The following is a 144179-nucleotide window of genomic DNA, read 5'->3' as shown; positions in this document are numbered from 1 at the left end:
GGAAAAGAAAGAAGAACAGAGAGAGAGAAAAAAGAAAGAACAGAGAGAGAGAGAAAGAAAGAAAGGAGAGAGAGAAAGAAAGAAAAGAGAGAAAGAAAGAAAAGAGAAAGAAAAGAGAAAGAAAGAACAGAGGGCGAGAAAGGAAGAACAGAGAGAGAAAGAAAGAGGGGGAAAAAAGAAAGAGGGGAAAAAAAGAAAGAACAGAGAGCAAAGGAAAGAACAGAGAGAGAGAGAGAGAGAAAGAGAGGTGAAATTAAGAAAGAACAGAGAGAGAAAGAAAGAGGGGAAAGAAAGAACAGAGAGAAAGAAAGAAAGACAGAGGAAAGAAAGAATAGAGAGAGAAAGAAAGAGGGGAAAGAAAGAACAGAGAGAGAAAGAAAGAACAGGGAGAGAAAGAAAGAACAGGGAGAGAAAGAAAGAACATAGAAAGAAAGAAAGAAAGAACAGAGAGAGAGAAAGAAAGAGGGGACAGAAAAAAGAACAGAGAGAGAGAGAAAGAAATAGGGGAAAGAGAGAACAGAGAGAGAAATAAAGAAAGAAAGAAAGAGGGGAAAGAAAGAAAGAACAGGGAGAGAGAGAGAGAGAAAGAAAGAACAGGGAAAGAAAGAAAAAACAGCAAGAGAAAGAAAGAACAGAGAGAAAGAAGAAAGAACAAAGAGAGAGAAAGAAAGAAGGGAAAGAATGAATGAATTAAAGAAAGACGGGAAAGAAAGAACAGAGAGAGAAAAAAAGAAAGAACAAACGCGGCCCTGCTCCATTTATATCCTAAATGTCTAGTTTAATATATCTGTGCTTTTGTGTGTTCAGTACAAACATTGTTCTTAAATGTAGATTGTAAGCTCTTACAAGCAGGGTCGTCATTAGTTTTGCTTTATTTATTGTAACCTCTGAATTGTAAAGTGATGCGGAATATGTTGGTGCTATATAAATACAGATTATTATTATTAATAAACGTACCAGAAACAGGAAATTGATATTTCCTGATAAGCTGTTGAAGACAGTTAAATTTAAAGGCTATGGTCAACTTTTGACCACTTTTTTTATTGCATGTACTTTTAGGAATATAATAGACTTTCCCTTGGTTTCTGTGTAAGAAGATGAGCCGAGACAGAGTCAGCGGTTTCTGGTGCCCTTTGGGGCCAGAACTATCGCGACTGTCACCACTGTTGCCGGGGGAAGGTTCTTCTGGGAGGGGAGGACTTTTACGCTGGACAGCAGGGGGCGTGGGGGAGATAAATAGGACTTGGGGAGAGACTTGGTGTGAAAGCGACAGGAGAGCAAGGAGAAGGTTGACTCCCTCCCCACTGCTCCAACTAATAACTCCACGTCATTCATCTCCCAGCGTTGTGACTCCACCATTGACTGTGTCACGACCGAGCTGTCTTCTGACCCTTCCTTTCTGGATGGCTCCTTCCCGCCCGCAGTTGCAGATAAGCTGACTTGCTCCGTTTTTAGAGAGTACTCCAGAGGACCACCTGCTGCTGCACAGAAAGGTCTGTTTCTACGTTCCAGCGCACTCAAGCCAAGCGAAACTGGATACATCTGCAACTTCTGGAGATGGTGCTTTTCCTTCCTCCGTAACAGAGCCAGAGACATTGTCCATGAGTTGCGACGTCATTGGGAGATATTCCAGCCTTTCCCCTACAAGAACTGCAAGCAATAAGTTACCTTTTTTTGTTTACCTTTTTCTCAAGCATTGTGTTTTGTGTGCAAGTCCCGTCATTGATCTTGTCTCCCTGCGTTGAGTATTCATTGTATAATAACCTGTTCAGTAAGTCCTGTTAACCCCTTCTCTGCTTCTGGCTCTTTACTGCATCCAACGAATCTCTCCCTTTTACATTTGTTAAAACTTTTTCCAGTTTGGTTTGTAGAACTTGTATATAGTTCACTAGAATGCAGGCTGGCAGATCTCATCCTGTCCTCATTAAGTCAGATGAGCTGTCTAACATCCCTTACTGTAACCACTCTCTAAAGTTGGTCTTAGTTTAAATTCCTTCAAATTTTGGTTTATTTTATTCATGCTTTAGTATATTTGTTTAGAGTATCATCAGGAGAGGTCAGAGTGAAAAGAACCAGAAATAAAAGAACAATCGGACAGAATGAGAAAAGAACGAGATTGAGCAGCCTGCACTGTAGTGTATTACATGTAAGCTCTACAATTCAAACAGGAGCAAATTTTCTAAATTGATTGGAGTCACTTTAATTTGTACCTATCATGGAATAATACATTTGTTTTCACAAAGGTGTACATGACCTTTAAGGAACTTATTTTATATAACTTAAGGAAGGGAGGAAAAGAGACTATATGATAAATACTTAAATAAGATTCAAGAATACACCGTTAAAGGGAAACTGTCAGTAACACTACCCCTGCACAAGAATAGGTAGTAGTGTGGGATACGATAGTGGAGACAGAGGCTCTGCTGTACAACATCATATCTGCTCTCCAATGTCAATGAAGAATCATAGAGGATAAGCAAAGAGGAGCCATAATAGGCTGCAAGTACACCGTTACTCCCATCAGTGCACTTGCAAACCAATGTTGCCCCTCGGAGAAGACGAATTTTGATGAATGGCATAGCATATTGAGCTCTAATAGGCAACTTTTGCAAAGTTTTTACTGCCCTGTCTTGGCAAGAAATGTGGTCAGAAACAACACAGTAAGAGAAATGTTCTTAAAATACATATTTACTTGGATAAAAATTAAAATGAAATAATATAAAGATTATATGGACTGTTTTATGCTTTTGCGTTTAATTAAATGCTAAATTCATGTAGTTGAAAAATATATATACGCTTGAAACCCGAAAACAAGAGGGGTTGGCCACTTTATAATTATTTTAATAATGTGTTAGGGGACATGACTCTTCAGCCCTTACTAATATGTAATTAATTACTAATATATAAGTATTACAGGTTCTTGTCCTGTACTTGTTAGCTCCTCTTCTCAAAATGTCTCTAGATAGATAATCATGTGACCAAACCTGTCCTCCAATTGGAAAGGACTCTACATGGGAAAGTTGATTTTTAATTGAAGGCGGCTGATGGACAGGAATGCAGATGTAACATCTGACTTCACCATGCGCTCTAGTTGCAGCAGAAATTTCTGGCTAGTCTTGGCTTCCCTTCGCAAAATCAGGTGTTGACCAGGGACGTCGCAACCAGATAAAAGGAGATCGGTTTGTCTAAATGTACGTGATATCTGAAAGCTTATCTAATGCAAAAAAAGTGACTTTACAAAGAAATCCATTTCCTATTTAAACTATAATTTATTAAACTTTGAAAACTTTCTATATTTGAGCTACAATAATAAACTATTCTAATAATCTCCTCTGGCGCACAGATTAGGTCTCTTGCCAAACCTGACTGCTTCCTAATTACCTCCTTATTAGTCATTTTTAAATATCATTTTGTGTACATGCTCTTAATTCCATAAGCACAGAGTGATTCATCACCTCTTCATTATCGTAGTGAATTAACGAATTAGATAGCCAGGTTTAATCTCTCTCTTGCATTAAAATTCTCTTGGTGTAACTTGAGAAAATGTAATGGTACACAAACTGAATGCTCTTTATATTAGTGCTAAATCACATTTTAACCTCTAGCACTGGTATCAGCAACATACAGTGGGGAAAAAAAGTATTTAGTCAGTCAGCAATAGTGCAAGTTCCACCACTTAAAAAGATGAGAGGCGTCTGTAATTTACATCATAGGTAGACCTCAACTATGGGAGACAAACTGAGAAAAAAAAATCCAGAAAATCACATTGTCTGTTTTTTTTTTTCATTTTATTTGCATATTATGGTGGAAAATAAGTATTTGGTCAGAAACAAAATTTCATCTCAATACTTTGTGATATATCCTTTGTTGGCAATGACAGAGGTCAAACGTTTTCTGTAAGTCTTCACAAGGTTGCCACACACTGTTGTTGGTATGTTGGCCCATTCCTCCATGCAGATCTCCTCTAGAGCAGTGATGTTTTTGGCTTTTCGCTTGGCAACACGGACTTTCAACTCCCTCCAAAGGTTTTCTATAGGGTTGAGATCTGGAGACTGGCTAGGCCACTCCAGGACCTTGAAATGCTTCTTACGAAGCCACTCCTTCGTTGCCCTGGTGGTGTGCTTTGGATCATTGTCATGTTGAAAGACCCAGCCACGTTTCATCTTCAATGCCCTTGCTGATGGAAGGAGGTTTGCACTCAAAATCTCACGATACATGGCCCCATTCATTCTTTCATGTACCCGGATCAGTCGTCCTGGCCCCTTTGCAGAGAAACAGCCCCAAAGCATGATATTTCCACCACCATGCTTTACAGTAGGTATGGTGTTTGATGGATGCAACTTAGTATTCTTTTTCCTCCAAACACGACAAGTTGTGTTTCTACCAAACAGTTCCAGTTTGGTTTCATCAGACCATAGGACATTCTCCCAAAACTCCTCTGGATCATCCAAATGCTCTCTAGCAAACTTCAGACGGGCCCGGACATGTACAGGCTTAAGCAGTGGGACACGTCTGGCACTGCAGGATCTGAGTCCATGGTGGCGTAGTGTGTTACTTATGGTAGGCCTTGTTACATTGGTCCCAGCTCTCTGCAGTTCATTCACTAGGTCCCCCCGCGTGGTTCTGGGATTTTTGCTCACCGTTCTTGTGATCATTCTGACCCCACGGGGTGGGATTTTGCGTGGAGCACCAGATCGAGGGAGATTATCAGTGGTCTTGTATGTCTTCCATTTTCTAATTATTGCTCCCACAGTTGATTTCTTCACTCCAAGCTGGTTGGCTATTGCAGATTCAGTCTTCCCAGCCTGGTGCAGGGCTACAATTTTGTTTCTGGTGTCCTTTGACAGCTCTTTGGTCTTCACCATAGTGGAGTTTGGAGTCAGACTGTTTGAGGGTGTGCACAGGTGTCTTTTTATACTGATAACAAGTTTAAACAGGTGCCATTACTACAGGTAATGAGTGGAGGAAAGAGGAGACTCTTAAAGAAGAAGTTACAGGTCTGTGAGAGCCAGAAATCTTGATTGCTTGTTTCTGACCAAATACTTATTTTCCACCATAATATGCAAATAAAATGAAAAAAAAAACAGACAATGTGATTTTCTGGATTTTTTTTTCTCAGTTTGTCTCCCATAGTTGAGGTCTACCTATGATGTAAATTACAGACGTCTCTCATCTTTTTAAGTGGTGGAACTTGCACTATTGCTGACTGACTAAATACTTTTTTTCCCATTGTAATATATGAGTTTCACTTTTTGTATTGAAGAACTGAAATAAATTAACTTTTTGATGATAATCTAATTTTGTGAGAAGCACCTGTAATTGCAAACTGTAGACAAGCTTGTAAGGATGCGCAACTTTGATTGCAAAGCCCAAATATGAACAGGATTGAGAACAGTTGCAAGGAGTTGGTAACTTGTGTGTTGAGAGGTTGGTGTGGATAACACAAAGTAAGTTAAACTGAGCATGGAAACAATGCTGGTTTTAGCATAGAAGGTAGGAGAAGAGGAGGAGACACTTGTCAACTGTCTGGAGCTGATCCGTATGAAGTAGAGGAAATCTTCTGATCAACTTGAGACAATTGTGAATAATGTTACCTAAAATCCAAGCTTCTGACCTCTGCCATAGTCAGCCTTAAAAGGCTTACAGTGATGATTAGAGATGGGCGAACCCGAACAATAAAGTTCGGTGTCCGTACCGAAAACCTACTCTTCGGACACAGACACCGAACACGGATTTTACCAGCAAGTCCGTGTTACTGTTTAGGTTCAGCTGCCCGAACACTGGATGTTTGGTGCACTGTCATGTACATGACAGCGCGACAAACACCGCTCCTGTGATCGGAGAATTAAAGTTTACCTCCGGTCACTGGTGTCAGCTGATGGGACTACTGCTCCCATCATCCGACGCCTGCTGCCACTAATAATAGCGAGAGCAGGAGCGGCTGATGGGGTATTCATTAGCCAGCTCCTGTGCCATAGATAAATAATATAAAAAAACGGCGTGGGTTCCTCTGTACTTTTGATGACCAGCCAGGTAAAACTCACAACAGGGGGCTGCAACCCTCAGCTGTCAGCTTCAGCAAGGCCGGATATCAAGAATAGAGGGGTCCCCATGCTGTTTTTTTAATGATTTAAATAACTAATAAAAAGAATGGTGTGGCGCCCCCCATTTTTGACAATCAGCCTTGCTAAAGCAGACAGCTGGGGGCTGGTATTTTCAGACTGATAAGGGGCCATGGATATTAGATGCGCCAATTCTGGTGCTTTGCCCAGCTCTTCCCAATTGCCCTGTAGCGGTGGCAAGTGGGGTTAATATTTGTGAGATTGATGTCACCCTTGTATTGTCAGGTGACATCAAGCCCACAACTTAGTAATGGTGAGGCATCTATAAGACACCTATCCTTTACTAAACCTATAGTTGTATGGTAATTAAAGACACAGCAAGTATAAAGTCCTTTATTAGAAATGAAGCAATATGCACTTTTACTTTTTTATTCAAAAATACCAAACACAGTTATACTCATCTAGCGCCTATTCCTCCTAAGCCCTCGTCGTCTGTAAAAAAAAACAAAAATAAAAAACAACAATATCCCTCACCTCTCCGTCGTTCTGTCCCATGCCGTAATTCATGTCTGGGGGATAACAGTTTTCAACCTAGACGGTGCCAAAGTGCAACCGTCCAGGCTGAGAACCTCTGGTCCTCACTGAGGTCACGGCAGTTCAGCCCAGCTGGGAATGCAGCTTCAGTGACCGGAGGTATCCTCGATGATGTCACCACCAATCAGAAGCGGTGTTTGCCACTGTTCTAGTACCCAAACCCAAACTCTTTGTAACTATTCATCCGAACCCGCTGGACCCAAACATCCGCCCATCCCTAGTGATGATATCAAAAGAGTTCACCAGATTACCAGAGGATACCAGCATAGAATACTACAAAGGGAGGTGTCCATAGGAGAAGGAAGCTATGCCGGGACATGTGAGTAACAATTACAAATTTGTCAAAGTATTCAACATGGTTTGTTCTACATGACCTGTAGGCTAGGGCCTAAATGTAATAACATGCTGTATCTGCCAATAGCACACACACATTAGATTGCATGTAATATTGCATGCTATTTAATGTTATCACATTGTATTTAATCATAAATAAAATTGCTAAGAATTCATTGCATGCAACTGTCAATAATGCATGAAAATGCAATGCAAAATTAAATGCAGTTTTAGAATCTCATTTTTTTCCAGTATGAATCTGCATTTGATAAATTCCCATAGTGTTAATGACGCTTCACAATGTTGTGTGAGACTACAGTTTACTTACTGTATGTCCCAAACATATACCTCATTCACACAGCATAGCAGGAGAAGACCCCGTACTATGGAGCCATAGGTACTGGTGTGTTACTGTAAGTCATCTCATTATAGCACAATGCTACAGGAAAGATTCCAACAAAAGAGAACACCTACATGTGAAATCACACATTGGAAAACAAACTTTCATGTAGACTTCTATGTGTGCCGTAAAAAAGATATGATTGATGCCCTACCACCAGGAGAACTTATAGAGTCTTAGAAACTCCAAACCTATAATATATGTATATAATTCACAGTATTTCCATTAAATATAAGTATTACTGCACTATATGATGGCTATGCTGGGGGCACATATATCACTAATGGACACTTTTATAATGATGCATGTATCCACCAGAAAACCAGCATCATCAGGGATGTACATACTCCTTAATTCTGAAGCAAACTATTATCAGAGCTCATATATGTGCCAGGACAGAAGGGTGATGCCAGGCTCCAAATTAATGAGAGACAACACCTTATACAGTATTACAGAGAAAATGGATTTATTTCAGTTAGACCAAGAGGTTTTCTTCACCCAAGTACATTTTATGTGTTTCCGTACAGACAGGCTGCTTTTCGGCTTCCTCTGGGTGCATGCTCCACTGACTATTTAATTAAGATGAAGTTATGGCTGACAGTCTAATTATTTTGAAATGCGAGATCTGGCTGAATATGTCTTACCCCCTGTGAGTATTGTATTATGTGCAGAATATAAGATTTAACTCATTGCTATTATTAAAAAATGCTAATTACCAGGATATGACAATGGCTCTCTGGTTTCACTTCCACTGCTGTGCCACCTGATGGTACAGTACAGCTTGTTTTCTCTTTATGTTTATTTTCATATGGAGAAAAGAAAAAATCAATGTAGAAATGGATGTGTACAAAGCACAACTATACTGAACGGTAACAAAACATTTTTTTATTTTCTTTAATATAGAATCTTCTATTTTTCCTATAATGCTAGTGCTGTGCTAATGGATGACACTTTTCCTTCCTGTTAGCAATAACTCTCACCGCTCAATGGGACTTTGCTAACACCACGTCGTACACCGGAGTGTGGTTCCAGTGTGGCAGGCACCTGTCGGTGAATACAATAGATGCTGCTAAACAATGCTGTTTTGTATTTAAGATTGAGAAGAAAAGTGCCATATGGATGTCGGTTTTCAATGTAGAACTTGACATGCCATAGGAATTTTATTTTCTATGTATTCTTTATTTTTGAAAGTTCAAAAAACAATGATACCATTATAAGCAACCATGTCAATATGGCAGTAGCCTGTGGCATCATTAAAGAAGAAGAAAAGGGCTCTAGCGTATGCTGGCTCAGCTCGTAAGGCTGACCGACATCTTTAGGTACTAGTGCTTAATTTAAAGAGGTGGCACCAGTTGTGACATCACCGTGAACCATGTCCTAGCTTGTGACATCATCAGCTCTTATTTCACCACCATGACATTGCAACCTCTTTAAGATTCCCTCCAACATAATGCTAATACAACAAGTCAATACTTTCTCTTGGGTGGTCTGGGCCTACAAGTAATGCATAATGATAAAAAAGACAGTGGCACTGCAGGTCCCTGCTCCAAATTTATAAGGATTTCACCAATTGTATTGCCACTACCCATTCTGAAGTTATAGAATAGAATAGACTGTTCAATCAATATCACTGGCAATATCCATTGTAACAGTGTCACAGTGATACGGAACATTTTGGCGATAAGCCACAGGAAATAAAATTTAAAAAATGAGGAAAACTTCAATGCAAAAAAATGGAAGGGGTATGCAGTGCTAATGTTACAACACATGATTGCTGCCAATCTTTAGGTTTAGTGGCCTTGTGCTGTATTTCTCAGCATCACTATTGAGACCAGTAACTGGCTGAAGTTTGACCCCATCAAACAACATAACATAACCCTAAACTATGGAAGGTCAATGTAGTAGCTAGTGACTTTCCATTGTTATAGCATATTATGGCAAGTTATGTCATGTGATGACATATTGTAACACTGGTGGGTGGGGATCCACTGTGCCACGGGTTGGGCTTAACCCTGGAGGGCCGTGACTAAGTGTCTACTAGTCACAGAAGGCAGAATAAAGGAGTTGTAAAATCCACCAACCTGTGAAGCGCTGTCTCTACTCTGTTTATGATGTTTGAATGTATTCCAAGAGGGACTCCTTAGACCTGATGTGCACTCCTATTGTGGGTAAAGTTAACCCTATGATGCTATGAGGTGATGTGGACTTACCGTATATACTCATGTATAAGCCGACCCCCCTAATTTTGCCACAAAAAACTGGGAAAACTTACTGACTTGCGTATAAGCCTAGGGTGGAAAATGCAGCAGCTACTGGTAAATTCCAATAAAAGTAAAATTAATTGAGACATCAGTAGCTTAAATGTTTTTGAATATCCATATTGAATCAGGAGCCCCATATAATGCTCCATACAGTTCATGATGGACCCCATAAGATGCTACATACAAAATACAACCCATATAATGCTGCACAAAGGTTAATAATGGCCCCATAAGATGCTCCATAGAATAATATGCCCCATATGCTGTTCCATAAAGGTTATGGACTTATAAGATGTTCCATAGATTATGCCCCATATGCTGCCCCATAAAATGCTCCATAGAATATGCCCCATAAAATGCTCCATAGATTATGCCCCCATAAGATGCTCCATAAAATGCTCCATAGATTATACCCCCATAAGATGCTCCATAGATTATGCCCCCATAAGATGCTCCATAGATTATGTCCCATAAGATGCTCCATAGAATATGCCCCATAAGATGCTCCATAGATTATGCCCCCATAAGATGCTCCATAGATTATGCCCCCATATGCTGCCCCATAAGATGCTCCATAGAATATGCCCCATAAGATACTCCATAAATTATGCCCCCATAAGATGATCCATAGACTATGCCCCCATATGCTGCCCCATAAAATGCTCCATAGAATATGCCCCATAAGATGCTCCATAGAATATGCCCCATAAGATGCTCCATAGATTATGCCCCCATAAAATACTACATAGAATATGCCCCATAAGATGCTCCATAGAATAGGCCCCATATGCTGCCACTGCAAATAAAAAAAGACATACTCACCTTTTATCCCTGGGGGCCAGGTGTCGGGTCCTGAGCAGACGGGGATACCGGTGCACTATGGGGGCCAGGTGCCGGTGTCGCCGCTGGCTCAGGACCCGGCACCTGAGGTATTCACCTGTCCCCATTCCATAGCTGCTCGCCGCTGTCTGTCGGGTCCTGCCAGTGACTGTTCAGGCAGCAGAGGGCGCGGAGTGCACTAACTATGTCACCACGCCCTCTGCTGTCTGAACGTCACTGACAGAGGACCCGGCAGACAGCGGTGAGCAGCGGTGGACCGGGGACAGGTGAATGCTGCATATACTTACCCCCTCCTGGCACGGTCTCTGCAGCCCCGCTTCTCCCACGGTCTCCCTTTCTTCCTTCAGCGGTCACATGGTACCGCTCATTAAAGTCATGAATATGCGCATATTCATGACTTTAATGAGCGGTACCACATGACGCTAAAGGAATGAAGGGAGATCAAGGGAGTAGCGGGGGGGCTGCAGAGACGTGCCAGGGGGGCTAAGTATGATCTGACACCCCCTCTCCCCCTTCCCCGCCGACCCCCTGGCGTATATGACTTGCGTATAAGCCGAGAGGGGGACTTTCAGCCCAAAAAAAATGGGTGGAAAATCTTGGCTTATACGTGAGTAATTTTCTTTTTGCTTAAGTGTCTAATAGGTCTTGACTAAGGCTTCTGATGGTGAGGATAAGCTGGGTTGGCTGTAGACACCAGGTACCACTCCAGGGAAGTCCCTGGAACTGCAGCAACTCACCGGAGTGTCAGAGGCACTGGTACGAGGTACAGAAGGCAAAGTCAAACAGAGCTGGTAAACAGGCCAGGTTGATAATGGGAAACAGAATACTGAGAAATGCATAAATGAGTGCTATCAGGCTAGGAACCAACTTCGGGCACAAAGTGGTAGAAGAAGCTGCCTAATATAGACCTTGCTAGCACGGGATAGGCCAGGGAACATAGCAGGGTTAAATCTCTACAGAGACCAGCCACGCCCCACTAAAGCCAAATGGAAGCTATTTTCCAAAAGTAAAGAAAAACTTACTGATAGATTTAATAGCTGGGGTTTGGAAGAAAGTTAGAAAGCTCATATGAGGATGAGGTTCTTTCAATGTATCTATGGCCACAAATGTGCAAACCTCTCAAGTTTTACAGGAGAAAGTCACTTTGGGTCAAGCTGGCGTCTTTTGTCCTGAAGGGTCTTTTTTTATAGGAAGTTATTTACATGTATTTACACAAGATATCAGAATGTCAGATTGCACAAAGTGGATGGTGTCAGGAACTGGTAGATTGTGGAGTTCTCGATATCTCACTGCTTACTCGCCTCTAAATGTGATTTTTTGCAGAGAAAATGGTCTTGGAGTATGTATGGTGACTGCATAAGGAAATATCAATAGTGTAAAAAGATGTAGGGTAGAAGTTAGAAATACAATTTGATGTGGAAAATTTGGCAATCTGAGTGGAACAGCTGTGGACCCTGACATGCTTTAAATCATTTCTAAAACATTTTTTGAGTCCACTTAGTCATTGCTAGAAGATGGTTGTTGGCCATAAATAATCCATAACTGCTGCAAATGAGGAACTTGGTAAATCAAATTTGGAGATACTTAGATATTAATTAATAAATCCAATAAAAATGGGGAATAAATTAATATCATATTGGTATGCATGCACGCAATTCTGACAAAGGAGGAATACTTTATATCAAATTATGCTAATTATCTATGGTGACTTGCTTAGATTTTAAATAATGCTCTATATGGCCCTAATGTACTTTGGATTCCTAATGTAAGTGTCATTGTCAGGGTATATATATATACAGTTGTGGCTAAAAGTATTGACACCCCTGCAATTCTGTCAGATAATACTCAGTTTCTTCCTGAAAATGATTGCAAACACAAATTCTTTGTTATTATTATCTTCATTTAATTTGTCTTAAATGAAAAAACACAAAAAGAATTGTCCTAAAGCCAAATTGGATATAATTCCTCACCAAACATAAAAAAGAGGGTGGACAAAAGTATTGGCACTGTTCGAAAAATCATGTGATGCTTCTCTAATTTGTGTAATTAACAGCACCTGTAACTTACCTGTGGCACCTAACAGGTGTTGGCAATAACTAAATCACACTTGCAGCCAGTTGACATGGATTAAAGTTGACTCAACCTCTGTCCTGTGTCCTTGTGTGTACCACATTGAGCATGGAGAAAAGAAAGAAGACCAAAGAACTGTCTGAGGACTTGAGAAACCAAATTGTGAGGAAGCATGAGCAATCTCAAGGCTACAAGTCCATCTCCAAAGACCTGAATGTTCCTGTGTCTACCGTGCACAGTGTCATCAAGAAGTTTAAAGCCCATGGCACTGTGGGTAACCTCCCTAGATGTGGACGGAAAAGAAAAATTGACAAAAGATTTCAACGCAAGATTGTGCGGATGTTGGATAAAGAACCTCGACTAACATCCAAACAAGTTCAAGCTGCGCTGCAGTCCGAGGGTACAACAGTGTCAACCCGTACTATCCGTCGGCGTCTGAATGAAAAGGGACTGTATGGTAGGAGAACCAGGAAGACCCCAATTCTTACCCCGATACACAAAAAAGCCAGGCTGGAGTTTGCCAAAACTTACCTGAGAAAGCCTAAAATGTTTTGGAATAATGTTCTCTGGTCAGATGAGACAAAAGTAGAGCTTTTTGGGCAAAGGCATCAACATAGAGTTTACAGGAGAAAAACAGAGGCATTCAAAGAAAAGAACACGGTCCCTACAGTCAAACATGGCGGAGGTTCCCTAATGTTTTGGGGTTGCTTTGCTGCCTCTGGCACTGGACTGCTTGACCGTGTGCATGGCTTTATGAAGTCTGAAGACTACCAACAAATTTTGAAGCATAATGTCGGGCCCAGTGTGAGAAAGCTGGGTCTCCCTCAGAGGTCAGGGGTCTTCCAGCAAGACAATGACCCAAAACACACTTCAAAAAGCACTAGAAAATGGTATGAGAGAAAGCACTGGAGACTTCTAAGGTGGCCAGCAATGAGTCCAGACCTGAATCCCATAGAACACCTGTGGAGAGATCTAAAAATGGCAGTTTGGAGAAGGCACCCTTCTAATATCAGGGACTTGGAGCAGTTTGCCAAAGAAGAATCGTCTAAAATTCCAGCAGAGCATTGTAAGAAACTCATTGATGGTTACCGGAAGCGGTTGGTCACAGTTATTTTGGCTAAAGGTTGTGCAACCAAGTATTAGGCTGAGGGTGCCAACACTTTTGTCTGGCTCATTTTTGGAGTTTTGTGTGAAATGATCAATGTTTTGCTTCATTCTCTTTTGTGTTTTTTCATTTAAGACAAATTAAATGAAGAAAATAATACCAAAGAATTTGTGTTTGCAATCATTTTCAGGAAGAAACTGAGTATTATCTGACAGAATTGCAGGGGTGTCAATACTTTTGGTCACAACTGTATGTGTATATATATATACATACAATGGTATGTATTCTTAATTAGATGTCGTCTTTGGAGTTGTTTTACAAAACACTGATTATATATATCCTGCAGTTCTGCATTGAACTTGGTCGCTGTCTTCATTAAACATCTGATTCTCTGTTCTCTTACAGTATCTTGAGGGTGGATATAGATGTTGGGGGAGGCTGGTAGTCTATTTATACCAGAGGTAATTAGCAGATGATGTGTACAGCTGCATCAGACATAATTAATCCTGCAAACGATTTGTTGTAAGTAGGAAAGATAGACTTTGAAATTGGAAGTGGTTAATCTGTGCAGTGCTCTTGTAGCGGTAGAAGAGTACGACGGCTTGGAACAAAAGCATGTATTACTTGGGTGTGCAAAATGAATGCCACTTTCATCCATGGTAATTAGTAAGCTATTACATCATTTACAATTGGAACATAGTTAAACAATTATTAGTAACTACAATATTCTAGTCTAGGATTTATGTATTTTTTGTTATATACACATGTGCCATACACATTTTATAGCTATGACCACCCTTACCCTTCTTTTGTTGATATTAGTGCTTGTAGAACCATTAGGAACTACATTTTTTCAGTCTTTCCTTCTGCATCTTTGATTAGTACTCCATTTCTTTCTTAAAAGGGTTATTCAGGACTTTTTTCCCCTTATGGAGATAAGAATTTAACGGCGGTTAGTTGCTGACTCCCTGCCTCTTCTGCCCTGGGACAATTTTTTCTGGCTCAGAGCGGTCATGGACCATTCCTGACGATGATTATCTTGCTTACTATGAACCTCACGTTGATTTAGCAGATCCTTCTCTTCCACTCTACGCTGCTGATGGGGTGTCACCGCCAATAATCAGTCATAATGTCATAACTTAAAACCTGTCTGTCACACAACTCTCCTACACATGGTGGGAGGTGCACAGAAAAAGCACAGTTTAGTGGATTAAATTCTAAACAAATTATAGTTTATTACATATTCACAATACAAAATAAATGGTAAAATCTAAGTGACCTCAAATGTGAGAGACACTGATGGCTACGAACCCCTTAACTCACACTATGAAGTATAAATAATCCTCACAAATGTATACATAATGTAAAATAAATGAGGTGCCTGTGCTGAGGTAGAGTCATTAGAAAAAACAAGAGTCTGTAACACAATACAAGCAGGCAAGTACATTTCTCAAGATATACTTATATAGTATGTGGAGTGAGTTCCATGTCCCTCCACCCCGATGCACGTTTCATCCACACTTCTGCAGGGGGCGTGACATATGTGGCTATTTGTGGTATATTGTCTTAAACCGGAGAGATATCAATTTAGAGCCTATAATTGTAGGATATTGGCTAGTTAATATCTACATACTTTTTCCAGACTTGGTTTTTCTAATGACTCTACCTCAGCACAGGCACTTTTTATAATGACAATGTCCTGCCCCAGATAGTAGCTATTAATTTCAGGCAGATATTCTCATGCCTCATTTATTTTATATTATGTATAAATTTATGAGGATTATTTATACTTCATAGTGTGAGTAAAGGAGTTTGTAGCCATTAGTGTCTCTCACATTTGAGGTCACTTTGATTTTACCATTGATATTGTATTGTAAATATATAATCTACTATATAATTGTCTAATTCTGTCTGTCTGTCTGTAATGGAAATCCCACCTCGCTGATTGGTCGCAGCCTAACTGCCGCGACCAATCAGCGACAGTTGCTTAGTCGCCGTGGCAACACGGCCGCATTCCTTATTGTACAGGCACATTACAGCCGTTAAAGGCATCACTGCTGCATTGCTCACTACACAGGCACAGTCCTGTACATATTCTGGAGTACAATATATTAGGTAATTAGGTAACAGTAGAACAGTGACTGCAGCTCTGCGTGTAACTTGCGTACAATACATTAGGTGACAGCAGAAAAGTGAATGCAGCTCTGGGTGTAACCGGAGTACAATACATTAGGTAAGATCTGAACAGTGACTGCAGCTCTGGGAGTAACTGGAGCACACTACATTAGATAACAGCAGGACAGTGACTGCAGATCTGGGTGTAACTGGAGCACACTACATTAGGTAACAGCAGAACAGTGACTGCAACTCTGGGTGTAACAGGAGCACATTAGGTAACAGCAGAACAGTGACTGCAGATCTGGGTGTAACTGGAGTACACTACATTAGGCAACAGCAGAACAGTGACTGCAGATCTGGGTGTAACTGGAGTACAATACATTAGGTAACAACAGAACAGTGACTGCAGCTCTGGGTGTAACGACTACAATACAATAGGTAAAAGCAGAACAGTGACTGCAGCTCTGGGATTAACTGGAGTACAATACATTAGGTAACAGCAGAACAGTGACTACAGCTCTGGGTGTAACTGGAGTACAATACATTTGGTAAGATCTGAACAGTGACTGCAGCTCTGGCTGTAACAGGAGTATAATACATTAGGAAAGAGCAGAACGGTGACTGCAGCTCTGGGTGTAACTGGACTACAATACATTAGGTAAAAGCAGAACAGTGACTGCAGCTCTGGGAGTAACTGGAGCACACTACATTAGATAACAACAGAACAGTGACTGCAGATCTGGGTGTAACAGGAGTACACTACATTAGGTAAGAGCAGAACAGTGACTGCAGCTTTGGGTGTAACAGAAGTAAATTAGGTAACAGCAGAACAGTGACTGCAGATCTGGGTGTAACTGGAGTACAATGCATTAGGTAACAGCAGAACAGTGACTGCAGCTCTGGGTGTAACTGGACTACAATAATACATTAGGTAAAAGCAGAACAATGACTGCAGCTCTGGGATTAACTGGAGTACAATACATTAGATAAAAGCAGAACAGTGACTGCAGCTCTGGGTGTAACTGGAGTACAATACATTAGGTAACAGTGGAACAGTGGCTGCAGATCTGGGTGTAACTGGAGTACACTACATTAGGTAACAGCAGAACAGTGACTGCAGCTCTTGGTGTAACTTGCGTACAGTACATTAGGTAAGAGCAGAACAGTGACAGCAGCTCTGGGTGTAACAGGAGTATAATACATTAGGTAACAGCAGAACAGTGACTGCAGCTCTGGGTGTAACTTGAGTACAATACATTTGGTAAGAGCAGAACGGTGACTGCACCTCTGGGTGTAGCTGGACTGCAATACATTAGGTAAAAGCAGAACAGTGACTGCAGCTCTGGGTGTAACTGGAGCACACTACATTAGATAACAACAGAACAGTGACTGCAGATCTGGGTGTAACTGGAGTACACTACATTAGGTAACAGCAGAACAGTAACTGCAACTTTGGGTGTAACAGGAGTACATTAGGTAACAGCAGAACAGTGACTGCAGATCTGGGTGTAACTAGAGTACAATACATTAGATAACAGCAGAACAGTGACTGCAGCTCTGGGTGTAACTGGAGTACAATACATTAGGTAACAGCAGAACAGTAACTGCAGATCTGGGTGTAACTGGACTACAATACATTAGGTAACAGCAGAACAGTGACTGCAGCTCTGGGTGTATCTTGAGTACAATACATTTGGTAAGATCTGAACAGTGACTGCAGCTCTGGCTGTAACAGGAGTATAATACATTAGGTAACAGCAGAACAGGGACTGCAGCTCTGGGTGTAACTGGACTACAATACATTAAGTAAAAGCAGAACAGTGACTGCAGCTCTGGGAGTAACTGGAGCACAATACATTAAATAACAGCAGAACAGTGACTGCAGCTCTGGGTGTAACTGGAGTACAATACATTAGGTAACAGCAGAACAGTGACTGCAGCTCTGGGTGTAACTGGAGTACACTACATTAGGTAACAGCAGAACAGTGACTGCAGCTCTGGGTGTAACAGGAGTACATTAGGTAACAGCAGAACAGTTACTGCAGCTCTGGGTGTAACTTGCATACAATACATTACATAAGAGCAGAACAGTAACTGCAGCTCTGGGTGTAACAGGAGAATAATACATTAGGTAACAGCAGAACAGTGTCTGCAGCTCTGGGTGTAACTTGCATACAATACATTAGGTAAGATCTGAACAGTGACTGCAGCTCTGGCTGTAACAGGAGTATAATGCATTAGGTAAGAGCAGAACGGTGACTGCAGCTCTTGATGTAACTGGACTACAATACATTAGGTAAAAGCAGAACAGTGACTGCAGATCTGGGTGTAACTGGAGTACACTACATTAGGTAACAGCAGAACAGTGACTGCAGCTCTGGGTGTAACTGGACTACAATACATTAGGTAAAAGCAGAACTGTGACACAAAAACAAAACACAGTATGACAAACGTGCATAAATACTCTGCTGTAAAACATATGTAACTGTAAGTAGCAAGTGCTAGTAAAAGATGTTAACAAAACCAGGGTATTTTGTTGATACGTTTTTTTGCAAAAAAATGTACGCTAAGCCACTCCGCCGCGTCAAGGCATACCCTTCTCGGAGCAGTCCTATCTAATATATTTAAAAACCTGAAAAAAAACATGTAGCACTTGCTACTTACAGTTACATATGTTTTACAGCAGAGTATTTATGCACGTTTGTCATACTGTGTTTTGTTTTTGTGTCTTAGTTCTTGGGTGGTGTGAACAGGGTCTTATGACCCGTTCAGTTTTTGTGCATGTGTCATGTGTTCTGAATCCATTGATTTCTTGCTCATGCAAGCTTTGGGAGATCCCCGCCTCTCTCCTTTGGGACATGCATAAAAAGCCATTTGGCCCAGCGAGCCCATACCGGGCAGCACCTTTCTGAACCCTGCTCATGAAGGTATTATTCACATGTTCAGGTTTTTAAATATATTAGATAGGACTGCTCCGAGAAGGGTATGCCTTGACACGGCGGAGTGGCTTAGCGTACATTTTTTTGCAAAAAAAGTATCAACAAAATACCCTGGTTTTGTTAACATCTTTTACTAGCACTTGCTACTTACAGTTACATATGTTTTACAGCAGAGTATTTATGCATGTTTGTCATACTGTGTTTTGTTTTTGTGTCTTAGTTCTTGGGTGGTGTGAACAGGGTCTTATGACCCGTTCAGTTTTTGTGCATGTGTCATGTGTTCTAAAAGCAGAACTGTGACTAAAGCTCTGGGATTAACTGGAGTACAATACATTAGATAACAGCAGAACAGTGACTGCAGTTCTGGGTGTAACTGGAGTACAATACATTAGGTAACAGCAGAACAGTGACTGCAGCTCTGGGTGTAACTAGACTACAATACATTAGTTAAAAGCAGAACTGTAACTGCAGCTCTGGGAGTAACTGGAGTACAATACATTAGATAACAGAAGAACAGTGACAGCAGCTCTGGGTGTAACTGGAGTACAATACATTAGGTAACAGCAGAACAGTGACTGCAGCTCTGGCTGTAACTGGAGTACAATACATTAGGTAACAGCAGAACAGTGACTGCAGCTCCGGGTGTAACAGGAGTATAATACACTAGATGGTGGCCCGATTCTATCGCATCGGGTATTCTAGAGTCTCTGTTAAAATAAAAAATAGTTATATACTCACCGTCCGATGGCCCCTGGACTCTGTCCCGCCTCTCACCACGCTCCCGGCATCTTCTGGCCCCAGTAATGCTTAGCGAGAAGGGCCGGAGATGACGTCACTCTCACGTGAGCGCGTCGTCATCAGCAGTGTTTCACGCTAAGCATTACTGGGACCGGAAGATGCCGGGAGCATGGAGAGGAGAGAAAGAGTCCAGGGGCCGTAGGAAGGTCAGTATATAACTTTTTTATTTTAACAGAGACTCTAGAATACCCGATGCGATAGAATCGGGCCACCATCTAGTCTACTATATAATTGTCTATTTCTGTCTGTAATGGAAATCCCGCCTCGCTGATTGGTCGCGGCCTAACTGCCGCGACCAATCAGCGACAGTTGCTTAGTCGTCGCGGCAACACGGCCGCATTGCTTATTGTACAGGCACATTACAGCCATTAAAGGCATCACTGCTGCATCACTCAATATGCGAGGTCGGGCGCGTGGAAAGAAGATCGGAGGTGAGTATAACCTTTTTTTATTTTTTAATATTATGGGTGTAACAGGAGTACATTAGGTAAGAGCAGAACAGTGACTGCAGCTCTGGGTGTAACTGGAGCACAATACATTAGGTAACAGCAGATCAGTGACAGCAGATCTGGGTGTAACTGGAGTAAACGACCTTAGGTAACAGCAGAACAGTGACTGCAGCTCTGGGTGTAACTGGAGTACAATATATTAAGTTACAGTAGAACAGTGACTGCAGCTCTGGGTGTAACAGGAGTATAATGCATTAGGTAAGAGCAGAACGGTGACTGCAGCTCTTGATGTAACTGGACTACAATACATTAGGTAAAAGCAGAACGGTGACTGCAGCTCTGGGTGTAACTGGACTACAATTAGGTAAAAGCAGAACAGTGACTGCAGCTGTGGGAGTAACTGGAGTACAATGCATTAGATAACAGCAGAACAGTGACAGCAGCTCTGGGTGTAACAGGAGTACATTAGGTAACAGCAGAACAGTGACTGCAGATCTGGATGAAACTGGAGTACAATACATTAGGTAACAGCAGAACAGTGACAGCAGCTCTGGGTGTAAATGGAGTACAATACATTAGGTAACAGCAGAAAAGTGACTGCAGCTCTGGGTGTAACTGGAGTACAATATATTAAGTTACAGTAGAACAGTGACTGCAGCTCTGGGTGTAACTTGTGTACAATACATTAGGTAACAGCAGATTAGTGACTGCAGCTCTGGGTGTAACTGGAGTAAACGACATTAGGTAACAGCAGAACAGTGACTGCAGCTCTGGGTGTAACTGGAGTACAATATATTAAGTTACAGTAGAACAGTGACTGCAGCTCTGGGTGTAACTCGTGTACAATACATTAGGTAACAGCAGAAAAGTGACTGCAGCTCTGGGTGTAACTGGAGTACAATACATTAGGTAAGATCTGAACAGTGACTGCAGCTCTGGCTGTAACAGGAGTATAATGCATTAGGTAAGAGCAGAACGGTGACTGCAGCTCTTGATGTAACTGGACTACAATACATTAGGTAAAAGCAGAACGGTGACTGCAGCTCTGGGTGTAACTGGACTACATTAGGTAAAAGCAGAACAGTGACTGCAGCTGTGGGAGTAACTGGAGTACAATACATTAGATAACAGCAGAACAGTGACAGCAGCTCTGGGTGTAACAGGAGTACATTAGGTAACAGCAGAACAGTGACTGCAGATCTGGATGAAACTGGAGTACAATACATTAGGTAACAGCAGAACAGTGACAGCAGCTCTGGGTGTAAATGGAGTACAATACATTAGGTAACAGCAGAAAAGTGACAGCAGCTCCGAGTGTAACAGGAGTATAATACACTAGATGGTGGCCCAATTCTATCGCATTGGGTATTTTAGAGTCTCTGTTAAAATAAAAACTAGTGATATACTCACCTTCCGAAGGCTCTCGGACTCTGTCCCTCCTCTCACTACGTGCCCGGCATCTTCTGGTCCCGGTAATGCTTAGCGAGAAGGGCCGGAGATGACGTCACTCTCGCGAGAGTGCGGCGTCATCAGTGGTGTTTCGCGCAAAGCATTACTGGGACAGAAGATGCCGGGCACGTGGTGAGAGGAGGGACAGAGTCCAGGGGCCGTTGGAAGCTGAGTATATCACTATTTTTTATTTTAGCAGAGACTCTAGAATACCCAATGCGATAGAATCGGGCCACCATCTAGTAAACTATAATTTGCTTGGAATTTAATCCACTCAATTGTACTTTTTCTGTGCACCCCCCTCCATGTATAGAAGAGTTGTGCGACAGACAGTGTTCTGCCTTCTTCCACGTATGGTGCTGTGTGGATTTCAGCATACAGCTAAAACCTCGTCACTTCCCCAGTAAACAGACTGTATGGATTCTTAAGTCTATATTTATTGAGGTGATGATGTGAACTTAGTAACAGTAAACAATGACAGTGGACAATAACGGTGGACAATATGGTGGACGGTAACGGGTAAAAACTACAAGGGATTAAACAGTGTATCAGTACTTGGCACATTACAGAGACAACAGCATGATACAGGATGCAATTAACATGAATAGCTGGGACATTGCAGAGATAGCACAGAACACAACATAACACAGAGATACAGTTATCATGGCTATCTAGAGCGAATTCAGGCTGCCAGCATTGTACTACTTATACAGAAATGATGTAGTGCAAAGAGCATTATAATTAAGCTGCAGGATACAGAACACAATATACATCACTACACAGTATATTACACGGTGGCTGCATGTACAGATTCTAACTTAGACACACAGGTACATTTGACCTTCACCGGAATCCGCTGGTCAGGAGCAGTGATTTGTAGGGTGATAGAGCCTGGAGTACATGCGAATTACTCATTAAAGCCCGGGAAATGTCTGCAAGCCTTCTTTGCCCAAGAAGCTAAGGGGGCGGTACTAATCAGAACACATTACTTGTTAAAGGGAAAATGCTCCTGTATCCAGGAACAGGACAAATGGGTACCTAATGACCTCTAATGGTTATAACTGGTACTACACTATGAATTAACTTGCTGCACATCAATGGGCAGAACAGATGGGTTTTCATGTATGTATTGGCACATGATATTTTTTGGATCTTGCTTAGATGTAATAATAATGTCATAACTGCCTAACTGCAGGAAGAGGCTGTCAATCTGCATGATGTCCGCAGTGACGCCTCGCTGACAGACCATGCTGTAAGAGAAAGAATTGCTCTGTCAAAGTGAGGTCAAAGGAAACAAGAGAATCACGACCTGAGCCAAAAGTATCTACAAAAAAGATGCCGGGTTTGTAGGAAGCATGGTAGATGGAGTGATTCCCAGTACTTTTGCCCCACGTGCCCATCCCAACCAGGCCTTTGTATCTCCTTCTGTTTTGAGACCTACCAAGCCTCTTACAATTATTAGGGTTTTTTTTCAATAATTTACACTACCGTTCTAAAGTTTGAGGTCACCCAGACAATTTTGCGTTTCCCATGAAAACTCATACTTTTATTAATCAAATGCGTTGCCAAATGAATTTAAAATCTAATCCAGACATTTGCAAGGTTTGAAAAAAAGATTTTTTATTTGAAACTAGATGTGGGCCCGATCGCATTGGGAGGGCAGTGACATCACGATAGGGGCAGCTGTGTGGCGATGGGGGTGGCGGCCCACCCACCTCCGTGCAGTCACAGCCGGCAGGAAAGACGGTGCTTTGGAGCCTGTGCTGGAGATGGGGTGCGGCGCCACCAAAGGGTGGCTGTACCCCATCTCCAGCACAGGCCTCAAGCTGCGGTCTTTCCTGCCGGCTGTGACTGCACATTACACCCCTCTCGTTATACCCCTCTCATTACACCCCTCTCATTATACCCCCTCATTACACCCCTCTCATTATACCCGCCTCTTATTATACCCCTCTCATTACACCCCTCTCATTATACCCCTCTCACAGTCAGCAGGAAAGACTGTGTTTTGCGGCCTGTGCTGGAGATGGGGTGCGGTGCAACCAGAGGGCGCCCGCACCCCATCTCTAGCACAGTCCATAAGCCGCGGTCTTTCCTGCCGGCTGTGACAGCATGGAGGTGGGTGGGCAGGCAGCAGCGGATCCGGACGTGGCGGGGCCTTGCGGCGGGGGGGTCCGGCGGCGGGGCCAGCAGCGGTGGGTCCAGCGGCGGGGGGGTCCTGGCGGAGGGTTCAATGGTGGTGGGGGGTCTGGTAGTGTCCCGCTGGTGGTACTGTGGAAGGGCCTGGTACTACCAGCGGGTGCCTTATTGGAATACCCATCACTTGGGTATTCCAATATGGCGGCCGGACTGCGCCTGTCGCTGATTGGTCACGGCCGGCTGGGCGCGACAAATCAGCAACGCGGGATTTCCGTTACAGACAGACAGAATTAGATGATTATATAGTAGATAATAATTTTCTCCTTCAAACTTTGCTTTTGTCAAATAATGCTCCCTTTGCAGCAATTACAGCATTGCAGACCTTTGGCATTCTAGCAGTTAATTTGCTGAGGTAATCTGGAGAAATTTCACCCCATGCTTCCAGAAGCCCCTCCCACAAGTTGGTTTGGCTTGATGGGCACTTTTTGCATACCATACGGTCAAGCTGCTCCCACAACAGCACAATGGGGTTGAGATCTGGTGACAGCGCTGGCCACTCCATTACAGATAGAATACCAGCTGCCTGCTTCTTCCCTAAATAGTTCTTGCATAATTTGGAGTTGTGCTTTGGGTCATTGTCCTGTTGTAGGATGAAATTGGCTCCAATCAAGCGCTGTCCACAGGGTATGCTATGGGGTTGCAAAATAGAGTGGTAGCCTTCCTTATTCAAAATCTCTTTTACCTTGTACAAATCTCCCACTTTACCAGCACCAAAGCAACCCCAGACCATCACATTACCTCCACCATGCTTGACATAGCATATCAATTTTTTTCCTTCAAAATTGATAGTTTTACTCTAAAATAAATGTAGTTACACTAAGAGTATTTGCACTCATTCTACATAAAGTTTTATATGGAGAAAAGTTGTGCAAACCGTGGTGATTTCAGTAAGATCCAGTCTGAAACAAAACACAAGGAAAGGAACCAATTAGTTCATTGAAAAGAAAAATTTTTGCAAAAAGATCTCTCCATGCCAACGGGCAGGTTTTATATATATATATATATATATATATATATATATATATATATATACCTTGTACAGGTTTTTACACCTCACTGGTATCAGCCACCACCCAACAATGAAAATAATCACTCTAATGAGGCCCATTTGATGTTTAGAAATGTGACATTGTCATATCCCCAGATTGCATTGGCCTTCCTGAAAAATCCTACTGTAGTTTTCAGTCTGTGGGCTGGCTGTGTGGGATGTAGAATATATCTGATATTCTGTACTATCAATGTGGGCGTTTGCAAATCACACCACCATGAGGACTGGAACCAGACGCCAACTACTACCTTAACTTCTTCTCTGCCAAGTAAAATTGCAATAATAATTTTATTATACCACTCTGGAACTTCTAAAATACCCCTCAAGAAGCCAAACAACTGAAGTCGCTTGGAACTGTTTATTTTTTTTCTAGGAAAAAAATGTATACATACTTTATTGTTTAAAATGTATTTTTGTTTCATATTTTTAGCAGTTTTCCAGATTTGTAACAAATGTAACACAAATTTGAGTGAGAATGATGATCAAACTTGTATCCAGGGTCACGGCTCCACACACTCTGAGATGCAGTTACTGACAGCTCGGCCGTTCAGTCTTGTCCTCTGAAGCTGTCAGTACTATGATTGACAGCTCGGTCTTCCAGTCTGGTGCAGGGGCGTGCTGAGCTGTTAGTGTCAGTGTGTTGATTGACAGCTTGGCCGTCCAATCTGAGACTGGGAGGCGCTGGCTGTCTCCAGGTGTTGTCCCACGTGATTGCCAGGCTACTTAACTGGGCTGTTTCTCCCAGAAGTACTTTCTGCTACTGTGTGGTTTGTCTCTCTGTGCCTTGTGTTATGTTTGTAGATCTTTCGTTGCCTGACCTTGTTCTGATCATCTGTCTAATTAACCCCTTCACCTCTGATCCGCTATCCTCCTTGTATTCTGACCTTGGAACGATAACTGACAACACCTCTGTCTTATCCTTATGTTTATGACGTACCTTCTTGGATTTTGACCTCTGACTCCTTGACTCCTGACTATTCCCTTTCACGGCTTGGCCATGAGAAGTGACTTGGTGTCACATCCAGGCTTTCATTTTCTTCATTCAGGGTAAATATAGTTATATATTTAAATCCCCTAAACAAGTCATATTGATTAAGCACCCCCACATGTCAGCCAGCTTTCTTACCCTTGTTACAAAGTAAGTATAAAAGCCATTAGCAGGAAGTGAAAGAACAAGAAACCCCTTTAAATAGATTTCCTTGAAATTCAAATTTTGTAATTTTTTTTAATCTAAAAGTATTTTTTGGCAGTCCTATGGCCAATGAATGAAATGGTGATGTGCATACACAACCATCGCTCCAGTCAATTAAGGCACTTTAAAGCTCTGTTTTCAGAATGAGTGGGGGTCACAGCAGAGGAGAGGGGATAATTTACAAATATGGCAGTTACCCCTTTATTTTTAGCCAATACCTACCATAGATTGGGCCCTAAATTATAAGAGTATGGACAAAATAATCAATAAAACAAAAGGATCACTCTAGTGCTGTAATTTTGGTTCAGTAGGACCCTGGATGGTACGAGGATTACATTAAGAATACGGACTCAACACTACAGCCATTTGAATGCAGGCTTATTCATATTGCAATTTCAACACTTTTTGTTGATATAAATACTTTTATGCCGAAAAAAGGCAAAAGTATTCTAGGAGTAATACCTTTATTGGCTAACCAGAAAAACATATAGGCTCCTCCATCAGGCTGGTTTACAAATACATGTGAAATCTGTACAAATCACTCGTAGAATTCTTTTGTTTTTTGGGGGGCATATAAATATATACACAGATTTTTCCTAGTTAATACAGTACCACAATATATTTTCAATGACCTAAACTGCCTGCTATAATCTGATATATTAGACAAAAGTGAAAACAGACCAGAAGACCATTTTTTTTTCCATTTGTAAAGAATACATTTCATTAGAAAGAAATTATCAAGTCCAAATGGCCATATTATTACATTACTACATTAAGAATTATGTGTACCTAGAGCTCTTTGCACCTTTATGGCTTTTATATGCAATTTCATAATGACTATGATACTATAGTGCAGTCTACACTGGATGTAATCCCAGGCCCCACTTTAGAATCTGAAAAGTATCCTAGAAATGCCAGCTCTGATATACAAAACAGAAAAGTTGTGCTCAAAAGTTTACATACCCCAGCAGAATTTTTGCTTTGGCCTTCTTTCAGAGAATATGAATGAGAACACCGAAACATTCTCTCCACTCATGGTTATCGGTTGGATGAAGCCATTTGTTGGCATTGGATTATTCAGGATACTCTCCAAGCGTTTGACAACAGAGCTTCTTTATTCATGAACAATCAAGAACAATACTGTTGTGGCCAAAAGTACTGACACCCCTGCAATTTTGTCACATAATACTCAGTTTCTTCCTGAAAATTATTGCAAACACAAATTCTGTGTTATTATTATCTTCATTTAATTTGTCTTAAATGAAAAAACACAAAAAGAATTGTCCTAAAGCCAAATTGGATATAATTCCACACCAAACATAAAAAAGAGGGTGAACAAAAGTATTGGCACTGTTCGAAAAATCATGTGATGCTTCTCTAATTTGTGTAATTAACAGCACCTGTAACTTACCTGTGGCACCTAACAGGTGTTGGCAATAACTAAATCACACTTGCAGCCAGTTGACATGGATTAAAGTTGACTCAACCTCTGTCCTGTGTCCTTGCGTGTACCACATTGAGCATGGAGAAAAGAAAGAAGACCAAAGAACAATCTGAGGACTTGAGAAACCAAATTGTGAAGAAGCATGAGCGATATCCGGAGGAGATGTGGTTGCTATGTACAGAAGCGCCCCCACTGCTTGTCTGTAACTCTCATTGCTGGGAAGCAGATTTTCTTCTCCTTCCAACTTTAAGTAGGATGGATCCATTGGTGTTGATGCACCTTTAGCTTCTGACATTCCAAACTGGTTTAATATTGCGGAAATTTTAGAACTGGTTGAGAAGAAACTCCCATCTTCCTCTCTCTGGATTTGGATTCCCAAATAATATGTCACATTTCCAAGGTCCTTAGTCTCAAAGAACTGGTTGAGAATTTCACCTAGCTTTGCAATTTCCTTTTCATTGTGGTAGCTCAGTAAGCTCCCATGTCTGGAGTTGGTGAAGGGACTCCATCTCTTCATTAGCAGCATGTATCTGTCACGCTGGCACCTTGGCAGGTTGGCGCGAGCTAGGGGGTTGTGGCCCCACTGTGCCACAAACCAGACTTCCCTGGAAGGGGCATGACTAGGACAGCTACCTTGGTCTTCACTGGAGCCTCTGATGGTGAGGTCAGGTTTGTGCGGCAGGTAGCTGCCAGGTGCCACTCCAGGCAGGTGAGCACAGTAGGCACGGCTGGTACTCTGGCAGGGGGGCACGGCTGAGACACTGGCAGGCAGGCACGGCTGAGACACTGGCAGGCAAGCATGGCTGAAACACTGGCAGGAGGGCATGGCTGAGACTGGCAGGCAGGCACGGCTGACTGAGAAGGCACAGGGACTCGGACAGGAAGGAGTGGTATATGGAATAGGTAGAGACTTGTTCACACCGGAGGCGCAGTTACTGGTACGGGAAGGATGGAAATATAGGTGGGTATGAAGGAACAGGTTTGGACCTGTTCACACTGGAGAAGAACTGCAAGGCTGTGGAGAGGAGCTGCAGTTAGCAGCAAGAGGTTTTGTAGCAGCAGAAGCAGAACAAAGCAGATCGAAACAGAACCGCAGGAGTGCAGAGCACCGACAGAGCCGCAAGAGTGCGGAGCATAAGCAGAGCTGCAAGAGTAAGGAGCAGGCAGAGTCGCAAGAGTGCAGAGCATAAGCAGAGCCGCAAGAGAACGGAGCACAGGCAGAGTCACAAGAGTATGGAGCAGGAAGAGCCGCAAGAGTGCGGAGCACATGCAGAGTCACCAGAGTATGGACCACAGGCAGAGCCCCAACAGTACGGAGCAGGCAGTGCCGCAAGAGTGCGGAGCACAGGCAGAACTGCAAGAGTGCAGAGCACAGGCAGATGGAGAGGACACCAGGAGAGAAACAGCAGGGAGAGGAGCCACAGACAAGGAGACTGAGAGACAGAGGTAGGACAGAGTTCAGCCAAGGTAACGGTGTGAGACAAGGTACTGGAACAAAGACACAAAGAGCCAGATATACTGCCTCCTGGAGGGCAGAGCAGACAGATGCAAGTCAAGGCAAGGAACAAAAGCACAGGGACCAGGATATTCTGCCTCCTGGAGGGTGGACAGGACAGGTACAAGGCAAGGCTAGGAACAATAGCACAGGGACCAGGATATTCTGCCTCCTGGAGGGCGGACAGGACAGGTACAAAGCAAAGATAGGAACAAGGACACAGAGACCAGGATATTCTGCCTCTGTAGGGCGGCAAGACAGGCCTAGGAATCAAGCCTCCAGAGAGAGGCGAAACACAGGACAGGACCTGGCAACTCAGCAGCAAGACACTAACTGAGCTAAGACTTTGCTCAGGCCCCTATTCATCAATCACTACATCTCTGCTGATTGTTACTGTGTTGGTCTCTGGGTGCAGGATTCTGTATTCCTTTTGAGTTTTGCTATAGCCCACCAGGACTCCTGGCTTTGCGCGTGATTCCCACTTGGAACGTTTTTCTTTGGGAACATACATAAACGTTTTGCTTTCAAATATCATGAGGTGCTTCAGGTTAGGCTTCTCGCAGTTCCATAGCTCATATGGAGTTTTATTTGTGGCTTTATCTGGCACTCTGTTTTGAAGATAGCAAGCTGTCATGATGGCTTCTCCTCAATACGTTGTAGGTAGATTCGCATCAGACAACATACTTCTTCCACTTTCACAGAGAGTACAGTTCTTTCTCTCTGCAATGCGATTTTGTTCTGGGTTGTATGGAATGATAGTCTGGAACATGATTCCATCCTTTTTCAAAATGGTTTGCACCTTAACAGTTGTATATTCGGTTCCATTATCTGCACTCAGGGCTTTTGGCATTCTTCCAAATTTGCTAAACACTACAGCAAGATATTCTTCAAGTTTCTGTGGAACTTCATCCTTACTGTGAAGCTGGTTGGTGACTGTATATCTGGTATAGTCATCAATAAATGTGAGAAAATATCTGTTCTTGCTGGGGTTTGAACACTCATTGGACCGCATACATCTGTATGTATCAGATCCAGTGGCTGTGCTGATCTAATGGTGCTTATTTTAGGAAAGGATTTTCTGGACATTTTCTCTTTAAGACAGCTAGTGCACTTCATAATTTGACTACACTGGTTGATTTCAATACCATTTGCAAGTTGAGCTAGCTTCCTTACTGCTTCTGGGTCTCTGTGCCCAAGATGTCTGTGCCATACATGGATACAGTTCTTGTGCAGATCTTATCTAGCACTGTACTCTCTTTCTTTGCATTTTAGCTGATAAAGTTCATCTTGGATTTTTCCTTCTGCAAGAGTGTGACCCTTCTTTGAGTTGATGCAGCTGTTATCTTGAAACATAACTACATTCCCCTTTTGTGTGAGCTTCTTTACTGACAGAAGATTGCTTTCAAGGCTGGGAACATAGAGAACATCCTTTATTGAGATCTTTCTGCTTTGTGCTGAGGAAACTGGACAGTGGAAGTCGCAGTCTCCTACTGAAGTCATATAGTGACCATTAGCTAAGATGACCTTTTCTGACTTGCTTTCATTAAGGTCAGTGAAGAAATCCTTGTTATTTTTCATATGACTGCTTGCACCAGAATCTATACATCATATATCCTTTGCAGATGGGCCTGTACTGGCACTAAATGCAGTTTCAACACATGCAGCATCATCCTATTTTATTTATTATTATTAATATTTATTTACATAGCGCCATTGATTCCATGGTGCTGTACATGAGAGGGGGTTACATACAAATTACAGATATCACTTAGAGTAAACAAACTAACAATCACAGACTGATACAGAGGGGAGAGGACCATGCCCTTTCGGGCTTACATTCTACAGGATGGTGGGGAAGGAGACAGTAGATGTTAGGCGTCGGGTTCCTGTCGCTGCACAGCGGGAATCCCGAGCCTTGCTTCCGGTGGTCTCCCATTCCTCCCCAGCCACAGAGGAGGTTGCTCGGCAAACTCGTCGGTCTCGGCGCTCTGCCCAGACCAGCTCCGTGGGTTTGCTTGCTGCTGTCACCTCTGGCACAGCTACAGGAATACATGCTGTACAGCAGCGTGATTCTCCAGGGAATAAGTTCCCATGTCGGGCCACTGAGCATGCCCATGGAGTGATCTCCCATTGGAGATTGAAGGTCACATGCTCAGGTCCTGCTCCTGTTCGGATTGACCCATCCGAGAAGCCAGGAAGGTCCCGGACGCTTGCAGCTATAAAAGGTTCGCATGGCCGCTCGGCCATGCGCTAGGATAGACTGTATTTTCAGACTATAAGGAGTGAGTGATGTATGCACGTATGAATGTCTCTGGTGACTAACTCATTATGAAACCCCTACCCTTGGTACACATGTGTTGTGCAGCCTAGCCTGCTAGCGCCCAGGCTTAGGCGTAGGTAGGTCAGAGTCTGAGTCAGGCTTTAGCCATCATCAGTGACTCGGCATGCCTCAGTGCAAGTGCTCCACATTCCATAGCTAGCGTCTATAGTGGCGTTCGTGGCAGCGACGCTGCGCGCTCAGTGGCCTAGAGGGACTCTAACCCTGTGTCCTTGGGGTAGAGTTATGTGGCCTTTTACTGTGCGCTCTTTGGCCGGGCTCTGTGAGTTAAACAGGTTCCGGCATCCACATTCAGCGACTGCGCGGTTCTGTGAATTAACAGAGTCCGCTCCTGTTCACACTGGGTGACTTAATCCACGTGTGACTGTTTTCACGCTGCTCTATTCTTCTGCCATTGCTTAGCAGCAGTGTACCAACTCTGCACGGTGGACCCCAGGCTGCGATCGCACCCACTACTACTTAATAATCTCGTGCGTTCCTAACATTATACTAGCGCCAGGGTCTGGCTAGTAATGGCGGATGAACAGCGACTGCATAGGTACATCCAGCAGCTGGAGGGTAGGTTGGCTGCGCTAGAGCGTTCCACCTCAGCTGCGGATGTTACTTCGGTCGCCGTCCAAGCAGCTACAGAGGCTGTTGCCCGTGTCTCCACGGCCAGTCCTGCCCCGACCTTGTCCCGCCTCCCGCTGCCCGAGAAGTTCTCGGGTGATAGTGCTTCATGCAGGGGTTTCGTGAGTCAGTGCTCCATTCACCTGGAGTTGCTGGCCACACGATTTCCCTCCGAGCGGGCCAAGGTGGGGTTTATCATCTCCCTCCTGTCGGGCAGGGCCCTGGAGTGGGCCACCCTGCTGTGGGAGCACGGGGATCCCCTGGTACAGAGTGCCACCCATTTCCTGGTCACTCTGAAGCAGGTGTTCCTGGGTCCTCGGGTCACGCACGACACCACACTTCAGTTGCTGGCTCTGACCCAGGGTGCGTCTCTGGTCAGCCAGTATGCCATCCTCTTCAGAACTCTGGTCTCGGAGTTGGAGTGGCCAGATAAGGTTCTCATACCTATATTCTGGAGAGGCCTGGCTGATCACGTCAAAGACGCCCTGGCCACCAGGGAGGTGCCCACCACTTTAGAGGAGCTCATTACGGTCGCTACCCGAATAGACATTCGCTTCACGGAGCGAGGACTGAGCGCTCCAGGTCCCGCCAACGTTATAGGTTGGCTCCAAATTTCACTAGACCTCTGGAACCTTCCGGTCAGCCTCCCGAGCCTCCAGAGGCCATGTAGGTGTCCCGCACGGGGTCCAGGACCTGGTCCACGCGGGTACCTCCAGTCTGCTTCCGCTGTCGGCAGTCTGGGCATCTTGCTAACCAGTGCCCACAGCGCTCAGGAAAGGCTCCCGTCTAGAGGTTATCGGAGGGGGCCTACTAGACACCATTACTTTCTCCTCCAAGCTCCTGTTTAAAGGGGTGTTAGAGTTTAATTCCTCCACTCTGATGGAGGTTTGTGTGGACTCGGGGCGGAGGGCAATTTCATGTCATCTGCCTTCGCTCAACAACATGCAGTCCCCCTGGTCTTACTCCCTCAACCAGTCACCATCAGAGTGGTGAATGGGGCGACACTCCCGTCCCAAATCACCCACCAGACGGCTCCACTGAGACTTTGTCTCCTTTTCATAAGGAGATGCTGTCTCTCCTTGTTATGCCCGAAGGGATCGACCAGATCCTCCTGGGGTTCCCTGGTTGCGATCTCTCTCTCCCCACATAGAGTGGTCTTCTTGAAAAATCCTCAGTTGGAGCAAGGCCTGCGAGGGTAGGTGTCTGAGGGACTGCGTACAGGTCGCCACTTCTGAGGTTCCTGCAGATCTCTCCTCGCTTCCCAAGCCATATCGACAGTATGCAGATGTATTCTCCAAGAAGGTGGCAGAAACCCTTCCACCGCACCGCCCATACGACTGTCCTATTGACCTCTTGCCCGGTGCTGAGCCTACCCGGGGTCGAGTATATCCGCTATCTCTCCCAGAGACAGAGGCCATGTCTCAGTATATCAGGGAGAATCTGGCAAGAGGATTCATTAGGAAGACGGTGTCTCCGGCGGGTGCGGGATTCTTCTTTGTCCAAAAGAAGAATGGAGAATTACGTCCATGCATCGATTACAGGGGTCTTAACGTCATAACCGTTAAGAACAAGTATCCTTTGCCCCTGATATCGGAACTGTTTGATAGGTTACGGGGAGCGAGAGCATTTACTAAGCTCGATCTGCGGGGAGCCTATAACCTGATTCGCATCCGTGAGGGGGGACGAATGAAAGTCGGCTTTTAACACCAGAGACGGGCACTATGAATACCTAGTGATGCCCTTCGGGCTATGTAACGCGCCAGCCGTCTTCCAAGACTTTGTGAACGACATCTTCCGGGATATGCTTACCACCTCGGTAGTCGTCTATCTGGACGATATTCTCATTTACTCTCCAGATATTGACTCCCACCGGAGAGATGTTCCCAAAGTTTTCGATCTCCTGCGGGCCAACTCTCTTTATGCCAAATTGGAGAAATGTGTGTTTGAGCAGGAGTCCTTGCCTTTCCTGGGCTACATCATCTCAGCCCAGGGTTTGGCCATGGATCCTGCCAAGCTACAGGCGGTGATGGATTGGCAGGAACCCCATTCTCTCAAAGCGGTGCAGCGCTTTTTGGGGTTCATAAACTATTATCACCAATTCATTCCCCATTTCTCAACTTTGGTAGCACCCTTGGTAGCCCTCACCAAGAAGGGTGCGAATCCCAAACTGTGGTCAGACACTGTCTCCAAGGCCTTCGCCTCCATTAAGTCCCACTTCGCTAGCGCTCCCATTCTACATCGCCCTGATGTAGATAAGCCCTTCACCCTGGAGGTGGATGCCTCCTCCGTCTGTGCTAGAGCGGTCCTGTTTCAGACGGACTTGCAAGGTCGGAAGCACCCGTGCTTCTTCTTCTCTAAGACCTTCACACCGGTGGAGAGGAATTATTCCATCGGGGATAGGGAGTTGCTAGCAATGAAGCTGGCCTTCTCAGAGTGGAGACACCTCCTGGAGGGGGCTCGCCACCCATTCCAGGTGTTCACCGACCACAAAAATTTGGTCTATTTACAGACAGCCCAGCGGCTGAATTCTCGCCAGGCCAGATGGTCCTTGTTCTTCTCCCGGTTCCATTTCACACTGCATTTCCTTTCCGGGGAGAGGAACGTCCGGGCCGATGCTCTTTCTCGCTCCGTGGTGTCATCGGAGGATGAGCCTCGGCTGATAGTCCCATCAGAGAGCCTGAGGACCGCGGCTCCAGTTGCTCTTGAGTCTGTACCTCCGGGAAAGACCTTGGTCCCTGCCCATCTGCGACCGAAGTTCCTTACTTGGGCTCATTCGTCAAGGGTGGGTGGCCATTTCGGGATCAATCGGACCTCTGAACTCCTGGCGAGGATGTACTGGTGGCCGCATATGGCCCATGACGTCGGGACTATACTCGGGCGTGCGTCTCTTGCGCCCAGAATCGGCCCTCTCGGCAGAGGCCCGCTGGGTTACTCTATCCTCTGCCGGTTGCGGACAGGCCCTGGGAGATGGTCGGTATGGACTTTGTGGTGGGTCTGCCCAAGTCCAGCGGCAGCACTGTCATTTGGGTGGTCACCGACCATTTCTCCAAGATGGTGCATCTGGTACCACTCTCTCGGCTACTTTCGGCACGGGGCCTGGCAGCATTGTTTATTAAACATGTTTTCTGCCTACACGGCATGCCGGATAAGATTGTCAGTAACCGGGGTCCTCAGTTTGCGTCTCGGTTCTGGAGAGAGCTCTGTTCTCTACTCAGCATTGAGTTAAATCTCTCCTCGGCCTATTATCCCGAGATGAACGGGTTGGTTGAGAGAGCCAATCAGACCCTGGTGACATATCTGCGACATTTTGTCTCGGCTAGGCAGGATGATTGGGCACCCTTGCTGCCATGGGCAGAGTTCACCTTGAACAACGCTGTGGCTGACTCCACCGGTCAGACCCCTTTCCTCTTAAATTATGGCCAGCATCCATGCGTCCCCGTGCCCATGCCCGTGTCGTGCACCGACTCTAGGGTGGCAGACTGGGCGGAGGAGGCACATGACATTTGGGATCGCACACAGGATGCTATAGGGGCCTCTAAGGAGAGAATGAGGTCCTCCGCTGACACTCGCCGGCGTCCGGCTCTGACCTTCGCCCCTGGCGACTTGGTGTGGCTCTCCGCTCGAAACATCAGGCTGCGGGTAGAATCCGCTAAGTATGCACCACACTATATTGGTCCTTTCAAGGTCCTCGAGCAGATCAACCCTGTGGTCTATCGCCTGGCTCTTCCACCACATTTGGCCATCTCGGACACGTTTCAAGTGTCTCTCCTTAAGCCGGTTCACATGTCCCGGTTTTCTGAGCCATCTGCTGGGACATCAGACGAGTTTGAGGTCAATGCCATCGTGGGATGCAAGATGTTGCGGGGCAAAAAATTTTATTTGGTGGATTGGAAGGGTCATGGTCCAGAGGCTCGGACCTGGGAGCCGGTGGAAAACATCCACGCTCCTCTTCTCATTGCAGAATTTGAGCAGAGTGAGCCCATGTTAGGCGTCAGGCTCCTGTCGCTGCACAGCGGGAATCCCGAGCCTTGCTTCCGGCGGTCTCCCATTCCTCCCCAGCCACAGAGGAGGTTGCTCAGCTAACTCATCGGTCTCGGCGCTCTGCCCAGACCAGCTCCGTGGGTTTGCTTGCTGTTGCCACCTCTGGCACAGCTACGGCAATACATGCTGTTCAGCAGCGAGATTCTCCAGGGACTAAGTCCCCATATCGGGCCACTGAGCATGCCCGTGGAGTGATCTCCCATTGGAGATCGAAGGTCATATGCTCAGGTCCTGCTTCTGTTCGGATTGGCCCATCCAAGAAGCCAGGAAGGTCCCGGACGCTCGCAGCTATAAAAGGTTCGCATAGCCGCTCGGCCATGCGCTAGGATAGACTGTATTTTCAGACTATAAGGAGTGAGTGATGTATGCACGTATGAATGTCTCTGGTGACTGACTCATTATGAAACCCCTACCCTTGGTACGCATGTGTTGTGCAGCCTAGCCTGCTAGCGCCCAGGCTTAGGCGTAGGTAGGTCAGAGTCTGAGTCAGGCTTTAGCCATCATCAGTGACTCGTCACGCCTCAGTGCAAGTGCTCCACACTCCATAGCCAGCATCTATAGCGGTGTTCGTGGGGACGCCACGCGCTCAGTGGCCTAGAGAGACTCTAACCCTGTGTCCTTGGGGTAGTTCTGTGGCCGTTTACTGTGCGCTCTTTGGCCGGGCTCTGTGAGTTAAACAGGCTCCGGCATCCACGTTCAGCGGCTGCACGGTTCTGTGAATTAACAGAGTCCGCTCCTGTTCACACTGGGTGATGTAACCCACGTGTGACTATTTTCACGCCGCTCTATTCTTCCGCCATTGCTTAGCAGCAGTGTACCACCTCTGCACGGTGGACCCCACGCTGCGAACGCACCCACTACTACTTAATAATCTGGTGCGTTCCGCCAGCCCTAACAGTAGGTTGGTGGGTTGCAGCAGTTCCAGTGTTGGTGAGGAGGTAGCGGGGTCATTGCAGGCTGTAGGCTTTCTTGAAGAGGTGGGTTTTCAGGTTCCGCCTGAAGGATCCGAATGTGGTTGATAGCTGGACGTGTTGGGGCAAAGAATTCCAGAGGATGGGGGCTATTCGGGAGAATCCTTTACAACTGTTTTAACCCTTTGATGACTTTTCTGCTTTTTAAGCTGACTCATTCTTGCTTTCCAAATACTGCAGTCTGCTTTAAGGTGGCCAGGCTTTTTACAGACAAAACATTCACGAGTTTCTCTTAGATTGCTCTTATATTTAGGGAAATCCTGTCTTTAATGCTGTTTCTGCTCTGGATTCATTACTGCTGCTTACATGCTGCGTTTTTCTCTTGAATTCATGCACAAGTTTACCTTTAACATACTCTAGTGTCAGCTCATCATCTGGCTGTTCATCTAGTGCTTCCCTTCCATCGCATATTGTAACATCTATGCCGGTTTCTGTAATGCTACAACATAGTAGTGGGTGATGCTTGATGGCATCAATCCTATTTTTTCCTAAGACTTTTGTGTCTGGACAGTCCAGAACCTATGGGTTTAATCTTGTTGAATTTGTTTTTGTCTGCTGACAGCAGTAGGTAGTGCTGTCCTATTTAAAAATCTCTGAGAACCAGCTTCCACTGGCAGTAAGTTGCTCAGCTATCCTGGTTCAGACCTCTGTGTTCTGCCTCTGTGTTTTGTCCTGATCATACCTGTTCTTTGTCCATGGCTTGATATTTGACTATCCGTTTGTTTTATAATTCTGTTCTTGATGTAAACTCTTGGCTTTGACACTGATTGGCGAGCATTCCTACCACAGGACGATAGCCCTTTCATGGTAGCAATCCACTGGATCCTGTTGTAAAACCAGATCCTGTATAGGAGTTAAAAGGTATCGAGTATCCTCTAGAGCCTGCCAGATGGAGTGGCTTGTGCCAAGTCTGTCTGAGGTAGCCTGGACTATCCCTATGTTTACTGGGCCTTTTAGACCCAGGGATTTGCCATCCAGTCTAGCAATACAACTGAGATCCGTTACCTTCCCTTCACATTATTCCTCGCCCATCGTCCCCTGTATGCCAGAGAATAAAACAATCTACCATAGTACCTATACAGAGTTTCAAGCTCCGAACATTGTAGGAATATTCGCAAGGGATTCTGGTAAGGCCTCCCATTGGCATGAATGATATTTACTTGATGACACTAGCAGTTCACTGCACTTGAACTTCACCAGTGCTTCTATATCTGATTGCTAATAGAAAGCACTCTATACATCATATGCATTATATACATATGTATATACAGATGTGGCAAAAATTAAGAGACCACCATATCAAAACCCCGTCATGGACACCCATTCTCCATACCTAAACCTCTGGAATGTAATCAAGAGGATAATGGATAGTCACAAGCCATCAAACAAAGAAGAACTGCTTAAATTTTTGTACCAGAAGCAGTGTGAAAGAATGGTGGCAATCATGCCAAGACGCATGAAAGCTGTTTTTAAAAATCATGGTTATTCCACAAAATATTGATTTCAGAACTTTTCCTGAGTGAAAACATTAGTATTGTTATTTCTAACTGATTATGAACTTGTTTTCTTTGCATTATTTTAGGTCTGAAAGCACTGTTTTTTTTTTTTAATTTTGACAATTTTTTTGTCAGAAAAAAAATACAAAATTTATTGTTTGGAAATTTGGAGACATGTTGTCAGAAGATTATAGAAGTTTATAGACTAAAAGAACAATTTACATTTTACTCAAAAATATACCTATAAAGAGAAAAATCAGACAAACTGAACATTTGAAAGTGGTCTCTCAATTTTTGCCAGAGCTGTATAAATATATATACCGTATATACTCAAGTATAAGCAGACCCGAATATAAGCAGAGGCACCTAATTTTGCCACAAAAAACTAGGTAAGCTTATTGACTAGAGTATAAGCCGGGTATGCATTGTCCCCACATCCCTATCCTTGAATGCATGGCTCTCTCGTTCTTGTCCTTGTATGCATGGCTCCTTATCCCCTATCCTTGTATGCATGGCTCCCCGGTCCCTGTCCTTGTTTGCATGGCTCCCCCATGCTGTCCTTTAATGCATGGCTCCTTTTTCCCTATCCTTGTATGCCTGTTTCCCATTAAAAAAACAAACATCCTACTCACCTTCCTGCGTGTCTTCGCAGCATCTCGTTTGTTGCGGCACCAGCAGCTCTTCCTGCCGAGCAATCAAGTGGCCCTGCTCATTAAGGTGATGAATATTCACTCCATGCCTATGGGAGTGGAGAGGCGTGCATATTCATTACCTTAATGAGCGGGGCCACGTGGTCACTCGGGCGGAAATGCTGCTGGTGCCAGAACCAATGAGATGCAGTGAGGGAGCGCAGGAAGGTGAGTAGGATGTCTTCTGGAAGCCGGTGGCTGTGGATGTCACTGTACGTGCTATAAGAGAAATGAATATTCATTTCTATTTAGCAGCGGGCACAGTTACAGCCGCAGCCGCCAGCTCCGGCCTCCTGTGACCCGCTGCTCCACCGCTCCCACTCCCCTACCGGCCCTCTGGGACAATTGACTTGTGTATAAGCCAAGGGGGCATTTTCAGCACAAAAAAAAATGTGCTGAAAAATTCGACTTATACATGAGTAAGCCGACGACAAAATCTCGTCAGTCGGATGTCAGACGTTTGTCAAACGAACGCTGCAAGAAAATTGCATGACAGACGGATCACCGTTCATGAAACATTTGTGCGATTGTGGTCCGTCAAAATCGGACCAATTTTTTAGACGTGTGTGACTCCAGCCTTAATCCCAGAAACTCACTCAGCTTTTATGCACACACACTGATTACAAGCAAACAGGTCACAGTTGCGGATATCACCTTTAGTAGCTATTCAAACTTCTGTGCATGTTATCAGGCCAAAATCACCAGGAAATGTATACTTTTGATCAGGGTCATTTGGATGTTTTGGGTTGTCATTATGCTTTAAAAAGAGAAAACAAGGTAGTTTGAGAATAAATGGCTTTATCAAACCACTAACCATGAGTGGAGAAAAAGTTTTGGCGTTATCATTCATATTCTCTGAAAAAAGGCAAAGAAAGCAAAAATTCTGCTGGGGTATGTAAACTTTTGAGCACAACACTATATATATATATATATATATATATATATATATATATATATATTTAAAACCACCAGAAGAAATAAAAAGTATAATACCACCAAATAAGGCAACAGCAATTCTCGAGATCAGTATACCAAACCAAAGAGAAAAGAGTACAAAAAGCTGTTTATAGAATGTAAAAATTTACCTTTTTATTAATATTGCATACAATAAAATACAAATTAAAATAAATTTTAGACAACAATTAGTTCAATAGTACAAAGGACCTGAACAGTGACACAAATAGATGGTATATATAATAAGGACCGGGTATGTAAAACCCCTATAAACCAATATAAAGAAACATAATCTTAAAGTGTCCTAGTGTATATAGCCACTCATATGGAGTAGACTTCAATAGGTGTAGTGAAATAAATAATCAGCTCAAAATAGTCTAAACCACTCCACATAAATAAAGTGCCCAGGAGCAGTTAAGAAGGGGAATTCTTACCCAAATAGGTCCAAATATGCCATGTATATAGCAGCCCCATCCATATATACATACATACATCCACTGCTCAAAAAAATAAAGGGAATACTAAGCAATACAATGTATTGTTTAGTGTTCCTATTATTTTTGGAGCATTGTGTGTATATGTATATGTATATGTATATGCTGTATATATATATGCGCACACACACACACACACACACACACACACACACACTGTATAATACTAGACAAAGATAACACAAGTAAACACAAAAAGCAGTTTTTAAATGAAGGTCTTTATTGTTAAGGGTACACTATGTCATGATAAGGCGAGGTATACAGAGGGGAAAAAAAGTATTTAGTCAGTCAGCAATAGTGCAAGTTCCACCACTTAAAAAGATGAGAGGCGTCTGTAATTTACATCATAGGTAGACCTCAACTATGGGAGACAAACTGAGAAAAAAAAATCCAGAAAATCACATTGTCTGTTTTTTTTTTCATTTTATTTGCATATTATGGTGGAAAATAAGTATTTGGTCAGAAACAAAATTTCATCTCAATACTTTGTGATATATCCTTTGTTGGCAATGACAGAGGTCAAACGTTTTCTGTAAGTCTTCACAAGGTTGCCACACACTGTTGTTGGTATGTTGGCCCATTCCTCCATGCAGATCTCCTCTAGAGCAGTGATGTTTTTGGCTTTTCGCTTGGCAACACGGACTTTCAACTCCCTCCAAAGGTTTTCTATAGGGTTGAGATATGGAGACTGGCTAGGCCACTCCAGGACCTTGAAATGCTTCTTACGAAGCCACTCCTTTGTTGCCCTGGCGGTGTGCTTTGGATCATTGTCATGTTGAAAGACCCAGCCACGTTTCATCTTCAATGCCCTTGCTGATGGAAGGAGGTTTGCACTCAAAATCTCACGATACATGGCCCCATTCATTCTTTCATGTACCCGGATCAGTCGTCCTGGCCCCTTTGCAGAGAAACAGCCCCAAAGCATGATGTTTCCACCACCATGCTTTACAGTAGGTATGGTGTTTGATGGATGCAACTCAGTATTCTTTTTCCTCCAAACACGACAAGTTGTGTTTCTACCAAACAGTTCCAGTTTGGTTTCATCAGACCATAGGACATTCTCCCAAAACTCCTCTGGATCATCCAAATGCTTTCTAGCAAACTTCAGACGGGCCCGGACATGTACAGGCTTAAGCAGTGGGACACGTCTGGCACTGCAGGATCTGAGTCCATGGTGGCGTAGTGTGTTACTTATGGTAGGCCTTGTTACATTGGTCCCAGCTCTCTGCAGTTCATTCACTAGGTCCCCCCGCGTGGTTCTGGGATTTTTGCTCACCGTTCTTGTGATCATTCTGACCCCACGGGGTGGGATTTTGCGTGGAGCACCAGATCGAGGGAGATTATCAGTGGTCTTGTATGTCTTCCATTTTCTAATTATTGCTCCCACAGTTGATTTCTTCACTCCAAGCTGGTTGGCTATTGCAGATTCAGTCTTCCCAGCCTGGTGCAGGGCTACAATTTTGTTTCTGGTGTCCTTTGACAGCTCTTTGGTCTTCACCATAGTGGAGTTTGGAGTCAGACTGTTTGAGGGTGTGCACAGGTGTCTTTTTATACTGATAACAAGTTTAAACAGGTGCCATTACTACAGGTAATGAGTGGAGGAAAGAGGAGACTCTTAAAGAAGAAGTTACAGGTCTGTGAGAGCCAGAAATCTTGATTGCTTGTTTCTGACCAAATACTTATTTTCCACCATAATATGCAAATAAAATGAAAAAAAAAAACAGACAATGTGATTTTCTGGATTTTTTTTTCTCAGTTTGTCTCCCATAGTTGAGGTCTACCTATGATGTAAATTAGACGCCTCTCATCTTTTTAAGTGGTGGAACTTGCACTATTGCTGACTGACTAAATACTTTTTTTCCCCACTGTATAATCAAAGCAGTACATCTGTTACGCTTAAACATAAAATAGCAGAGCCAGAACATATACACTATTACACAATAATTGTAAGTTGAGGTGCGATTACTCTCTGGAACAAAAGTGATAGTTTTCTCCCATTCTTTACAGGTGATAGAAAAAGTGGTGGGAGAGTTTGTTAAATATGGTGTTCATGCTGAATACCTCTTTATTTCAATGCATCAGCACCCATAGAATCAAAGAATGATAGAGTTGGAAGGGACCTCCTGGGTCATCTGGTCCAGCTCCATGCTCAAAGCAGGATTCACTAAATCTTCCAGTCTCTGTTTGAAGACTTCCATTGAAGGGGGACTCACCACCTCTCGTGGCAGCCTGTTCCACTCATTAATCACCCTCACTATCTCAAAAAGTTTTTCCTAATATCTAATCTGTGTCTCCTCCCATTCAGTTTCATTCCATTGCTTCTAGTCTTTCGTTGTGTAAATGAGTATAAGGGCAGAGTCAGACGGCCATATTTCTCATGCGAGAATTGCATCGTAAACCTCGTACTGGCTGTTGCCTCTCCTGAGCTGAGCTTGACAGCTGCATAGTAATCCATCATGCTGTCTTGCTCAGGTCAGGAGAGGTGCCGGGCCAGTCCGTGCAGTGCGATGCGATTCTCGCACGAGTTCTACAGCCGTCTGATTCTGCCCTAAAGATGATCATTCTACAGTGTGACAGCCCTTGAGATATTTGTTGACAGCTATTAAGTCTCCTCTCAGTCTTCTTTTTTGCAAGCTAAACATTCCCAAATCCTGTAACCGTTCCTCATAGGACATGGTTTGCAGACCGGTCACCATTCTAGTCGCTCTTTTCTGAACTTGCTCCAGTTTGTTGATGTCTTTTTTAAAATGTGGCACCAAAAACTGGATACAGTAATCCAGATAAGGTCTGACCAAAGAGGAGTAAAGGGCAATAATGACTTCACGTGATCTAGACTGTATGGTTCTGTTAATACATCCCAGAATTGTATTTGCCTTTTTTTACTGCTACATCACTCTGTTGACTCATGTGCAGTCTGTGATCTATTAGTATACTCAAGTCTTTTTCACATATGCTGTTTCTTAGCCCCATTCTATATATGCTTTTTCTATTTTTATTGCCCAAATGTAGTACTTTACTTTTTTCCTTGTTAAAAACCATTCTGTTAGTTGCTGTCCACTGCTTAAGTTTATTTATATCTTTTTGAATCCGCTCTCTCTTCTCTAGTATTAGCTATCCCTCCTAGCTTTGTGTCATCAGCAAATTTAATCAGCTTACCCTCAGTTCCTTCATCTAAATCATTGATAAAGATGTTTAACAATACAGGGCCCAGGACAGAGCCCTGTGGTATGCCACTTGAGACATTCTTCCAACTGGATGTGCAGCCATTTAAAACCACTCTTTGGGTTTGCTCACTAAGCCAGTTATGAATCCACCTAACAGTTGCCTTGTCCATTTCATACTTAGTTATTTTTTTAATAAGGATGGTGTGAGATATTTTGTCAAATGCTTTGCTGAAGTCAAGATATGCTATATCTACAGCATTTCCCTGATCCACCCAGTCAGTGACTCTGTTATAGATGGAAATTAAGTTATTAGTTACAAACCCATGCTGACACTGGTTAATCACTTCATTCTTATCCAGCTACTTACAATACATACATGTTGTTTAATAATTTGTTCTAAGATCTTTCCTGGTATAGAAGTCAGACTCAGCATCCTACAGTTCCCTGGGTCCACCTTCTTCCCCTTTTTTAAGACATGAAAAGCATTTTCTCTTCTCCAGTGTTCTGGGACTTCCCTTGTTGTCCAAGAATTTTCAAAGATTATGGAGAGTGAAACCTTCTGAAACCTTCCTTATGTAGCTCCAAATGTGTAATCTTTTTTCTGTTTTACGCTGTGAATGCTAAGGGTTAACATACTGTTGTATGTCCGCCACTCATTATAGGGAGCCAGAGCAAAATAAACATGAGAGCTTTAGGTTTTGAAAGTATTTAAACCAGGGCATCTTTCATAGTTAAGTGATGAAACAGTTTTCAGCAAGCACGCTGCTATATAACACTGTTCCAGACAGAAGTAGATAATAAAGTTGTAATCATGCTCCTTCTTTTCACACAGTTCTTCCAGGAAAACATATATGAGTCTTTTCACAGAACGTAGTCACTTCACACAGTGTCTTTACACAGGATACAAGGAGAAACGTTACCCCTTAGACACAAGTCCAGAACCTCTCACCTGGCTAAATCAGTTCTCATACTTTGCACTGATGAGGGCCAGTAGCCCGAAACACCGTGTCTGAAAATTGAGATTCTGATTTGTCTTTTATCCTGAGTCATATTAAAGGGTTGATTGTGACTTGTAGGATCCCTACTTCCAACAGGTGGTGGTATAGAGTTCAAGTCCTCGTTCTCTCTTAAGAGGCAATTTGCATATCTACACAGGATATATTCTCTTCTTACACAGTGTCTTTACACAGCGCAGAACGCTGTACCTTACCATGCAGTAAGGTGGTGAGGGGGGATGAGTCCTGTACTTAGCCGTCTCTCACTTTTTTCCTGCTGTATAACAGAAGTTGCTCCTGAACTGTCCTGGCTGTTTCCCCACTCCCAACAGTAAATTCTCTGAACTGGCTGACATCTGCAGCTTGACTTGATTCAGTACACAGAGGAGAATTCTCTGAAATTGCTTCTTCATGCAGAGTACAGATGTACACTAACTCTTCCCAGCATCCACTGGGGCAATGCTGACCACTCCCTGTCTCCTGTAGCCACCTTAACTCCCAAGTTTCTGGATGATTTTAGATCACCAGTGCAGCTTCTACTTGTCACAATATCAATAAACATCCTCTGCGTAAAATGTACAAGTACCACAAGCGTCCATATGTAGGTGTTCCTCTGTCATGGCCGGCCATAGCCGTTTGCCTGCTTTGTCTAGGTAGCCCTAGTTATGTACAGTACTAATACACCAATGCTGTTCATGCTCACCGCATTAGTAAGATCTTCCATCTGATTAACTATTCTGCTCTGCTCCTTCTGTGTTATTCTATTTGATAGCTCTTGCCATGACATTGTATTTAATAGCACAGAATAGCAATGGAAAGCACTAGCTATATGACAGTAATTAATCCTTCCCAGCCATCAGATGCAAAAATACGCTGATTGTTTAAATTGATACATTTCATTCTTAATACATAGTTACTCAGTCTGACAGTCATCAATATGAAGCAGAAAGCTGTTATTCTCACCTTATTAGAAGTGACGCAGCTGTGACTATATCCCATTAATTATTTTCCATGTCAAATGTAATTTGTAGTCAGCCAGGTGCTTTTGGATTAGGGAAATATACTGATGGAAACAAGGCCTGCTATTTATATGGAATAACTAGATGGTGGCCCGATTCTAACGCATCGGGTATTCTAGAATATGTATGCAGTTTATTTTTGAAGATTTAATAATAATGCAATAATGCACCCCCCAATCCTGATATGTATGGTCCTCTCACCCCCAATCCTGATATGCATGCTACCCCTCAACCCCCTATCCTGGTATGCATGGTCTCCTAACCCCCCAATCCTGGAATCCATGGTCCTCTCACCCCCCCAATCCTGGTATGCATGGTCCTCTCTTTCCTGGTATGCATGGTCCTCTTACTCCCCTTTCGGGGTATGCATGGTCCCCTCACCCCCAATCCTGATATGCATGCTACCCCTCAACCCCCTATCCTGGTATGCATGGTCCTCTCACCCCCCAATCCTGGTATGCATGATCCTCTCACCCCTCTTTCCTGGTATGCATGGTGCTCTTACCCCCCTTTTGGGGTATGCATGGTCCCCTCACCCCCCAATCCTGGTATGCATGGTCCTCTCACCCCCAATCCTGGTATGCATGATCCTCTCACCCCTCTTTCCTGGTATGCATGGTGCTCTTACCCCCCTTTTGGGGTATGCATGGTCCCCTCACCCCCCAATCCTGGTATGCATGGTCCTCTCACCCCCCAATCCTGGTATGCATGATCCTCTCACCCCTCTTTCCTGGTATGCATGGTGCTCTTACCCCCCTTTTGGGGTATGCATGGTCCCCTCACCCCCCAATCCTGGTATGCATGATCCTCTCACCCCTCTTTCCTGGTATGCATGGTCCTCTCACCCCCCAATCCTGGTATGCATGGTCCTCTCACCCCCCAATCCTGGTATGCATGGTCCCCTCACCCCCTATCCTGGCATGCATGGTCCCCTCACCCCTCTTTCCTGGTATGCATGGTCCTCTCACCCCCCAATCCTGGTATGCATGATCCTCTCACCCCTCTTTCCTGGTATGCATGGTGCTCTTACCCCCCTTTTGGGGTATGCATGGTCCCCTCACCCCTCTTTCCTGGTATGCATGGTCCCCTCACCCCCCTTTCTTGGTATGCTTGGTCCCCTCACCCCCCTTTGCTGGTGTGCATGGTCCCCTCACCCCCCAATCCTGGTATGCATGGTCCCCTCACCCCCCTTTTCCTGGTATGCATGGTCCCCTCACCCCCCTTTTCCTGGTATGCATGGTCCCCTCACCCCCCTTTCCTGGTATGCATGGTCCCCTCACCCCTCTTTCCTGGTATGCATGGTCCCCTCACCCCCCTTTCCGTGTAGCCGCGACCAATCAGCGTCGCGGCCCTCTGTCCACGACCAATCAGCAACGCGGCCCTGTAGGTGCGACCAATCACTGCCGCGGCCCTCTAGCATGTAAAAATATAATATTAAAAAAATAAAAAAAATTTATTCTCACCTTCCGACGGCCTCCTGTCTTCTTTCCAAGCGCCCGGCCTCGAGTTCCCAGTAATGCTTTGTGGCTTAGACCGCTGATGGTCTTCGTTCTCGCTCTCGCGAGAGTGACATCGGTCTTCTTTCTCGCTCTCGCGAGAGTGACGTTGGTCTTCTTTCTTGCTCTCGCGAGAGTGACGTCATCAGCAGTCTAAGCCGCAAAACCTTACTGGGAACGCGAGGCCGGGCGCGTGGAAAGAAGACAGGAGGCCGTCGGAAGGTGAGAATAACCTTTTTTTAAATTTTAATTCTCTTTTTTACAGATTAAGGCCTGCGCCCGATTGAGCGCTGCGCCCGACTGCACCTTCCGCTGATTGGTCGCAGCCTGGCGGCCGCGACCAATCAACGGCAGGCGCAGCTTACCGTTACAAACAGCTGCGCCTGTCGCTGATTGGTTGCGGCCTGGCGGGGGACTGGCGGCCGCGACCAATCAGCGGCCCACGATTTCGGTTGCAGACCGACATGATAAGGCGTTTAGAAATATAAATTCTATGTATTGGAAGCATAAAATTGTTGGCTAACACACTTTAATAAATATTGGGGGTTTCAGAAGAGAGAGATCTCACCGAAATGAGCATTTGGCTGATAGCCTGGCCATGCACATGAGATACCTAAGTGTTAGCACAGCTCCATACAAAGTAGCAATCAATGGCTACATAGAAGTCATGAGGTCCCACAGCAATAGTAGCGTTCATGTATTCATTAATCGCGGTGTGCTGATGCACCGTGTGTATGTGTTTCTATATTGGCCACATAGCTATTTGTGCACCTGTATATTCATTTAATGCAAAAATTGTGTAGGTTCTATTTTTTTAATTTTTTTTATAGTACCTCTCTACATAGTATGAGGGTCTCTACACACAATGTAATGTCTCCCACAGTTCCCACAGGTAGTGTGAGGGCCCCACACACACTATAATATTACCCACAGCTCACATAGTATGATGGCCCCTGCCGCCCTTCACTCAATACAGGGGCCCCACAGCTTCTAACACCTTATGGGGACCCCCACACAAACTATAATGCCTCCACAAGGCATCATGCTCTCCACAAGCACTTAAAAATAAAAAAATACAAAGTCCTGTCCACATGATGTAATGATGCCATCATGCTTTCTGTGTCGAGTGGCACAGGCAAAGTGGTGCAGCAGGGAGCTGATGGCTCCCCCTGCACCATTATATTCAACAGTATCTGCATCCCATTAAAATTTGCGATGACAGGCGAAGGGAGTTGGGGGGCATAGTGGCCATGTGGTCTGAAGCCATGGACGGTACATAACTAGTTGCAATCAAAATTATTCTATCCCCCATTACAGATTAAGGGAGCTTTCTTACGAGCAAAGCATCAATGAATCTTGGAATAATAATAAGTAGAGTTGAGCATAACGGGTCGAAAAATTTCAAAAGTCGCCGACTTTTGGCAAAGTCGGGTTTCATGAAACGAAACTCGACCCTAGGATGAGGTCGGCCACGAGGTCGGCGACTTACGCGCCAAAGTCGCGTTTCAAAAGTTTGTTTTGCGCTCTTTTTCAGCCAATCAGGATCCACGGACACTGTGGGCAACGTGATGACATAGGCAGGGGTCACCACCATCTTTCAGAAGGGCATGCAAGTGATTGGCTTGCTTTGGTGGGCATCACAGGGGTTATTAAAGGGCGTGCACGCCGACCGCCATCTTACTTCTGCCGATCTTAGCATAGGGAGAGGTTGCTGCTGCTGATTCTGTAGGGAGAGCGTTAGGCAGGGAGGAAGAAAAAAAAAACTGCTTCTGCTGCTAGCGATTTTGCCTGTACAACACACCAGTCACTGTGTGTGCAGTGCAAAGGGAGGCTATATTGTGGTGGATCAGCGGTGTTGGTTGTTAGGCTGCCTTCTAAGGCTTCCTGACAGCTGCATTGCTGTTTACCCACTGCTCTGCAAACTGCTTTTTTAAAAGCAATCCCAATTTTTTTTTTTTGTCCTGCTGAGGTACTGAGCGTGCATTTTTTCACACCATACAGCGGTGTACGCTCCTCACACAGTACCGTGTAACGGCTGTTATCACAGCCACAGTGAAGCTATCTGTGTGTCACTCTGTGAGAATAAGTCGAGGACATGTTCCGTTCTTACAGACCTGCACCTACTAGTTTTGTCTAGCTTTCAAACAGTTAAATATATTTGCTGTTTGATCACATTCAAAACTATAGAGAGACAGCGTGTGTCAGTCCGTATACTTAAAAAACACGGAGCTTGACAATTTTACATACACCGGACAGCCGCGTACGTGCACGCTCCTCTCAGTACCGTGTAACGGCTGTTATCACGGCCACAGTGAAGCTATCTGTGTGTCACTCTGTGAGAATAAGTCGAGGACATGTTCCGTTCTTACAGACCTACACTCTAGGGAGATTCCTATTCTGCCCAATTCTACATGCACCTTGTAGTTTGTGATACACTAGCCAATTTCTGCCTGTGACATAGCGCTCTGATATTCAGTGGGCCTCACACAATCCAAAAGTGTCCAGTGTCCACTAGTGTGTGCAGAAATTCAAAATCTCTGTGATCCTGTAGTCACTTTTTTCACACCTGTGCCATCGAGCCTGTGACATAGCGCTGTGATATTCAGTGGGCCTCACACAATCCATAAGTGTCCAGTGTCCACAAGTGTGTGCAGAAATTCAAAATCTCCCCTGTCCTATAGACACCTTGTACCTTGTTTTACATTACTATATAGTTTGTTGGATTTTGTCTAAATTTCTACAAAAAATGAGGAAGGCTGGTGGAAGAGGCCGTGGAATTGGGCGGGGGTTGGCAGCTGGTAATGATGGTGTTGGTGGTGGATCTGATGGTAGTGGCAAGAGCAAAATAGGACCGAATGCAGGAGGTGTTGAGCCTGCGTCATCGTCTGGCTCCACAATGCTTCGAAGGCTTAGTTTTCTAGGAGTTGGCAAGCCGCTTTTAAAGCCAGAGCATCAGGAAAAAGTTTTGTCTTACATTGCTGACTCAGCCTCCAGCTCTATCGCCTCCTCTTCTTCAGTTGTGAAAAGTAAAAGCACTGAGTCGTCATTGGAGGCTCATGTTCATGAACCACACCTTTCCTTGTGTCCTTCACCCCAACCAAGATTGAAGGATGACGCAGGCCATACTACTGATTACTCCATGGAGCTGTTTTCACATACCATGCCTGGATTATCAAGTGAAATGGTGAATTACCCAGGCCAAGATGAATCTGACATGGAGTGCACTGATGCACAGCCGCTGATAGATGATTCTGCTGGTACATTCACTCAGAGCACTACATTGTCCTCGCAGTGTACAGAGCCAGATTCTGACCCTGATGAGACTCGGGTGCCCCTTCCCGCACACTATACCGCCATACACGGTGACACAGAGGAAGGTGCACATGACATTGAAGAGGAGGTGATGGATGACCCAGTTGTTGACCCAGATTGGCATCCATTGGGGGAAGAGGGTGCTGCTTCCAATAGCTCAGATGAGGAGCATCCACAGCAGACATCGACATCGCAACAGCTGTTATCTGGCAGGCCCGGAGCACTCCAAAGACAGGTTCCAAAAATCAAAAGAGTTGCTGGACAGCTTGTCCAGAGGGTCAAAAGATCACAGCGTGCTAGGCTGCAAAATGTCTGCCAAAGTAGGAAGAGTGCAGTGTGGCACTTTTTTGAACAAAATCCTCATGATCAGGCCAAGGTTATCTGTAAGAAGTGCGCAAAGACCTTTAGCCGAGGGAAAAATCTGAAAAATTTGAATACCAGTTGCATGCTTAGACATTTAACCAGCATGCACTTGCAAGCGTGGACACAACACCAAACCTCAAGTGCCACATGTGCAACTGATCACAACGAAGGTAGTCAGCAACGCTACATTGTTTCCCCCACTGTAAGCCCACCGGTTAGCACAGCAGCAAATGTTGAGGTGTCGTTGCAAGGCCACAGCAGTCAGGGAATCCCACTGTTATATCAATGAAATACTGAATCTAGGCCATCAGAAAGAACACCAACTCCATCACCATCATCAACCCTCTCTCAGTCCGCCCTGTCCACCGCTACTTCCACCATATGCAGCTCTCAAGTCCAGCTCACCCTCCCAGACACTATGAGTAGGTCAAGAAAGTACTCAGTCTCTCATCCACGTACACTGGGTTTGAACGCCCACATTGCCAAACTAATCTCGTTTGAGATGATGCCCTATCGGTTGGTGGAAAGCGCAGCTTTCCGCGAACTCATGGCCTATGCAGTACCACGCTATGACCTACCCAGTCGCCACTTCTTCTCTCGCAAAGCCATCCCAGCCCTCCACCATCATGTAAAAGACCGCATTGTCCATGCACTCAAGCAGTCAGCGAGTGGAAAGGTACACCTCACAACTGATGCATGGTCCAGTCGGCATGGCCAGGGTCATTACGTGTCCATCACTGCGCACTGGGTTAATGTGGTGGATGCAGGGTCCACAGGGGACAGCGGTGGTGGGACAGTGCTGCCTAGCCCACGGTATAGGAAACAGTTGGCTGTAGGCGTTCGACCCTCCTCCTCCTCCAGAAGCGAAAGCTCGTCCACAGAGCGCAGTCGTACGAGCACTCCATCTGCAGCTGCCACTGTTGCACACGAGGTGTCCCCCTATCGAGCAGCTAGTGGAAAGCGTCAGCAGGCTGTGTTGCAGATGATGTGTTTGGGCGACAGACACACCGCCGAGGTGCTGGCCGAGTACTTGAAGCGACAAACTGAGTCATGGCTGGGCAGTGTACATCTTGAGGCAGGCAAGGTAGTTAGTGATAACGGCCATAATTTTGTGGCAGCCATAGCCCTTTCAAAACTCAGCCACATACCTTGCTTGGCTCACACCTTGAACCTGGTGGTGCAGTGCTTCCTCAAAAATTATCCGGAGTTAATAGCCCTGCTCCAGAAGGTGCGAAGACTGAGCGCGCACATCCGCCGGTCGCCTGTACACTCCGTTCGTATGCAGAAGCTGCAGCGATTGCTCCACCTTCCCAACCATCGCCTCATTATCGACATTGCAACAAGATGGAACTCCACCCTGCACATGGTGGAGCGGCTGTGCGAGCAGAGGCAGGCCATAATTCATTTGTGGGAGGATACACGGCCAGGCACTTTGAGAGCAGACATGGAGTTGACAGGTGTGCAGTGGTCGAAGCTGAAAGACCTCTGTAAAGTCCTTCAGTGTTTTGAGGAATGCACACGGCTGGTAAGCGCAGACGACGCCATCCTAAGCATGAGCATCCCACTTATGCGTCTGCTCATGCAAACTTTGACGCACCTTAAGGAGCAGGCGTCTGCAGCCAATGTTGATGAGGAGGAAGAGGAGGAGGGAATACTTGATGACATTCAGCCATTGTCTGCTCAGGGACCTCTCCTGGACAAGGTGGAGGAAGAAGAGGAGGAGGATGATGATGGGGATGATTACTTAGGGGAGGAGGATGCATCTCGTGGGGCAAGTGAAAATGTTGGCGTGGCAAGGTCTGGTACAGGGTTTGTGCGTGACTGGAGGGATGATGTGGATTTGCCAGAAAGTGCTCCTCCAACCAGCACTCGCAGTGCATCATTGACATCGGGAACATTGGCCCACATGTCAGATTATGCCTTGCAGATCCTAAAAAGGGACCCCCGCATTGCCAAAATGATGAACGATGACAACTACTGGTTGGCCAGCATCCTGGATCCACGCTATAAAGGCAAATTACAAAACATCATGCCACAGGAGAACCTTGACCTAATATTGGCTAATAAACAAGCAACTCTGGTAAATCGGTTGCTTGAAGCATTCCCAGCACACAGCAGCGGTGATGGTTCTCACACGAGCCGTACGGGCTGGGGGCAGCTTGGCAGAGGTGTTCATGGTGCACACAGCAGAAGTGGCGTTGGAGACAGGGGCTTCATGACAATGTTGTGGACTGATTTTTCAAGTACCACTCACACAACTGGTAATACTGCATCGATGGAAAGTGACAGGAGACAGCAGTTGTCAACTATGGTTACAAACTACTTTTCCTCCCATATCGATGTTCTCCCACACAGGTCATTCCCCTTTGACTATTGGGCCGCTACACTGGACACCTGGCCTGAATTGGCACAATATGCCTTACAGGAGCTCGCTTGCCCAGCTGCAAGTGTGCTATCGGAAAGAGTCTTCAGTGCAGCTGGATCAATCCTGACAGAAAAAAGGACCCGTCTGTCAACCCAAAATGTGGATGATCTAACCTTCATTAAAATGAACCATGAATGGGTTTCCAAGGATTTTGTCCCACCTTCCCCTGATGACACATAGGGTGACAGAAAAATGGTTTGCTTTGGTCCACCTCTTCCTGGGACTTGACCTATTTCGCCTTTTGCATCAGCTGAATGTCCAACATCAACATATGCCACTTTCTAAAACTCCCTAACTGTGCTGCCTCCCCCCCCATGGCCGGGGTCACCACCTAGCGCACGACACCATGCGAGTGCCGTTGCCCTGGACAGGTGGGTAGGCCGACTCTTAGGCGTGGGCACTGGCACAGGGTCCCTCATAGTGCAATCAAGTGTCTCTGACGGTGGTGGTGCACACCCGCCGTCAGACACACCGCCGTACTATGAGGGGCCCAGTGCCAGTACCGACGCCCACGAGTGGGCCCCCCTTGCTTGGGCAGGGCCCCAGCATTTGCAATCTTTACCTCTCCCTGCTCCTCCGCTGTGTAGTCTGGGCCGTCCAATCCATACTGTGCCTGACACCGTCTGAGTCTGCCTCCTGATGTATAGACATATATTTTGAATGTGTACGCTATCCATACATGTTATCCGGGGATACGGTACCCTTTCTCACCTTTGTGCAATCACGTGCAAGCCATACTGGGCCTAACACCGTCTGAGCCTGCCTCCTGATGTATTGACATATATTTTGAATGTGTACGCTATCCATACATGTTATCCGGGGATACGGTACCCTTTCTCACCTTTGTGCAATCACGTGTAATCCATACTGGGTGTGAGAACGGCTGGCGAGCTGTTAAGCAAGCTACAGCACCTGTGGTTTGCACACGTAAGTTTTTCATTTTTTCAGGAATGACGGGTAGGCCTAATTCCGGAACTGCGGTTGACCTGCACTTACTGGGAAATCATCGTTCGCGGGTTATAATTGTAATCAGTGATCCCCATCACTAACGTTGTTCAGCGGGTTATCTGCACCTGTAAGCGACAAACGCTGGCCTTTTCAGTGTAGCGCACATGCAGCCACGGACATGTAAGGGCATGACACACCAGTTATTGGCCAATCTCATGTGCCAGAGCCTCACGTGTCCCTCTAGTAAGCCGGACTCGGACCGCGGGGCATGACGGAGTCTCGTTCGTTAACGGAATTAAGCTTGCAATGTGTGCATCTTTTCTGTAGCTGGCATGGTTGAGGTTTCCCAGGTGGAGTCGAATTTAACCGTAGGCTCCACTCCTGGTGGTGCCCTTCTGGACATTCCTTTAAGGTTCAGCTTTGCAACCATACTGCCCACGTAAAACAAACACTTTGCCTTCATGAACGCTGTTTGGAGGGTCATGACTCGAGGGAATAACGTCGCCCAATCAGTTAACCTGCTAGAGAGATCCTTCGTTGCTCCCAAGCATGACATCACACTCCCTAGGAGGAAGGTAATACCACTGTGGCGACCGTACTCCTGGGGGTGACACAAGTGCACTGATGCCCAGCCACTGCTCGATGAATCTGCTGGTACATTGACCCAGACCACTACATTCCCCTCGCACGCTACACGGCCTGAATCTGACCCTCATGAAACTCAGGTTACCCTTCCCATATACAGTTCCATCTTACACGGTGACAAAGAGGAAGCTGCAGATGAAAGTGCAGGTTCGGCCCACCCGCCATCAGACACACCACCGTACTATCAGGGGCCCTGTGCCAGTGCCGTTGCCAACGAGTGGGGCCCCCCCCCTGCTTGCTCAGGATCACAGCACTTGCAAGGTTGAAATACTGTGCAGTGAGATGGAAGATGGGGACGACGAGGAGTCCAGACTAGTACAGGGATTCCCTAGCGAGGAGACTTATTTGATTGTTTTCAATGTTGGGACAGCAATTTTTGGGGAGCACTATACTCTGGAGAATGATAGATGGAGCCCACCATACACTGGAACATTCCAAAGGTGGACATCAGACACTGGAGCAGCATTTACAGGGCCCATTATACACTAGAGCATTAGAAATGGGGCCCATTATGTTTGGAGCATTATTTGGGCCCATAAGACAGTGGAGCTTCATCCATGGGGACCAACATATACTGTAGCATTATGTGGAGCTCATCATATACTGTTTCAAACATTATATGGGACCAATGATTCTGTATGGAGAAATAGATGGGCCTCGTCATGAGATGTAAAAAGTGAAGTATTTTTCATTGTACTATACCGCTATTTCTCTGCCGTATCGGAGCATGATGAGTTGTGGTATGTGTTAAAGGGGCGCTCTTTCGCCCAGGGCACATGAAAACCTGGAGCCAGCCCTACCCCCCCCACAACTTTAGCCAAATAACCCCCATTTTTCAGTGCGTAACTTGTATTATGAAGTTAATTAAGGTTGACAAGCTTAAGTAAGAAGAATTGATGCTTTTGGCATTCAAATGGACACTGTAGGTGTGTTTCCTGTCCTCCTCTCACTGCCGACTTTTATTCCCCATTGACTTACATTGGGTTTCGTGTTTCGGGACGACCCCGACTTTTCCCTATAATCGGCCGATCTTGCTCGACCCGACTTTTGGAAAAGTCGGGTTTCACGAAACGAAACTCGACCCTAAAAAACCAAAAGTCGCTCAACTCTAATAATAAGTTCAACAATTAGATGTGTTTAACCCCTCCCTGACATGCGCCATATTAGTACTGCTCTGCGGGAGGTGCGTTCCTGCAAACTGCAGTACTATTATGGCGCACCGATTGCACGGCCTCACGCTGATGCCATGGCAATCGGGTGCGGGTGTCAGCTGTATGTGACAACTGACACCCCGCAGCAATGCACAAGATCGGTACTAGCACTTATTGCGGGTATTTAACCCCTCTGATGCCGCCGTCAGTAGTGACAGCAGCATAGAGAAGCATTGTGCAGGGAGGGGGCTCCCTCCCTACGTGCTTCCCTCAGAACAATGTGATGTGATCTCACTGTTCTGATGGTCTCCATGGAGACCCCTGGCACCAAGATGGCCGTGGGGTCCTTCCGGGTCCTGCAGAGAAGGTGGCTTGTGAGCGCCTGCTGAGAGCAGTTGCTGGCATGCCTCCTTCCCTGCCTGTCAGATCCTGATCTGATACTCTGCAGTGCAGAGTGTCAGATCAGCAATCTGATATAATATAGTAATTTCCCATCCTGGGAAAATGTAAAAAAGTTTAAAAAAAATATCAGAATGTGTAAAAATATTTTTTTTTAAAATCCCTAAAGAATAGAATTTTTTTCCAATAAATACATTTATTTATGTAAATGATAATAAAAAACAAGAAAAGTACACATATTTGGTATTGCCGCATCCGTAACGACTCGCTCTATAAAACTATCCCTCTAGTTAACCTGTTCAGTGAACACCGCAAAAAAATAACTGAAAAACCAGACAAAAAAACAATGCTTTATCATCATACCTCAGAACAAAAATTGCAATAAAACGCGATAAAAAAGGCAGATGTAAATAAAAATAGTACCGCTGAAAACGTCATCTTGTCCTGCAAAAAACAAGCTGCAATACAGTTCCATCAGCTGAAAAATAGAAACTATAGTTCTCAGAATAAAGTGATGCGAAAATATTTTTTTTATATAGAATAGTCTTTATTGTGTAAAAGCGCTAAAACATAAAAAAATGTATAAATGAGGTATCACTGTAATTGTACTAACCTGAAAAATAAAACAGCCTTATTAATTTTACCACAAGCGGTGAATTGCTGTTTTTTTTTGTTCATTCTGTCTCCCAAAAATCGGAATACAAAGTGATCAAAAACTGTCAAGTGGCCGAAAATGGTACCAATAGAAACGTCAGCTCGTCCCACAAAAAACAAGCCCTCACATGACTCTGTCAGCTGAAATATGGAAAAATTATAAGTCTCAAAATATGGTGATGCAAAAACTAGATTTCTCAATAAAAAGCGTCTTTTAGTGTGTGACAGAAGCCAAATATAGAAACCCGATATAAATCTGGGATCGCTGCAATCGCACCAACCCGAAGAATAAAGTCGCCTAATCACTTACACCGTGCGAAGATTGATTTTTTTATTCTGCCTCCCAAAGATCGCAGTAAGGCTTGGCTCACATTTATCGCATAAATGTGATCCCAAACGTTATGTAAAATGTTCCCAATAAAAGCTTCAACTCAATCCACAAAAAAGCAAGTTCCCACTCAGGTCTGTCATCTGTTAACAGAAATATAGGGGGCTTCACGTTACTGGTAGTGTAACAAGGTGGCATGGGGTGGTAGCCATGACCGAGTCTATTTAAAGCAACAGTCCACGAACACCCTGGCCCCTTGCACATACAACAGACAGGACAAAAACAATCCCAGGCAATTTACCTTTTCTCCATGGTCACTGCAGCACAGGCAAAAAAGGTCCAGGAACACAACCCAGGCATAGTTGTAGTCCAACAGGTAAAACATTTTATTGTAGAAAAGGAAGATACAATAAACTAAATAAAACTTCCTGCACTTTCCCTAGCAATATTCACCACAGTATTGGCGGTGGCAGCAGCAGTAGTAGTGCTAGTTCACAAGCTGGTATCTTATAGTCCTCGGCGGGGCACATATGCAGCCCTGGTGCTAGCTTCTCTGCCCGGGGTTCCGGGGCAGCACTCTCTCCCCTCCAGGGGAGTTTTTGGCTCCAAATGCTGCTGAGCACCTGACCTGGGAAAGCATGCCTGGGCACTGACTAAAGACAGGAACTTCCTGTTCCTTTTGGAGCTATTAGCCGAACCTCATTTCATTAACACTTTTAATGACCCTAATCTAACATTGCACAGTCAACATATTCAATACACAGGAGATGTACAATGCATTACGCATTACATATGACATTAGGCATTATACAGAGGAAACATGATATCAACATACAGGTAAACAGAAAGGAACCTGTTGGAGTTTGCATGAAGGAGGGGGAGAGCAAGTGAGGGTCCCCTCCACCTCCTTACACCAGCACAAAGGTTCTGGAAAAGCAAAATGGCTTCTTGCTCCCCAAAAGAAATTGAGCTAAGTCTCCACTCCCAAATCGAAATGCCCCACTTCCCTTCTGAGCCCCATTGTGCCTAAACCATACAGTATGTAACGTCTACATGATTGGCATTTCTGTAGTGATGAGGACCCTCCTAATTTACAGGTGCGTGTCTCCACAAGCATGAGGTGGGCATGATTTACTGGTCACTACAGCGTACAGGTCACTACAAAGGCAGTTTGCAATTTTAATTCAGCAACATCCACTGCTGCCTATTTATGGGAAACATCCATGGAGTCAAAATCATTACTACATCTGTAAATAAATTCCCAAAGGGTTATAATTTCCAAAGTGTGGTCACTTGAGGGGGGATTCTGCTTTTCTAGCACTTGGGGGCGCTTTATATGGAATCCGCAAACTAGTATAGGAAAGTCTGTGCTCCAGGAGGCAAATAGCGCTCCATCCCTCTTGAGTCACTCTGTATGTCAAAGTAGTACTGTACAGCCATATATGGGGTATTTGTACATTCAGCAAAAATTGTGGGACAAATTCTGGTGCCATTTTCACCCATTTCCCAGTGTAAAAATGTAAAACTTGGGGCTAACTCGCAATCTTGGTGATAAAAATGTAAATTATTTTTGTTCACTGCCCAATGGTATAAAAGTCTGTGACACACCTGTGGTTTCAATATAATCACTGCACTCCTAGATGAATTCATTGAGAAGTTTAGTTGGCAAAATGGGGTCACTCATAGGGGGTTCTGCTGTTCTGGCACCTCAGGGGCTCTGCCAATGTAACATGGCACACTCAAACAAGTGCAGCAAAATCTGCGCTGTAATATGGCTTTTCTTCCCTTCTGAGCTTTGCACTGTGTCTCAAAAGTAGTTTTCGACCACATATGGGGTATCTGTTAATGCAGAAGAAATTGCTCAACTAACTTTAGGGTCCATTTTCTCCTTTTGCCCTTGTGAAAATGCAAAATTTGTAGCAAAAAAAAATGGGAAAAATGTGATTTCTTTTATTTTCACAGCTTAACATTATAAACCTCTGTGAAGCACCTGGGGGTTCAAGGTGCTCAATACACATCTAGATCAGTTCCCTAAGGCCGGAGTCACACTGGCGAGGAATACGGGAGAGTGAGAGGCGCAAAAAGCACGCATTAGACACGGACAAATGATTTTCTATGGGGTCACTCGCACCAGGCGTATATTTCTCCTCAGTATCCTACGCTCCGTGCCACTCGCAGCATGCTGTGATTGTCAGCGTACTATGCCCGTAGTACGCCAATGCAAGTCTATGGGTGCGCACACACGTGTGACCTGCGAGCAATACGCAGGTCTTTTGGCTGGTGAACAGGAAATGGGCCAATCCATCATCAGGAAGCCTAGACATGCAAATGAGCTAAAAAACTGCTCCAGACATCCAGGAAGTCAGCCTCCACGGAGTACAGCAGCAGCATGGCATCCACATATATTAATGTAGAGATGCTCATTGTGCTGGTGCAGGAGCGTCCAGAAATATGGGACCCACGCGACGCAAACTATGCGAACCGCACAAGAAAGGAGGCGTCATGGAGGCGCATCTGTCACCAGATGTACCATGACTTTGGTGACAGACCACGTGATGAGCAGCAGAAAATTCGTAAGTGCAACCAAAAAAATATCATTAACCTTAGCGCGCGCTATAAAATGAATCTACAATCAGCACCCCCCCTTCCTGTGCATGTACTTTTATTAGCCTCATGAGGCCGTTACATTAGGATGTGACACGTGGCTTCACACAGCCATAATTATGGGTTAGGCCACAAGCTCCTCATCCTCCTAGCCAATAAAATTAGTTTCAGTGGAGCTAATGAGACCCTGGGTATCGGCCCAATTACATATGCCACCATGGGTAGAACGCACACCCCAGAAGGCCCCATGCCTAGACTACTGGTAGAAAATGTGACCTCTCAAATATGTGATTTTGACAATCTTTCCTGTCACATTGCAGTGGAAGATGTGATGAAACGGTGGAGAAGCATCCGGGACCAGTACCGCCGGGAACGCCAGCAGCGGTCCAGGAGTGGGGATGCTGGCCATGTAAAGCGCAAATATATATACTATGACCGGCTGAACTTCCTCGCCCCAATTCTGGCTCTGAGACGGTAAGTACATACCTCACACCACATGACACAAAAACATTACACAAATACTTTACAGGGACAAAAATATTGATGTATTTTTGCCTCTGTTCTATTTCATAACAGAACTCAATCCAACCTTACGGATCGAGGAACGGCCTCAGAGGCAGAGCCCATTATAGATCCTGTAGGGGATGAGGTGGCTGGCCCATCTTCTCCCCCTACAAGAAGGATGGCTGAAGAGGAGGCATCACCAGAACACACAATGGCTGCCCTACACAACACACCACCAGGACGGTCTGCTGCTGCAACCTCACCCATCCTGGAATAGCCGGGCAACTTGAGCAGCAGCCCAACTGCCCAGATCGGGCCCTCCCCACAGGCTGCTCTAGCATCACGGCGAATAAGAAAAAGGCGCCAGGTCACCATTCAAGAGAGCAGGACCAATGTGGACACAGGGGTGCTGAATTACTTGTCCAGAGTCACTACAGATGATGGTGAGGAGGCCTATGCACGTAGCCTCACCCTTTATCTCCGTGCCCTTACCCGTGAGGTCAGGCTCCGTATTAGGGGATGTATTCAGATCCTGCTTGATGCAAGCACCCCCCCCAATACCCCATATGAGGTGTTTGAATTTCTGGAGAGGTGGCAGCTCTCACCAAGAAATTTAATGCGCATGAGACCATCCACACAGATGCTTGCTCAAGCAGGGTCTGAACAGCCCCTAATATGTGGGCCAACACCTCAACCCCTTCCTCCCCCTACCCATCCTTCTATTCCGCAGCCCCAAATGTCTTCCTCAAGCCAACCCCACCAATATGGCCACTTGTACCCACCCAGTGTTGGAGGCTGGTCCCAACCTGGTTGGGGACGATCTGGCTATCTTGGTGGGTATGAGCCACGGGCCTACCAGAGCCAACAAGAAGCCCCTCACCATCATCATTACTCTGGCCAGTATCCCCAACAGGCCCAGGAGGCTGGACAACTACAGCATCATGGGCAACAGTATGGCCCCACACAGGGCGATGTTGCCCACAATGTCCATCAGCACCCACAGGCTGGTCCTCCACGTTCCCCTTCCCCTACATATGAGGATTTATGATTCAAAAGTTTGGAGATGTCCAGTGACATGTAACTGGTGCTTCTAATCTAGACAAAAAAACAGGTGTTTTCCTTCACCAACATTTAGAACATAATTTAACACTCACATTTTTAAACAATGTTTTCCAAACATATGAAACAATCCATCATGACAGGCAACGCTACCTCACGCCTTTCACACAGATATTACATGTGTGTATAAAAGAGAATATTTAAATGCGCTATGCTGTAAACTGAAAGGATGAAAATACACTAGTCACTTGCTAACGCATAGGAAAGGCGTGCTTGCCTTTAGTTAAGTAGTCAACTTTATTGTTAGCAATCTCTAGTAAAACAATTTGAGGCGACCAGCATTCAGAATATCACGCTCTCTCTATGTCTTAACAAGTGAGTTTTGTATTTTCATCCTTTCCAGTATAGCATGCTTAAATATTGTCTGTTCTACAGACAGGTAATATCTGTGTGAAAGATGTGAGGTAGCCTTGCCTGTCATGGTGGAATCTTTCTATGATTGGATAACATTATGAGGAAATGTGAGTGTTATCTTATTGACTTTATTTAGGTGATGGAGCTCACCCTTTGTTGCCTAATCAAGGTTAATGTAGGCATGCAGCAATTTTGTTATTGCATAATGTTTGTTGCAGTTTTTTTCTGTAATGTTAATGTTACACCAAGTTAAAGAAGGCCCAAAGGGACATTTTGGCCATTGCCAAATTTGTGTTATGGCAAAATTATGTTTGCCTTTAAGCAAAACAAAAAAAAAAAGGCAAAACTAAAAATTTGTCTACTCTAGTTAACGTCTCTGTGTGATTTTTCACAATCCCTCACAACATACTAACAGACACCAACCAATGCAATGAAACACTCATAGAATCATAAAGGCTTGAGTAATATATATTTAGACACACTTTTAAAGAAACAAATTATAACATAGACACAGCATTCTCTTGCCAAGAAGTTGCCCCCTCAGGTGAGATAAAGTAATTAGTGAAAATATCACGCACTTTTAGGCCAGAGAGCGGTCTACGTTGAGTCATGATAGGTGGTCTCACCCTGCACACATTGTCCGGCCTACGCACAACACCATCAGAGGAGGAACAATCATGTATCCTGGTGAAGTTATGCAGAACAACACAGGCTTTGACAACTTCATTCACATTTTGCTCACTCAACTGAATGGCAGACTGGAGTACCCACCATTTGGCACAAAGAATCCCAAAGGAACACTCCACTAGTCGCCTAGCACGTGATAGGCGCAAGTTAAAAATTCTGCGCCTGTGGTCAAGGTTGCGCCGGGGATATGGCCTCATGACATTGCGTGATAACTGAAAGGCCTCATCTGCCACAAGGACATAAGGGACTGATTGTTCGGGGGAGCCTGGTAGCTGGCGTGGTGGTGGTAGATCCAACTGGTTGGTGCGTAGCCGCCGACCCATTATGGAAGTATTGAAGACTCTAGAGTCTCCCGTCCTTCCATAGGCCCCAATGTCAACAATTATAAACTTGTATTGAGGGTCTACCAGAGCCAACAATACAACAGAAAAGTATTGTTTATAATTGAAGAATTGGGAGCCTGAGTTCGGCGGCTTACGCACCCTGATATGTTTGCCATCCAGGGCCCCAATACAATTTGGAAACTGGCAGTCCTCCTCAAAGTCCCTTGAAATCCTTAACCAGTCTTCCATCCTGGGCTCGGGTAGGACCACCTGATGGAGTCTTGTCCAGATTTGTGCACATGTAGACCTCACTATGCCTGAAATGGTTGACTTTCCAATGAGAAACTCATGGTGGAGGGCGGCATAAGACAGGCCAGTGGACAGGAAGCTGTAGAACAACAGAAATAGTACAGTTTAGAATGGCTAAAGTAAAAAAAAATCAGTTACATGCTGACCAAACTTGTTAGGAAATGAGAGAGAACAACACACACATATTTGGTGGCACAATGACTAAGTGATATGCAGGACATATTAGATGCAACATTCTGCTGTGTCAGGTGAAACATATTTTGAGTAAGCTGAGGGTATTAAACTTTGTCCAAGAAGGCCAAAAAACATAAATTAACACACACATTATGAACATAGAGAATGTGGTTGTGTAGTACATACCGTATTGTGAGTAGAAGTTGCTCCTCTGCAGATATGGCTTTGCGCATCATAGTGTCCTGAAAGGTGATCCCAGGGCGCACTGTCTCCAAGAGGCGATCAAATGTGGAAATGCTCATTCGACAGTACTGGTAAAATTTCTTCGGATGCTCCCGCAGAGACGAATAGAGGCGGTGAAAATGACCTCTTGTGAGTCGTTGCCTCAAAAGTGGATGTACCCACATGCGTCTCCTCCTCCGCGGATCCACTATCACAGGATATGGTTGGCCAAAGCGCCGTGACAAAAGCCAGGTAAAGAGAACCTGCTCAGTTGTATTGAATGTCAGACCCTCTGCCATGCTGCACAAAGAACACCAACACACCTCGTGAAAGCAAGGTGACAAATATACAGAATGTAGGCATCCACCTGTTTCTGAGTGTCTAAATAGGGTGCAGGCTAATGATTTAAATTGTTTGCAGGCCTCAAAACCGTTAAATGTCCATTTTGCAAGGCTGCGAGAAAATCTCGCAATACGGATTGCATACGGATGCCACACGGATTACATACGGATGCACACATGCGCAAAATACGCGACCTCACCTTGCTTACGGATGACCTACGGAGCACTGTTTAGGGGTCATTCATCCGTATTACGCATGTAAAATACGGAGCGTATTTTGCGCAGGTTAGTGTGACTCCAGCCTAAGGAGTCTAGTTTCCAAAATGGTGTCACTTGTGGGGGTTTTCCACTGTTTAGGCACATTAGGGGCTCTCCAAACGTGACATGGCAACCTCTAATTATTACAGCATATTTTACATTCAAAAAGTCAAATGGCACTCTTTCCTTCCAAGCCCTGCCATGTGCCCAAACAGTTGTTTTCCTCTACACATGGGGTATTTGCGCACTCAGGAGAAATTACACAACAAATTTTATGGAGCAATTTCTCTTGTTACCCTTATAAAAATCCAAAATGTGGAGCTAGAACAGATTCATCTGGGAAAAATGTGATTTTTTTTTTTTTTTTTTTATTTTCACGGTTTAACATTATAAACTTCTGTGAAGTGCCTGGGATTTCAAGGTGTTCAATATACATCTATATAAGTTGCCTAAGGGGTCTAGTTTGTAAAATGGTGTCATTTGTTGACGGTTTCCACTGTTTAGGCACATCAGGGGCTCTACAAACGAGACATGGCGACTGCTAATTATGCCAGCAAATTTTACATTCAAAAAGTGAAATGGCACTCCTTCCCTTCAAAGCCCTGCTGTGTGCGCAAACAGTAGATTTCCTCCCCTCAGTGGCGTAACTACCGGGTAGCAGCCAAAGCGGTTGCTTTGGGGCCCGGCCCATATAGGGTCCCGGCTCCAATCGGCGCTACCCGGGTAGTGCAATTAACTATAACTCCTCCCCTAGCAATGCATGTCTCTTGCACTTGCAGGCAGCCCGGACGGTGCTTATTCCATCTTCAGTTCTCCGGTGTTCTTCCTGCTTTCAGCGTCCGTTCATTACCTATGCGCATAAGTAATGAGCGGCTCATTACATATGCGCATAAGTAATGAGCGGCACCACGTGGACGCTGAAAGCAGGAAGAACACCGCTGAGATGAGAAGATGGAACAAGCACCGGCCAGGGGCTGCAAGAGAGAGAGGTGACTGAGTATAATGGAGGGAGGCTCACGGGCAGGCTCTGTCTGGGCTGGCGGGCTACCCGGTAAATATACACCATGTGGTGCTGGGCACTATATACCATGTGGTGCTGGGCACTATATACCATGTGGTGCTGGGCGCTATACACCATGTGGTGCTGGGCGCTATATACCATGTGGTGCTGGGCGCTATGTACCATGTGGTGCTGGGCGCTATGTACCATGTGGTGCTGGGCGCTATGTACCATGTGGTGCTGGGCGCTATGTACCATGTGGTGCTGGGCGCTATATACCATGTGGTGCTGGGCGCTATATACCATGTGGTGCTGGGCGCTATATACCATGTGGTGCTGGGCGCTATATACCATGTGGTGCTGGGTGCTATATATCATGTGGTGCTGGGTGCTATATATACCATGTGGTGCTGGGTGCTATATACCATGTGGTGCTGGGCGCTATATACCATGTGGTGCTGGGCGCTATATACCATGTGGTGCTGGGCGCTATATACCAGGTGGTGCTGGGCACTATATACCAGGTGGTGCTGGGCACTATATACCATGTCTTGCTGGGCACTATATATATCATGTGGTGATGGGTGCTGTATACCATGTGTGGCTGGGCTATATACCATGTGGTGCTGGGTCAGCAACTTAAAATATAAAATTATCAATGCTTAACTAATTTGATTGTATTGACTGAGTTACAGGATTAGGAATAATTGTGTTACATTATTTCTAATTCTGTTACTTAATGTGACTCTAGTATGCATTATCAGTAAGGGGGTGTGTCTTGAAGGGGGTGTGGTTTTGAGGGGGTGTGTCTTTAAGGGGGCCCCATTTAAAAGTTTGCTATGGAGCCCAATCAGTTCTAGTTACGCCCCTGCCTCCACATATGGGGTATCAGCATGCTCAGGAGAAACTGCGCAACAAAATGTATGGTCCATTTTCTCCTGTTACCCTTGCAAAAGTAAATAAAAAATTAGGTCTAAAGAAAAATTTTTGTGAAAGAAAAGTAAATGTTTATTTTTTTCTTCCACATTCCAAAATTCCTGTGAATCACCTGAAGGGTTAATAAATTTCTTGAATGTGGTTTTGAGTACCTTGGGGGGTGCGGTTTTTAGAATGGTGTCATTTTTGGGTATTTTCTGTCATATAGACCCCTCAAAGCCCCCAAACACCTTAGACGACTGTCACACAAACAAAATATTTTTCAATCGTTGTGCTGACAGTTATCTTGGTCATCTTTACCATGCACAGGAGCGCTTGCTTCTGAGTTCTCTAGAGAATCAATGCCAGATATCTTTGCTAGCCTCTCATATCAGGTAGAACCAATGGATCAGCAGTCTTTAATTGGACCTGCCAGATCGTTTATTCCACCAACAGATCCGGAGATCCATATACATTAGACTATCAGCTGAACCTGTTGATATTGAAGAGTTTGGCTAATGTTAGTTTAATGTGTATGACTGAATTTGTAAAAAATATTTAAACACTTGTTTTTTTTTTTACTTATATTGTCTCAGTCTGGGACATTACTATAAAGTGTCAGATCGCTGATCTGACACTTTGCAGTGCACTGTGTCAGATCAGCGATCTGACAGGCACTGTACAGGAAGGCACCCCGGCCATATTGGATCTGGGGGCCTGCAGGGAGGAAGCCCTCAGAACAGCGCAATCACATTGCGCTGTTCCGAGGGTCTCAGGGAAGCACGCAGGGAGCCCCCTCCCTGTGTAATTCTTCCCTATGCCCCCGGTACACTGCGATCATGTTTGATGGCAGTGTGTCAGGGGTTAATGTGCCAGGGGCGGTCCGTGACTGCCCCTGGCACATAGTGTCGGGTGTAAGCTGTGATAATCAGCTGACACCTGGCCGCGATCAGTGGCGCTCCCCTTGTGAGCACCGCTGATCGTGGTGACGTACTATCCCGCCCACGGTCCCACGGGTCCGGGTCACGTGGATGGGATAGTACGTCACATGTCAGAAAGGGGTTAAAGGGGTGGTCCTAACCTAAATTATATTTTCATCTTAAACTCTATCTAATGTCATAATCTAATCTTTTTTCTAATACACTTTAATTCAAAATATGCTATCCTTTCCTCACTACAAAACAGCTTTATTTTTTTACATACTTTCTCTTTGATGACGCTTCATTTGAGAATCCCCATTGTATACTGCAATGCTGAAACGAAGTGCCATCAGGGGGCAGAGGCATCATCAGTGACCTCGGTTTCAGGTGTAGGGCAACTTGGGCTTGTTCCTGCTCGACTAAGCATGCATCGGTTGTCAATTCCAATGGATGCTAAGTTGTTTCCTCTGATTGTGCACAGTGACAATGCGCTCTCTCACCGACTCTGATCAGAAGTGACGAGACGGCAGCATGCACTGGGATTCTCAAATGAAGAGTCATGAAAGAGGAATCAGTAGAAAAAAATATAGCAGTTAGGTAGTGTAGTGAGGGAAGTGTGACACCCCAGAGTCCTGTTGTCACAGTGACATTGCCTCCCTCTAAGGGGTAAAGTCATGCCTGGAGGCAGGAGGGGGCCTCCATGCCAGGTAACATAGATTACATGACAATTCCTGCTGCAGGTCAGAAAGGGGAGCTTCCTTATAAATTCTGGCCAGCAGATGGGGTTAGTGAGTTAGCAAGAAGTCAGCTGAAAGAGTAAACAGGGAGTTGTCATGGAAACGAGAGCTGCTGAGCTCCTGACATGACAGTTAGTCAGTTGGAGACGGAGAGTTGATCTGTGAAGAGGGAAAGGACAGGAGCGGAGATAAGAGGCTCTGGGAAAGCTAAAATTGTGTATAGCTGACCCCAGAGCGAAGCCTTGATAAAGAAAGAGGACACCAGAGTCCTAGGCTGAAAAGGAGCTGTACGCCCTGATAGCTGAATCTGGAAGTACAAGGGACTGCAAGTTCCTAGAGGTAATTGAACACCTGATGGCACGGCAGCAGATCAAGAGCCCGGGGCTGACGGTGACATAGGCTCACGCTGTCAGCCATATAGGTTAGAAACCATCACGCAAGAGAGGGTCGCAGCTTAGTTACAAACAGAAGGGACCCGAAAACAAAGCGCAGAAGGAAGGTCCCAAACCCCACCGAGCAGGGTGGATCCCCTGAATGCCTCCAGGCAAGCCGGACTCAATCCATCACCTGTATGTAGTACCCCGGATTGCAATGACTTGTAAGTAAAAGGTAAAGAAACCTGCACCTTTCTGTGTCCTTCTCTTATTTCTCTGCACCCCAACGTTCACTGCCATCTGAATCATTAATCAAATATCTTTGCCCTGGGGCCCCCGCTCTACCCGTGGGGAGCTGAACCATTCTTTGCTGCTTCACCATCAGCCCCAGAGGACCAAAACCGCAGCGTCGGCCACTCATTGCCGAACACCACGGGTGGCATCACCAGGGCCGCCATCAGGGCATTACTGCCCTGACTGGCGTATGGGGTCCGGTGGGCAGAGGGGGCTCCTCTGCTGACCGAGCTCCTACCGGCAGGTAAACTGGACTCTTAGTGTGGCGCTGCGGCACCTAAACGCTATTGACATGCGGGCCCACCGGCCTGCACGTCAATAGTTAACAGCTGCCAGCCAATCAGATCAGAGGCTGGCAGCTGACATCAGCCGCAGCACGCACATCGCCAGCATCTGACGTCACTGTCAGTCGCCAGCGAGTGCGCGCTTCAGCTGCGTGGAGGGATGGAGCCACGACGCTGGAGCGCGGCCAGGTAAGAAGAACTTCTTTTTTTTTTTGAGAGTGGCAATCCGAGGGGCCCGGGGCAGAATGCTGGATGCTGGGGCAGAATGCAGACACGGGGGTAGGTTGCTGGACACTGGGGCAGATTGCTGGACACTGGGGCAGAATGCAGACACGAAGGTAGATTGCTGGACACTGGGGCAGTATGCTGGACACTGGGGCAGAATGCTGGATGCTGGGGCAGAATGCAGACACGTGGTAGAATGCTGGACACTGCAGCTGAATGCTGGATGCTGGGGCAGAATGCAGACACTGGGGCAGAATGCTGGACCATGGAGCAGAATGCAGACAAGGGGGTAGAATGCTGGACACTGGGGCAGAATGCAAGACATAAGGGCAGAATGCTGGATGCTGGGGCAGAATGCAGACATGGGGGCAGAATGCTGGACACTGGGGCAGAATGCTGGATGCTGGAGCAGAATGCAGACACAGGGGTAGAATTCTGGACACTGGGGCAGAATGCAGACATGGGTGCAGAATGCTGGACACTGGGGTAGAATGCTGGATGCTGGGGCAGAATGCTGGACACTGGGACAGAATGCAGACACGGGTGTTATGATTTGGTCACCGAGGAGGAAAGCGAGACCAAGCTAAGCCACAGAAAACCAGAGAGGTTGGTAACTAAGCGGATTGCAGATCCCTGATCCTATCCACACAACTAGCAGTAGCCGTGGAGCGTACCTATGATGATCCTAGATGCCTCGACACAGCCGGAGAACTAAATAAGCCTAAAGCAAGAAAGGGTAATCTAAACTGCCCCAGAGCAGACCCCAAGGGAATAAATAGCCCCCAAACATATATTGTCGGTGAGACAAGATGAAAACACAAACGCAGGTGGGAAAATAGACTGAGCAAACGATGGGGCCCACACTAACTAGACAGGAAAGGAAAGACTCTGTCTGCAATCACACAAAAACCCTGCAAAAAATGCCCAACACGTCTGATAGCAAAATACTGAAGTCACTAGACTTCGCCCACTATATCAGCACTCTGGTATATTCTGAAAGCAGAGCAAAAAGAGGCCAATCTAATAAGGGACAAAAACAAACTGGCACAAGCAGTAACATAAGGATGGAAATTCAGCACAGCCCCAGCCGGAGCTGGCTGACCACACAAAAACTGAAACAGACAAAACCAGATCAAATGTGAACAATAGCAAAGGAACACTTAGCTGAGCATGCAGGGACTGAGCTGGAAACTAAGACCTCAGGAGGCAGGAAAAATCACCAGCAGGGATAGAGGGAGTCGGCTGTCTTAAATTCAGTCAGAAACTCCAGATCTCCAGTCATCCTCCTCATTATCAGGTGGCAGGCCTCTGTTAATTAGATCAGCTTCATTACCTCCAGTAACCACCAGAGAGAGCCTGGAAAGAGAACTCGCGACCCCTCTGTCAATATAACCAGCTCCACTACCTTCACTAGTAACCAGAGGTAGGCCAGAAAGCGAATTCACAACACAAGGGGGTAGAATGCTGGAGACAGGGACAGAATTCTGGACGCTGGGGCAGAATGCAGACATGGGGGCAGAATGCTGGACATTGGGGCAGAATGCTAGACACTGGAGCAGAATGCAGCCATGGGGCAGATTGCAGTCATGGGGCAGAATGCTGGACACTGGGGCAGAATGCTGGACACTGGGGCAGAATGCTGGACACTGGGGCAGAGTGCAGACACAGGGGTAGAATGCTGGATGCTGGGGCAGAATGCAGACATGGGGCAGAATGCTGGACACTGGGGCAGAATGCAGACACAGGGGTAGAATGCTGGACACTGGGGCAGAATGCAGACACTGGGACAGAATGCTGGACACTGGGGCAGAATGCAAGACATAGGTGCAGAATGCTGGACCCCGGGGCAGAGTGCTGGACACTGGGACAGAATGCAGACATAGGGGCAGAATTCTGGACACTGGGGCAGAATGCTGGAAGCTGGGGCAGAATTCAGGACATGGGGGCAGAATGCAGAATGCTGGATGCTGGGGCAGAATGCTGGATGCTGGGGCAGAATGCTTGAGGATGGGGCAGAATGCAGACATGGGGTTAGAATGCTGGACACTGGGGCAGAATAGAAAACATGGGGGCACAATGCTGGACACTGGGGCAGAATGCTGGACACTGGGGTAAAATGCTGGACACTGGGGCAAAATGCAGGAGATGGGGCAGAATGCAGGACATGGGGGCAGAATGCTGGACGCTGGGGCAGAATGCTGGACCCTGGGGCAGAATGCAGACATGGAGTTAGAATGTTGGACACTGGGGCAGAATGCAAGACATGGGGGCAGAATGCTGGGGCAGAATGCTGGACACTGGGGCAGAATGCAGATACGGGGGTAGGATGCTGGGGCAGAATGCTGGACACTGGGGTAGAATGCTGGACACTGGGGCAGAATGCTGGACATGGGGCAGAATGCTGGACACTGGTGCAGAATGCAGACACGGGGGCAGAATGCTGGACACTGGGGCAGAATGCTGGACACTGGGGCAGAATGCTGGACACTGGGGCAGAATGCAGACACGGGGCAGAATGCAGACATGGGGCAGAATGCTGGACACTGGGGCAGAATGCTGGACACTGGGGAAGAAAGCAGACATGGGGGCAGAATGCTGGATGCGGGGGCAACATACTGGACACTAGGGTACAATGGTGGACGCTGGGGCAGAATGCTGGACACTGGGGCAGAATGCAGACATGGGGGCAGAATGCTGGACACTGGGGCAGAATGTGACAGTGAGACACAGAAGGGACATAATGTGACAGTAAGACACAGGAGGGGCAGAATGTGAGACATGGGGCAGAATGCGAGACACTGGGCATGACTGGAGACTCGGGGCAGAATGGAGATACGGTGCATGATTGGAGACAGATGGGGCAGGGTTGGAGACAGATCGCACAGGATCATGGGGCAGGATGGGGAGATCATATGGGGCAGAATGGATACTCATGAGGTTGGGATGGGAGAACATATGGCTGAAGCCAGGAATGAGACACACGGGGGGTCAGGATGGGGGATATTATTACCATAGGGGCTAATTAAGGGATATTATTACTGCAGTGATGCATTTAATTTTTTGAGTGTACTGTTTAAAATGGGGGGCGGTCCTGTTACTGTGCAGAGCAACACTATGTCGCCTTTTTTTCTTCATGGGGTGTAATGTAGAAGTTGGGAAAAAATAAGTAATGTGTTCTGCAAGCAGAGCTCGAGATGACTGTGTTATTTCCTGCAGAGACGAGTCCTGGCTGGAAGACTTGATGGCGATCTGTGCTGGATGAAAGATGAAAAGCAAGGATGAAGGACTTCACCTAGAGACGTCACTGGTGAGTTAGTGTGTTACCTGTACACTGACACTATACACTGAATACTATATACAGAGGTCCTGTGTATAATGTCACCAGTGATCACTGTGTTACCTGTACATTATATACAGAGCTCCTGTGTATAATGTCATTGATCACTATATTACCTGTACACAGACACTGCATACTAAGTACAGATCTCCTGTGTATAATGCCACTTATGGTGATAGTATTATGTTTTTTTATTAATGACCAGTATTGTAGTATTCAGTCACCATGTGGTGGTAATATGTGGTCTGGGCATGGTGCGGTGGTATTTGTCCCTTGTATGTGCTATTATTTTTGGTCACTTTGTGGTGGTATTATGTGGTCTGGGCATGGTGCGGTGGTATTTGTTCCTTGTATGTGATATTATTCGGTCACTGTGGTAGTAATATGTGGTCTGGTCATGGTGCGGTGGTATTTGTTCCTTGTATGTGATATTATTCAGTCACTATGGTAGTAATATGTGATCTGGTCATGGTGTGGTGGTATTTGTTCCTTGTATGTGATATTATTCGGTCACTATGGTAGTAATATGTGGTCTGGTCATGGTGCAGTGGTATTTGTTCCTTGTATGTGATATTATTGGTCATTTTAAAAATATATATGAGGCATCGTGATTACTCGCTAATCCCGCCCCCTGAACAGTAGCACCGCCCCCCACCCCATTACCACACACAATCCCGCCCCCACCACATTACCACACACAATACGGCCCCCCACCACATTACCACACACAATCCTGCCTCCCCACCACATTACCACACATAATCCTGCCTCCCCACCACATTACCACACATAATCCTGCCTCCCCACCACATTACCACACATAATCCCGCCCCCCACCACATCACCACACATAATCCCGCCCCCACCACATCACCACACATAATAATCACCACACATAATTCTGCCTCCACCACATCACCACACATAATCCCGCCCCCACCACATCACCACACACAATCCCGCCCCCCACCACATTACCACACAATCCCGCCCCCCACCATATCACCACTGATAATCCCGTCCCCCCACCACATCACCACACATAATCCCGCCCCCCCACCACATCACCACACATAATCTCGCCCCCCACCACATTACCACACATAATACTGCCCCCCCACCACATTACCACACATAATCCCGCCCCCCACCACATCACCACACATAATGGTATTTGTTCCTTGTATGTGATATTATTGGTCATTTTAAAAATCTATATATAAGAGGCATCGTGATTACTCACTATTCCTGCCCCCTGCACAGTAGCACCGCCCCCCACCCCATTACCACACACAATCCCGTCCCCACCACATTACCACACACAATCCGGCCCCACACCACATTACCACACATTATCCTGGCCCGCCACCACATCACCACACATAATCCCACCCCCCACCGCATCACCACACATAATCCCGCCTCCCCACCACATTACCACACATAATCCCGCCCCCATCACATTACCACACATAATTCCGCCCCCCACATTACCACACGCCCCCCCACATTACCACACGAGGCTCCATCCCCCCACATTACCACACGAGGCTCCGTCCCCACACATTACCACACGAGGCTCCTTCCCCCCACATTACTAATTTATGTTTCATTATGAAATTTGTTTAGATGCTGGAATAAATAAAAAACGCACATTTTACTGAATCCAGTTTGTTTTTGATTTTACACTGTGAATAAAATGTATCATTAGTATTATTCAGATTTTTAATGATTATTATTGTTATTAACTTCATTTTAATTTACCACCTGTGTAAGCACTATTGAATGTTGTCATTATTACTTTAGTTTAATCACCGACAGCGTTAATTAGATAGCAATGAGCGTGCCGAGCGTTAGCTGGCTGGAAACAGCTAGTTGAAAAATAAATAAAAATATACCTAATTTGTATTGCATATTTTAACAAATATTTAATAGGTTACAGTAGAGTGGGGCCTGGCCAAAAGTGTCTACCCTGTTATGGTGGCGGCTTAAAAAAATCTTTTGGCCAAAACAAAAGCTGCCAGCTATATGTGTGATCTGGTGATGGGAACTGTTAATGTGTGGATAGGTGAGAAGTGGTTTTTCCAAGAGAGAGCGGTGAGACTGTGGACAGTTCAAGGGGTGGAGCCTGGGCGGAGTCTCAAGGGGGCCCCGAAAATTATGCAAGTATGGGGCCCCGAAATTCCTAGTGGCAGCCCTGGGCGTCACACATAAACATCACACAACTTTCCTCTATTTTATTACTGGACGCCCAGGGCAACGGACCGGGTCACTGCCACCGTGACATTCCCCATTGAAGTTAACGGGCCCGGTACCGAATAACCTAAGGCCCTGTGGAGCGCTCCAACTGGCGTTGCGACGAACAGGATTTATCGAGCCTAGCAAAGCTGGGTACAAGGAGCCTGGCAAAGCTGGGTAGTGTGTGCCATAGACTTTATTAAATTGAGTGCTAGAGACTTTGTTGAGCTTTCAAATCACCGCCCTGCCCGTACTCTGACGTTAGTGGGCAAAGTGAAGCTGGAGCTGCGCTCTATTGTGAGCAATAGAAAAGCAGGAAGATCCGACTTGGAGACCAGGAGGAGCTCAATCCAGACTGTCAGAGAGCAGCTGTTGACAACAGTAAAGGTACACTGAGGGAGGAAGAAAATGTCCAACTCAGGTGGAGATTCAGCGGCGGTCGCAGCCGCAGCCTCCATAATGCCGCTATCAATGCCATATATACCAGGAGCGGCCTGGTTACCACAGTACTCAGGGGAGTCACACACCCTGAGCGATTTTAAGGAAAAACTATGTAGTTTGCTCAAAGTGTACCCCCTGTCTGAGAGTTATAAAGTCAGTATCCTCATTGGCCAGTTAACTGGTGTGGCCCAGAGAGAAGTAAAGTCCTGGCCGGACACTGATAAAGGAACTGTCAAACAAATCTTGGCCAGACTGAAAGACACTTTTGATACCCGCACTGCAACAGAGATAAAAATGAGGTTCTTTGGGTGCAAACAGAGGGTGCAGGACAGTATACAGGACTATGCTCTTATCCTTCAGGAGGCGCTACGGGCCGTAAAGTAGGTTGACCCTGAGATGATGCAAGATGAAGATAGATTACTAACGGAGCAGTTTATAGAGGGACTCCAGTCTACCAATGAAAGGACACAGCTGCGCACAATGGCCCTACAAAATCCTGAATTGGACTTTGCATACTTTAAGGAAAGAGCCATCCGAGTGCTGCGTGAATCAAATCCTAGCAGCTCAGAGCCCTCTAGGCATCTAGCAATTACATACCAGCAGGAGGCAGCATCCTTTCCAAAGACCTCTATTGAGACTGACACACCGTTCCAAGATGCTGCAGACTTACGTCTCCAAGTCAAGGAGCTAACCAAAAGTGTGGCTGCACTCACAAAAACTGTGCAGTCCCTACAAGTGGCTCCAAAGAAAAAGATCCAGCTGGCCTCCAGTTCAGATGATGTCCCGTGGCGACAGCAGAGGAGAATCCCACCGACCAGAGGGAGAGATAGTGATCGTTACGACGAGGACGGACAGCCCATCTGTCGCCGCTGCAACAAGGCGGGACACCTAGCAAGATTCTGTCATTAAAACAAGCAACCCCTGGGGTCAAAGGGCCAACCCCCAGGAGTAAGACGACCAGGCCCACCAAATTGGCGAGACAAGTACGTAGGAGGACGGCCGGTCTTGCCCGTCGTGATTGACGGCTTTCTGATGAACACTTTACTGGACACCGGCTCCCAGGTGACAACGATGCCATATGCTGTCTTTAAGCAGTACTGGGCTGATTCAGACATTACTCACCGCCCAGATAAAGACCTTGCCGTCTTTGCCAGCAATGGTCAGCCCTTGCCTCAGATGGGATATAAAGAGGTGACCATCAAGATTGGCCGAATAGAATTGATTATAGTTGATATTGACGAGAATGCCATCCTATGATCACTTTAGGCACTAATGTAATTGAAAATTGTCTTGGAGAAATTATTGTTTTGTTACAACAGGTAGCCGAGAACGCCAGCTCCAGTCAGCAGCGGGTCCTGCAAAAGGAGATCAGAGCCCTGATGCAGAGACAACAAGTAGAGCTGTCTGGTGGAGAAGTCGGCAGTGTCAGAGTAAGTGATCCTTTCCCCATTGCAGTACTTCCCAGAAGTGAAATGTTAATTTGGTGTCGGGCAGCAATTCTCCTCAGGGGTCAAGATTACCAAGCCCTGGTAGTACCCATGTACTCTGATAGTAGGCCCACTATCCTGACAGCCAGAAGGGTAGTTGATGTACCAATACGCATCTGAAATTGTAGGGAGAGAGAGTTCCATTTACCCCGGTATGCCACCCTTGCTAAGCTGTTCACTGTCAGTAACAGTTCAATAGAGGCACTAGAACCCTTGCTTCCATCTGACAAGGTGGAAGAGAATGGCTCTGAAGGGCAGCAGGAAGATTGGTGTCAGCAGCTACACGTAGGCACTGACTCCACCCCTTCGCACCAAAAACATGGGGCTTACCGGGTGGCTCGAGAATTTGAACAGGTCTTCAGCAAACATCCTCTAGACTTTTGGCAGGCAAAAGGGGTCCAACACCATATTCCCACCGGAGATCATCCACCTATTAAAGAGAGGTACCGTCCTGTACCTCCAGCACACTATCAATGTGCCAAGAGTATGTTACGGGAGATGAAGGAGGCTGGGGTAATCAGAGATAGTTGTAGCCCCTGGGCAGCTCCATTAGTCCTCGTTAAGAAGAAAGATGGTACTATGAGAATGTGTGTAGACTACAGGCGGATTAACAGCATTACACATAAGGACGCTTACCCATTACCTAGAATTAAGGAATCACTAGCTGCACTGAGAACTGCAAACTATTTCTCTACCTTTGATCTCACCAGTGGGTATTGGCAGGTTCCTGTGGCAGAGGCAGACAAAGAGAAGACAGCGTTTACAACACCAATGGGCCTCTGCGAGTTTAACTACATGCCGTTCGGGCTCAGCAATGCGCCAGGAACATTTCAGCGGTTAATGGAATTCTGCCTTGGACATAAAAACTTTGAAACCGTTCTGCTTTACCTGGATGACATCATCGTCTTCTCCAAAACCTATGAAGACCATTTGAAGCACCTGGCCGAGGTATTCGAAGCCTTGTCAAACTTTGGCTTGAAAGTAAAGCCGTCCAAATGTCACCTTTTGAATCCAAGGTGCTGTACCTAGGCCATATGGTGAGCGTGGAAGGTGTGGCACCCGACCCTGAAAAAGTCACCGTTATCGGGGACTGGCAAAGACCCAGCACTATTCATGAAGTAAGGCAGTTTCTTGGGTTAGTAGGCTACTACCGAAGATTTATCAAGGACTTCACCAAAATAGCTGCACCCCTGCAAGATCTTCTAGTGGGCCAATATAAGAAAGCCAAGAACAAGAGTCTTCCGTTCGAGTGGAACAAAAGGATAGAAGAGTCCTTCATCAGATTGAAATTGGCCCTCACGGGAGATGAAGTCCTGGCCTACCCTGACTATGACCAACCATTTGTACTTTACACTGACGCCAGCAATGTGGGATTCGGAGCAGTGCTGTCACAAGTGCAGAAAGGCAGTGAGTGATTGCCTATGCCAGCAGGAAGCTTCGTACCACTGAGAGGAACTCCGACAACTACAGTTCCTTTAAACTGGAGTTCCTCGCCATAGTCTGGGCGGTAACAGAGAGCTTCAAGCACTACTTGGCTTCAGCAAAGTTCACCATCTACAAGGACAATAATCCATTAACTCATCTTGAAACGTCAAAGCTTGGGGCACTTGAGCAGCGATGGATGGCCCGGCTGTCCAACTACGAGTTTACCATCAAGTACCGAGCAGGACATAAGAACGCTAATGCGGATGCACTGTCCAGGATGCCCAATTCCCCAGACGGGGGAGAAGATCCAGAAGAACTCGAATAAATTGAGTTACCAGCCTTCCACTGTCCAGTTGCAGCCCAGCGCTCGCAAGGGGTGAGGAATAAGTGCTTTATCGTACGAGAGGTAACGTTGAATCCATTACCCCATCCTGAGTGGGCAGAGACACAAGATAGTGACCCAGCTGTTTGCCTAGTAAAGGAGTGGCTGGCACAAGCTTATCCATACCCTGGTCCAGATGACCAACAGGAAGCACAGCAGTTATGGAAGGAGAGAGGCAAGCTGTTCATCTACGAGGGTAAACTGTGTTGGAGGAACATCAACTCGCGCACACACGAACTGGTCTGGCAGGTCGTAGTCCCGAAGCAGGATGCGCCTATGGTCTTGGCGGCGTACCACAATGGAGCAGGACACTTCAGGTGGAAGAAGTTGGAGGTCCTACTTCGTAAAAGATTCTACTGGGTTGGCATGAGGAGGGCCATTGAGAAGTGATGCCGAGAATGTGGCCCATGCACCCTGCGCAGGAAAGACCATAACAGCCAGCGAGCCCCATTGCAGCTGATCATCACAAAACAGCCGCTTGAACTAGTAGCCTTGGATCACGTGAAGTTAACTCCGAGTAGGAATAGCTACACCTACGCTCTGACCATCATTGACCATTACTCAAGGTTCTTGGTAGTGGTGCCTGTTAAAGACCAAACAGCGAAGACAGCAGCCAAGGCATTTCAGCAACACTTTTGTCGACCGCACGGATACCCTGAACAAGTGCTCACCGACTAAGGTCCAGCCTTTGTGGCAGAAGTGTTCCAGGAGTTCTGTAACATGTACGGTTGCAAGAAAATCAGGACGACGTCATACCATCCACAGACAAATGGCATGTGTGAGAAGATGAACCAGGTGGTCATTGATTTATTGAAGACCTTACCTCTGGAAGAGCGAAACCAGTGGCCAGAGAAGTTGCCAGATCTGGTAGATCTATATAAACATAAACCAGTAAACGCCACCAATTGCACTCCGGCCTATCTGATGAGGGCAAGACCTGGCAAGTTACCCATTGATTTAGATATGGGAGTCTTAACACCTGAGAGGACATCACCAGATGCAGACTAGGATACAGAGCGGCAGCAACAATACCGCAAAGTGCAAGAATGTGTGGAGAAAAGTTTGTCCCAAGCAAAACAGAGGCAGGAAAGGAATTACAATCAAAACGCCCCTGCAGTTCCCTTGACACCAGGAGAACAAGTACTCAAAAGAAAAAGACGAGTTCACATACTAGATGACCAGTGGGAGGCAGAGCCATACACTGTTATACCTTCAGACTTTAATAACACCAAGGTATGCCTCATCAGCAAGGATGGAGTCTCAAGAGATCATCTAAAGGTGTGCCCTGATCAATTGAAAGACAAAGAGGAAGTCCAAGACACTCCATGGCCTACAGTAGAGGTGGAAGAGAAGATCCATACTATCCTTGGAGAATTTCCTCAGACGTGGACAGAAGTGAATCAGGCTATTGTAGTACCAGTCCTAACCGTTCACCAGCCTACTGCACCGGATGCAGCAGACTCTTAATGAAATTGCTCCAGTAACAGATGCCACATCTGTAGTGGAAAGCGGAAATCTGTCCCCTGCTAGCAGCGAATCTGTCAATCTCATGGTGAGTCTAAGAGTCAAGAGAAGACAGTCCAGAATACTAATATTACACAAGTCCACTTGTAGCATATAAAGATGAGCGACTTAGCCTTTTTTCGGGTCGAGTCGGGTTTCATGAAACCCGACTTTCTCAAAAGTCGGGTCGAACGAAATTGGACGATTATCTTGAAAAGTCGAAGGCTGACTGAAACACAAAACCCAATGCTAGTCAATGGTGAACCAAGGTCGGCAGGGAGTGGAGGACAGGAAACACACCTACAGTGCCCATTTTAATGCCAAAAACATCAATTCTTATTACTTAAGTTTGTCAACCTTAATGTACTTTATAATAATAGTTAGGCATTGAAAACTGGGGGTTATTTGGCTAAAGTTGTGGGGGGGGGTAGGGCTGGCTCCAGATTTTCATGGGCCCTGGGCTAAAGAGTGTCACTGGGCTCTTTTAACACATGCCACAATTCATGATCCTCTGATACGGCAGAGAAATAGCGGTATAGTACAATGAAAAACACTTCACTTCTTAAATCTCATGACTGATATCCATTTTAAATTCTCCAATAGCTCCAAAAACGGACAGTATATTACTCCATACAGTATTATGGCCACCGCATAGTGCACTATACAGAGTAATGAGGCCCATATATTTCTCCATACAGAATCATTGGTCCCATATAATGTTTAAAACAGTATATGATGAGCTCCACTTAATGCTACAGTATATGTTGGTCCCCATGGATGAAGCTCCACTGTGTTATGGGCCCAAATAATGCTCCATATATAATGGGCCCCATTTCTAATGCTCCAGTGCATAATGGGCCCTGTAAATGCTGCTCCAGTGTCTGATGTCCACCTTTGGAATGCTCCAGTGTATGGTGGGCCTCATATATCATTCTCCAGAGTATAGGGCCCCCCAAAAATAGCTGTCCCAACATTGAAAACAATTAAATAAGTCTCCTCGCTAGGGAATCCCTGTAGTAGTCTGGACTCCTCATCGTCCCCATCTTCCATCTCACTGCACTTGGACTGTTTAGGCAGAGGGCGTACAGACGTGATGTCATCGCGCTCTCTGACCAGAATGTCACTGTCAGGAAACGCGGAAGACGTCACGGCGGTGGAGCAGGGAGAGGTAAGTTTTTCAACTTTGCAAGTGCTGTGATCCTGAGCAAGCAGGGGGGGCCCACTCGTTGGCAACCGCACTGGCACAGGGCCCCTCATAGTACGGCGGTGTGACTGACGGCGAGTGGGCCCTCCCACCGGCAGAGACACTTTTGCCTCCCACCGGCAGAGACACTTTTGCGTACTATGAGGGGCCCTGTGCCAGTGCTGTCGCCCATGAGTATGCCCCCCACCACCTGCTCAAGGAACCTGCACTTTCATCTGCACCTTCCTCCTTGTCACCGTGTAAGGTGGTATAGTATGCGGGAAGGGGAACTTGAGTTTCATCAGGGTCAGATTCTGGCTGTGTAGAGTGCGAAGGGAATGTAGTGGTCTGGGTCAATGTACCAGCAGAATCATCTAGCAGTGGCTGGGCATCAGTGCACTTGTGGCGCCCCCAGGAGTACAGTCGCCACAGTGGCATTACCTTCCTCCTAGGGAGTGTGATGTCATGCTTGGGAGCAACGAAGGATCTCTCTAGCAGTTAAACCAACACACAACACAATTCCCACTCCTTGCCAGCAGGGAGACCTCTGAACCTGACTGCTGAGGAGCTGCTCTCTGTGGTCGGGAGGAGGTAAGTTAGGGCAGTCTGTGAAGGGAAGGGGAAGTGTGTGGACATGAGAAGGGGAGCTGGAGGATGAGCAGAGTTAAGGCTCACTCCTAGCTGGAGCGCTTGGTCGGGATTCCGGTCTCCGAGTTTGTATGGACACTGACGGTCCTGCAGCAGAAACCGGAGGAAGTAGCAGCTGTAAATGCTCTGTTCCCAACTAAGGCTCGGAGGCCCCAGCAGCGACGTGTGTGAGCCAGAAGGAAAAGGCTATGGCTGCCTGCCATACGAGAAATTTCCAAAAGAGAGTCAACAGGGGGAACTTCAGTGAACTCAGTACTGCGAGTACCTCAGATAAGCGCTAGAATGGAGGCCACACTACCTATCTGCAGAGAGAGAATTCCAAATTTGCTTCCAGGCTGACCAACTCCTTCTCCATCTGTACTCTGGGTCCTTAACGGCACTTACCAAGTACAGGTAAAGGAACTGCATGACTGTGTCTGTCATTTTTCTCCTGCGCCTGGAGCATGGCTCTGCTACATCCTGCACTTCACACCATCTACCAACTCTTTCATCTGCCCTGCGACTACGGCCCTACCTGTGCAGGGCTTCTACATCTTAGCTGCACCACAACATCTCTCCCAGAGAAGCGACACTGCAGCGCGGGTCAATCTGATCAGAAACCACAGGTGGCGTCACGTATCATTCACCTATAAACGTTATTCACCCCTTTGCATGGACGCCCAGGGCCACAGAGCGGGTCATCACCCCCAACGTGACACATCCCTCTGAGACACCGGCCCGGTACCGATTAACCTCACTGCCCTGGCTGGCCACATGCCATGTCAGATTCATCTTGGACTGGGGAATTCACGATTTGACTTGATAACCCAGGCATGGTATGATAGAAAGAGCTACATGGACTAATGTGAAGTGTGGACTGCTGCATCATTCACTTTTGGTGGGGGTGAAGGACACAAGGAAAGGGGTTCTTCCTGACCAGGAGCCAGCACTTGACAACTCAGTGCTTGCATTTTTTGAAACTTCAGAAGAGGAGGGCATATTTGCTGGAGTCTGTTTCGGCAATGTAAACCAAAACCAGTTCCTGATGCTCCAGCTTTAAAAGCGGTTAACCTACTCCCAGAAAAGGTAGCCTTCCAGGCGTTCCGGAGCCAGACAATGATGCAGGCTCAACACCTCCTGCATTATCTGCTATTGTGCTTTTGCCACTACCAGCAGATGCACCACCACCATCAGCACCAGCTGCCCCCCCACGTCCACGTCCGCAGCCTCTTCCACCAAACTTCAAAATGTTTCTGAAAATGAACCCAAAATAACATCAGATATATGGTACTGTATCAGAAGTGTACAGCTCTATACAGTCAAAGGATGATTGTCAATCTCCCTATATATACCATCAGTCACACAGAGACGCTCACAGGCTCAGTATGGATTAGACAAGAATATAAAAAGTAGAAAAAGTGTACAGTATCATCAGATAGCAGGTATATATAGTATAGTTTAAACATTCTAAATCTCTGCAGATATTTCAGGAGGCAGACACAGACGATCTCTGGCTCAGTATGGATTACAACACAATATAAAAAGCCGTAAAATGGCAATGGATGTGAAGAGTACAGCTGTACACAGTGTAGGGGTCATTGTTGTCAATCTCAGTATTTATTTCCACAGTCAGAAAATAACTCTCACTTGGTGAGTTTGGATTAGACCAGAATATAAAAAGCAGTAAATGGGTAATGTATCACAAGCGTAGAGCTGTATACACTAGTGTTGGGGTAATTTTTAAATGTACATCTAAATTGCAGGAGTAACCCACAGACTGTCACACGCTCAGGATGGATCACACCACAATAGAAGATCCACAAGAAATAATCACACATGTGAGACAATTTTCCAGGTGTCAATGATACACTTAGAGTGGTGGGTGGAGGAGGACTTCCTGGCAGAAAGGGTACAGTATCACCAGATACCAGGTATATATAGCATAGTTTAAACATTAAAAATGTACGTCTATATATTCAAGAGTAGTGTTGAGCCACCCCACTAGTGTTCCAGTTCGTTTTGGTTCGTTGAACACGAGGTAAGTTCGTCGAATGTTTGTCGAACGTCCGACGAGCAACGTCGAACACCATTGAAAACAATGGCAGGCAAACACAAACACATACAAACACATAGTAAACAATTACAAAACACCTTAAAAGGTGTCCCAAAGCAGACAAAATGCTCAGAATACAAAAATAACATATGGAAAACAGCAACTACATATAGAAAAGAGGTGGAGGAGTAAAAATTAGGCCTAACCGGCATTCCAGAAAAAATGAAAAAATTAAGTGTCCAAACCACAGGTGCTGTAGCTTGCTTAACAGCTGGGCTCCTATGCTGAGTAGCACGCAGTTCTTGCATAAACAGGTGGCATAACTTGGTTCACTGGTGGGCTCCTCTGCTGAGTAGCAGACAGTGCTACAAGGCCCAAAAGGATTTTCTGGATAAGATGTAAAAAATAATTAGAAACACACACGGTGTAGCTCCTTGACAGGTGTACTACACTGCTTGCTACCACACACCGCTACTATGCCATGAAATAGTCTATTAACATTGAAAACCATTATTAATGTATGTGAAAATGAAGTTACGCTTTTGGTGAACGAACCGTACTCGAATGGAACCTCGAATAGCCGAATTTTAAGCAAAGTGTTTGAGTTCGACGAACGGCTCGAACACTGCCCAAAACAGCTGGAATTTTAACTTGGCAAACAGGCCGACTCGAACACCGCTCATCTCTAATCAGGAGGCAGACTCAGACGTTCTCAGGCCCAGTATGGATTCAACAAGATTGTAGAAAGGTTACAGTATCACCGGATAACAGGTATATATGTAGCATAGTGTACACCTGAAAAACCTATGTCTATATATCAGGAGGCAGACTAAGAGGGTCTCAGGCCCAGTATGGATTTGACGTGATTGTACAAAGTTGAGAAGGGGTACAGTATCACCGGATAACAGGTATATATAGCATAGTTTAAACATTAAAAACCTATGTCTATATATCAGGAGGCAGACTCAGAGGGTCTCAGGCCCAGTATGGATTTGACGTGATTGTACAAAGTTGAGAAAGGGTACAGTATCACCGGATAACAGGTATATATAGCATAGTTTAAACATTAAAAACATATATCTATATATCAGGAGTCAGACCTAGAGAGTCTCAGGCCCAGTATGGATTTGACGTGATTGTAGAAAGTTGAGAAAGGGTAAAGTATCACCGGATAACAGGTATATATGTAGCATAGTGTACACCTGAAAAACCTATGTCTATATATCTGGAGGCAGACTCAGAGGGTCTCAGGCCCATTATGGATTTGACGTGATTGTACAAAGTTGAGAAAGGGTACGGTATCACCGGATAACAGGTATATATAGCATAGTTTAAACATTAAAAACCTATGTCTATATATCAGGAGGCAGACTCAGACGGTCTCAGGCCCAGTATGGATTCGACGTGATTGTAGAAAGTTGAGAAAGGCTACAGTATCACTGGATAGCAGGTATATATAGCATAGTTTAAACAATAAAAATCTGCGTGTATATTTCCGGAGTCCGGAAATATAATATAATCACAGCCTCAGTATGGATTAGACAAGAATCTAAAAAGTAGAAAAAGGGTTATGTATTCGAAGCGTACACCAGTATACACTGTTGGGGTATTTTTCAATCTTCATATATATTTCAGTAAGACAGTCCAGACTCTCCACAAGAGGAAGCAAGATGGATACAAGTACAGACGGAAAGTCGACTGATTGCAGAAATTTTGGAATTACTAATCACGGTAAAAACTCCCGGGAGAATTCTCAGAGGCGATGCTGACCCTCAATTACTTTGTCTGTGGAGACAGTGAAAACAGTTCTTGTGAAGAAAGGTTTGCTGTATTGCAGTACCGTGGAACCCATCACCATTACTCATCTCCATCAAATTGTGATCACAGGGACAGATGTAGACATTGTCTTCACTGTCTATCATGATCTGTCAGGTAACTTTGGAGTGCAAAAGACGCAAGCCACAGGCCATAGGCGATTCTATTGGATTGGCATGAGAGGACACATTTAAAAATGTGGGCAGGAATGTCACACGTCTGTGAGTCGGAAAACCGTGAAAGCTGATGATAAACCACCACTGCATCTCATTGTGAGTCGACGTCCATAACAAATGGAAGCCATTGATCATCTGAAGATAGAGCCCAGCAGGACAGGGCATAGCTACGACTTAACCATCATCTATCATTTCACCAAATTTTTATTGGCACTCTCAGTGAAGTATTTAACAGGCCAGACTACACAGTGGTGGAGCAGGGAGAGGTAAGTATTGCAAATGCTGGTGCCCTGTCAAGCAGAGGGGCCCAATCGTGGGCGGCGGTACTGGCACAGGGCCCCTCACAGTACGCCGGTGTGTCTGACGGCGGGTGTGCACCCCCACTGTCAGAGACACTTGATTCTACTATGAGTGACCTTGTGCCAGTGCCGTTGCCAAAGAGTGTGCCCACCCACCTGTCCAGGGCAACGGCACTCGCACGTGTGCACGCCAGGTGGTGACCCCGGCCCTGTGGGGGGAGGCAGCCCAGTTAGGGAGGTGGGAAAATTGGCATATGTTGATGTTGGACATTCAGCAGCTGCAAATGGAGTAATTGGAGAAGTCAGCGGAAGAGGAGGACAAAAGCAAGCCATTTTTCTGGCAACCTACGTGTCAGCAGGGGAGGGTGGGACAAAATCCTTTGAAACCCATGCATGGTTCATTTTAATGAAGGTTAGATCATCAACATTTTGGGTCAACAGACGGGTCCTTTTTTCTGTCAGGATTGATCCAGCAGCACTGAAGACTCGTTCAGATAATACACTAGCAGCAGGGCAAGCGAGCTCCTGTAAGGAATATTGTGCCAATTCAGGCCAGGTGTCAAGTTTACTGGCCCAATAGTCAAAGGGGAATGACCGGTGAGGGAGAACATCAATATGGAAGGAGACGTAGTTTGTTGCCATAGTTGACAACTGCTGTCTCCTGTCACTTTCGATCGATGCAGTATTACCAGTCGTGTTAGTGGTACTTGAAAAATCAGTCCACAACATGGTCATGAAACCCCTGTGTCCAACGCCACTTCGGCTGTGTGCACCACGAACACCTCTTCCATGTTGCCCCCTACGGCTCGTTGGAAAAACATCACCGCCGCTGTGTGCTGGGAATGCCTCAAACAAACGGTTTACCAGAATTGCTTGTTTGTTAGCCAATATTAGGTTCTCCTGTGGCATGATGTTTTGGAATTTGCCTTTATAGCATGGATCCAGGATGCTGGCCAACCAGTAGTCGTCATCGTTCATCATTTTGGCAATGCGGGGGTCCCATTTTAGGATCTGCAAGGCATAATCAGACATGTGGGCCAATGCTCCAGGTGTCAATGATGCACTGCGAGTGCTGGGTGGAGGAGCACTTTCTGGCAAATCCACATCCCTCCAGTCACGCAAAAACCCTGTACCTGACCTTGCCACGTCAACATTTTTTCTTGCCCCCTGAGAAGCATCCTCCTCCCCAAAATAATCATCCCCATCATCCTCCTCCTCCTTCTCTTCCTCTTCTTCCTCCACCTCGTCCACGAGACTTCCCTGAGCAGACAATGGCTGACTGTCATCAAGGCTTCTCTCCTCCTCTTCCTCCTCGGCTGCAGACGCCTGCTCCTTAATGTGCGTCAAACTTTGCATGAGCAGATGCATAAGTGGGATGCTCATGCTTATGATGGCGTCGTCTGCGTTTACCAGCCGTGTGCATTCCTCAAAACACTGAAGGACTTTACAGAGGTTTTTCAGCTTCGACCACTGCACACCAGACAACTCTATGTCTGCCTGCAAACTGCCTGACCGTGTATCCTCCCACAAATGAATTACAGCCTGCCTCTGTTCACACAGCCTCTGAACCATGTGCAGGGTGGAGTTCCACCTTGTTGCAACGTCGATAATTAGGCGGTGCTTGGGAAGGTGGAGCAATCGCTGCAGCTTCTACATACGACTGGAGTGTACGGGCGACTGGCGGATGTGCGAGCACAGTCTTCGCACCTTATGGAGCAGGGGTGTTAACTCTGGATAATTATTGAGGAAGCACTGTACCACCAGGTTCAAGGTGTGAGCCAGGCAAGGTATGTGTCTGAGTTTTAAAAGGGCTATGGCTGCCACAAAATTCCAGCCGTTATCACTAACTACCTTGCCTGCCTCAAGATGTACACTGCCCAGCCATGACTCAGTTTGTCACTGCAAGTAGTCGGCTAGTACCTCCGCGGTGTGTCTGTTGTCGCCCAAACATATCATCTTCAACACAGCCTGCTGACGCTTACCACTAGCTGTTCAATAGTGGGACACCTCGTGTGCAACACTGTCAGCTGCAGATGGAGTGCTCATGTGACTTCGCTCTGTGGACGAGCTTTCGCTTCTGGAGGAGGAGGAGGGTCGAACGCCTAGAGCCAACTGTTTCCTATACCATGGGCTAGGCAGCACTGTCCCACCGCCGCTGTCCCCTGTGGACCCTGCATCCACCACATTAACCCAGTGCGCAGTGATGGACACGTAACGGCCCTGGCCATGCCTACTGGACCATGCATCTGTTGTGAGGTGCACCTTTCCACTCACTGACTGCTTGAGTGCATGGACACTGCTGTCTTTCACATGCACGTGGAGGGCTGGGATGGCTTTTCACGAAAAGAAGTGCCGACTGGGTAGGTCATAGCGTGGTACTGCGTAGGCCATGAGCTCGCGGAAAGCTTTGCTTTCAACCAACCAACCGGTAGGGCATCATCTCTAACGAGATTAGTTTGGCAATCTGGGAGTTCAAAGCCAGTGTACGCGGATGAGAGGATGAGTACTTTCTTGTCCTACTCAGAGTCTCTGGTAGGGTGAGCTGGACTTGAGAGCTGCATATGGTGGAACTAGCGGTGGACGTGGCGGACTGAGAGAGGGTTGGTGATGGTGTTGGTGGTGTTGCTGATGGCCTAGATTCAGTCTTTCATAGCAATAACATTGTGATTCCATGACTGCTTTGCCCTTGTGACGACACCTCGACATTTGCTGCTGGTGGTGTGCTAACCGGTGGGCTTACAGTGGGGGAAGCGACGTAGCGAAGCTGACTACCTTCATTCGTAGCGGGTGCACATTTGGTACGTGAGGTTTGGTAGTCCGTCCACGCTTGCAAGTGCATGGTGGTTAAATGTCTAAGCATGCAACTGGTATTCAAATTTCTCAGATTTTTAACTTGGCTAAAGGTCTTTGCGCACTTCTTACAGACAACTTTTGCCTGATCATTAGGATTTTGTTCAAAAAAGTGCCACACTGCACTCTTCCTACTATGGAAGACATTTTGAGACCTTGCACGCTGTGCTAATTTGACCATCTGGTCAAGCTGTCCTGCAACTCTTTTGGTTTTTGTAACACGTTTTTGGACTCCTATGGTCATGCCAGATAACAGCTGTTGCGATGTCATTGCCTGCTGCGGATCCTCCTCCTCTTCTGAGCTATTGGCAGCGGCACCCTCTTCCCCCAATGGATGCCAATCTGGGTCAACAACTGGGTCATCCATCACCTCCTCTTCAATTTCATGTGCACCTTCCAATGTGTCAGTGTAAGGTGGTATAGTATGCGGGAAGGGGCACCTGAGTTTCATCAGGGTCTGATTCTGCCTCAGTACACTGCGAGGACAATGTAGTGCTCTTGAGTGAATGTACCAGCAGAAAAATCTAGCAGTGGCTGTGCATCAGTGCACTCCATGTCATATTCATCTTGGACTGGGGAATTCACGATTTGACTTGCTAACCCAGGCATGGTATGTGAAAAGAGCTCCATGGAGTAATCGGTAGTGTGGCCCGCCACATCCTTCACTTTTGGTAGGGGTGAAGGACACAAGGAAAGGTGTTGTTCCTGACCAGGAGCCTCCACTGACGACTCAGTGCTTTTATTTTTTGAAACTTCAGTAGAGGAGGCGAGAGAGCTGGAGGCTGTGTCAGCAATGTAAGCCAAAACTTGTTCCTGAAGCTCCGGCTTTAAAAGCGGTTTACCTAATTTATATGACATTGGTAATACTAACAATTTTGGACGAAATATCTCAGCAGCTGCCAAACATTTTATAACGCATCATGCTAGAAATACTTCAGATTTCCAAGTGCAGGGAATTGAACTGTTAGGAATCTGGGTCATTCTATGCTTATGCAGCAACCCAGATTCTCACATTTGTCTCCTGAAGCTAAGTCCTTTTTCCCTGCTTCTGAGCATGCTCACGGGACTAGCTCTCATTGGAGTTCAGGAGTCAGGTGCTCAGGTCCTGCTCCTGATTTGGTTGGTTATGCTCGGGGCTCTGGAGATTTCCGGCAGGTCCCGTACGCTATAAAAAGTGCGCATGGCCGCTATGCCATGCGCTAGTATTTTCATACTGCTGCTGTGTGTATGGTGACGGATGCTTGGACTGGTGACTGACTCATTATGAAACCCCTACCCTCTGATATTACGTTTGTGTGAGTGTGTGGGAGTCAGCTCCAGCAGCGCTAGCGCCAGTGCGCACAAGCCTCTCCAGTTGCAGCAGTCTGCGCCCTGCATAGCGCCAGCGTGCTTTCGGTGCTTTTCTGGCGGCTCAGTTTACGCCGCGCTGCGGTTGCAGCTCAGCTATATCACGGTAGGTCTAGACGGAGTAGTCCTGACGTTTAAGGCTACTCCTGTGACTGTTATTACCGTGTTTTGCTCCGCTGTAGTCTGTGACTTTGAACAGGCTCAGCAGATATTGTATGCCATATGAGTGAGGCTCTGTGATTTTAACAGAGCCTGCTTTAGTGCATTAGGTGTAGTTAAACGCTGTGCACATTACCGCCGGAGTGCTCTGCCTTTTAGCAGCGGGTTTTCACATCTGCCGCACGGTGGACCCCGGGCGGCGAACACGTTTATTTATATTTTTTTAAGCGTGTTCCGCCGTCCTAACATGAACAGGTTAAAACACAGCTTTTTGGATTTTCCAATTAAATACTAGTTCTCCTAGCGGTCTCACCAAAAGGCATGATCTTATGTTACATTATTGTTAAATATGCATTCTCAGTGGTTTTATACAAATTATTGGTTTGATTTCTTTATATTTTTTGGTTTGTTTTTTTGTATGTGATACTTGTAAATTTCTTTATTTGTTTGCAAAGGACCTTTCATTATGTGTCACATGACTTTGCTGAGCTTTCTCATTGGTGAGCTTTCTCTATATAGATTCTTATGTATGGTGCTCAATATGGCTTTGACAGGTGGAAACGCGTAGCCTCTGTCAAGCGTGTGGCTATCATGTGGAGAGTTCGTCTATTTATCTGATTTTAACATGATTCAATAAAGAAGAAATTTTACGCAGCTGGAACTATCCAAGATTTTTTCCCATTGACTTTTGAATATGACCGACCAGTTTTGCTCAACTCTAGTAGCGTAGTGACTAGTGCACCAGCAGTAGACATTAGAAAACAGGTCAGGTCATCTGAGATACCTATACTGCGTAGATCCACTCGTAGTACCAGAGGTCAGATCCCTGTCTGTTATAGAGAATACATAATGTAAATAAATTAATAAGAATGTATAGTTGTAACTGTAAAGCATGAGAGACTACAGAGACTTACTGTATGAACTTTTAAGTATTCGTAATAACCAGTTAAAGGACAATTGGGCCACAGGACTATGTGTGGTCAGAACTTTATTTGTAAATAGTTACCCCAACTTGGCCTTGAAAATAAGCCGCCGGGCATGGCTGAAAAAAACAGGCCCATCTACAGAGTGCCCTGTAGCCATGCCCAGGGACGACACACAAAGTGGGCTAAGGCAGTTCCCACCAACCAAACCCCAGGTACAAAGACAATTCCTGGATGGCAGCGTAAGGACTGGTCGCTGCAGTAACTGTGTTATTGTTTCTTTTTCTTTTCTGGTTTTGATAATTTTTACATTTTTAAGACTTTGTAGAATTTCATTAATTGTTGTTAACAATTCTTGTTATTCTTGTCCATCACCTATATGTGGTACCCCGGATTGCAACGACTTACAAGTAAAAGGTAAAGAAACCTGCACCTTTCTGTGTCCTTCTCTTATTTCTCTGCACCCCAACGTTCACCGCCATTTGAACCATTAATCAAATATCTTTGCCCTGGGGCCCCCGCTCTACCCGTGGGGAGCTGAACCATTGTTTGCTGCGTCACCATCAGCCCCAGAAGACCAAAACCGCAGCGTCGGCCACTCATTGCCGAACACCACGGGTGGCGTCACACTTAAACATCACACAACTTTCCTCTATTTTATTACTGGATGCCCAGGGCCACGGACCGGGTCACTGCCACCGTGACATTCTCCATTGACGTTAACGGGCCTGGTACCAAGTAACCTAAGGCCTTGCGGGGCGCTCCAGAAGGATAGGGACTTTTTAATTGAAGTAGATTAGAAAAAAGATTAGATTATATACTAAGTAAAATGTAGTTTTGGAACACCCCTTTAATAGCCTGTTAAACCGCTTAGTGACCACCAATACATCTTTTCACTGAGCTGCGATAGACGAGAATGGCATCCCCCAATGAGTGATAATCCTGTAGCTGTCAGCTGACAACTAGCTGCATCAGCCACAATCAGTGTTGGCACTGGAAATGGTTTTTTAATCCCATAAATGCCACTGTCAATAGTGACTACGGCATCTAGATGGTTAACAGAATGTGGGGGTTTCCTTTTTAACCCTATTGGCACCCTGAGATATTGATCGTGTGGTCCTGATGATTGCCATGACAAATAATGGCCTTAGAGTCTGCAGGCTACAGCGACCTGTTCAGAAGTTAGCGACATTTAGGTAGTAAAAATAAATTTCTTCCTTCCTGTCATGTCACTTTGCATTCTTTCCTGAAGAGCACCTGAAGGGTTAATAAAGTACCCGAAACCAAATTGGAATATGATGAGGGGTGCAGATTTTAATGGTTTTACTTTTGGGGTTTTTCCAATATACAGGATCCCAAATTCACTTAAAAACTGAACAGGTCCCTTAAAAAGATACGATTTGTAAATTTTCCTAAAATGCTAACAAATAAAACATTTTACAAATGGTGCTGATGAAAAGCAGACATGAGGGAAATGTTATTTATTAATGTTTTTATATGGTATGACTATCTGGATTAAAAAAAATAGTCATTTAAAGTTCAAAAATTGCAACTTAAAAAAAAATGATTTTGTGAAATTTCATATTTTTTTTTTATAAATAAATACAAAACATATCAACCTAAATTTACCATTATCATAAAGTACAATGTGTCACAAAAAACAGACTCAAAATTAATGGGATACGTTGAAGCGATCCAGAGTTATTAACACAAAGTGACACTGGTCAGATTTAACCCCTTAGTGACTGGGCCAAATTTGTGAAATCTGACCAATGTCACTTTATGCTGTAATAACTCTGGAATGCTTCAACAAATCCCAGTGATTTTGACTTTTTTTGCAGCACATTATAATTTATAAAAACTGCAAAAGACAAAATGAGCAAAAACCCTGCTGTAACTAAATAAGTAAAAGCAAAAGTGCATCTAAATAATACAGAGTTTTTAGTAATACTGTTTTTGATCAAAAGTAGCATGAAAGCCATCCCACCACGACATGGTAACTCTGTTCGGGATAATCCTACACTGTCTAATATTAAAAACCTTGCCTTGTGTCAAAGTTGACCTCAATGTGTGAACAAGGGCAGACAAAAGGACTGGGTCCCAAACAGTAGACACCAGTCTGGGGAAGCCTTAGGCCGGGGTCACACTAACCTGCGCAAAATACGGTCAGTATTTTACATGCGTAATACGGATGACAGACCCCTAAATAGTGCTCTGTATGTCATCCGTAATCAAGGTGTGGTCGCGTATTTTGCGCATGTAAGCATCCGTATGTAATCCGTATGCCATCCGTATGCTGAGGTTTTCTCGCCGGCTTGCAAAATGGACATATAATGGAGCCCTATGACAGGTTTTATAACACAAAAGAAAGAATAGATATAGACACATAGAATATATATATATACACACATGTCATTGAGACACATATATATATATATATATATATATATATATATATATATATATATATATATTTATATTTCACAGAGTTCTTCATAGCAGAATAGCCGCTAATTCAATTGCCGGCTTTTGTCAAATCATTCCCCAACCCGACATGAATTGACACATGGTTTACATACAGTAAACCATTTCATTTCATGTTTTGTATGTCTTTCATTAGTAATTAGATGAGGGTTGATGTGTAAAATTTGGGAGGTGTAGGTGTTAATTTAAGGGGTTAATTCGTTGTAAAAAAATGTGTGGGCTCCTGCGGTAATTTGTCAATGCGGGAGACCACACATTTTTTTTACAACGAATTAACCCCTTAAATTAACACCTACACCTCCCAAATTTTACACATCAACCCTCATCTAATTACTAATGAAAGACATACAAAACAAAACATGAAATTAAATGGCTTACTGTATGTAAACCATGTGTCATTTCATTTCGGGTTGGGGAATGATTTGACAAAAGCCGGCAAATGAATTAGCGGCTATTCTGCTATGAAGAACTCTGTGAAATATAAATATATATATATATATATATATATATATTTATATATATATACACACTCACTGGCCACTTTATTAGGTACACCTGTCCAACTGTGTGTTAAGACTTAATTTCTAATCAGCCAATCAAATGGCGGCAACGCAGTGCATTTAGGCATGTAGACATGGTCAAGACAATCTCCTGCAGTTCAAACCGAGCATCAGTATGGGGAAGAAAGGTGATTTGAGTGCCTTTGAACGTGGCAAGATTGTTGGTGCCAGAAGGGCTGGTCTGAGTATTTCAGAAACTGCTGATCTACTGGGATTTTCACGCACAACCATCTCTAGGGTTTACAGAGAATGGTCCGAAAAAGAAAAAAAATCCAGTGAGCGGCAGTTCTGTGGCCGGAAATGCCTTGTTGATGCCAGAGGTCAGAGGAGAATGGGCATACTGGTTCGAGCTGATAGAAAGGCAACAGTGACTCAAATTGCCACCCGTTACAACCAAGGGAGGCAGAAGAGCATCTCTGAACGCACAGTGCGTCGAACTTTGAGGCAGATGGGCTACAGCAGCAGAAGACCACACTGGGTACCACTCCTCTCAGCTAAGAACAGGCATCTGATGGCTACTTTCAGCAGGATAATGCGCCATGTCATAAAGCTCGAATCATCTCAGATTGGTTTCTTGAACATGACAATGAGTTCACTGTACTCAAATGGCCTCCTCAGTCACCAGATCTCAATCCAATAGAGCATCTTTGGGATGTGGTGGAACGGGAGATTCGCATCAGGGATGTGCAGCCGACAAATCTGCGCCAACTGTGTGATGCCATCATGTCAATATGGTCCAAAATCTCTGAGGAATGCTTCCAGCACCTTGTTGAATCTCTGCCACGAAGAATTGAGGCAGTTCTGAAGGCAAAAGGGGGTCCAACCCGTTACTAGCATGGTGTACCTAATAAAGTGGCCAGTGAGTGTATATATTTATATATATATATATATATATATATATATATATATATATATATATATATATATATATATATGTGTGTCTTAATGACCTGTGTGTGTATATATATATATATATCTATTCTATGTGTATATATCTATTCTTTCGTTTGTGTTCTAAAACCTGTCAGGGTGAGTTTACTGTATCGCGCACTGAATTGCTGGCTTTTCTAAAGGACACTGGGTGCGTGTTTCTCACAAGTCACACATCTGGTCCGTGTGTAATGCGTATTTTTAGCGCACCCATAGACTTGCATTGGCGTACTACGGTCGTAGTACGCTGACAACCGCAGCATGCTGCGATTGGCACGGACCGTAGAATACGCCCGAGAAATATACGGCTGTTGGGAGCAAACCCATAGAGAATCATTTGTCCGTGTGTAATGCGTGCTTTTAGCGCCTCTCACTCATCCGTATTCCTCTCTAGTGTGACCCCGGCCTAATAAATAACATTTCCCTCTCGTCTGCTTTACATCAACACCATTTGTAAAATGTAATTTTATTTTATTAGCCTTTTAGGAGGTTTAAAAATGTAGAAGCAATTTTTCATTTTTTTTCAAGGAAATTTACAAAATGTATTTTTTTAGAGACCTATCTAGGTTTGACGTGACTTTGGGTGTCATATATATTGAAAAATCTCCAAAAGTGATACCGTTTTGAAAACAGCACCCCCTGACATATTGAAAACTGCTGTCAGGTAATTTATTTACCCCTCATGTGGTTTTCAGGAATTAATGCAAAGTGGCATAACAGGAATGAAAAACTGAATTTTTACCTAAATGCTACTAACTTCTGAACAGGCCGCTATAGCCAGCAGACACTAAGGCCACTATTTTGCTATGAATTGCCATGACAAACATCAGGACCACACAATCATGATCTCAGAATGCTGATGGGGATAAAGAGGAAGCCCCCACACTCTGTTAACCATTTCTACGATGCAGTCAGCATCTATGGGGTTAAACAGATATGGATGGTGCCAACACTGACTGTGGCTGATGCAGCAAGTTGTCAGCTATAGTGGACAGCCGACAGCTGCTGGATTGTCACCTGTATGGCAATGCTATTCTCTTATATCTCAGGTCAGTAAAAAGACGTATTGGCGGTCATTAAGGGGTTAAAAAATGGTCAGGTCATTAAGGAGTTAGACAGACCACAGTGAATGACTGCCTATAGGTAATGGTTTACTGATTGGTGGTCATTTAGTGCCACCGGTTACTCCGTGTAAACATACATCCAGTAAGTCACCATCTCGTCTGAATACAGCCTTTTTCTTCTTCATCTTGTCAAACCTTCATGTTGACATCCTAACGCCAGGACTCAGTTATTGCAATTTGCTGCACTAATCACCGCGCCCCTGGAAAATAAAAAATGCCACATATATGTACACATATGTTTCCTGAGTAAGAAATCTCCCTCCACTGCGCTGCTAAATACAGAAGTGCTCCCACCATTAATATATAATTAGTTAGTATGCAACTCACCATTACAAATGTAATTGATAATTCACCAATGTGTCCCCCACTAACTATAATTAGCCACTTTTTTCCAGCCAGTGAATATATAAATTTATTAACCCCTGTACTCTATCTCCCAATTCATTACCAATCACACTCCTGCACCTCACCAAGGACAACATCTGCAAGAAATTTGTATGTTCTCCCCATGTTTGTGTCGGCTTCTTTCGGGTTCATTGATTTCCTTCCACACTACAAAGACATACTGATAGGGAATAGAGATTGTGAGCCCCAATGGCAACAATGATGATGATGTCTGTAAAGCTCTGTGGAAATAATGGCGCTTTACAGACATAAGTGAGTAAAATAAATAAATAAATAAAATAAATCCTAAACACCTCCCTACATTGTACCTCCCGCTTCCCCAATTCATTATATCTACATGCCCCCATCCGCCCCAATTCATTATGTCATGTCCTCTCTGTCCTACCTCCACCATCTCTTCATTATTATTTTCTCCCAGCCACCCTTAATTCATCATAATTTGCTGTCCCCCAGTCTCTATACATCATTATTTCCTATCCCCCACCCCCATCCTCAATACAGCATCATTTTCTTTCCCACACCCCCATCCTCAATTCATCATCATTTGCTCTTCTCCACCCCCACCTTCAATACAGGAATATTTGCTCTCCCCCACCCCCACCCTTAATTCATCCTTATTTGCTCTCCCCCACCCCCACCCTTAATTCATTCTTATTTGCTCTCCCCCACCCTCGATACAGCATAATTTCTCTCCCTCACTCTAAATTCATCATTAATTGCTCTCCCCCACCCCCACCCTCAATTTATTATCAATTGCTATGACAGAAAGAGAACCGTCACCGCTGTAACACCTATGGTTAGCTGAACAACTGACAGTGAATTACATCTTGCACCTGGATGACTGGGTGCAGACCATGAAAAAAAGCCATGCAATAAATGTCCATGGAAGAAAATGGTTGCACTCACCGGTGCTTAGTAAAAACTTCCTTTATTGGTACTGTTGATTAAAACATGCCTGCAGGAAGGTATCACGAGTTACACTCTGGACGACGGCCGTTTTGCGGCTCCTGCGCTTCAAAGGGTCCACCCTCTGTCATTACGCCCCTGCTGTTAGCCTATGATAGGAGGTCCAAAGATAAGTGTCTACAATTATTGTAGGAAAGAAGCAGTGGTGATTCAAGGCCTGGCTGCAGAGAGAAACTTGAGGAACTTAAACAGAAAGTAGAGACCTGTAGAGAAGGTCTATACAGTGTCTAAGGGGCAACCATTTTGACAAAGACTGTGAGACTGCAAGATAATGTAGTGCTCGACAGATCTGGTGCGAAGTCATGCAAACATCTCATCTACAAGCAACCCACAGGCCCACTGGACAGACGGCACTGCTGCTAAATGATGAATACTATTGGAGAAAGCCGGTTATTGAAGCTGAAACTAAGATTGTCTGTACATGTCTATTAGGCTTTGTACTCTTTTATTAGTTAAAACTACCTAGGGTCATAATGGCTCCTGAGCCTTAAAAAGTTATTTATGTCAGATCTTCTGCTAAAAGTCTACAGTCACTCCATGTGACTGCAGACTTCTGAATCCTTACAGCCCATGCTGTGCAAAATATTTAAAGCATGACCTTCAAGGAAAATCCAAGGAATTCACAAATTAAATGGAAGCCACAACTTAGACATTGGCTGTATGTTTCAGCCAGGTGTGTTTGACTCTGAAGCGCTACGGCGTTTTAGAGAAAAACGTAGTTTAATAGCCAGCAGGGACTGAGCCGTAAGGGAGACTAGTCCAAAACGAGGGTTCCTAGAGTCACAGGTCTCTGCCTTATATTTTTAACAAAAAAATATTTGAAACAAAAAAAGATGCGCTTCCAATGATATGTATGTATGTAACCAAAGGTGCTACATTAGTATTGAAATGTAACAGAAGAAAAAACACCAGAAAAATGCAATACAAATAACAATGTGCACGCCTGTAAAATATAAGCATAGCTTATTAATGTGCAGCAAATCAGCACTTCACAATTAAACAAATTAAACCCAATTATAAACATAATCCTTCACTGACATACAGTAATAGATAACAACTGCACATATAAGAGTATACCGATAGGAAATAAATAAGCACCAAAATGAATAGATATGATCATCATTAGAGTTGAGCGACTTTTGGTTTTTTAGGGTCGAGTTTCGTTTCGTGAAACCCGACTTTTCCAAAAGTCGGGTCGAGCAAGATCGGCCGATTATAGGGAAAAGTCGGGGTCGTCCCGAAACACGAAACCCAATGTAAGTCAATGGGGAATAAAAGTCGGCAGTGAGAGGAGGACAGGAAACACACCTACAGTGCTCATTTGAATGCCAAAAGCATCAATTCTTCTTACTTAAGCTTGTCAACCTTAATTAACTTCATAATACAAGTTACGCACTGAAAAATGGGGGTTATTTGGCTAAAGTTGTGGGGGGGTAGGGCTGGCTCCAGGTTTTCATGGGCCCTGGACGAAAGAGCGCCCCTTTAACACATACCACAACTCATCATGCTCCGATACGGCAGAGAAATAGCGGTATAGTACAATGAAAAATACTTCACTTTTTACATCTCATGACGAGGCCCATCTATTTCTCCATACAGAATCATTGGTCCCATATAATGTTTGAAACAGTATATGATGAGCTCCACATAATGCTACAGTATATGTTGGTCCCCATGGATGAAGCTCCACTGTCTTATGGGCCCAAATAATGCTCCAAACATAATGGGCCCCATTTCTAATGCTCTAGTGTATAATGGGCCCTGTAAATGCTGCTCCAGTGTCTGATGTCCACCTTTGGAATGTTCCAGTGTATGGTGGGCCCCATCTATCATTCTCCAGAGTATAGTGCTCCCCAAAAATTGCTGTCCCAACATTGAAAACAATCAAATAAGTCTCCTCGCTAGGGAATCCCTGTACTAGTCTGGACTCCTCGTCGTCCCCATCTTCCATCTCACTGCACAGTATTTCAACCTTGCAAGTGCTGTGATCCTGAGCAAGCAGGGGGGGCCCACTCGTTGGCAACGGCACTGGCACAGGGCCCCTGATAGTACGGTGGTGTGTCTGATGGCGGGTGGGCCGAACCTGCACTTTCATCTGCAGCTTCCTCTTTGTCACCGTGTAAGATGGAACTGTATATGGGAAGGGTAACCTGAGTTTCATCAGGGTCAGATTCAGGCCGTGTAGCGTGCGAGGGGAATGTAGTGGTCTGGGTCAATGTACCAGCAGATTCATCGAGCAGTGGCTGGGCATCAGTGCACTTGTGTCGCCCCCAGGAGTACGGTCGCCACAGTGGCATTACCTTCCTCCTAGGGAGTGTGATGTCATGCTTGGGAGCAACGAAGGATCTCTCTAGCAGGTTAACTGATTGGGCGGCGTTATTCCCACGAGTCATGACCCTCCAAACAGCGTTCATGAAGGCAAAGTGTTTGTTTTACGTGGGCAGTATGGTTGCAAAGCTGAACCTTAAAGGAATGTCCAGAAGGGCACCACCAGGAGTGGAGCCTACGGTTAAATTCGACTCCACCTTGGAAACCTCAACAATGCCAGCTAAAGAACAGATGCACACATTGCAAGCTTAATTCCGTTAACGAACGAGACTCCGTCATGCCCCGCGGTCCGAGTCCGGCTTACTAGAGGGACACGTGAGGCTCTGGCACATGAGATTGGCCAATAACTGGTGTGTCATGCCCTTACATGTCCGTGGCTGCATGTGCGCTACACTGAAAAGGCCAGCGTTTGTCGCTTACAGGTGCAGATAACCCGCTGAACAACGTTAGTGATGGGGATCACTGATTAAAATTATTACCCGCGAACGATGATTTCCCAGTAAGTGCAGGTCAACCGCAGTTCCGGAATTAGGCCTAACCGTCATTCCTGAAAAAATGAAAAACTTACGTGTGCAAACCACAGGTGCTGTAGCTTGCTTAACAGCTCGCCAGCCGTTCTCACGCCCAGTATGGATTACACGTGATTGCACAAAGGTGAGAAAGGGTACCGTATCCCCGGATAACATGTATGGATAGCGTACACATTCAAAATATACACTCACTGGCCACTTTATTAGGTACACCTGTCCAACTGTGTGTTAAGACTTAATTTCTAATCAGCCAATCACATGGCGGCAACTCAGTGCATTTAGGCATGTAGACATGGTCAAGACAATCTCCTGCAGTTCAAACCGAGCATCAGTATGGGGAAGAAAGGTGATTTGAGTGCCTTTGAACGTGGCATGATTGTTGGTGCCAGAAGGGCTGGTCTGAGTATTTCAGAAACTGCTGATCTACTGGGATTTTCACGCACAACCATCTCTAGGGTTTACAGAGAATGGTCCGAAAAAGAAAAAAAATCCAGTGAGCGGCAGTTCTGTGGCCGGAAATGCCTTGTTGATGCCAGAGGTCAGAGGAGAATGGGCAGACTGGTTCGAGCTGATAGAAAGGCAACAGTGACTCAAATTGCCACCCGTTACAACCAAGGTAGGCAGAAGAGCATCTCTGAACGCACAGTGCGTCGAACTTTGAGGCAGATGGGCTACAGCAGCAGAAGACCACACTGGGTACCACTCCTCTCAGCTAAGAACAGGAAACTGAGGCTACAATTTGCACAAGCTCATCGAAATTGGACAGTAGAAGATTGGAAAAACGTTGCCTGGTCTGATGAGTCTCGATTTCTGCTGCGACATTCGGATGGTAGGGTCAGAATTTGGCGTAAACAACATGAAAGCATGGATCCATCCTGCCTTGTATCAACGGTTCAGGCTGGTGGTGGTGGTGTCATGGTGTGGGGAATTTTTTCTTGGCACTCTTTGGGCCCCTTGGTACCAATTGAGCATCGTTGCAACGCCACAGCCTACCTGAGTATTGTTGCTGACCATGTCCATCCCTTTATGACCACAATGTACCCAACATCTGATGGCTACTTTCAGCAGGATAATGCGCCATGTCATAAAGCTCGAATCATCTCAGATTGGTTTCTTGAACATGACAATGAGTTCACTGTACTCAAATGGCCTCCTCAGTCACCAGATCTCAATCCAATAGAGCATCTTTGGGATGTGGTGGAACGGGAGATTCGCATCAGGGATGTGCAGCCGACAAATCTGCGCCAACTGTGTGATGCCATCATGTCAATATGGTCCAAAATCTCTGAGGAATGCTTCCAGCACCTTGTTGAATCTCTGCCACGAAGAATTGAGGCAGTTCTGAAGGCAAAAGGGGGTCCAACCCCTTACTAGCATGGTGTACCTAATAAAGTGGCCAGTGAGTGTATGTCTATACATCAGGAGGCAGGCTCAGACGGTGTTAGGCCCAGTATGACTTGCACGTGATTGCACAAAGGTGAGAAAGGGTACCGTATCCCCGGATAACATGTATGGATAACGTACACATTCAAAATATATGTCTATACATCAGGAGGCAGGCTCAGACGGTGTCAGGCACAGTATGGATTTGACGGCCCAGACTACACAGCGGAGGAGCAGGGAGAGGTAAAGATTGCAAATGCTGGGGCCCTGCCCAAGCAAGGGGGGCCCACTCGTGGGCGTCGGTACTGGCACTGGGCCCCTCATACTACGGCGGTGTGTCTGACGGCGGGTGTGCACCACCACCGTCAGAGACACTTGATTGCACTATGAGGGACCCTGTGCCAGTGCCCGCGCCCAAGAGTTGGCCTACCCATCTGTCCAGGGCAACGGCACTCGCACGGTGTCGTGCGCTAGGTGGTGACCCCGGCCATGGGGGGGAGACAGCACAGTTAGGGAGTTTTAGAAAGTGGCATATGTTGATGTTGGACATTCAGCTGATGCAAAAGGCGAAATAGGTTAAGTCCCAGGAAGAGGTGGACCAAAGCAAGCCATTTTTCTGTCACCATATGTGTCATCAGTGGAAGGTGGGACAAAATCCTTGGAAACCCATGCATGGTTCATTTTAATGAAGGTTAGATCATCCACATTTTGGGTTGACAGACGGGTCCTTTTTTCTGTCAGGATTGATCCAGCTGCACTGAAGACTCTTTCCGATAGCACACTTGCAGCTGGGCAAGCGAGCTCCTGTAAGGCATATTGTGCCAATTCAGGCCAGGTGTCCAGTTTAGCGGCCCAATAGTCAAAGGGGAATGACCTGTGTGGGAGAACATCGATATGGGAGGAAAAGTAGTTTGTAAAAATAGTTGACAACTGCTGTCTCCTGTCACTTTCCATCGATGCAGTATTACCAGTTGTGTGAGCGGTACTTGAAAAATCAGTCCACAACATTGTCATGAAACCCCTGTCTCCAACGCCACTTCTGCTGTGTGCACCATGAACACCTCTGCCAAGCTGCCCCCGGCCCGTACGGCTCTTGTGAGAACCATCACCGCTGCTGTGTGCTGGGAATGCCTCAAGCAACCGATTTACCAGAGTTGCTTGTTTATTAGCCAATATTAGGTCAAGGTTCTCCTGTGGCATGATGTTTTGTAATTTGCCTTTATAGCGTGGATCCAGGATGCTGGCCAACCAGTAGTCGTCATCGTTCATCATTTTGGCAATGCGGGGGTCCCTTTTTAGGATCTGCATAATCTGACATGTGGGCCAATGTTCCCGGTGTCAATGATGCACTGCGAGTGCTGGTTGGAGGAGCACTTTCTGGCAAATCCACATCATCCCTCCAGTCACGCACAAACCCTGTACCAGACCTTGCCACGCCAACATTTTCACTTGCCCCACGAGATGCATCCTCCTCCCCTAAGTAATCATCCCCATCATCATCCTCCTCCTCCTCTTCTTCCTCCACCTCGTCCAGGAGAGGTCCCTGAGCAGACAATGGCTGAATGTCATCAAGGATTCCCTCCTCCTCTTCCTCCTCATCAACATTGGCTGCAGACGCCTGCTCCTTAAGGTGCGTCAAAGTTTGCATGAGCAGACGCATAAGTGGGATGCTCATGCTTAGGATGGTGTTGTCTGCGCTTACCAGCCGTGTGCATTCCTCAAAACACTGAAGGACTTTACAGAGGTCTTTCAGCTTCGACCACTGCACACCTGTCAACTCCATGTCTGCTCTCAAAGTGCCTGGCCGTGTATCCTCCCACAAATGCATTATGGCCTGCCTCTGCTCGCACAGCCGCTCCACCATGTGCAGGGTGGAGTTCCACCTTGTTGCAATGTCGATAATGAGGCGGTGGTTGGGAAGGTGGAGCAATCACTGCAGCTTCTGCATACGAACGGAGTGTACAGGCGACCGGCGGATGTGCGCGCACAGTCTTCGCACCTTCTGGAGCAGGGCTGTTAACTCCGGATAATTTTTGAGGAAGCACTGCACCACCAGGTTCAAGGTGTGAGCCAAGCAAGGTATGTGGCTGAGTTTTGAAAGGGCTATGGCTGCCACAAAATTACTGCCGTTATCACTAACTACCTTGCCTGCCTCAAGATGTACACTGCCCAGCCATGACTCAGTTTGTCGCTTCAAGTACTCGGCCAGCACCTCGGCGGTGTGTCTGTCGCCCAAACACATCATCTGCAACACAGCCTGCTGACGCTTTCCACTAGCTGCTCGATAGGGGGACACCTCGTGTGCAACAGTGGCAGCTGCAGATGGAGTGCTCGTACGACTGCGCTCTGTGGACGAGCTTTCGCTTCTGGAGGAGGAGGAGGAGGGTCGAACGCCTACAGCCAACTGTTTCCTATACCGTGGGCTAGGCAGCACTGTCCCACCACCGCTGTCCCCTGTGGACCCTGCATCCACCACATTAACCCAGTGCGCAGTGATGGATACGTAACGGCCCTGGCCATGCCGACTGGACCATGCATCAGTTGTGAGGTGCACCTTTCCACTCACTGACTGCTTGAGTGCATGGACAATGCGGTCTTTTACATGATGGTGGAGGGCTGGGATGGCTTTGCGAGAGAAGAAGTGGCGACTGGGTAGGTCATAGCGTGGTACTGCATAGGCCATGAGTTCGCGGAAAGCTGCGCTTTCCACCAACTGATAGGGCATCATCTCAAACGAGATTAGTTTGGCAATGTGGGCGTTCAAACCCAGTATACGCGGATGAGAGACTGAGTACTTTCTTGACCTACTCATAGTGTCTGGGAGGGTGAGCTGGACTTGAGAGCTGCATATGGTGGAAGTAGCGGTGGACAGGGCGGACTGAGAGAGGGTTGATGATGGTGAAGGAGTTGGTGTTCTTTCTGATGGCCTAGATTCAGTATTTCATTGATATAACAGTGGGATTCCCTGACTGCTGTGGCCTTGCAACGACACCTCAACATTTGCTGCTGTGCTAACCGGTGGGCTTACAGTGGGGGAAACAATGTAGCGTTGCTGACTACCTTCTTTGTGATCAGTTGCACATGTGGCACTTGAGGTTTGGTGTTGTGTCCACGCTTGCAAGTGCATGCTGGTTAAATGTCTAAGCATGCAACTGGTATTCAAATTTTTCAGATTTTTCCCTCGGCTAAAGGTCTTTGCGCACTTCTTACAGATAACCTTGGCCTGATCATGAGGATTTTGTTCAAAAAAGTGCCACACTGCACTCTTCCTACTTTGGCAGACATTTTGCGGCCTAGCACGCTGTGATCTTTTGACCCTCTGGACAAGCTGTCCAGCAACTCTTTTGATTTTTGGAACCTGTCTTTGGAGTGCTCCGGGCCTGCCAGATAACAGCTGTTGCGATGTCGATGTCTACTGTGGATGCTCCTCATCTGAGCTATTGGAAGCAGCACCCTCTTCCCCCAATGGATGCCAGTCTGGGTCAACAACTGGGTCATCCATCACCTCCTCTTCAATGTCATGTGCACCTTCCTCTGTGTCACCGTGTATGGTGGTATAGTGTGCGGGAAGGGGCACCTGAGTCTCATCAGGGTCAGAATCTGGCTCTGTACACTGCGAGGACAATGTAGTGCTCTGAGTGAATGTACCAGCAGAATCATCTATCAGCGGCTGTGCATCAGTGCACTCCATGTCAGATTCATCTTGGCCTGGGTAATTCACCATTTCACTTGATAATCCAGGCATGGTATGTGAAAACAGCTCCATGGAGTAATCAGTAGTATGGCCTGCGTCATCCTTCAATCTTGGTTGGGGTGAAGGACACAAGGAAAGGTGTGGTTCATGAACATGAGCCTCCAATGACGACTCAGTGCTTTTATTTTTTACAACTTCAGAAGAGGAGGCGATAGAGCTGGAGGCTGAGTCAGCAATGTAAGACAAAACTTTTTCCTGAAGCTCTGGCTTTAGAAGCGGTTTGCCAACTCCTAGAAAACTAAGCCTTCGAGGCCTTGTGGAGCCAGACGATGATGCAGGCTCAACATCTCCTGCATTCGGTCCTATTTTGCTTTTGCCACTACCATCAGATCCACCACCAACACCATCATTACCAGCTGCCAACCCCCGCCCAATTCCACGGCCTCTTCCACCAGCCTTCCTCATTTTTGGTAGAAATGTAGACAAAATCCAACAAACTATATAGTAATGTAAAACAAGGTACAAGGTGTCTATAGGACAGGGGAGATTTTGAATTTCTGCAGACACTTGTGGACACTGGACACTTTTGGATTGTGTGAGGCCCACTGAATATCAGAGCGCTATGTCACAGGCTCGATGGCACAGGTGTGAAAAAAGTGACTACAGGATAACGGAGATTTTGAATTTCTGCACACACTAGTGGACACTGGACACTTTTGGATTTTGTGAGGCCCACTGAAAATCAGAGCGCTATGTCACAGGCTCGATGGCACAGGTGTGAAAAATGTCACTAGAGGATAAGGGAGATTTTGAATTTCTGCACACACTAGTGGACACTGGACACTTTTGGATTGTGTGAGGCCCACTGAATATCAGAGCGCTATGTCACAGGCTCAATGGCACAGGTGTGAAAAAAGTGACTACAGGATAAGGGAGATTTTGAATTTCTGCACACACTAGTGGACACTGGACACTTTTGGATTGTGTGAGGCCCACTGAATATCAGAGCGCTATGTCACAGGCTCAATGGCACAGGTGTGAAAAAAGTGACTACAGGATCACAGAGATTTTGAATTTCTGCACACACTTGTGGACACTGGACACTTATGGATTGTGTGAGGCCCACTGAATATCACAGTGCTATGTCACAGGCTCGATGGCACAGGTGTGAAAAAAGTGACTACAGGATAAGGGAGATTTTGAATTTCTGCACACACTAGTGGACACTGGACACTTTTGGATTGTGTGAGGCCCACTGAATATCAGAGCGCTATGTCACAGGCAGAAATTGGCTAGTGTATCACAAACTACAAGGTGTATGTAGAATTGGGCAGAATAGGAATCTCCCTAGAGTGTAGGTCTGTAAGAACGGAACAAGTCCTCCACTTATCCTTCCACAGTGACACACAGCTTCACTGTGGCTGTGATAACAGCCGTTACACGGTACTGTGTGAGGAGCGTACACCGCTGTATGGTGTGAAAAAATGCACGCTCAGTACCTCAGCAGGACAAAAAAAAAATTGGGATTGCTTTTAAAAAAGCAGTTTGCAGAGCAGTGGGTAAACAGCAATGCAGCTGTCAGGAAGCCTTAGAAGGCAGCCTAACAACCAACACCGCTGATCCACCACAATATAACCTCCCCTTGCACTGCACACACAGTGACTGGTGTGTTGTACAGGCAAAATCGCTAGCAGCAGAAGCAGTTTTTTTTCTTCTTCCCTGCCTAACGCTCTTCCTACAGAATCAGCAACCTCTCCCTATGCTAAGATCGGCAGAAGTAAGATGGCGGTCGGCGTGCACGCCCTTTTATAACCCCTGTGACGCCCACCAAAGCAAGCCAATCACTTGCATGCCCTTCTGAAAGATGGTGGTGACCCCTGCCTATGTCATCACGTTGCCCACAGTGTCCGTGGATCCTGATTGGCTGAAAAAGAGCGCAAAACAAACTTTTGAAACGCGACTTTGGCGCGTAAGTTGCCGACCTCGTGGCCGACCTCATCCTAGGGTCGGGTTTCGTTTCATGAAACCCGACTTTGCCAAAAGTCGGCGACTTTTGAAATTTTTCGACCCGTTTCGCTCAACTCTAATCATCATTCATGATATCAGCACAGGAATGCCAGCACCAAAACTAGTCCTACAAAGGTTTATTAGGATTGTGTATATATTGTATATCTAATTTTCTGTCAGTAGATATAATATGTGCATACAAGCAAAATAATGGATAAAGTGCCTATGAATATATTTAAGATGCTAAAACAAGATAATACCCTAATGCAAATCACAAAAGGACTTATAATGCTGTGGAATATACTGAACCCATGATATCTGAGCCAAGTAGCTGAAGAGTAAAACTAAATAAGTGAGATAACAACAAGAGGACCCTATGCGTATCACTGCTCAGTGCAGCTTCATCAGGGGGAGATATACAAGTGCTTCTCACTAAATTAGAATATTATCAAAAAGTTAATTTATTTCAGTTCTTCAATACAAAAAGTGAAACTCATATATTTTATAGAGTCATTACAAACAGAGTGATCTATGTCAAGTGTTTATTTCTGTTAATGTTGATGATTATGGCTTACAGTCAATGAAAACCCAAAAGTCATTATCTCAGTAAACAAGAATAATTAGCAAAAAACACCTGCAAAGGATTCCTAAGTGTTTTAAAAGGTCCCTTAGTTTGTTTCAGTAGGCTCCACAATCATGGGGAAGACTGCTGACTTGACAGATGTCCAGAGGGCAGTCATTGACACACTCCACAAGGAGAGTAAGCCACAAAAGGTCATTGCTAAAGAAGTTGGCTGTTCACAGAGTGCTGTGTTCAAGCATATTAATGGAAAGCTGAGTGGAAGGAAAAAGTGTGGTAGAAAAAGGTGCACAAGCAACTGGGACACCTGATGTGTCTCTCTGGGTGAATTTAATGAGACAGTAAATATAGAGATATAAGCGATGATACTACCATTATGTGAATGAGCATCTTCAATTCATCCATGTTTTTTACTATTAGGATTTTCTCTGGGAAAAGGGGAATGATTTAATTGGTGCCAATGCCATATAAATATTTTCCTTCAGCATATTTCTACTTATATTTTTATCACATCTGACAGAGAACCTTTATAAAAATTATTCTAATTACATTAATAAATTGGCTACTACCCATCACATAAAAGTACCTCTTATTGAGGCAGACTTATCAAATGTATCAGCCAGATTTTTAATAAAAATAAATTACACTGAAGAGTAATATTTTGCTAAGCTAAATGCACTGGAATTGTTAGTGATCAAGGGTATAACGATCAAGATCACAGGGGATGCAAACGCGAGCAGGCCTGAGCTGGAAGGGGGCCTGCCGGTGCCTATTTCTGCTGGATGTGCGTCCGAGGACGCATATTAAGCTGAAATGCATTGCTGTGCAGAGACCCAATGGATCCCTGCACCGCAATACAAGCTGCCAGCCAATCAGATGCCAGCAACTGAAGTCGGCATGCACGTGACTGGGAGAGCATGGCAGTGATGTTGAGCGCTGCCTGTCACTTGCACACTGAAGTCAGCTGTTGGGTACAGTAGAGGACAACTCGTGGTGAAGCAAATGGGGCACGGGTAAGTAGAATTGTTTATTTTTTTATTAGTTAAAGAACAGTGGAAGAAACGGGGATATTTATATCAGGATGGAAGACATACTATACATACCAGGATAGGGCCAGGATTGGAGAGCTGTATACCACAATGTGAGACATATATACCAGGATGGGGAATATATATACCACAATGGGGGATATATATACACCAGGATGGGCTCAGGATTGGAGACATGTACAGTTGTGGCCAAAAGTTTTGACACCCCTGCAATTCTGTCAGATAATACTCAGTTTCTTCCTGAAAATTATTGCAAACACAAATTCTTTGTTATTATCTTCATTTAATTTGTCTTAAATGAAAAAACACAAAAAGAATTGTCCTAAAGCCAAATTGGATATAATTCCACACCAAACATAAAAAAGAGGGTGGACAAAAGTATTGGCACTGTTCAAAAAATCATGTGATGCTTATCTAATTTGTGTAATTAACAGAACCTGTAACTTACCTGTGGCACCTAACAGGTGTTGGCAGTAACTAAATCACACTTGCAGCCAGTTGACATAGATTAAAGTTGACTCAACCGGTGTCCTTGTGTGTACCACATTGAGCATTGAGAAAAGAAAGAAGACCAAAGAACTGTCTGAGGACTTGAGAAACCAAATTGTGAGGAAGCATGAGCAATCTCAAGGCTACAAGTCCATCTCCAAAGACCTGAATGTTCCTGTGTTTACCGTGCGCAGTGTCATCAAGTTTAAAGCCTATGGCACTATGGCTAAACTCCCTAGATGTGGACGGAAAAGAAAAATTGCCAAGAGATTTCAACGCAAGATTGTGCGGATGTTGGATAAAGAACCTCGACTAACATCCAAACAAGTTAAACCTGCCCTGCAGTCCAAGGGTACAACAGTGTCAACCCGTACTATCCATCGGCGTCTGAATGAAAAGGGACTGTATGGTAGGAGACCCAGGAAGACCCCACTTCTTACCCCGAGTCATAAAAAAGCCAGGCTGGAGTTTGCCAAAACTTAACTGAAAAAGCCTAAACCGTTTTGGAAGAATGTTCTCTGGTCAGATGAGACAAAAGTAGAGCTTTTTGGGCAAAGGCATCAACATAGAGTTTACAGGAGAAAAAAAGAGGCATTCAAAGAAAAGAACACGGTCCCTACAGTCAAACATGGCGGAGGTTCCCTGATGCTTTGGGGTTGCTTTGCTGCCTCTGGCACTGGACTGCTTGACTGTGTGCATGGCTTTATGAAGTCTGAAGACTACCAACAAATTTTGCAGCATAATGTAGGGCCCAGTGTGAGAAAGCTGGGTCTTCTTCAGAGGTCATGGGTCTTCCAGCAGGACAATGACCCAAAACACACTTCAAAAAGCACTAGAAAATGGTTTGAGAGAAAGCACTGGAGACTTCTAAGATGGCCAGCAATGAGTCCAGACCGGAATCCCATAGAACAGAAATCTAAAAATGATAGTTTGGAGAAGGCACCCTTCAAATATCAGGGACCTGGAGCAGTTTGCCAAATAAGAATGGTCTAAAATTCCAGCAGAGCATTGTAAGAAACTCATTGATGGTTACAGGAAGCGGTTGGTCGCAGTTATTTTGGCTAAAGGTTGTGCAACCCAGTATTAGGCTGAGGGTGCCAATACTTTTGTCTGGCCCATTTTTGGAGTTTTGTGTGAAATGATCAATGTTTTGCTTTGCTTCATTCTCTTTTGTGTTTTCTCATTTAAGACAAATTAAATGAAGATAATAATACCAAAGAATTTGTGTTTGCAATCATTTTCAGGAAGAAACTGAGTATTATCTGACAGAATTGCAGGGGTGTCAATACTTTTGGCCACAACTGTATAACAGGATGGGACCAGGATGGGGGACATATATACCAGGATGGGGAACATATATATCAGGATGGGTCCAGTATGGAGGACATACATATCAGGAAGGAGCGCAGGATGCGGTACATATAATATTATTATTATTATTTATTTATATAGCGCCATCAATTCCATGGTGCTGTACATGCGAAGGGCGGTTACATACAAAGTTATAGATATCGTTAACAGTAAACAAATTTACAAAGACAGACTGGTACAGAGGGGAGAGGACCCTGTCCTTGCGGACTTATATTCCATGGATATATACCAGTAAGGGGCCCAGGATGGGGGACATATATACCAGGATGGAGAACATATCTACCAGAATGGGCCCAGGAGGATGAAGGACCTATAAACTAGGATGGGCCCAGACTGGGGGACATTACTACATAATGGGGAAGCAACACATATTCCCTTGTAGGATTAAAATGATACATGGGCCCATACGTGTGACCAATATGCAGGAGGGTGCACTGCAGTCTAACGGACTCTAATTACACCACTGTTAGTAATTAGCAAAACTATGAGCCCGATTTAACAAGACCAGTGTATTTCACGATGTGCTCCTGATTCAAGAAGATCCATAAGCTACTACATAAATCAGGAGCGTCGAATGAGTGGTATGGCCTTTTGTGGGCGCCTCGCCTCATATCCTACTCCAGTCCTTGCTGGAGTAAGATTTGTTTCTTAGCTAATGCCTCCGCTCAAAATGTTCTTGACATAAATTTTGGCTATGTCCCCATCTCCCTGGCTCTGAATACTTTGTTGGAGATAGTCAAAAATGGAAAGCCAAAAGTAGTAAAATGTTAGCGCACCTTCGAGTGGCGCCATGATAATAATAATGTTTCAGAGGTTTTTATGCCTGAATACTAGAGTAAAAGCTCTGATAAACCAGGCCCTATGTCTTCAGAATTTTTTTGGGAGATTTTTGGAATGAATCCTCTCCAAAATCCTTCGCAAAAAAATGATTTAGGGTGCATACACATGGTGTCTTATTTGCTGGTGTACCCATCAGGTTTCTAAAGGTGAAGCCGCTTCAGGATAATGCCAGCAGTTGCTTTTCTGAAGCAGTTTTGCCAGCATCTTTTCAGATGTTTTTAAGGCAAATTATTTACCAAGTACATATATTTAAGTTTTCGCTATGGATTTGGGATTTTTGAGATCATGTAGGGTTATCGTGGTGCAGGATTAGTGTCAGAGAATATGAGCCTCACGTAGCTGTGTTTTTAATAGAACACGTTCATTGTGTTTCTTTTTCTTAGTACAGTCTATACATTATGATTATAGGCAGCACGTTGGCTCAGTGGATAGCATTGCAGCAATGGAGTCCTGGGTTCAAATCCCACCAAGGACAGCAGCTGCAAGGAGTTTGTATGCTCTCCCCATGTTTACGTGGCTTTCCTCCGGGTTCTCCCCACATTCCAAAGACATACTGATAGGGAATCTAGATTGTGAGCCCCATCGGAGACAGTGATGATAATTAGAGATGAGCGACTTTGCCTTTTTTCGGGTCAAGTCGGGTTTCATGAAACCCGACTTCCGCAAAAGTCGGGTCGAACGCAACCGGCCAATTATCGTGAAAAGTTGAAGGCCGACATGAAACCCAATGCAAGTCAATGGGGAAGAAAACTCGGCAGTGAGTGGAGGACAGGAAACACACCTACAGTGCCCATTTTAATGCCAAAATCATCAATTCTTATTACTTAAGCTTGTCAACCTTAATGTACTTTATAATAATAGTTAGGCATTGAAAACTGGGGGTTATTTGGCTAAAGTTGTGGGGGGGTAGGGCTGGCTCCAGATTTTCGTGGGCCCAGGGCCATAGAGTGTCACTGGGCTCCTTTAACACATGCCACAATTCATGATCCTCTGATACGGCAGAGAAATAGCGGTATAGTGCATACAATGAAAAATACTTCACTTCTTACATCACATGACTGATATCCATTTTAAATTCTCCAACAGCTCCAAAAATAGACAGTATATTACTCCATACAGTATTATGGCCACCGCATAGTGCGCCATACAGAGTAATGAGCCCCATATATTTCTCCATACAGAATCATTGGTCCCATATAATGTTCGATACAGTATATGATGAGCTCCACATAATGCTACAGTAAATGTTGGTCCCCATGGATGAAGGTCCACTGTCTTATGGGCCCAAATATTGCTCCATATATAATGGGCCCCATTTCTAATGCTCCAGTGTATAATGGGCCTTGTAAATGGTGCTCCAGTGTCTAATGTCCCCCATTTGGAAAGCTCCAGCATATGATGGGCCTCACGGATGATGCTCTAGTGTACGATTGGTCCAAATAATGCTTCATATATAATCTGCCCCATTTACAATGCTCCAGTATATGATGGGTCCCATGGATGATGCTCCAGTGTCTTATGGGCCCAAACAATGCTCCATATATAATGGGCCCCATTTCTAATGGTCCAGTGTATAATGGGCCCTGTAAATGCTGCTCCAGGGTCTGATGTCCACCTTTGGAATGCTCCAGTGTATGGTGGGCCCCATATATCATTCTCCAGAGTATAGTGCTCCCCAAAAATTGCTCCCAACCTTTAAAACAATTAAATAAGTCTCCTCGCTAGGGAATCCCTATACTCTGGACTCCTCGTTGTCCTCATCTTTCATCTCTCTGCACTTGGACTGTTTAGGCAGAGGGCGTACAGACGTGATGTCATCGCGCTCTCTGACCAGAATGTCACTGTCAGGAAACGTGGAAGACGTCACAGCGGTGGAGCAGGGAGAGGTAAGTATTTCAACTTTGCAAGTGCTGTGATCCTGAGCAAGCAGGGGGGGCCCACTCATAGTACGGCGGTGTGTCTGACGGCGGGTGGGGGTGGGGCAGAGACACTTTTGCGTACTATGAGGGACCCTGTGCCAGTGCCGTCGCCCATGAGTATGCCCCCCCACCTGCTCAAGGAACCTGCACTTTCATCTGCACCTTCCTCTTTGTCACCGTGTAAGGTGGTATTGTATGCGGGAAGGGGAACCTGAGTTTTATCAGGGTCAGATTCTGGCTCAGTACACTGCGAGGACAATGTAGTGCTCTTGAGTGAATGTACCAGCAGAAAAATCTAGCAGTGGCTGTGCATCAGTGCACTCCATGTCAGATTCATCTTGGACTGGGGAATTCACAATTTGACTTGATAACCCAGGCATGATATGTGAATAGAGCTCCATGGAGTAATCTGTAGTGTGGCCTGCCACATCCTTCACTTTTGGTAGGGGTGAAGGACACACAGAGAGGTGTTGTTCCTGACCAGGAGCCTCCACTGATGACTCAGTGCTTTTATTTTTTGAAACTTCAGAAGAGGAGGCGATAGAGCTGGAGCTGGATTTTAGGAGGCTTAACTATTATCTCAGGCCCACTATAGATTACACCTCAATGTAACAGGCTGAAATTGGCTGGTGTATGACATAGTACAAGGTGTGTATATAGTATTGGGGAGAATTGGAAGCTCCCTAGAGATTTTAGGAGGCAGAACAATTATCTCAGGCCCACTATAGATTACACCTCAATGTAACAGGCTGAAATTGGCTGGTGTATGACAAAGTACAAGGTGTGTATATAGTATTGGGGAGAATTGGAAGCTCCCTAGAGATTTTAGAAGGCAGAACAATTATCTCAGGCCCACTATAGATTACACCTCAATTTAACAGGCTGAAATAGGCTGGTGTATGACAAGGTACAAGGTGTGTATAGTATTGGGAGAATTTGAATCTCCCTAGAGATTTTAGGAGGCTGAACTATTATCTCAGGCCCACTATAGATTACACCTCAATGTAACAGGCTGAAATTGGCTGGTGTATGGCAAAGTACAAAATGTATATAGTATTGGGGAGAATTTGAATCTCCCTAGAGATTTTAGGAGGCTGAACTATTATCTCAGGCCCACTATAGATTACACCTCAATGTAACAGGCTGAAATTGGCTGGTGTATGACAAAGTACAAGGTGTATATAGTATTGGGGAGAATTTGAATCTCCCTAGAGATTTTAGGAGGCTGAACTATTATCTCAGGCCCACTATAGATTACACCTCAATGTAACAGGCTGAAATTGGCTGGTGTATGACAAAGTACAAAGTGTATATAGTATTGGGGAGAATTTGAATCTCCTTAGAGATTTTAGGAGGCTGAACAATTATCTCAGGGACAATATAGATTACACCTCAATTTAACAGGCTAAAATAGGCTGGTGTATGAGAAGGTACAAGGTGTATATAGTATTGGAGAGAATTTGAATCTCCCTAGAGATTTTAGGAGGCTGAACTATTATCTCAGGCCCACTATAGATTACACCTCAATTTAACAGGCTGAAATTGGCTGGTGTATGTCAAAGGTACAAGGTGTATATAGTATTGGGGAGAATTTGAATCTCCCTAGAGATTTTAGGAGGCTGACAATGATGCTCTCAGTCCAAGTATGGCAGCAGGCAGCCTAATAAGCAGGACTGCTGCACACAAAAGTGTGGAAAAATGAACGCTTGGTAACTGTGCAGAAAAGAGGAAGAAAAGTATTTTTGCTTTTAAAAAAGCAGTTTGCACAGCAATGTGCAAACAGCAATGCAGCTATCAGGGAGCCTTATAAGGCAGCCTAATAACCAACAGAGCTGATGCACAAAAATATATCCTCCCCTGTCACTGCACACAAACTGTTGTGTTGTACAGTGAAAATCACTACCAGCAGAAGCAGATTTTTTTTCTTCTTACCTGCCTAATGCTCTCCCTTATTCAGAATCCGCAGCAGCAACCTCTCCCTATGCTAAGATCAGCAGAAGTAAGATGGCGGTCGGCGTGCACGCCCTTTTATAGCCCCTGTGACACCACACAAAGCAAGCCAATCACTTGCATGCCCTTCTCAAAGATGGTGGTGACCGCTGCCCATGTCATCTCGTTGCCCACAGTGTGCGTCCTCCATCATTGGCTGAAAAAGGGCGCTGGAAGCATCATTTGAAACGCGACTTTGGCGCTCTGGTCGCCGACCTCATGGCCGACCTCACGCTATGGTCGGGTTTCGTTTCATGAAACCCGACTTTAGCAAAAGTCGGCGACTTATGAATTTGACCGACCCGTTTCGCTCAACTCTAATGATAATGTGTGCAAACTGTAAAGCGCTGTGGAATATGTTAGCGCTATGTAAAAATAAAGATTATTATTATGAACAGAAGAGCTCCCTCCTTTTTGTATACGACCTCTACTTTCCCTGATCTTGTCATATATTTACTTATGTGAAAGTTATCTTACAGTTAAGGGAAAAATATCCTTCTAATGAGCTTCTCATCTCTTCACCTACCTTTTATCCCATGAGTCATGCTGTTTTCAAACATATAATTGCTGTAAAATTACACTAGTCCTACAGGAAATGTTGATAATAATCATTACACCTAAAAATAGTGATAAGACCATTTAAAGTACAAACAGAGTTCTGGGTGAAGGAACTCATGACTCCAATTGTGGGGTGGCTATAGGGTTTAACAAGTTGGGGTTGTGTGTTATAGGTTCCTCAGCGATTTATATCATAACCTCCTCCCTTTAAACTTACCAGATGGCAGCCGTTGAAGAAGTTCTGGAGCAGGTGAGGGCTGCTATTGGCATCTCGGATGGCTGACTGGCTAATGGCATGAAAAGTATTTATGGGCACTGAAGCAGCGATGCAGGCATCCTGCTCGATAGTGTGGTAGATGGTCTACCAGATCCCCTATTCCCAGATGTTGCACAAGGACCCAAACATGCTGTGGTAGACTAGCCAGGACCCATTCAATCTGGGATCCATTTAGCCTGGCCTTCAGTCCACAGTCCCTGTCTTGGAAGAATTCATCTAGTTGACCAGGATCTGTGGAGGAAAATAATCCTAAGGTTGGTCTCGTGTCATGGCCTACGTACTACAGTATATCATCAGACTCAGACTCAGTTATTGGGCCTACCAATGCATCCAGCAAGAATCCGCAGGAGCATTGGTGTATTGGTTGGCTCACAGAAGTCTACTCTTCATCGCCCAGCATCCAGAGGTTCCTTAGTTTGTCAATGCAGGGTGGCAGATTGAGTTTTAATGAAGTCAGAAAGGGGGTCTTTTGCAGAATTTGCTAACATGAGTAGGGGAGTTATTGGTGCATTATGACTAGTAGAATAGCGGCCTTGGGGAGTTGCTAATTTCAGCTTGGGTATACGGGAGTAATGCCCCTGGGGCCACAGTAGATGTCGCAGCTAGGGAAGTCAGATTTGGCAATTTTATTTGCGTGTCATTGCAGAAGACAAATATAAGGATGGGCATAGATGATACATGCACAAGAAGGTTTATGTCTGTTTTGAGGGCCCCCTTGAGACTCATCTTATAGAAGGAAGTGAAAGAAAAAGTTTGGAAGGATGGACATGTGGATTTTTTTCTCTTCTGCTGTAAAAGTTCAACATGGACACCTAAAAATAGGATGAAAGTAAGAAGGAAGAACAGAAGCGTCTGATCATGCAGACCTTTACAAATTGGCTAAAGGCCTTTGCAATTATTTACAGCATCATCGGAAAAATGGACCTGGACATTGTTACCCCTTTTTTTTGGGGGGGGGATGGGTTTTCAATGAGGGAAAGACTCAAGCAGATGATCGTCTAGTTTGTTTAAACATGTCAGAAAGGTTGGGTGTGGTGTTAGGATCGGTTTGTAATCCAGCATTTAAAGTGGTGCTGTTTTAGTTAGTTATTTCTTGGGCTTTCTAGGGTCAGTAGGGGTAGCAGAATTAATTATTCAGAGTACTTCCAGGTAGGTGGGTTAATTGGTGCAAACATGGTGATGCTGCAGAATTCAGTTGGGTTTTGGGTGAGGTGGTCAAGAGCAGATCTCCAAGAAGGGAAATTAATTTCTCTGGCTGGAATCAGACATGTGTCTGGATAGCTGTATATGACTGCAGCCACAGCAGGTGGGAACTCCTCTCTTCGACACAGGGCTGGTTCCTTCTTATTTCTATATCGGTGTACAGTGTCCTTAGAACATGTTTAGTAGATTTAGGGTTGGATGTGAGGAACTCTGCCACTTACTCATTTCGGTTTGGTGAGTGATACAGGCAGTGGCTTGGAGTTTTCCTTCAGAAGTGGATCAGCTGATCGAAAGGTGAAAGTTTTGGTGCTATAAGCTATATATGTGTCTGCACTTGGGGTGCAGAGTAAGTTATAGTGAAATCTCTTGAGGCATGAGGGGAGTGGGTGTGTTGTTTTGTCTCTCTGGTTTGTACATAACTTGTTGCATGTTTGCTTCTTTTAGTGGGACCACAGGTGGTGTGCATCTTTGGACATTCCCAAGTGTATTGGGGTTCATTGGAGCAGACCTCTGCAGGCAAGGAATACAGCTAAGATTGTCCAGGAAAGAGTCCATGGTCAGATGGCTCAGATTTTGTCTTATGGGATGGCAATAAGTTTTGCAAGAATTCCACAGATATTTATTGTTGATTGAGCCCCAGGTGGGCTGGCTTGGCACAATGTGGGAAATGTGCAAAACCAGCTTGCCAATGCTCTTCAGCATCCTGCCTGCTTGCCTGTAGTCTCCTGGACATATCCAGCCAGCCTGCCAGCAGTTTCTAGCATCCTACCTGGTTGGTTGTGGTCTCCTAGATGTCTCCTACCTGCCAGCGATTTCCAGCATCCCGCCTGCTTTCTTGTGGCCTCCTGGATGTCTCCCACCTGCCAATGCTTTCTAGGATCAAACCTGCTTGCCTGTGGTCTCCTGAACATATCCCATCTGCCAGTGATTTCCAGCATCCCACCTGCTTGCTTGTGGTCTCCTGGATGTCTCACACCTGTCAGAGGTTTGCCGCATCCCTACTGCTTGTCTGTGGTCTCTTGGATGTCTCCTACCTGCCAGTAGTTTCCATAATCCCACCTACTCGCCTGTGGTCTTGTGGATGTCTCCCGCTTGCCTGAGGCTTCCAGATATGCCCTGCTTGCCTGCGGCCTCCTGGACATTTTCTGCCTTCTAGTGTTTTCCAGTACCCCACCTGCTTGCCTGTGGTTTCCTGTGTGGCATCTGCCTGCCGGTGGTTTCCAGCATCCCGGTTGCTTGCCTGCGGTCTCCTGTACGTTTAATTTTTGCCAGCATCCCACCTCTTTACCTGCAGTTTCCTGGATGCTTCCTGCCTTCCTGCAGTTTCCAGCATTCCACCTGTTTCTTTGTGGATTCCAGGACTTTATTAAGACTTTTATTTTACCTTCTACATGTCTGCATGTGGCATTCAGGATATCTCCTGTCCGCTTGTGGTTTCTAAGACTCTATTAAAACTTATAGTTTGCCATCTACATATTCATCTGCTTGACGATGGTCTCCTGTATGTGTCCCGCTTGCCTGCGTTTTCCAGCATTCAATATTCCTCCTGTCTACCTGTTGTTTCTAGTCACTCAGCTGTTCATATTCCACGTGCTCCACCTAGCTGCTGCATCGACTCCAGTGTGCACACCCGAACCTTGGGACTAGAGGATCCACCTGACACATCTGTGCTGAGATAATCTTATAAATGTGCCCCTGCTGTGTACTGTGTAATGGCTGTGTGTGACCATGCAGGAACACTGTCTGAACATACCACATCTCCTGGGAGGAAGCAAAAGAGTACATATACTTTATAGAATGGGATTGCAGCTGCTGCTCCTTGTGAGGCAAAACAGGTTAAAAAAGTGGCAGTGAAATGTTTTACCTCACAAAAATAATCAATTGTGATCCAGTGTTGCAAAGTCTGTACACTTTTTTGCTTCCTCCCCTGCCCAGTTGCGGTGTGTACAGGCAGCAGAAAACGTTCCTGAATTGTCAGACGCTACACATAGCAGAGGTACATCCTTCAGACGGAACCTGAAAACCCACCTCTTCAAGAAAGATTACAGTCTGAAATGACCCCCTGCCTCCTCACCACTACCGGAGCTACTTATTCACCAACACCAGAGCTGCTGCAGCCCACCAACCTACTGTCTCCTTCCCTACCATCTTGTAGAACGTAAGCCCGCAAGAACAGGGTCCTCTCCCCTCTGTATCAGTCTGTCATTGTAGTTTGTTTACTGTGATACCTGTAATTTGTATGTTATCCCTTCTCATGTACAGCACCATGGAATCAATGGTGCTATATAAATAATAATAATAATAACAACTTAGAAGATTACCTCAGTACAGGAACATTTTTTTACACATCCAACCAATTGTGGAACTTATTTTTATTGAAAGATCTACAGTATTAACTAAAACGTACTTTTTCATACGACAACCCCTTTAATGATGGTTTTATCTTAAATTGTCTCTCCAAAAACCTGGTGCAAGGCTCATTGGAGAAAAATGGGGGGTGAATGTTAGGCATCTTGATTTGGAGGTGCGCAAAGGAAAGCATTCAGGAAGGTGTGAAGCAGGCATTTTGGTTGGTAGGAAACTAGCATGCTTGAGATTTTCAACTTATGCATGTAGTGACAGATAGAAGGGTTCCTTGGAATTGGCGGCAAAATTGATTTGGGGGAGTTTCCATTGTGATGACTCATTCAGGGTTGGACTCATGGTAACCGGTGGAGAACAATTAATATTTACATTGGTATGGCACCCCAAGACAGTGGTAATAGTTTGGGGTAATGCTTTGAAGTTATGTTGGTGGACAAACAGGCTTTTTGAGCTCTGAGAAATCCCCTTTCCTTGTTCTGTGTTTGCTTGTAATAAAGTGGCTGCATTTGGCTAATTTAATCCAAGTTGTATTCTGGGTCTTATTTCAAATTGTAACAGGGAAATGATGGAAAAAATAATCCTGTACAATACCAGAGTCAAGGAAAAATAGAGCCCTGGCAGAGCCATGGGTGAAGGAACTTATAACTCAGTTTGTAGGGAGACTATAGTGTTAAATAAGTTGAGGTTGGGCGCTCCAGCTTAAAGAAATTGGGAGAGAAAGGGGTAGTCCCTGTATGGGTGGTAAGTAGTGGGGGTATCGAATACCATGTGGTGGTACCACCCCATGCGCCCCATGGTGGTAGCTTCCATTAAAAAAAGGGACTGGAATAAGGGAGAGATGAATGTAGTTAGGCATGGCAGAGAGTAAATAGAGGGTCATTGCGGCTATAGTGGATGGAATGAGGTTCTTGAGGATGGTGGTAAAATTGGTGTGTAGGTTTTCCATCGTGTGGGTTCCATAAATTGTAGGTTCAATTAAGATTTAGTGTCATGAAGTTTTGGGACTCTTTCAGGGTAAGGTGTCTGGGAGTCAGTAGTAAAAAAATGATATTTATCCCCTTATCTGGATATGAGCTGTTTCTTAAAAAAAAGCATTTTTTTTAGCTTTGGTTACCTCTTTAAAAAGGTTGGTTTACTGTATGTAAGAAGAGCACCACTCTCCTTTCTCAGGCTTACTGTTCCCTGAGGGTGATGTATTCTTGAATGATTAACAGTTCAGCCCAAAGGCCAGGTCGAATTGCTGGCCTGAAACATGCACTCCTTAATACTGCAAGCAGAATTAGCTTTGCTTTCACAGTATCAGAGGAGTGCAGGGGCACTGATACTGGAGCAGCGCTTACAAGCTTCGCAGAAAAGAGCATGTAAGCACTGTGCTGCATACCTAGGAGACTGGACACTGCTGATAGACTGCAACGGTGGTCAGTAATCTAGTTGATGAGCTGTACACATTAAAATGAAAAATCTTAAAATTCTTGAGAAAGGAGACGATTTTTTTTTATCGGAGGTGCTTTTCAAATTAGAGTTTAGCACTTTACCCTTGCAGCGCTGGGGTCCTGGGTTCAAATCTCACCAAAGACACTTCTGCAAGGAGTTTGTATGTTCTCCCCGTGTTTGTGTTGGTTACCACCCACACTCCAAAGACATACTGATAGGGAATTTTGATTGTCAGTCCCAGTGATGATAATGTCTATAAAATGCTGAGGAAATTAATAACACTGTATAAGCAAGTAGAATAAAAAATAAATGTGTGTCCCAATATATTTGCTTTTGACTGTCAAATGCATGCCTGTTTCCCAAACCTTTGGGGGTTATATTTTGAGGTTTTGTCCCGAACACAGTATACTTGAAATAGTATGATCAGATCAGAGCAATGCAATCACAGAAATGCAATTTTTGCTTCCAGGGGGAGCAACACAATAATAAAATGACATGTGTCCATATGTTTATGTTTCATCTATAACAGGGGCGGACACTGACAGCATGGGGCCTCTGTGCAAGAAATTAGTCTGGGCCCCCTCCTTTTATATATATCCACACACACATACATGTATATATATTGCATAGTCTCCTTTATTATGTATATTGATGTCCCTTATACAGTGCCATCTCTTGTTATGTACAGCACCGTCCCTTACACATTGGATTATATAGAGTCCTGTATTTTTTACATACCGTCCTCTCTTGTTGGATATATAATGCAATGATGGCTGATGGAGCATAGGAAAGCTTCTTTTCTAATGGAGGAGATGATGGACTGGTAGTCTGGTCACCGGCTCCTCCATCAGCAGTGATTTTATATCTAAAAAGAGAGTGGACTATATAATAATAATAATATTTATTTTTATATAGCGCTTATCATCACATGATCATCGCTGTCCCCAGTGAGGCTCACAATCTAAATTCCCTATCAGTATGTCTTTGGAATGTGGGAGGAAACCGGAGTACCCAGAGGAAACCCATGCAAAACGGGGAGAACATACAAACTCCTTGCAGAGGTTGTCCTTGGTGGGATTCAAACCCAGGACTCCAGCGCTGCAAGGCTGCAGTGCTATCCACTGAGCCACCGTGCTGCCCGGACTATGTAATAAAAGAGGGCGCTGTAACAAAAATAACAAGAATACACTGTGTAAGAGACAGCACTGTACATAACAGCAGAGGAAGCTATATAATAAGGGACGGAACCATATATAACTAGAGAGGATGTTATGTAATAAGGGACTTTGTTATACATGATAAAAGAGGAAACTATGTAACTAATGATGGTGTTATACATAAGTAAGTATACTATATACTAAGGGACTGTGTTAGACATAATAAGTGAGTACACTATATGCTAAGGGACCGTGCTATACATCATAAATGAGTACACTATATACTAAGGGGCTGTGCTATGTATAATAAGTGAGTACAGTATACTATATACTAAGGGACTGTGTTAAACATAATAAGTGATAACAATGTCTTCCTCCACCTCCACTGTTCCTAAATCCATTATAAATCCCCCTTCCTCCCTTCCCAATCCTGCACACCCCTCATTGTCCTCCTCCCCCCACATCCCATTATTGTCCTCTCCCTCACCCTCATCATTGCCTTCTCCCCCAGCATCCCCATCATTGCCCTTTCCACCACCTCTATTATTGCTTTCTCCCCACCAACTCATCATTGCCCATTCCACCACCTCCATCATTGCCTTCTCCCCCACCACCCCCACCATTGCCCATTCCACCACCTCCATCATTTCCTCCTCCCCCAGAACCCCCATAATTGCCCTTTCCACCACGACCATCATTGTCCTTTCCACCACCATCATTGCCTTTTCCTTACCACCCCCATCATTGCCCATTAGATCACCTCCATCATTGCTTTCTCCCCCACCACCCCCATCATTGCCCTCTCCATCACCCCAATCATTGCCTTCTTCCCACCATTGCCTTCTCCCCATCACACCCATCATTGCCCTCTCCTCCACCTACACACACACAAAGACACACAGCACCATTCAACTCTCTGCACTTTCACCCGCAGCGCTGTGCACGCACACACACACGCACACACACACACCACCACTCATCTCTACACACACACAAACAGCAGACACCACCTCTCACCTCTTCGCACGCTCTCCCGCAGCCACAGCATCACTGTCGCTGGCAGCTTCCTCTCACTGGCACAGCGGTCACGGTGCTGAATGATGATGTCATCCAGCCACGCTGCTGACTGCTGTGTGAGACAGGAAGCGCGGGCAGGAAGCAGGACAGATCGCTGCAGCTCCATTGCCATTTTCTCTTGTAGGCAGCGGAGCTGCAGGGATCTCTCCCTTCCCGCCGCGCATGAGGGCAATCTGGCCATGGGCCTCCCGGAGCCTCGGGGCAGGATAAACAGGCCAGATTGCCCTCAATATTAGCCGCCCTGCAGGGTCCCCCCGGAGCCTCTGGGTCCCGGTCCGGCCCACCGGCTGCACATGCGGTATGTCAGCCCCTGATCTATAAACACTATAGTCATCTGTATTGCGTAATAGAAAATTTGGATCAAATCTTCTTGAAAGATCTTATGCTTGAACACAAAATTATAATATCTTTTTTCATTTTCTTATATTTCAAATCTTGTATATATGGTACCTTTTTTCCCTTATATGCAAACTAGTCCGTGTCTCGTGGGCCTCATTATACAGTCTAAGAAGGGAAATTTGACAGAATTGTCATCATGGGACATGCGGCTCCTTGCAGAAACAGGGTTATAAGTATCTCTGAGACTCCTGAAGAAGTTGACTTTAAGCCCTTAGCTGTTCTTGTAGCTGCAGTTTTTGATTTTCCTCCCTCTAGTGAACAAAGGAAAATACACCAAATCTATATATAGGCTGGTTATTTCCCCAGTTGCTTGACTGCATAAGGAACAATTTTGGCTTGAAGGTAGACTTCTGGAAGAACATTCAGCGTGCTAACTCTCATTAAAGTGTTCCCCAGTGATGCACTGCAGAGGTGCAGAGTGAGCAGGTAAATGGTAATTATAATGCTAAGCTTCCCCTCAACGCAGCTGCTGAATCTGGATTTTGTAAGCTAGAATTGACAATGCAATTTAATACTACTGTAAGGGATACAAAGGAATGTCCGTAAGTGTACATATATGTACGTGTGTGTATATATATATATATATATATATATATATATATATATATATATATTTTGCTGGTCAGGCAGTGTGTGGAGGTCAAACCTGAGATGTCTGTGTTCAGACCTGGTTGGCCTTCATCTGCACCTGCTCCATCTGGCTGCACGGGAGTGATGCAGATATGCTTCAGGTATGGATTGCATTTGATATGGTCTTGCTTTTAAAACATTTAGGAGGCCGCAATGGCACAGTGAATAAATAAAAATGTAGAGTAGGACCCCCCATATGAGATTGCCTTGGCGTGGCGGGGTGGCTCAATATATTGATCAATATTTTGCTAAATGTCTCATTTTGAATGCAGTAAGATATGTGCATATGCACCTCATGTTATGCGTTCTGACCACTGGCAGTGCTGGCTCTTCTCTCTTTTTAATATATATATATATATATATATATATATATATATATATATATATATATACACTCACTGGCCACTTTATTAGGTACACCATGCTAGTAACGGGTTGGACCCCCTTTTGCCTTCAGAACTGCCTCAATTTTTCGTGGCAGAGATTCAACAAGGTGCTGGAAGCATTCCTCAGAGATTTTGGACCATATTGACATGATGGCATCACACAGTTGGCGCAGATTTGTCGGCTGCACATCCCTGATGCGAATCTCCCGTTCCACCACATCCCAAAGATGCTCTATTGGATTGAGATCTGGTGACTGAGGAGGCCATTTGAGTACAGTGAACTCATTGTCATGTTCAAGAAACCAATCTGAGATGATTCGAGCTTTATGACATGGCGCATTATCCTGCTGAAAGTAGCCATCAGATGTTGGGTACATTGTGGTCATAAAGGGATGGACATGGTCAGCAACAATACTCAGGTAGGCTGTGGCGTTGCAACGATGCTCAATTGGTACCAAGGGGCCCAAAGAGTGCCAAGAAAAAATTCCCCACACCATGACACCACCACCACCAGCCTGAACCGTTGATACAAGGCAGGATGGATCCATGCTTTCATGTTGTTTACGCCAAATTCTGACCCTACCATCCGAATGTCGCAGCAGAAATCGAGACTCATCAGACCAGGCAACGTTTTTCCAATCTTCTACTGTCCAATTTCGATGAGCTTGTGCAAATTGTAGCCTCAGTTTCCTGTTCTTAGCTGAGAGGAGTGGTACCCGGTGTGGTCTTCTGCTGCTGTAGCCCATCTGCCTCAAAGTTCGACGCACTGTGCGTTCAGAGATGCTCTTCTGCCTACCTTGGTTGTAACGGGTGGCAATTTGAGTCACTGTTGCCTTTCTATCAGCTCGAACCAGTCTGCCCATTCTCCTCTGACCTCTGGCATCAACAAGGCATTTCCGGCCACAGAACTGCCGCTCACTGGATTTTTTTTCTTTTTCGGACCATTCTCTGTAAACCCTAGAGATGGTTGTGCGTGAAAATCCCAGTAGATCAGCAGTTTCTGAAATACTCAGACCAGCCCTTCTGGCACCAACAATCATGCCACGTTCAAAGGCACTCAAATCACCTTTCTTCCCCATACTGATGCTCGGTTTGAACTGCAGGAGATTGTCTTGACCATGTCTACATGCCTAAATGCACTGAGTTGCCGCCATGTGATTGGCTGATTAGAAATTAAGTCTTAACACACAGTTGGACAGGTGTACCTAATAAAGTGGCCAGTGAGTGTGTATATATATATATATATTTAATATTGTATGTTATGTACCCTTTCCCTTTAATGTTATTCGTCCATGTAAATGTCTATTTATTGTATCTGTTATATGTATTTAACATTGGACACTGTTACATAGATAGGGAAAGTCTAGTACCCTAGTTTGCCCACTAGATGGGGTTAGAGATGCTCAGCTTGTAAATAAAGTAGGAGGGGCTAACAAATGTTAAGCCAAGGAGCATCTGAAATTTGAATCAGTTGGGCGGGAGCGCCCTGACAGGGCTGTTGGCTCCGTAACGTTAAAGTCAAGTGCCCAGTCATACAGAATTCGGGCCAGTGTCTCATCGGGGAATAACACCAGGAGAAGTGCTGACAGTGCAGAATTAGTGGGTCTGCAGTTGCCAGAAGAAGACTAAGCACTACGAGCAGGTCACTCAGAATGTGGCGGCTTATTTCATCTGTGGAAATTCTTGAGACCGGGGCTAAACGGTTAAGAGGGTCCCCTACTGGAGGAAGACTGAGAAGAGTCGATGCTGAAAGACCGGAGAGCACAGTCTGTCCCGGAAGTGAGCTTAGAGGGTGTAACAACCCTGTTGGCATCACTGCATGGCCTCTCATCCCCCGCACACCAACTTACTCACTTCTCCAGGTCATGCTGTGACTTCTGTCTGCTGCCAGCTCCATGCTCTGTGCCTCTTGTCTCCTGTCTGCTCTGTGCATGTTTCCTGGCATAGGGACGTGGCACCAGAACTGTCTGGTTCTTATGGAGTCAGGGTGCGCCTGTCTAATGTGTCCCTAACCAATTACCAAGAGCAATGTTTTAACTCAGTTAGTGTCTTGCTGCTGAGCTGCCAGGTCTTGCTCTGTGTTTCGCCTACTCTGGAGGCTTTATTCCTAGCTTTGCTTTGTCTGTCTGTCCTCCAGGAGGCAGAATATCCTGGTCTCTGTGTCTTTGTTCTAGCCTTGTCTTGTACCTATCTTGCCACCCTCCAGGAGGCAGAATATCCTGGTCTCTGTGCTATTGCTCTTAGCTTTGCCTTGTACCTGTGTCCTTGGTCCTGTACCTTTGTCTCGCACCGCTACCTTGTCTGAGCTCTGTCCTACCTCTGTCTGTCAGTTTCCTTGTCTTTGACTTCTTTCCCTGCTGTGTCTTTCCTTGTGTCCTCTCTGCCTGTTTGTGCTCTGTACTCTTGCGGCTCTGCCTTTGCTCAGCACTCTTGCGACTCTACCTGCTCTGTACACTTAAGGCTCTGCCTGTGCGCCGTACTCTTGCGGTTCTGCTTTGCCCTGGTTCTGCTGCTGCAGAACCTCTTGCTGCTCTACAGCTCTCCTTCGCAGCCTTGTAGTTCTCCTCCTGTCTGAACAGGTCCAAACCTGTTCCTTCATACTCCATTTCTTCCTACCTGCACCCACTGTGTGAACAGGTCTCTACCTGTTCCTCCATACACCATTCCTTCCTGTCTGTACCTGCACCTGCTGTGTGAACAGGTCTCTACCTGTTACTCCATACACCATTCCTTCCTATCTGTACCAGTAATTGCACCCGCTGTGTGAACAGGACCCTACCTATTCCACACACCACTCCTTTCTGCCTGTGTCCTTATGCCTTTCCAGTTGGTCCTTGCCCCTGTGTCTCAGCTGTGCCTGCCTGCCCTGTGTCTCAGCCATGCCTGCCTGCCCTGTGTCTCAGCCGTGCCCGCCTTCCCTGTGTCTCAGCCGTGCCCGCCTTCCATGTGTCTCAGCTGTGCCCGCCTGCCCTGTGTCTCAGCCGTGCCCGCCTGCCCTGTGTCTCAGCCATGCCCACCTGCCAGTGTCTCAGCCATGCCTGCCTGCCAGTGCCTCAGCCGTGCCCACCTGCCAGTGTCTCAGCTGTGTCCATCTGCTACTCGTACCTGTCGCCCGTACTGTCCCCCCAAGTGGGATCAGCAGCCACAACCAGACACCACCCTGGAGTGGCACCTGGCAGCTGCCTGCCGCACAAGCCTGACCTCACCGTCAGAGGCTTCAGTGAAAACCAAGGCAGCTGTCTTAGTCACGCCCCTTCCAGGGTAGTCTGGTTTGTGGCACAGTGGGGCCACAACCCCCTCGTTCACGCCCACCAGTCAGGGCGTGAGCGTGACAGAGGGAAAGACAGGGACAGAGGAGAAAATGTCCATAGCCAACCCTGATGCTGATGCTGGAGTGAATACAGTTAGGTCCATATATATTTTGACGATGATGATGTGGAACAGAGTCACAAGTCCTATTCAATACTTGAACAATCAACTTTACTGTTTCCTTTACACAGCGCATACATATGGGTCGCCCTCCCAGGGATGTGGGGTACTCGGTACCGGACCGGTGTCAGTGGGATGTGTCACAGCAGCGGTGACCCGGACCGTGGCCCTGGGCACCCAAGTAATGGGGGAATGTAGTTAATGGAATGGATTAGTTTTTGACGCCACCTGTGGTGCTCGGCAAGGGAGGTGTTAAGCCGACGCTGCATGCAGATCCGCTGGGACTGATGGTAGGGTGCAGCAAGGGTGTAAAAGCTCCCACAGGTGAAGCTATAGTCCCAGGGCAGTGTAGAGGTGGATGGCACGGTGATGTAGCTGTGCCATAAGGTTAGGAAGCAGACAAGACACAGCGGGGTGCAATTTCTGTACCTTTACTTGATAACTGCAGTCCAGGGTCCTGATTACAGATGGTAACGGAGCAGGCTAGCCTGGAAGCAACTCAGGGATTCTCTCTCAGCAGACGGGCTGTGCAGTCTCCTTCCTAACGCTTGTTTGAATGAAGCACTTCAGTACTAAGTTACTCTGAAGTTCCTCCTGTCAGATGTTCCCAAGAACCTTACTTGCACAGCAGACAGCTGTAGTCTCTCTTGGGGACTCCTCTTTCTCTGAGTCCTGTCTCTCTATCCAAGCTGCTGTTGTGCCTCAAGTCTTAGATGGGAGCATGGCATTTACAGCCTCCTACTTCTCTGGTATCTGCTGTAGGACCGTTAGTCTCCGTACAGCCGTGGAGACCAGGCTCCAGTTCATGCGCTCTCAAGCTGAGGGAGCTCTCCTTCCTAGCTCAACCTCCAGCTTCTCCCTACACGTCTGCACACTTCACCCTCCGCAGACTAACTGAACTCCCCATCCTCCTGGCCCTCAGAGAGCACTCCTCCCCTTAATCCTGGTTCAGAGTTCCCCCTGCTGGCCTGAAGTGGAACTGTGTTGCATGTATGGATTGACTGCGAGAGAGACCCATCATTGCCTCCAAGCCTGGCATTACCCTCCCCTGGAGGAAGGCAAAGCCACTGTGGCGACCATACTCCTGGGGGCGCCACACATACAGTTAGGTCCATATATATTTGGACAGAGACAACATTTTTCTAATTTTGGTTCTAGACATTACTGCAATGAATTTTAAACAAAACAATTCAGATGCAGTTGAAGTTCAGACTTTCAACTTTCATTTGAGGGTATCCACATTAAAATTGGATGAAGGGTTTAGGAGTTTCAGCGCCTTAACATGTGCCACCCTGTTTTTAAAGGGACCAAAAGTAATTGGACAGATTAAATAATTGTAAATAAAATGTTCATTTCTAGTACTTGGTTGAAAACCCTTAGTTGGCAATGACTGCCTGAAGTCTTAAACTCATGGACATCACCAGACGCTGTGTTTCCTCCTTTTTGATGCTCTGCCAGGTCTTCACTGTGGTGGTTTTCAGTTGCTGTTTGTTTGTGGGCCTTTCTGTCTGAAGTTTAGTCTTTAACAAGTGAAATGCATGCTCAAGTGGGTTGAGATCAGGTGACTGACTTGGCCATTCAAGAATATTCCATTTCTTTGCTTTAATAAACTCCTGCGTTGCTTTGGCTTTATGTTTTGGGTCATTGTCCATCTGTAGTATGAAAAGATGACCAATCAGTTTGGCTGCATTTGGCTGGATCTGAGCACACAGTATGGCTCTGAATAACTCAGAATTCATTCAGTGCAGGGGCGGATCTACCACCCGTGCAGCCCGTTCATTGAACGGGGGCCCCTCGGAGAGGGGGCCCCTCCAGCCTCCAACACCGCATGGCTAATTCATGGCCCCCAAGTTCCAACAGTCCCGATTCCCACGGGACAGTCCCGATTCCCGCGGGACAGTCCCGTTTTTGACACCCCCCTCCAGGGTCCCACCAAGGATGCTATTTTTCCAGCATTGCACTAAGCCGCCATGCTCCCATCCACCGACGCCATGCTCACTGTCCCAGATAGACACACCGCAGCCTGCAATGATGTGGCTGGGCTGTGTGTGTTCTATGGGCAGAGGACCTGTGAGAGGGGAGGAGTCACGGGTCACATGATTAGGGGCCTCCTGTCTATGTGGCTCGGCTGTGTGTGTTCTGTGCGCACAGAACCTGTGAGAGGGGAGGAGTCAGGGGTCACATGATCAGGAGCCGTGTCTGCCTCTGAGTCTGTCTGCACTCTGCAGGACCCTGCTGTGCTGGTTGTCATGGTGCTGGCTGGATGAGGTAAAGTTTCTGTGTGGGGTCAGGAGGGTTTTACAGTGTGGATGTAGCAGAGCCGTGTGTGTACGAGGTGTACGGGGCAGAGCCACGTGTGTATGAGTTGTACAGAGCGGATCTGCGCGTGTACGAGGTGTATGGAGTGGAGTTGTGTGTACGAGGTCTATGGAGCGGAACTGTGTGTATACGAGGTGTACGGAGCCGTGTGTGTGCGAGGTGTACGGAGCGGAGCCGTGTGTGTACGAGGTGTACGGATCGGAGATGTGTGTGTATGAGGTTATGGAGTGGAGCCGTGTGTGTACGAGGTGTACAGAGCAGAGCCACACGTGTATGAAGTGTACAGAGCAGAGCCACGCATGTATGAAGTGTACAGAGCAGAGCCACGCGTGTACGAGGTGTACGGAGCGGAGCCGCGCGTGTACGAGGTGTACGGAGCGGAGCCCCGTGTGTATGAGGTGTACATAGCGAAATCGCGTGTGTACGAGGTGTACAGAGTGGAGCCGCATGTGTACAAGGTGTACAGAGCGGAGAAGCGCGTGTATGGGGCGTACGGAGTGGAGCCACGTGTGTACGGGGCGCACGGAGCAGAGTCGCGTGTGTACGGAGCGGAGCCGCGCATGTACGAGGTGTACGGAGCGGAGTCATGTGTGTACTTGGTGTACGGAGCGGAGCCGCGTGTGTATGGGGTATGCGGAGCCGTGTGTGTACGGAGTAGAGCCATATGTGTACTGGATGTACGGAGCGGAGCCAAGTGTGTACGAGGCATACAAAGTGGGCTTTTCCCACGGACACAGGAGTACACGGCCAAGCCCCGAGGAGCACTTTAAAACTCGCACATGACGTTCCACCGGAAGTGATGTGCTGGAAGCTGACCGAAAACGAGGTAATTTCATGAGGAGATTGTGACGGAACCAGGAATGCTTCAGATCCATCACCATGTCCTCCTCCGACAGCGCGGACAGCAGGATCGCCTTGGAATCAGGGATGCCGGCCATGTGAGCGGATCATATGTCCTGCATCGGGAGGCTCAGGTGGGCATTACAATGGGAGCCGGGCTGCTATAGTATCTTTATAGAATCTTTCTATCTTTCTCTCTCTCTGTTTCTTTCTTTCTCTGTCCTCTCTTTCTGTCTGTTTCTTTCTCATTCTCTGTTCAGTCTTTCCCTCTCTTTTTCTTTCTCTCTCTGTTCTTTCTCTCTCTAATCTTTCTTTTCTTTCTTTCTTTCTTTCTTTCTTTCTTTCTCTTTCCTCTCTTTCTGTCTGTTCTTTCTTTACTACTTTCTTTCTCTCTCTGTTCTTTCTATGTCTCTCTCTGTTCTTTCTTTCCCCTCTTTCTTTCTCTCTGTTCTTTCTTCCCCTCTTTCTTTCTCTCTATCGCTCTGTTCTTTCTTTCCCCTCTTTCTTTCTTTTTCTCTCTATTCTTTCTATTTTTTCTCTTTCTTTCTTTTTCTTTGTCTCTCTCTATTCTTTCTTTCTTTCCCCTCTTTCTTTCTTTCCCCTCTTTCTTTCTTTTGCTCTCCCTGTTCTTTTTTCTGTCCCCTCTTTCTTTCTCTCACTGTTCTTTCTTTCCCCTCTTTCTTTCTCGCTCTGTTCTTTTTTTCTGTCCCCACTTTCTCTCTGTGTTCTCTTTCTTTCTTTCTCTTTCTTTCTTTTTCTCTGTTCTTTATTTATTTCCCCTCTTTTTTTTTCTCTGTTCTTTCTTTCCCCTTTCTTTCTCTCTCTGTTCTTTCTTTCGCTCTCTGTTCTTTCTTTCCCCTCTTTCTTTCTCTCTCTTTGTTCTTTCTTTCCCCTCTTTCTTTCTCTCTCTTTGTTCTTTCTTTCCCCTCTTTCTTTCTTTTGCTCTCCCTGTTCTTTTTTCTGTCCCCTCTTTCTTTCTCTCACTGTTCTTTCTTTCCCCTCTTTCTTTCTCTCTCTGTTCTTTTTTCTGTCCCCACTTTCTCTCTGTGTTCTCTTTCTTTATTTCTCTTTCTTTTTCTCTGTTCTTTATTTCCCCTCTTTTTTTTCTCTGTTCTTTCTTTCCCCTTTCTTTCTCTCTCTGTTCTTTCTTTCACTCTCTGTTCTTTCTTTCCCCTCTTTCTTTCTCTCTATTCTTTCTTCTTTCTCTCTCTGTTCTTCTCTCTGTTCTTTCTTTCTCTCTCGCTCTCCTTTCTTTTTCTTTCTTTCCCCTCTTTCTTTCTTTCTTTTGCTTTCTTTCTTTTTATTTCTTTCTCTCTCTATTTTCTTTTTTCTCTCTCTCTGTTTTCTTTCTTTCTTTTACTTAGTACCAGTCAGTGTGCCCACAGTACCAGCCACTGTGCCCATTATGCCAGCAACTATGCCCCTAATAGCAATCAGTGTGATCAGCAGTGCTAAATCGGTGCGGCTGGGAGTGGACATGGGTGTGACTAGTCACAAAATGGGTGTGGTTGGGGGCATGGCCTAAAATTTGCGCCACAGCCTTTGTCTCTCTTTCCCTTCTTCAAAAGTTGGGAGGTATGCTAATTATTTACCTATTCAAATTTATCATGTGGAGAGCCGCGGAGCCGAGGTGCAAGGAGGAGAGCAGCACTGCGGGAGGCGCGGGAAGCAGGTCCTGAGAGTGCAAGTGCCGATGCAGAGGAGCGAGCCCTGAGGTGAGATCAGCGTCAGTGCTGTGCTGCGCTGCCACTGTGGGGGAGGAGAGGAGGAGACAGACTGACTGTCGCTGTGCATGTGGCGCCAGCTGGACGGTGGCTGTAGCCACAGCGCCAGTGTCACTGTGTGTCAGGGAAGTCACTGTGTGCCATGCCCCATAACTAAATGCTGCAGCTCAGGAATGTGCGGACAGTGGATGGATCCTCTTGGTCTGGCCTGCCCTGCCTGCTCCAGGTAAGAGTACCAGAGCTGAGCAGGACAGAGGGACTGGGACCAAGGCAGGCATGATTTTGGGGGGGTCATGGGGGAGAACTGAAGCACGGCAGCATGATTTTTGGGGGGCTCCGTCCTGGGGGAAAACTGAAGCATGGCCTGGCTGCTCATGAACGGGGGCCCCTGGCCTGGGGAGAAGGGAAGCATGGCCTGGCTGCTCATGAATGTGGGGGCCCCTGGCCTGGGGAGAACTTGTAGCATGGCCTGGCTGCTCATGAATGGGGGGCCCCTGGCCTGGGGAGAAGCATGGCCTGGCTGCTCATGAATGGGGGGTCCCTGGCCTGGAGAGAAGCATGGCCTGGCTGCTCATGAATGGGGAGGCCCCTGGCCTGGGGAGAAGCATGGCCTGGCTGCTCATGAATGGATCCTGTAGCATCCGTTTAGCCCATGACGGAGGCTGCAACTGGCAAATAATAAATATAGCCCAGCAGCATCCTACAGATATTATATCCAGCCCTGCATAGCCTCAATATTAGATAACAACAAATAACAAATAACTTTGTTGCCCTATGAAGGGCGGGGGGGCGAAACATTTCTTGCACTGGGGCCCACTACAGTCTGTGTATGCCCCTGATTCGGCTGCTTCTGTCCTGTGTCACATCATCAATAAAGACTAGTGACCCAGTGTCACTGGCAGCCATGCATGCCCAAGCCATCACACTGCCTCCGCCGTGTTTTACAGATGATGTGGTGTGCTTTGGATCATGAGCTGTACGATGTCTTCGCCATACTTTTCTCTTTCCATCATTCTGGTAGAGGTTGATCTTGGTTTCATATGTCCAAAGAATGTTCTTCCAGAACTGTGCTAGCTTTTTTAGATGCTTTTTAGCAAAGTCCAGTCTAGCCTTTTGATTCTTGATGCTTATGAGTGGCTTGCACCGTGCAGTGAACCCTCTGTATTTACTTTCATGCAGTCTTCTCTTTATGGTAGATTTGGATATTGATACGCCTACCTCCTGGAGAGTGTTGTTCACTTGGTTGGCTGTTGTGAAGGGGTTTCTCTACACCATGGAGATTATTCTGCTATCATCCACTACTGTTGTCTTCCGTGGGAGCCCAGGTCTTTTTGCATTGATGAGTTCACCAGTGCTTTCTTTCTTTCTGTAGATTTTGCCACTCCTAATGTTGTAGCAATTTCTCGGATGGGTTTTTTCTGTTTTTGCAGGTTAAGGATGGCTTGTTTCACTTGCATGGAGAGCTCCTTTGACCGCTTGTTTCCTTCACAGCAAAACCTTCCAAATGCAAGCACCACACCTCAAATCAACTCCAGGCCTTTTATCTGCTTAATTGAAAATGACATAACGAAGGGATTGCCCACACCTGTCCATGAAATAGCCTTGGAGTCAATTGTCCAATTACTTTTGGTCCCTTTAAAAACAGGGTGGCACATGTTAAGGAGCTGAAACTCCTAAACCCTTCATCCAATTTTAATGTGGATACCCTCAAATGAAAGCTGAAAGTCTGAACTTCAACTGCATCTGAATTGTTTTGTTTAAAATTCATTGTGGTAATGTCTAGAACCAAAATTAGAAAAATGTTGTCTCTGTCCAAATATATATGGACCTAACTGTATGTATGCGCTGTGTAAAGGAAACAGTAAAGTTGATTGTTCAAGTATTGAACAGGACTTGTGACTCTGTTCCACATCGTCTGAGGAGAATGTGCAGCGCATAACAGAAAGCCCTGAGGGGGAGCTGGAGAAAGCGACAGGTATGCTGACAGAAAACTGTCATGTCTACATGAGGGGAGGCCAGGACTCTATTGCCCCGGAGTCCTCGGCCACAACTACTGTCCTGGCTGAACCTTACACTACTAACTGCTCAAAAACAAGATTCCAGGAGAGCTATAGCTCAGTTTAAGAAAAATAACAGTCACTATAGGAGGCTCACAGTGTTACAGACACAGATGATGACAAAGAAGAGCATGCCAGATTTATCTAAAAACACCATTTAACACAATATATATCTACAAAGTATAAAAATTCTCCATACTTAGTACATGAGGGATCAAAATAAAAGCATCACAAAATAAGATAATTATCATCACGAAGGATAAGGTGGTCATTACTGTGTCGATGGATAAATGAATCCCACTCCGACCACAACAATAAAATCTCAAAAAGCTGGAATTTGTGGAATTTTTTTGCAATTTACGAATAGCAATTGCAGAACCCCAAGCAATGCAACCCCATTCACCTGCATTATGCTGTGATAGCAGTGGCTTTGAGAGATCTTTAGCCGTGTTACTTTTGTTGCAGCCAAATTCGGAATTAAGTCCCAGCCTTATTCTTTTTTTTTGTCTATCTCATTTATTGTCTCTAAATTGAACTGAGTACTTTCTAGGACCTATGTTTTATAGGTTATCACTAGTGATTGGAGACCGTACTCGGATAAAGTCTTATTTGAGCACTCTAGGGTGTTATCTGAGTATCTTGGGCGTGCTTGTATATTATGTTCGTGTCCCCATGGCTGCATGATTTGCGGCTGTTAGACAGCCTGACACATGTGGGATTTTCCCTGTTTGTTAGGGAATCCCCACATGTGTTGATTGTGTCTAACAGCTGCAAATCATGCAGCCGCGGGGACTTGAACATAATAGACGAGTGCGCCCAAGATACTCTGATAAGACTCCAGCATGCTCAGATAAGACGTTATAAGAGTACAGTCTCCCATCACTAGTTATGAAAATTCCCACACCAGCGCAAAGAAAAAGGAAAATAGTAATCAATAGTATATTATGAAAAAGCATTGTCTGCCCATTCTGTCCATGCTGATTAATTAACCTTATATGCCCCTTACTGAAATTTTGATCAGTCAAGACACTGGAAAATATCTTGTCTGGGCTAAACATCCGCTTCTTTCATCCAGCCATCGATATCTAGGTCTATTAAAATGGACCCACTTGTGTGATAAAATCATTGGGAAGTACGTGGCCAGGTCATATGTGCACACTAGTAAAGTGGATAAATGTAAGTGATACTTTTTAACTTATTCAACACAAAAGAAATTAGAGTAAACTGAACTCATCAAATAAGCCTGGAAGGCAATTATGATATTGGATTAAAAACATGTTAAAACAGAACAGAGGTTAACATAAGTGACCCAAGTGATTATAGAAAGAAATCAAGTGTTAATAATAACAATAAATAATACTATATGGTCACAGAGAAGGAAATAATGGGGAAGGCTGGTAATTGATCAAAACAGCTAATTTTAACCATTCAAATAAATGCAGTTAATGCAGATAATTAAAGATTAACACAGCCAATCAAATTAAACACGGTAAAATATGGCTATAAGTGCCATATAAAATACCAGTAGCTACAACACAATAGATAAATACTCTTTGCAATAAGAGTATATATAGTGGCTGTCCTTCTCCGATACCACACAATCAACAGAGCGAGGCAAGTGTGACCTTTATTATAGGCAAAACTAAAAGGTCCATAAACAATCCACCTCACTGTGTATACAATAGTCCAGAAAACGAATGCAGTTCAGTAACAGGATGAATGTCTAAGGAGATGAGAGTGCAATGATCCAGCAGACAGAGGATGAAATGGGTCCATATGCTTCCCCTTCTCTCTGACGTGCTGTCCTCACACGGTCATCACCTCACAGGGTCTGACTTGAACAGCTCCTGTCCTCCCCAGCCCCCTCCTTATGTCCAGGGGTAGTCAGACAGGTTGGGGTGGTTTTCAGGCCTCCCAAAACTGACAAAGGTGCCTTGGAGATTAAGGCACTACAGGGGGTTCATCAAGAGGCATAGATACAGTCAGGCTGCAGACAGTAAATGAGCTAATTCAATTATCAGACTTTTGGAAGGTATTTGAGACTCTAGACAATATGGGAATACACGGAATGATACAGGGCAACAAGAGAACACTATGGAAATCTGTAAAATATAAACATACACAAAATTATACCCACATAACATATCACACCATCACAGTGGCTAATAACAATAAAGTGCAAGTGCAGTTATTAATATTGCAGTTAAAAGTGTGTAAATCAATATGATATTAAACAATGTTCCACAATAGGATGTAATGTTATAAGTGTGCATATCATCATGATAGGGGTAAATAGTATGTAAAGAAAGATGATAATTATTGCTTACCGATGATGATAGAAACAAAGGGTGCTCGCCTGCCATCTGCCTCGACACACATTTCGCCGTAGCTTTTATGAGGGGTGTCTCATTAATAACTCTTACCTTATTCACCTTTCCCTTCCTAAGATATTATTGACACTGCAGTACAGTTCAAATTGATTAAATATACTAATTCAATTGATCAAGAATGGATGGACAGTCCCTTTGATGATTATTCCCAGTTCCGAATCTTTTTCTGGTGTAAACAAAAGCTCTAATGGCTTCTAGCGCGTTGTTGGATGACATAATATATACACTGCTCAAAAAAATAAAGGGAACACTTAAACAACAGAATATAACTCCAAGTAAATCAAACTGTCCACTTAGTGTTAGGCGCTGGGTTCCTGCCTCTGCACAGGAGGAATCTCAAGTCTTGCCGTCTCCGGTCTCCCATTCCTCTCCAGCCGCAGAGGAGCCTGCTCAGCAAAGACGCCATTTCCAGCGTCTTGCTCAGTCTACTACTGTTGGCTTGGCTACTGCTGCTAATCAGGGGTCAGCTATAGTAACCTGCAATAGCCAGCAGTGAGCAACTCCTGGGACTAAGTCCTTCTTTCGGTCTACTGAGCATGACCGTGGGAAGTCCTTTCATTAAATGTCTGAGGTCACATGCTCAGGTCCTATTGCTGCTCCCATTGGGCCACTAGGAAGGTCCTGGAAGGACTGTATATATTAACCGGAGGCTATGCTGGGCTGTATATGTTATTTGGATGCTGTGCTGGGCTGTATATACTGTATTAACTTAAGGTTATGCTGGGCTGTATACCATATTTTATTTGGAGGCTGTGCTGGGCTGTATATATTAACAACTAGAGGCAATGCTGGACTAGTGGGCTATACAGAGGGAAAAAAAAGTATTTAGTCAGTCAGCAATAGTGCAAGTTCCACCACTTAAAAAGATGAGAGGCGTCTGTAATTTACATCATAGGTAGACCTCAACTATGGGAGACAAACTGAGAAAAAAAAATCCAGAAAATCACATTGTCTGTTTTTTTTTCATTTTATTTGCATATTACGGTGGAAAATAAGTATTTGGTCAGAAACAAGCAATCAAGATTTCTGGCTCTCACAGACCTGTAACTTCTTCTTTAAGAGTCTCCTCTTTCCTCCACTCATTACCTGTAGTAATGGCACCTGTTTAAACTTGTTATCAGTATAAAAAGACACCTGTGCACACCCTCAAACAGTCTGACTCCAAACTCCACTATGGTGAAGACCAAAGAGCTGTCAAAGGACACCAGAAACAAAATTGTAACCCTGCACCAGGCTGGGAAGACTGAATCTGCAATAGCCAACCAGCTTGGAGTGAAGAAATCAACTGTGGGAGCAATAATTAGAAAATGGAAGACATACAAGACCACTGATAATCTCCCTCGATCTGGTGCGCCACGCAAAATCCCACCCCGTGGGGTCAGAATGATCACAAGAACGGTGAGCAAAAATCCCAGAACCACGCGGGGGGACCTAGTGAATGAACTGCAGAGAGCTGGGACCAATGTAACAAGGCCTACCATAAATAACACACTACGCCACCATGGACTCAGATCCTGCAGTGCCAGACGTGTCCCACTGCTTAAGCCTGTACATGTCCGGGCCCGTCTGAAGTTTGCTAGAGAGCATTTGGATGATCCAGAGGAGTTTTGGGAGAATGTCCTATGGTCTGATGAAACCAAACTGGAACTGTTTGGTAGAAACACAACTTGTCATGTTTGGAGGAAAAAGAATACTGAGTTGCATCCATCAAACACCATACCTACTGTAAAGCATGGTTGTGGAAACATCATGCTTTGGGGCTGTTTCTCTGCAAAGGGGCCAGGACGACTGATCCGGGTACATGAAAGAATGAATGGGGCCATGTATTGTGAGATTTTGAGTGCAAACCTCCTTCCATCAGCAAGGGCATTGAAGATGAAACGTGGCTGGGTCTTTCAACATGACAATGATCCAAAGCACACCACCAGGGCAACGAAGGAGTGGCGTCGTAAGAAGCATTTCAAGCTCCTGGAGTGGCCTAGCCAGTCTCCAGATCTCAACCCTATAGAAAACCTTTGGAGGGAGTTGAAAGTCCGTGTTGCCAAGCGAAAAGCCAAAAACATCACTGCTCTAGAGGAGATCTGCATGGAGGAATGGGCCAACATACCAACAACAGTGTGTGGCAACCTTGTGAAGACTTACAGAAAATGTTTGACCTCTGTCATTGCCAACAAAGGATATATCACAAAGTATTGAGATGAAATTTTGTTTCTGACCAAATACTTATTTTCCACCGTAATATGCAAATAAAATGAAAAAAAAAACCAGACAATGTGATTTTCTGGATTTTTTTTTCTCAGTTTGTCTCCCATAGTTGAGGTCTACCTATGATGTAAATTACAGACGCCTCTCATCTTTTTAAGTGGTGGAACTTGCACTATTGCTGACTGACTAAATACTTTTTTTCCCCACTGTATATGTTATTTAGAGGCTGTGCTGGCCTATATATATAAATACAGCCCAGCAGTACCCTACAGATATTATATCCAGCCCTGCATAGCCTCAATATTAGATAACAACAAATAACAAATAACTTTGTTGCCCTATGAAGGGTGGGGGGGTGAAAAATTTCTTGCACTGGGCCCCACTACAGTCTGTGTATTCCCCTGATTCGGATGATTCTGTCCCGTGTCACATCATCAATAAACACTAGCGACCCAGTGCCACTGGCAGCGATGCATGCCCAAGCCATCACACTGCCTCTGCTGTTATGATTGAGTCACCGTAGGAGGCAAAAACAGAAATGCTAGCTAAGTCCAGAAAACCAGAGAAGTTGGCAGCTATCGGATTGCAGACCCCTGAACCTATCAACACAACTAGCAGTAGCCGTGGGGGGTTCCTACGATGCCCTACACCCCTCGATCACAGCCGGAGAATTAAATAGGCCTAAAGAAAGGGGAAATCTAAACTGCCCCAGAGCAGCCCCCAACATATAATGACGGTGAAGCAAGATGAAAATACTAACACAGACAGAAAGATAGACTGAGCAAAGACGGGGCCCAAGCTAACTAGATAGAAAAGGACAGGAAGGCTGCTGTCTGCAATCCGTGAAAAACCCTATGAAAATAAGAGCCAACAGACTGACAGTGAAAAAGGCCCTGAAGACGCTAGGCTTCAAAAAAGCTATGTCAGTACTCAGGAATATTCTGAAGACAGAGCTACAGGCAAAAGGAGATTCAGCTCACCCCAGCAGGGAATGGCAGAATACAGAAAAGCAAGGAAAACAAAAAAACAAAACAAAAATGCTAACAGGCAAAACAGAAAACTTAGCTTTAGAGGAGCAGGAATCAGACTGGTGTCCTAGAAGTCCACAGAGAAATCACCCGCAGGGCAGAAGGGCGTCGGCAGCCTTATATCCAGTCCGTGACTCCACTCAGCCAGTCATCCTCACTAGGCTCAGGTGCCTGATAATCAGGCTCATTACCTTCCTTTACCAGAATAGGGAGTTCACCAGACCTCAGTGACGAAGGGGAAAATGAACTCACAACACTCTGCCGTGTTTTACAGATGATGTGGTATGCTTTGGATCACGAGCTGTACCATGCCTTCGCCATACTTTTCTCTTTCCATCATTCTGGTAGAGGTTGATCTTGGTTTCATCTGTCCAAAGAATGTTCTTCCAGAAATGTTCTGGCTTTTTTAGATGTTTTTTTAGCAAAGTCCTGTCTAGCCTTTTGATTCTTGATGCTTATGAGTGGCTTGCACCATGCAGTGAACACTCTGTATTTACTTTCATGCAGTCTTCTCTTTATGGTAGATTTGGATATTGATACGCCTACTGTTGTGAATTCGCTTTCTGGCCTACCTCTGGTTACTACTGAAGGTAGTGGAGCTGGTCAAATAGACGAGTTCTCATACTGGGCTCCCTATGGTGGTTACTGGAAGTAATGGAGATGATCTGATTAACAGAGGCTTGCCACCTGATAATGAGGACGACGATTGGAGATCTGGGGTTTCAGACTGGATTTAAGACAGCCAACTCCCTCTATCCCTGCTGGTGATTTTCTTCCTGCCTCCTGAGGTCTTAGTTTCCAGCTCAGTCCCTGCATGTTCAGCTAAGTGTTCATTTGCTATTCTTTTTACATTTGATCTAGTATTGTCTAGTTCAGTTTTGTGTGGGTCAGCCAGCTCTGGCTGGGGCTGTGCTGAATCACCATCCATATGTTACTGCTTGTGCCAGTTTGTTTTTGTCCCTTATTAGATTGGCCTCTTTTTGCTCTGCTTTCAGAATATACCAGAGTGCTGATATAGTGGGCAAAGTCGTGCAACTTCATTATTTTTTGCATCAGACGTGTTGGACTTTTTTGCAGGGTTTTTTGCGTGATTGCAGACAGTGTCTTTCCTTTCCTGTCCTGGCTAGTCAGTGTGGGCCCCATCGTTTGCTCAGTCTATTTTCCTACCTGCGTTTGTGTTTTCATCTTGTCTCACCGACAATATATGTTTGGGGGCTATCTATTCCTTTGGGGTCTGCTCTGGGGCAGTTTAGATTTCCCCTTTCTTGCTTTAGGCTTAGTTAGCTCTCCAGCTGTGCCGAGGCGTTTAGGATCATCGTAGGCACGCTCCACGGCTACTGCTAGCAGTGTGGATAGGATCAGGGGTCTGCAATCTGCTTAGTTACCAACCTCTCTGGTTTGCTCTGGCTTAGCTTGGGCTTGCTCTCCTCCTCAGTGACCCAATCATAACAACCTACCTCCTGGAGAGTGTTGTTCACTTGGTTGGCTGTTGTGAAGGGGTTTCTCTTCACGATGGAGATTATTCTGCGATCATCCACCACTGTTGTCTTCCATGGGCACACAGGTCTTTTTGCATTGATGAGTTCACCAGTGCTTTCTTTCTCAGAATGTACCAAACTGTAGATTTTGCCACTCCTAATGTTGTAGCAATTTCTTAGATGGGTTTTTTCTGTTTTTGCAGCTTAAGGATGGTTTGTTTTACCTGCATGGAGAGCTCCTTGGACCGCATGTTTCCTTCACAGCAAAACCTTCCAAATGCAAGCACCAGAACTCAAATCAACTCCAGGCCTTTTATCTGATTAATTGAGAATGACATAACGAAGGGATTGGCCACACCTGTCCATGAAATAGCCATGGAGTCAATTGTCCAATGCTCAGGTCCTATTGCTGCTCCCATTGGGCGACAAGGAAGGTCCCAGAAGGACGCTGCTATAAAAGAGTCGCATGGCCGCATGGCCATGCACTAGTATAGACTCTTATGGTATTTTGTGTGAGTGATAATGGATGCATGTATCTGGTGACTGACTTATTAAGACTCCCCTCCTTTGGATACGTATGGTTTAGGGCTATTAGAGTCAGAGTCAGCGCCCGGTAGTGGCTAAGTTTAGTGCCACAGTGCTCCCAGTTCACAGCACCTCTCTTAGCGCCATATTGTGCCATCCTACCTAAGGTACTACCGTACCGCGTGTACAGCAGCTCCTGTTTGAGCGGTGCCGTGCACAACTATTGCGCTTTCCTGTCCTAAGTTTAGGCTGATTAGTGGCATCCGCCAGAGCTGCGCTGTACATACATAGAGCGGAACGCGTCTTTCTGCTGCACCCTGTGACAGGTAACAGGGCACAGCGTCCATAGCGTCTTTCCCTGCCACCATAGTAGTGGCTCATGCGCAAGTGGGTCTAGAAGGACTCAATCCCCGTGTCCTTGGTGCTGAGTCCTGTGACCTCGTCACTTTCACTCATCTTATGTCACAGCGGCCATGTGAAGTAACAGGGTTCGCCTCTCATACACCGGTCAGTGGTTACCCGCCGGTGTTCATTTAGTTCTCCGCCATTACCGAGCAGCAGCTTTCCATCTCTGCACGGTGGACCCCGTGCTGCGAATGCACCTTATACCATCTTCATTATTTGGTGCGTTCCGCTAGCCCTTAACAGGAAGCAACACTGATTGTCAATCAATTTCACATGCTGTTGTGCAAATGGAATAGACAGCAGAGGGAAATTATTGGCAATTATCAAGACACACTCAATAAAGGAGTGGTTCTGCAGGTGGGGACCACAGACCACATCTCAGTACCAATGCTTTTTTGCTGAAGTTTTGGTCACTTTTGAATGTTGGTTGTGCTTTCACACTCATGGTAGCATGAGACGGACTCTACAAC

The sequence above is a fragment of the Dendrobates tinctorius genome, unplaced genomic scaffold (genome assembly GCF_039654945.1).
Source record: "Dendrobates tinctorius isolate UK_male_01 unplaced genomic scaffold, ASM3965494v1 ptg000154l, whole genome shotgun sequence".
NCBI lineage: Eukaryota > Metazoa > Chordata > Amphibia > Anura > Dendrobatidae > Dendrobates > Dendrobates tinctorius.
The sequence above is the reverse complement of the archived record's forward strand: the minus strand, read 5'-3'. Positions refer to the sequence as shown.